The 139,045-nt window shown below is 46.0% G+C and overlaps 7 protein-coding genes and 2 long non-coding RNA genes across 12 annotated transcripts in view; 8 read left to right on the top strand and 1 right to left on the bottom strand.

Moving 5' to 3' along the window:
• Positions 1–13,987: 13,987 nt before the first annotated feature.
• On the top strand, positions 13,988–21,029 carry CCNG2 (cyclin G2). Its single transcript, XM_050896244.1, has 8 exons — positions 13,988–14,046; positions 14,271–14,408; positions 15,405–15,542; positions 16,529–16,779; positions 16,950–17,028; positions 17,108–17,206; positions 18,114–18,319; positions 18,848–21,029. The coding sequence occupies exons 2-8, from the start codon at positions 14,298–14,300 to the stop codon at positions 18,978–18,980; spliced, it is 1,017 nt and encodes a 338-aa protein (XP_050752201.1). The 5' UTR covers positions 13,988–14,046; positions 14,271–14,297; the 3' UTR covers positions 18,981–21,029.
• Positions 21,030–35,870: 14,841 nt separating this feature from the next.
• LOC127016003 (C-X-C motif chemokine 3-like) lies at positions 35,871–59,452 on the top strand. Its single transcript, XM_050896293.1, has 5 exons — positions 35,871–35,944; positions 56,972–57,093; positions 57,489–57,618; positions 58,370–58,453; positions 58,999–59,452. Exons 2-5 carry the CDS (start codon positions 57,003–57,005, stop codon positions 59,009–59,011), a joined length of 318 nt encoding a protein of 105 aa, XP_050752250.1. The 5' UTR covers positions 35,871–35,944; positions 56,972–57,002; the 3' UTR covers positions 59,012–59,452.
• A 1,057-nt stretch (positions 59,453–60,509) lies between these two features.
• Positions 60,510–61,361, top strand: LOC127016004 (alveolar macrophage chemotactic factor-like). Its single transcript, XM_050896294.1, has 4 exons — positions 60,510–60,573; positions 60,839–60,968; positions 61,150–61,233; positions 61,337–61,361. The coding sequence occupies exons 1-4, from the start codon at positions 60,510–60,512 to the stop codon at positions 61,359–61,361; spliced, it is 303 nt and encodes a 100-aa protein (XP_050752251.1).
• Positions 61,362–61,968: 607 nt separating this feature from the next.
• On the top strand, positions 61,969–63,233 carry LOC127016097 (C-X-C motif chemokine 2-like). The gene is made up of 3 exons (XM_050896423.1): positions 61,969–62,032; positions 62,605–62,740; positions 63,095–63,233. Exons 1-3 carry the CDS (start codon positions 61,969–61,971, stop codon positions 63,231–63,233), a joined length of 339 nt encoding a protein of 112 aa, XP_050752380.1.
• Positions 63,234–69,680: 6,447 nt separating this feature from the next.
• On the bottom strand, positions 69,681–102,451 carry CNOT6L (CCR4-NOT transcription complex subunit 6 like). 3 transcript variants are annotated; one of them, XM_050895272.1, is made up of 12 exons: positions 102,371–102,451; positions 81,826–81,947; positions 81,178–81,364; positions 80,621–80,706; positions 80,074–80,163; positions 79,184–79,252; positions 77,115–77,272; positions 75,918–76,072; positions 74,336–74,487; positions 72,944–73,168; positions 72,027–72,229; positions 69,681–71,654 (listed from the first exon to the last, which is right to left on the bottom strand). In XM_050895272.1, exons 2-12 carry the CDS (start codon positions 81,935–81,937, stop codon positions 71,442–71,444), a joined length of 1,650 nt encoding a protein of 549 aa, XP_050751229.1. In that variant the 5' UTR covers positions 81,938–81,947; positions 102,371–102,451; the 3' UTR covers positions 69,681–71,441. The 3 variants fall into 3 exon arrangements, with proteins under 3 accessions (XP_050751229.1, XP_050751227.1, XP_050751228.1); XM_050895270.1 differs by having other exon boundaries at positions 81,826–82,037; positions 102,371–102,432; XM_050895271.1 differs by lacking the exon at positions 102,371–102,451 and adding an exon at positions 99,683–99,725.
• LOC127015405 (uncharacterized) lies at positions 86,265–99,377 on the top strand. Its single transcript, XR_007766351.1, has 3 exons — positions 86,265–86,471; positions 87,930–88,003; positions 98,189–99,377. It is a non-coding gene; the product is annotated as an uncharacterized LOC127015405 (long non-coding RNA).
• A 482-nt stretch (positions 102,452–102,933) lies between the features above and the next one.
• LOC127016056 (uncharacterized) lies at positions 102,934–104,031 on the top strand. The gene is made up of 3 exons (XR_007766428.1): positions 102,934–102,977; positions 103,139–103,246; positions 103,553–104,031. It is a non-coding gene; the product is annotated as an uncharacterized LOC127016056 (long non-coding RNA).
• A 1,190-nt stretch (positions 104,032–105,221) lies between these two features.
• MRPL1 (mitochondrial ribosomal protein L1) lies at positions 105,222–124,842 on the top strand. 2 transcript variants are annotated; one of them, XR_007766427.1, is made up of 10 exons: positions 105,222–105,261; positions 105,492–105,603; positions 106,753–106,996; positions 108,065–108,148; positions 109,725–109,796; positions 110,015–110,126; positions 111,554–111,654; positions 122,373–122,454; positions 122,572–122,687; positions 124,413–124,477. XR_007766427.1 is itself a non-coding variant. In XM_050896366.1 (9 exons), exons 1-9 carry the CDS (start codon positions 105,228–105,230, stop codon positions 124,574–124,576), a joined length of 1,005 nt encoding a protein of 334 aa, XP_050752323.1. In that variant the 5' UTR covers positions 105,222–105,227; the 3' UTR covers positions 124,577–124,842. The 2 variants fall into 2 exon arrangements, 1 of the variants encoding a protein (XP_050752323.1); XM_050896366.1 differs by lacking the exon at positions 122,572–122,687 and having other exon boundaries at positions 124,413–124,842.
• Positions 124,843–138,728: 13,886 nt separating this feature from the next.
• FRAS1 (Fraser extracellular matrix complex subunit 1) overlaps positions 138,729–139,045 on the top strand; it is a 174,618-nt gene continuing 174,301 nt past the window's right edge. The window contains exon 1 of the mRNA XM_050896422.1: positions 138,729–138,801. Coding sequence (XP_050752379.1) covers positions 138,729–138,801 — 73 coding nt within the window. The remainder of the gene's footprint in view (positions 138,802–139,045) is intronic.

Below are 139,045 nucleotides of genomic sequence, written 5' to 3'. Positions count from 1 at the left end.
CCATCAGGGCCCTTCCCAGAACATTTCACATGTCAGCGCTGGGAGCCCGAGGCGGTGCGGCACATCCTCAGACCAAGAGACTGTGGAATTGATGGTTTGGCAGGAACCTCTAGTGCTAACATACCGCAACAGAGTTCCTTTTATTCGTCTTGTGCTGAATATGCCCTCAGCTGGATACGTATGATTACAGTCCTTTGTCTTCAGTAACAGTAGGAAGGGACAGTTGAGGCGGCACCCAACTGAGTTGAAAGTAGCGCAATAAACTAGTCAGCTACTGGATCGGTACGCCTTCCGAAGGAAATCCTGGAGACCGAGGAGTGCATCACCTGGCGCAGGAGGGACCTCAGAGCAGGTCATCCTGGCAGGGTGGTCAGTTGAAGGCAAGGTCTCCCAGGACCACTTCAAGCCTCTGTAGGAGGTGGCCTGGGTCTGGGCACAATCGCCCAGGGGTCAAAATAGCAGCACAGTTGTACACACTCCGAGAAGAAAGACACAGCATGTGCCCAGAGCAGCTGAGGGTTCTGGCGGGCAGGCTGCCATAAGTAAGTGACTGCCAAGGCCAAGGGATTTAGAGAGACTGCTGAGAAAGAGATGGAGGCAACTAGCAAGAACTCCATGTGTTTGGGCCCGTGGCCCGGGGAGAAAAGAAAAGAGGCAATATTAAAGCTAGAAAAAAAAATTAACCTGGTGAATGTAATGAAGCGTACCTTGAGGAAGGCCATTGCACCATTACAGCAGGTGTTCCGCATGCAGGGACTTGACGCACTGTACAAAAATCTGACGCCTTGGAACAGTATGAAGACCCCAAGTACCATGTCAGCCAAGGAAGAAACACACTTTGGTAGCAGGGAGAAGGCCTGTTCATCCCTGTGGGGGGAAATGAAGCGCGTCTATTTTCAAGAGACTTGACAGGACAACTGCATTGTCACAGGCAGCAGGTACAGTGGCCTCGGCTGTCCAGGCGTGCAGGGGGCTTACGGCAATATGGGTTGCTCTGGTCATAGCAAAATGAAGCGTGTCCCAGCCTGGCTCCCAAGACAGTGTGACGGCATGCAAGTGTAACTACACAGGCGGCCACTGCCTTAACGCAGACTGGGCTCTAGGGAGGTGACAAACCAGTAAATATTAGACCAGTGAGAGATCCACGTTAGTGGAAACAAGAAAATCCCACATATAAGGCATTTGTAGTACCTGCCTTTCAGCTTACACAACGCCTGATTTTTCTACCGCTGAGTGGAGGGAAAGAAGAGACGCTACAGGATTCACAGCCAAATCCCAATATGTGGAAAAGGGAAGGACATGTATCTTTGCAGCAGACATTTCCATCTGCGCTGTTTAAACACCCTTCAGAGGGAAAAACAGATGGTCTTGTGGTGTGGCTCCGTGTTCTGCTTTGCAGACCCAAGCGCTATTCACTGTATGACTTTTGACCAGTCAGTTAAACCCACAGATGCAAAGGTTAATACTAATTTTCATATCCACCCAACTTACGTGCACACAGAGTCCAGCATGGGCAAGCAAGCTTGATGAGTTCAAATACGTATGCAGACAGCAACTTCAGAAGAAGGGTGAATTTACCCTCATGTTAGGTTGGTTGTGAGGCTAAATGAAAATATTTTGTAAAGCATTTGAATATCCTGAGGGGCTAGAGACAGGCAAACTTTGAATAATAATTGCTGTTTGGATTTAGCTGGTCGAGTTCAGTCTAGTGTGGCAGAATAAGTCTAGTTATTCCTGTGTTTGTGCTTTGACTCCAGCCATTATATAACTTACCTATATTTATTGCTAACCTGAGATCTTTAAAATAGCAAGCAAGTTTTGATCAGCCCAGAGAAGGCAACGTTGATGTTGGTTTAAAGAACAAAACACACAAAACCTTAAAAAAAAACTAACGAGAAAGTCCTATTGTTCTTTTCCAAACGGATCTCAGACATAAAATTTGGTGAGCACAGAGCTCTCGTCAGAAGTCACGTTCATCACAAAAGAGGAAGGGCCTAGAGCATCTCTGCTGCCTGCCCGTAGGCAGGTTGAGTTGGGCCGTTGGTAGAGGAAACCCTCGCAGAGGCATCTGAGCGCTCATCGAAGCAATCAGGAGAGATATGTATGCTGATAGCACTGAAGAAATATCATGCTGGGGCTTACTCAGGGCTCGGAAAGACTTCTCTTCTTGGAGGGAACTCCTTTTTTCAAAGACTGGAATGAAACAGACTCTCAGGAAGCGATTTTTCAGAAGCTGCAAAGAAAGTTACACTCCGTTTTCTTTGTCTAGAGGCACAGTTTGCAAAACAATATTGTCAAACATTGGGAAAAGCAACAGAAGGAAACGAGGAGAATCTTAAGAAATAATTTATGGTGAAATTACCTGACAAGACTTTGCTCCGTTTCCTGGGAGTAAATGCTCATCAAATAAAAATCATCAGCACATAGGAACTCTCAAAGAGGAATGAAATGAGTTTGAGCACTGAACTGTCTTTGACCTCTGTGAAAACTGACCTATCCAAAATCGCTAGTTATTTTCGCAAATCTTATCCTTTCTCTGCAATGAATCAATCAATGGATCGCTGATTTTCTAAGCAAGTAGCGTGGAAGTCAGTACATACAAATTATAAGACTGTTCTACCTTATAAGTACATTAGCTATGCTTGTTCTTACAGGCAATAATGAATTGCCCTTTGAAAAAAAATCATCTAGTATTCCTGAAGTATGTGGCAAAGGAAAAAAAAAAACTAGATGCAGGCTCCTTCATTTCTTTCAGCTTAAAATGCAGATTTCCACTGCAGCTGGAGAGACAAACCCTGGCTTCAGTTTCACAAGCAGAATTCAGCTGTTCCATGCATGAAACTGAAGCTAAATTGTTGTCCTGGCACGGAACAGGAAGAAGCATCTGGTCAGTAAGGGAGACTAGCAGCAAGCAAGCCCCCTTTCCAAAGTAGTACTCTACGTTGGTTTACTTTTTCCAAAACAGATGAGAAAAAAAGCAACATAAATTCCCTGTCCAAATACTTGTCAGCTTTAGAAAAAAAAAGCTTAACAAAAAAATAAAATAGCTTGCACACTAAGTGCCTCAGATACCTAAATCCATTTTTTAATAAAGATAACAGAAGGAGCAGCCATGGCTGCGTGTAGCATGCACAGTCAACAAATTGTGCAACTGTGCAATCTGTTCTATTTTAAATCAATTGTCAGTTTTAGTGCTTTCCCTTATCAGAAGCTATCACCTGTCATGCAGGGAGAGGCAGTCTCTCAGGTATGTAGCCACGTGGTTTTGATTGTAAGTCCGCAGAATCACATGTTAAAAGAAGTCTGTTGACATTAGAAATCATCATAAGCTGAATCACAGGAGTGCCAGATCAAGTGTAACATCTCCACGGCCTCTTAGGACTTCATAGCTGTTACCACGCTGCTTTCTGACAGTCTCTCGCAACTTCTTCCTAACAGCAGGAATATAAATTATTTACTAGAAAAACAAACCCTGCTATTTGAGCTGAAGAAAAATTCCCTTACTGTCTGTTCCCACCACAGAGCTTCTTGAAACACCAAGACACACTTCTGCTTTCATCCAGAACAGTGAAATACATGCTTACATTTAGCAAATGAAGTACCTCTTTCACATTCAGTGATTAATTCGGAGAGGAGAACTGCAGGCACTAAATTAACCTTTTTACCTGATTTATTTTTACTAAATAAGCCGCCTCATAATGTAATTCTCTCAACCAGAACAGATATTTTCTGCGGTTTGCTTTACTATTTGGAAAATGTTCTAATCTATTCCAAATCTATTCCATTTAACTTGGTAATAGTAAAACCTTCAGACTGTATCGCTCACCCTAGGGATCGCACCTGTAAATCAATCATTCTTCCTAGAAAATAGATGACTAGTCAGAAACGCATGTTGCAACACGCGAGAACGCCAACAGCAGATAGGAATGTATCTCCTCCTCTACAGCATTTCCAATTTCACCCTTTTAGTATTGGCAATGTGAATGATATAGTGGAACAGATAGCTGATAGTAATATTTCATGTACCTTTCTCCTTAATTTTGTTTCATATATATGATCTACGTGCCTGAATCCAAATTACTGTAGGGAGAAAAATCCTTCTTAGTTTAACTGTCTGTATCCAAACCTTTTTGACCTGCCCTTCTAAAGGATAAAATGGTGCCCATTTTCAAAAATCTCTTTTCAAATAGTCATCATCTGCCATTAAGTTTAATTCTTGTATAATTTGATTTGAAGAGATGTGTTTTCTTGAATCGCTTTCGAAACTACAATATAATTTCTTATGGCCTCTCTTAATAGTGCTAGAAGCAAAACAGAGTGGTAATACGGCAGTACAGGAGAAGCAGAAAATGACCTACTTTCACAATCCAAGATCAATAAGTAAATGGGCATTATAAACGCAAAAGTGTTAACTGCAATAAATAGTCATAAAATCAAAGAATAACTGAGGTTGGAAGGGACCTCTGGAGGTTTCTAGGCCAAACTCCTGCTCAGAGCAGGGCTAATTTCAAAGTTAAATGAGGTTGAATAGTTTTCCACATTGCGTGTAACAAAGACGATGGGTAAGTGCATGGGAACGGACATCAAGGGAAATCAAGGCAACGACTTGTACTCTTGAGCATGCCTACTCCAAACAAGCCTTCAGCTAAAGCAACTTTATCACGGTCTTCATGGAAGGGAGAAAATGTAAGTAACAGTACCTTAAAAATGAATTCTGTCTGGCTCATTTAATACAGGTTTTCTTACATTTTTCCCTTCCAGAACATAAAAATTCCTTTCTTTTCTCCATCTGACTACTTAAAGGCAGTTCACGTTAATTACCTGACTGTGGTTATATTTCACCATAGACATTATCATCTATAATTGGATATTTTATGTCCTAGAGAGTTCATATCAGCATTGTAGGAGTTTATAATCTTGCAAAATGTATAGTATTTCTGTGACACTTGTATACATGCCTTTTTAAATGGATAATTTGCTGCCCAGTAACACGGTGACTTGCACTTTCCTGTGTGGGTCGGGATCACGTTCGCTGACGCTCTTTTGGATAGAAGAAAGGTTGCAGATTTTACAAAAGTGACATACACTCCCATTTGCTAAAAATCACCTGGCAGCTCAACTGGATACAGCAGTCTTCGTTTCCTGTCCTCGCTCCGGAATCCTTGCTGCTGGGGCCTGGCTTTTCTTCCACTGAAGGAGATGCGAGCTTTGCCACGGACTGCAGTGACAGCAGGAGGAGAGCAGACACAGATTAGGCAAGGTGTTGGAGGATTTTCTGCACGCTCGGTAAGTATTTAGGGAACCGTGTGATATGTGATCCTAAATACCAGGTTAGGCAGTTTGAACTCTTGCGTTAGACCCGGATATTTCTAGACAGGCAGAGCTACCTACTGACTGTACATCTGAGAAAGTATATCTGAATTATTTCTTCTGGCAAGTATCAAGAGTATGTTAATGAAATGTGCCTGGATATGGTAGCTTAAGATAGAACTATGCTGGAAATGTTCCTGCAGCTGTTACTTGGAAAACATCTGCGGTACTGTGCACGGAAATTTGTACATCTCTGTTCACGCTAGCACAGAGCAATTAATCTTGTGAAACAAAGTATAAATTATTATTGGGAAATATGAGAAGGACATTATGCACCAGTGGACATGAAATGACTAAAGGTAGTTATCGTTTGGAAAGAAAGGAAAAGAATGGAATATTCCATTTCTGGCACAGGCAATAGAATGAGATCGGCAGGCTCTGCGAGGCTTCCAGAACTCCAACTGCTAGTTATTTGAGTAAGAAGAACCAATCCACTAGACTTGAGGGGTGAAATTTTTTACACTTACAGTTGGAAAAAACCTTCCATCTGTGATAATTTGTGACAGTTTGTGTTTGTATAGTCTGATAAAGGGAAGAATATACAGGTTGACATGATTTCTTATTTACAGTTAATGGTTATCCCTATGCAAAGTGTAAAAGACATTGCCCTGAAGAACTCAATTTTAGCAAAAGACATACAAGAAGGTAAACTTAAGAAACCCTGGGAAAGGACAATGAGATGTATTTTGTTCACAGCACATTAGATAATTAAGGGATTTTTCATCTCTTGAGGCTTTCAAATTAAGCCTGGGTCATTAGAAGGTGTGTTTACTGAAATGTAATGGCCTGTTGTATTCAAGAACTCAGACTGGATAATCTATGAAAAGCGAGCGTGTGAGGGGTTGAGAATGTCTTTGGTAACACAGCAGAGAGCGGCACGATGAGAAATGAGGGGGGATATCTGACTGGTAGCCAGAAATTTGTCACCGACTGCTACTGAGGCAGGGTTTCTGCCAAGAGCCGATGAGGCGTAAGCTGCAATGTGTGACCCGTCATGTCATCTCCCAGTAGCCAAGTATGAGTTCTGTGGTACAGAACATCTATACTTTGCTATTTTACCTATTTTTCTCTCATGATACTTGCATTGCATGATTAAAAAACAGGAATCAAGATGGAAGTATCTTCCTATTGTTTCGTGGTTGCTTTGTGCAAAGGGTCTTTCGGCCTCTTAGTGTTTAATCCAAATTATATCAAATGGGTTTGCACCGTGTTAGATCTGAAAATAAATTTAAAATATCCATTCCCAGTCCTCGTAACTGAATGCCTCCTAGCAAATCATTTTACTCAACAGCTGCCTGGTTCTACAGTCAGAAAGGTGACTGCTCTTTTTTTTTCTTGGTTTAACTTTTAATGACTAATTTAAATTCCATTTATGCAGAATCCCTATGATTTTGAAAATGCCTTCTGAAATTATGCACAACTACCTTTCTAAAAAAATACTTTAAAAAGCCTTAAGTACAACATTGGCTAGAATTATCTTGTCAATTAAATAAAAGAACCCACTTGAAATAAGTGACAAAAACATACAGTGAATGAAACGCACCTTCCAGTAACAAATCGTTATTAAGAGACCTTTAAGCAAACTGCTAGTTACGTGGTCATGCTTAGACAAGCACAAGGTTATTAAAACATACAGCTTCCTTTCAGACAATTTAACTTGCACTGAAGGCAAATTATTGCCATAAAAGCACTGAAGCACGTTGCTCAGGCATTTGGTGTAATTCTGTTGGCTTCTAAAACATTACCCTCGCTGCACAACAATGTCAGTGGGATCAGAATCGGGTCTGCATCTTCAGCTGCCGTTACAAATACTGCATGCAACATCTTCCTGCAGAAAATTGATACATGCATCTGATTATTATGATCTAAAAAAGACAGGAAGCAGTATTTTAATAGACTTGAAGATGCAATATAGATTTCTGACAATAGCTGTAATGGAAATCAGGGAGACTGAGCCAGCTCACAAAGGAGCTGCAAGGGGACTAATACAAAGGGCACCTAAACCCACCCAACGCAGAAATCATGAATAATAATTGTATTCACTGGGTAAGTTATGAAATGTGTCACAGATTTGGAGTCTTTCCTGGTTCCTTCCTTTTTCCCAGTGCACAGAGTGGAATTTGAACGAGGTGGGGCAACAACAACCCGTGATCAACAAAACTGCAGATATTCTTGACGTGGCACTGGTGAAGTCATCCACGAGAGCCTTCCCCTTCTCACCCTCTTTAACGTGAGGGTTTGCACGGGTGTGGGGGTCTAGTTCCCCCTTCCTCTTCTCGTGCCGGAGCCATTTTCAAGGCCTCCAAAATGAGATTTGCCGACGCTACAGAAGTAGGTTGCATTGGACGCTGTGCTTGCAAGCTTGGCAGTTAGTTCCTTAACACCACTCTAGGTCTTTTCAGCTCTGTGTAGAGAGAGGTCTTCACGAAAACACAGGCAGAGAATCGGGCTCGCCGACGAATGCTGTGCACTCTCCAGCCATTTCCTCACGCTCTGTCAGTATCGGGGATCGCGGATTTCTGTGGTTACCAGCACGCTGTTCATGGGCTTGCTCAGAGCCATGAAATAATAGACAGGGGCCTATCCACGGTGTTATTTCTGGAACAAAATCCTTTTGCGTCAGTGAAAATTCTCAATGAAGACTTGGAATTTCCTTCATGAATCAAGATTTTAGCACTACAAGGAATTCAATTTTTAGCTGTGTTTTACAAGTTTTATGCCAGCTACTGTGCAGGGAATAAGAACATTTTCTAGGAAAGATCTGTTTTCCAATAGGCGTTTTGATCTCTCTCTTCTGGTAACCTCATCTTGGGAGTCAGAAGTGAGGTTTCTCTGTTGTCAGAGGGGATTCAGAAATGCCTCCTGAGACAGTTTAATGTCAAAAGTATCTCTGATGAAACCAGATGAAATGGGTGGGGAGGAGAACACCGCATTAAAACAGCATAATCGGATGAAAACAGACCAAGTGTTAATGGAGGCAGTGAAAATGGAGGTCTGAAGTAGTCCCCTTCGGCATCAACATTTCATCTCCTCTAGGAGTCTGATGCTGCTCCCTTGGTGGTTAGCTGTAGTTTTGCCTTCTCTATACTAGGCAGTTTTGTGATTTAAGTTACACAGACACACTTCCTCTTGTCCCGGGACTTTGATGCAGCTGTGCTGGTGCAGGGGTACTTACACCGATACAATGGTATAAATACGGTAGCTTTTTTTTTCAGTAAACAAAATATGTGGTATCAGTACATGGCAGCTTTATACCAGCTTAAGTGCATACATAATGTTACGTGTACGTCAATATCTATAATACGTACAAGAATGATATATGCTTCCTCTAAATATACACTGGAGTTCTAGGGTATATATAACCAGCCCTGTATACAACCAGGGTTCTTTGCATCTGGCCCATCCCAAAAATGCAAGCTGCGTGGCTGGAGGTGCCCTGCAGTCAGCCGCGCGTGGCCGGCCTCGCAGCTTCATAAAGATCCCAGCGAACAAACGGCGCTTCCAGGCTCCCGCTCTGGATGCACCTGAAGAGCGTTTCTGGATGCCCATCAAAAAACCATGCAAACTTTGCCTTTGCAAAACAAAGCAATACACCTAAACAGCACAGCTGTGCTGTTATAAATTTTCTTGTGTAGGCTAACTTGCGTTTCCCCTTGTGGTGAGCTTCCTCTTGTAATGGAAATTCCTCTCACCTAGCCATTAGCACTGTTACATGCTATTTCTGCACTGGTTTGCCATATGTTGCAGCAGCAAGACAAAAAATCACAATCTCTAACAGTTCACAGTCTGTCCTAAACTTATGAAGTTTCCATTGATTTGTGTTTGGGTCTTGTCGGCTCAAAATATTTTCTGCTAAGTATAGCTCCCTTCCGAGCAAACAAGCTGAGTTTCTTTTTTCTGCACCCTCCCTTCCTAATTTCAACAGCTATCTTGAACTCGGGGTGTGGTCAGTGAGACAGCCCTACACGCACTGTCGTTGCTTGTCTCTTGATTTGTTTGTGTTGCCGGTGAACCTTTTCCCCAACGCCAACCTCATATTTACATTAATCCTTGATCAGCAAGCCTTGCTTTCCATCCATCTTTTAGGAAGCACGTAATAAATCTGAATAACTTCATTTATTTATGAATTCTGAACTCGACCAGCTTCCATGAGCACAAGGTGAAAAGTGTGAAATTACACTCCTCTGTACTGAAGACAGGAGCAGTAGCAGTGGGGACATTTACTCCTATGGCTACTAGAGGATCAAATGCCACTCTCCTTCAGGGGCTTCTGTCAGGGGAACAAGTTTTAAATTCTGGTGGATTTATGAATCATTTCATCTCCTAGACTTGTTCCCTCACAAAGGGCCTGGTGAGGGGAAGCCTAGGGAAAGGCTTCAGTTTTGATAGCTTTTGACCAGCTTGATAGCTTTGGTATCACCAGGTGCTGGTCCCACTGCTTCTAAAAGCAACAGAATCTGCAAAATATTTCTCAGATACATATATATGTGTGTGTGTACATATACATATGTATGTAGCCTTTATATGTTTTCTAATATGTGTATTTCTGTATAAAAATAAAATGTACACACTGAGGTGAGGTTATTTGCTTACAGAACCTGCTTTTACTCCCCTCAGTTAAACAGAAAACACTCAACTGTCAAATCATCCCATTTAATTAAAACAGAGATTATTTTTTTTTCTTATGATGTCTCTGAAGGAGTTATGAAAGAATAAGCAGCTCTCAAGGGGGGAAAGGATTCTGGGGCTAATCTCATTTGACGCAGGCTCTTTTGCTGTTTGATACTTTACCCATATTCTCAAATGAGCTTGAATTATGTCTGAAGAAAATGCTAGTTCACGCATGAGCGTTGTCTCTTCCATCATTGCGGAAAACAAGGATGTTGGCCAAAGTAGACACATTTTTTTCCCTCCGAATTAGGTGCTAAGTCCCTAATCATTATATAGCAGCAGTTTGGTCTTATGGGAAGAGAAGCAGTCACAGCTCTCCGACTTCTGCCTTCCCGTTTTCAGCACTCCTGCTTTCCTGGTGCCACTGTCAGCACAATGGGATAGCAGTGGGGCACTTAGATTAATTAGTGGCCGAAAAGCCTGCGGAGCTCTTTGGTTAAGTGGTTCAAAGGAAACTATTTTTCTAAGTGACCCCTGTTGTTCTTACCTGGGTGTCCAATTGCCGAGTGGGCAGACTGCTTGTGTCTAGAGTGTTAATTACCGCGTGTCCCTTAATCATGAAGGTTTGTAATCCTATTTCAGTTTGGAAATCCACATGCCACAAGGCCCAATTAACATCTCTGATATCATCACCTGCTAGTCAATACACAGCTATTACCCATCCATAACTACTCCCGATGAATTGCCGTGCAGACGTGCCAGGACAAGTTTTGCCAAGCCATATTGGAAGGTAGTTTAGCGAGGCTAGTTAAAATAATTCCTATTTAATTTGATGGCATTGGAAAGTCTCACATCACAACAAGTATTTTTATTTAGTTTAAAATTTGTCTTGCAGAAGTTAAGGCTTCAGTATCAATGTTCGCTTTTATTAGGATCCCAAAAGATTTCAGATGGGTTTTCCTCCAGTTTTAATTCCTTTTTTTGTTGATTTCACACCAGCCTTCTGCTTCAGTGTAATTCAAGAATTCCCCTCGCAAAGGCTATCATCACTGTTTCTAAATAATGAGTACTATAGCATCTGTAGCTAAGGAATTTATAACTTTATTTTCACTTACTGCATCTTTAGGTTCCCAAAGAATGTCAGGAAGGAACTGCTATTCTGTAAAGCACAGCATGTTACAGAATAGATAAATTGTGTTTTCTCGTAATACTGGAAACACTTCTCATTTCTACCCCCCCCCTTCCCTTAATCACAAATAAATGCCACATTGAAAGAAAATTATTCCTTGCGTAAGGGAAAAAAAACCCAGATTTTCTTTCTAGACCTTACCACGACTCCTCCTTCGCCCACACCACTTGATTTTTCTGCCAGGTCCAGACAGCACAGGCAGCAGACAGAAAGCAAACTTTCCCTGTTTATAATCCCAAAGCTGATGAGTGCATCACTCATAGTAAGGATCCTTGGGGTTTGTTTTGTTTTTTGTTCTCCTTGATCCTACTCAGCTCTTTGCAACAGATCAGTTAATTACAGAGGAACAAAGATGGGGCAGGGATCCTTCTCTCCTAATGCGGAAAATGAGCCCTTCTGCTGCAAGGCTGCAGAGAAAGCGCCGTTGAACCATGCTCTTATAACAGATTTCCCCCCTCAAATTACATGATATATGAATGATAATTTTGCAGAGTGTTCTATTAGGTTTAAATTAGTAAAGGGAAAGCAATGTATGCGTTCAAGTCGATGTCGGAATTAGCATTTTTAGAATTGTCATGCTATGTGTTTACAAAATGAACCTTTTTTGCCGTTTAGGTAAACTGAAACGTATGTTTCACTACGTGGCTTAATACAGCAGTCGGAGGAGGAAGAACATCCATGCTCCATCTCTGTGATGGCAAGATACACTTCAGAATGTGGGGGAAAAAAAAGCGGCGACTGCCAAGGGCATTTGGATAACAGAGACTGGAGCTCAGAGCCTCATCCTGTAAACATCACCTAGATGACGCCACTGCAAGGAGTCAGTTTGAAGCCAACTCCATTAACACTAATTGTTGTTGTTCAAATTGGAGCAGATCCGCAACTCTTACTTCAGAGCCTAAAACTACTTTTATCCCACAAAAAAATCACTCGGCATGCCAGTTCATTCACCTTGCAGGGATGCTGTGTTTAAGGGTGCTCAGATATATCTGATGGTACCTACAAGAGCGCTGGCCTGTGTCAGGAATATCCCGAGGAAAAGTTGTGCATGTTTATGGGAATCTAAGAGTGCTTATCATCAAAATAAACTTGAAGAAATTGTTGGCCGTCATCACTGGCGTAGCAGACAGGAACTGTGCCTAGAAATAGAGATTGGCATAGCAACATTGCTGACTGTTTTGTAGAGAAGGCGGCTTATTTTTCCAGACTGCGACATTTAATAAACATTTTCTGTTTGTTGAAACTGCGGAACCTCACTAGATCAAACTGAATGCTAATCTCTTGGAGTCGCCACCACAGACTTTTGTCTCCAGTATGTACACATCACGAGTCACTGTGGTTTCGTTGGTTTTGTCCTATGACATTTGTTCCTTTGTATTTGTCCACGAGAAACAGAACATGGAACACATTGAAACAGCCCCACGAATCCTCCAGATGATGATTTATTTTGCGAGATCCTGTTTTATCTTGTCATTAGGGCTCTGTTAAGCTGTAGGCTGAGAAGCCCTTTGATGCAGCCTCTGACTAGCAATCTGCTAGGGCGTCGATAGGCACCAGCGCAGCCGCCAGCTGTTCACGTATGAGCCGTCTTCTGCCTGAAGCACCGGACCTCGGATTCACACTCCGCACAAGTGGACTGTGATTATAACAAGAAACTTGGAAGCGCACATCCTAAAAACTCTGAAACACCAGACTGCAAATAAATTTGACTCTCGGTTTGAAGCTTTTAAATCCAGGTGGGCGTCTTGAACCCTCGAGAAACAGCACGAGAAGAAAGGTCCCACACAGACACCCGGGAGTTACGCCCACGGGAGCTGAGCTACCTCAGGCCGCCCCCCCTCGGGGCGGCAGGTCAGCATTTGTCTTTACCCTTGATTACAGCACAAGAGAGCTGTGGGGACGGGAGGTGTTTCTCGGCGGCTTAGGTGCGCCCCGCGGGGCCGGGCACCCGTTGCTGTGGGGAGCCCAGCGACGGTTGGGCTCCGGCCGTTGGCACCCACAGCCCGCCCCCCCTCAACGCGAGGTGCCCCCCGCGCGCGCGCCCGCGCACGGCTCTGTCACGGTTGCTAAGGTCCGAAGCTGTAGGCGGGGCAGAGGTAGAACTCGCCCGGCCAATCCGGAGAGAGCTACCCTCGGTCGGCGGCCAATCGCTGCCGGTAAATAACACACCCCCGCCGGGTGGGGAAGTGGGGAGGGGCAAACCGCGCTGCCGGCCAATCAGCGGCTGGGGAGCGCGGACCAATCAGGGTGGGGGAGGGTTTGGGCGGACTTTTTAAAACAGGTCAGCCGCCACAGAGGCTCTGCTTTCGGGTCCCTTTAAAGGAGTGATGCGTCTCATCCTGTCTCCCTCCGCCGGAGCCTAGTACTCCTTCCGGAGGAGCGAGGTTCCGCCCCGCTTTCCGTCCCACGGGGGTGCCGCTGCATGCTTGTGTCATGTCCTGATCTCCGGGTCCTCTCGGGTCACCCTTAGGGTGCGCGGCTGGAAGCGGACTACTTTGCTTCTCCGCGGCGCCTCACCGGCCGGATCTACCAGGGAGCGCTCCGCGCGGGGCCATCTGCTGGCCGCCAGAACAAAAACAAGGGGGCGGGGCCGCGCCGCCTCCATTTTGATGCGGGGCTGGGGCGGCGGTGGCGGCGGCTGGGGGCCGGGGATGGTGCCGGTGCCTCGGGCATCGCCGTGACTCGCTGGGGGGGGCGAGCGGGGCCGGCCGCGGGCGGGGGCGCAGGCGGCCCTGCCTGGATGTGGGGCCAGCGGCGGAGCCGACCCGCGTCGGTGCGGTGAGGGGAGCCGGGCTCGCCTCCCCCTCCCCGCCGCGGAGGAACCGAGCGGTGAGGGTCGCGGGGGGGGGCCCGGTGCCCCCTCACCATCGCCTCAGGTGAGTGTGCTGGCAGGGTCGGGCTGCCCTTTCCTTGAGGCGTCCTGTCGGGTCCCTTTGTTCGTCTCCCCGGTGTTGTGGGTGTTTCCCCCCTCGGGAGGGAGGTGGTTGAGAGGCCTCCGGCGGGGAGGGGGCGCGGGGTCCCCGGCTCCCTTTGTCCGGCGGTGGGGGGGGGGGGGGGGTGTGAGGTGGCCAGCTGTTGACGACGTGTGTCTGCCGTGAAGGTAAAGGATCCGGAGCTGGAGGAGAAGATGAGCAGCGAGGTGCTGTGGCTTTTCAAGCAGCTGAATCTCCACCTGGAGCAGGAGGGGCGGTTTCAGCCCCGTGAGAAGGGGCTCAGCCTCATCGAGTGCACCGCCGAGGTGAGGGGGGGACGGGGACCGGGGAGCTGGGCTGGGGGAGGTGCGGGGGGGGAGGAGATAGCCGCCTCAGGGCAGGAAATACGTGTTTGGAAAAAAAACTCCCGAGCTAGAGGGGAGACGTGCGTCAACTTCGAAAAGCTCATTCTTTTCTCTGTAAATGCGACTTGCCTTTTGTTTTAACTCTGTCTTAATTTGTAGTTATTGACATATGTTACATTGTCAAAGAACTACAGGGCAAGTAAAGTATTTAGGTATTTAATATTTAGTGTTTAAACTTTGCGTGAGCACAGAACCAAGAGAAGTGTATTATTTTCATCTAGGGAGCTTTCTACCACTGTCTTGTACCACTACAGGAAACCTGGGAAGTCAAGTAGGCAATTAACAAATGGGGAACTGACCAGATTTTCATTAGCAAGGTCTAGGGAAATGAATCTAGAAATACTCAGTGCTTAACAGCAAAAGAATAAACCAAGCATAAACATTTCCGTGTTAATGACCAGAGTTCCTTACTCAGTTTAGGGCAGGCTTACATTCTGTCAGATGCTTGGGAGTTTTTTGGAAAGGGCCTTAATGTTTAACGAAGAAAGCCTCTGAAATTACTCTTCTTTGTTTTGAAAGGAGAACTTTTGTTGCTTAAATATTGATGTGCAGGCAGAGGGGAGAATGAGCTGAGTTTGGTCATCTCTGTTTCCGTAAGGTTGGGAGTCGCTGTGTATGCACGCACTTGGTAACTATTGTCTTAAAATAACAAGTGCGTACTTGGAAACGTGGTTGTGCTGGGTATTGCACCAGTGAGACTCAGGATCTGGGTGTAATCCATGTACTTTGGGTGTGTTGAGTCCAAAGTATCTAAATTTTTTTTTAAGAGAAATAAAGTATTTAAGGAAAAAAAGAATTACTTCTCTTTGATCTAAGTAAAAGATAACTTACGGAGTGAGTGGTCACAGTCATCACTGCTGCCACTGAGTAATTTTGACTTTGCTTCTCTTTCCATAGAATGAAAATACTCTGTGTCCGAGACAAAGGAATGCCAAGGTGGAAGATCTTTGGAGTCTGACCAACTTTTTCGGTTTTGCAACTGAAACATTTGTTTTGGCTGTTAACATTCTGGACAGATTCTTGGCTCTTATGAAGGTATTCCGGGGGGAGAGGATCTGCTATAGTGTCAGCTGGGAATATGTGAGCTGCTTGTAAACTTTCTTGTCTGACAAAAAGGGGAAGGTTGTGATCTAGGACGTAACAGTGGCTATTGACTCATTCTCTGCTAGCAACATTGCTGAAGTCGTCCTTTGTAAACCTGAAGTTGAGTACAGTTCTTTTTACCTCTAAAGGCAAGTAGCAGCATGGTTTATTTCATCTAGTAAGTCTGTAGCCTTCACCAGGTAGATGTAGAAGACTTAAGAAAGGAGGAATTAAGAAGGAACAAAATAATTTGTGTTACAGACTATTTCTAGGTACTGTGTTAAAGCTTAGCTTAGCACTGGAACTAATACCAAATGATCATTTCCTGGATGTTTTTCTTTTCGTGTTTGTGCTGCTTTATGGCAGACAATTTGAACCTAAACCAGTTCCCCATTATTAAGTTGGCAGAAAAACTAAAGTTGCATCAGTTCTCTGGTCTGTCCTTGAGGTTGCACGAAAACTTATGCTGGTACATGGGAGGGAACAGCAGAAGTAGGAACAAGTTGTGGAGAGATAGGACTGCCTAGAACAGGCTCAGGCTGGATTTGTATGGGCTTTAAATGAGCGTAAGTGAGCACTGCCGCTTGGGGAAGTGGGGTATTACAGTTCTCACTGCAAATTGCAGTGTAGTGATGTGGAACAATTTCAATAGAGGGTGCTCAGCTGTCGAACTTCACTTTCTCTGGCAGATTGATACTGCTTTATTGCCTCTGCCAGCTGTGTTTTGCTGAAACTTAAGTGATGGAACTAGTTATGACTAGGTGAGGTGTGTGAGTTGACTGATACCAGGTCTAGTTGAGATAAGCAAATCTCTTTCTATTGAACTGTGAATATTCAAAACAGCTCACCTAGGCTGGGTGAGCTGTTGGTGTTGCTGTTTGATAAGCAGGGTGTTTATGGGCGGGGGAAGTATTCATAGTGCTTCCTCTTATTCTTAGGTGAAACCGAAGCATTTATCTTGCATTGGAGTTTGTTGTTTCCAACTGGCTGCCCGAGTAGTCGAAGAAGAATGCAATATTCCATCTGCCCATGAGATCATCCGGATCAGCCAATGTAAATGCACTGTGTCTGACCTGAAACGGATGGAAAAGATCATTTCAGAAAAGTTGCACTTTGAATTTAAAGCTACTACTGCCTTAACCTTCTTGCACTTGTACCATACTATTGTACTCTGTCATACCTCAGAAAGGTGAGTTGAGTTGCCCGTTGGTGGTGGCCTATGTTGCTAAGCCCTTTTTCTCTGTAATTGCCTCTTAAATGATTGTGGCATTGGCTGTAGAGGAGGCAGCTCCTTAGTTTTTACTCCCTGACAAGTGAATGCTTGTTGATACATACGCTTTTCTCTTGGGTGTCTTACAGGAAAGAAGTATTGAATCTCGACAAATTGGAAGCCCAGCTAAAAGCTTGCAACTGTCGGCTAGTCTTTTCTAAAGCCAAAGTAAGTAGAAATAGCTTTCTTTGACTTCTGAGTAGGTTTTGATTCATGTTATGTTGAGCGGTGTTTTTTGTCCTTCTAGCCATCTGTCTTGGCCTTGTGCCTTCTCACTCTGGAAGTTCAGACTTTGAAATCTGTTGAGCTGTTTGAGATCCTTCTGCGTGTTCAAAAGCATTCTAAGGTAAACATTTTCCTGTGGATTGTTTTTGCAGTTGTTGGGACTGGTGCAGGTAATGATGTACAATGTTAGATTTAAGGGACCCCTGCTGTCAGCGTGCAATCTTTACAGGTACTGTTTGGCATCAGCTGAAATAAGCAACGAAATGGGTTTTGAAGCATCTGTCTGCAACTCTTGTAACTAAGATGGTTTCATTGGTAGGGTGCCAAATGCAAAATGCTGCTTAGAGAATGAGGTCAGGTAGTCATTTTGCACTGGCACATCTTGGCAGCTGCCTGGCAAGCGAAAGGATTATGGTTTAAAAAACTAGCTTAAATGTATGAAATCAGAAGAAATGCTGACCTAATGCCTACACAATACATGCTTTAACAAGCAGCTGATTTAACTTGTACAGTTCTGGCTGTATGTTGTAGAGAAACTTCCAGTCGGTTCGTAGAACTACAGTGACTGCTGGGCTGGTTATTCTTTTTGCCTGAATAACTAACATAGGATTTATAGTTTCCAGCTGTGTGCTGTATCAGTTGATGGTCTAGAACAAGCTTTTCACTCTCACAGTCAAATTGAACTAACCCAGTTTCTTGAGGGGTGGAAGTAGTTCCTTTAAGTAGGAGATCATTCCATTTTAAAATGGAATAATCTTGGTTTCATTTTTCCTTTGGAAGTGATAATGAAAATGATAACAGCAACTGACAGGCAAACTGTCAACTCAGATTTCAACGTGGACATTTCTAGGAGGTGTATAGGAGTTCATCTTCAAAAGCAGCCCAGCTTTGACAAAGGTATCACAGTTAGGACTCGCATCTTGACTGATATTTTTTCAAGTCTTTTTCCGAGAAGGTAAAATGGAGGGAGGGGTTATCTTTAGAGCCTGTGTGTAATAGGCTAAATAGGGGTGTGTTTTGCTTTTCAGATAAGTGATAGTGACCTACTTTACTGGAGGGAACTGGTCTCGAAATGCCTGGCAGATTATTCTTCTCCTGAATGTTGCAAGCCTGATCATAAAAAGCTAGTTTGGATTGTTTCGAGGCGTACAGCCCAGAATCTACAGAACAGTTACTACAGTGTTCCCGAGTTGCCAACGATACCAGAGGGTGGATGTTTCAATGAAAGCGAGAGGTTGGTAAAACTTATACCAGGTGGTTAATTTGTTGGGAATTCTCATTTTCTGGAAATGTTAATGGCAGCTCTGTTTAAGTAGGCTAATTCGCTACTGCTTGGAAAAAAGAAAAATGCTAGCTTTGAAAATACTGATGGACTTAAAATACATCTTAAACAGAAGAAAAAGAAAATGGGGAACTGTCATTGTAGTGCTCAAAAAGTATGAGTGCTTTGCAGGGTGGGGGGAGGCATTCCCTTTTTTTAAGGCAGAGAGGCTTACAAAGCATCTAAGACTTCTAAAAATTCTAAAGTAATTTATATTTGATGTCTTGAACACCGGCAGTTTGGTTGGTAGGAAACTTTTGGCATTAGAAAAAGGAAATTGTACCTTGTTATTATTTAAGCCTTAGTGCTGAGAAGCGTTTAGATCTGGGATATTATACTAGGAACAGAAAAACGTGCAAGAAAACACAGGATTGAGGAGTACTTTGCCACTTTCAAGGGCTTGTGCTTTGTTTAAATTACCTTTCCTACTCTTCCTTCTAGTGAAGACTCCTGTGAAGACATGAGCAGCGGAGAAGAAAGCCTTAGCAGTTCTCCTCCGAGTGACCTGGAAGGCACCTTCTTCTTCGAACTCAAACCTAAAACCAAGTGGCAAACTCTTAGCTGTGGGTCTTAGCATTAAGTCTTGATTGTATTAGGTTGAGATTTCTAATGCATCGTAGAGTCTTTTGGCAATAATAAATGAGGTGGTAATCTGTAAACTGTATTAAGGCAAGAAGCGCTGTGGTATATCAATGCTTTGAATGCCTGCCTTGGTTTTTTTGTTGTTGTAATTTTAAGGAAGGAAAAAAAAATCCTGTTCAGGTCCCGAGTTGAGCAAAAAAGTTCATGTATAGTTCTGTTGTCAACAAGCATATATGTAGTCCTGTACCTGGTGGTCCAAAATGCTTAGCAGTGTGCCCTGGCAGCAGTGAAGGCTGATGGCATACTGGGCTGTGTTAACAGGAGCGTAGCCAGTAGATTGAAGGAAGTAGGGTTTTTTCCTCCCTTTACTTGACATTCATTCTCATTTGGAACAGTGTCCAGTTTTGGGCTGAAGACGTTGATCAGCTTGTGCAAGTCCAACACGAAGCTGCCGAGATGGTTAAGCAATTTGGGGCACAGGACCTGTGAGGAGAGACTGAGCAAAATGAGCTTATTCAGCCTGGCAGAGCGGCCTTTGGGGGGAAAACGGGATTGAGCAGCAGCCTTTTGGTATCTCAGAGGAGGTTCTTGAGGAGGAGGTGATTTCAGGGTCTTGTCTGAGAAGCATGGAGCAAGAATGAGAGGCTTTCATTAAACTGAAATGTGAAGTTCTCAGTTAATGGAAGAAGTTTGCTCCATGGGGACAGTCAAGCATGGGAGTGGACCAAGAGGAGCTGTGCAGTCTTTGTCCTGGGAGGTTCTCAGGATTCAACGTGACAAAACCCCGAGCTTGGTTTGAATTCAGCGTTGACCCTGCCTTGAGCAGGAGGTTGGGCTGGAGTCCTCTTGGGGGCACCTGCGCTCTTTAGTATTTTGGGATTAGATCAAATTGGCCGAGTAAGTTATGTGGAATGATACATATACGTAGTACCAGGCTGAAAGGATTTACTGTCAAATGGGCCAAATACTGAAACTGCTTTAACACTTTAAGTGCTGTGCTCCTTTTCAGCAGGATCTTGAGTTGTGTACTCAAAGTAGGTTTTTTTTAAAGCTTGGTTTTTATAAATTTCAGGAATCTCTGTTTCACAGCAGGAGTATGCATGGCAAGGAGGAGGTTTCTAGTCAATACTAGTTTTCATTAAAGGATAGTATAAAGTGTGTGGCAGGGAGTAATTTCATATTTTCTTTAATACAGATGTTTTTACACTGAAATTCTCATGGTATACTTCAGTGTGTTTAAAACCTTAACTGTTGACATGTCAATCCATTCTATTAGCTTAGACTTATTAACATGGTAAATCTTGATAAGTCTACATTCCTTTTAATATTTAACCCTTGTAGTTGTTTTTCAGTATATTCATGTTATTGAGTCATAATCAGACTTGTTTGCATGCTTATGTAAAGCAGTTAGTGCAGGAAAAGTGGATATTAAGCAGTAAGATCAGGTAAATGTGATGTTGATGAAGTAGTTAATGTAATGGTTTTTGCTGAACTTTTTTATTGAAGCACAAATAGAAGTATGATTGCGTTTCTCTATGTTGAGAACGTGGCTAGGTAGCAAGCGGACTCATTAGCTCAGAATAACGGTGTGAAGTGTGTTGGTGCCAAAGTAGAAATGAAGGAGCAAACAAGCTAAAAGTCGTTTTGTAGATGCAAGCATTGTTTTAGAATGGTAAGAGCGGTGCCGTAAGTTCATAACTGTTATGTGATTTCAGTTTTATAAAAATACAAAAAGTTTACAAAAATGTATATAAAAATGTAAATTAAAAAAATGTACAGAAAAAATTTAAAACAAAAAATGAGCAGAAAATACTGTATTTTTTTACATTGTATGTAACTTTTTGTAGGTATGTTGCATGTAGATAGTAATTTATTGTGTACTCTGTATGATATAAATACTGTACATCTGAAGACTTCTTACTGCGAGTCCCTGCGCCCGGAAGCTCACTTGTTGAAATGGAGTACTTCGGTTGCAGGTAACGAACCTACTGAGTCCTGTTTCAGTTGAGAACAAAAATAAACCAAGTGCTGTATTCGTTAACCGGTGTGAGTTACGGTTGGTTACTTAAAGCTTTTGGCTTGCTTTTTTTTTTTGTGCTGTATAGCTTGTATGGTACTGCGGCTGTGTTCCACCTTCCCCAGAAGTTCTGGTAAGCAGTTTGCAAAGAAAAAGGAGAGACTTCTGTGTGGCTTGCTACTGGACGGGAATCTCTGCTCAGCTTTGCTCCAGGTGGTTTGAGAAGCTAGTGTGAGGTAACCTCTGCTTATCGCCCAGCTGCAGCTGGGCTCTGGGTGTGCTGGGATGAGGGCTGTGAATGGTGCAGTTGCACATCTGGCACGTGGGAGCTCCCACTAGTGGTTAAGTTAGGGGTCATGACAGGCAAAGTGGTGTGGGTTTGGCTGGATTTGTGGTTGCTGCTATTCCCAGTCTACTGAGTGAAACCTGGTCTCAGGATGTGTCTGCATCTTGGCAATCAAACACCTACAGTAACTCTTCAAAGGCAAACTTGAGCTCGTTTCCTTTTTGTTTCATCCTGCCTGTCTTGCCAAAGTATTTCCAGGCGATGCCTATGTTGCAAAAATTAAGGAATAAGGGGCTGTAAATGGTTCTTGCTGGAAAGATGTTTCCAGCCCTAGAAAGCCTTGAAAGAGGGAGCCAGGACCTGCGCTCAGCTACCTGCTGAGACGGCTGTAAGCATCGTGATAGACCTATTGCACCTTGTAGCTTGATACAGATCTTCCTGCTTCTTGTCTTTTTCTTTCTTGTGCAAGGGATGGAATGAGAGAAAGCACGAAGGTGCTCCCTCTGCCAGGCCAGCCTGTCTTCCAGCTCTGACTGCTGCTGCTGCGAAGGGAAATCCTGCCTCGGATGTTCCAACATTGGGGCAGCGTGTGTAGGCTGGGGCTGGGAATGAGTAGGGTGCTGTGAGGGTGACGATGAGTGCTGTCACTCGTTGGCAGGGAGCTTGTGTGGGGAGAACAGGGCCACTGCTACTGTTACAATAATCCTCTGAGTGTAATAATAGTCAGTTTTTTCTTTATAGCCTTCATAGCTACTTTTTTTTAAATACAGGAACACACCACAAGGCTTCTCACTTCCCACATACAACAGATGAGGGATGGACACTTGATGTTACTAAGAGTTCTGTATGAAATTCCCTTCTGTCTAATAACTCGCATGTACCACTGAAAGTCAATTACGTAATGGAACGGTTCATCTTTTGAAACGCGCGCTGTGATGTTCTGAGAGCGATGGCTTCCTTGCTGTCAGTTGTGACCGCTTTGAACATGAAAGCTGCTGCAGCAAAGATGTTCAGCTTCTACTTCAAAGGTGCCCACTCGGGTCGCTTCAGTATGGCAACCACCTCGCTCGGGAGTCAGCAGATAATGCGTGCGCTGCGTAGGTGGGCTGTTACAAAGGTAGGAAGCCATGGGCGATGTCCCTGGGTTTACCAACAGCTTGTGAGATTAGTCTGTTTAATAAAGCTTGAGGTGTACATTCGGCCCCTTTCAAGTTCGTCCCGGCATGAAAAGAAATTTGCTTGCGAGAACGTTGTCAGGTTTACTTCTGTGGTTTGATAATTTCGGCTCAATTTTGATTTTGCCGGGTCAGATAGCTGTGTATCCCTCAAGGGAGGTTTGCCTGGCTTTGTTCAAAGAATGGGGCTTTTGGTGGTTGGCTTGTTTTTAATAGCAGAGGTGTGCATGGTTTTTTAAATGCTGTTTGGGGCTTTCTTGTACCACGAGGTGAAACTTTGAACGCTTGCAGTCTCAGGAGTTTAAATATGCTCATTTTCATAACTGCCTTGTCAGTAACACTGGTTTGGGTGGGGGCTGAGGGGGCTGAAAGGGAATGTTTCTGTGGGGAAGACATCCCCTGGGACAGCTCCTGGCTGTACGGTTTCTGCATGAGCTCTGGGGTGTTACTCCCTGTGCCTTTGTGAGATAGCGTGTTGCCTAACCTATTTAAAGCGTAGAGCTGAAGGTTCACATCGGTGTAGGCGAGCCCTGGCTTCTGAGCCGATCTCGAGATGTTATCCTACTGCTCACCTGTGCTCCTGTGGCTGAACTGGGCCACAAGGGATCGGTGGTGGAACCGCTTCTGTTCCAGTGAGCTGTCATTCCATAATTAAATAATGATAATGGCCTTTTAAACAGGAAACCTGACTTCTCTGCTGCTTGATGACATAACAAGTGATGTGGGGTGATGAAGTCTTTCAGCATAAATCAGTTGCCGTGTTCAGGCCCTGGTCTTCAACAGCTCCCCATTTTTTTTCTGGTGGAATAAGTAATATGTTTCTGTTGGTCAGTGCTTAGAGCAGGCTCTGTGCTTGACTGCAGCGTGAAAGGCTGAACTATACAGTAAAGGAAACAGTTGATCTAAAAGACAGCGCTGCCTCACAATCTCCTATCATTTCTTTGCTTGCTTGAGAAGGGGCTGGAGTAACAGGCGAATGCCTTGTTCCTGGGATACCAGTTAGTTGTCAGGGCCTTGAAGCTCAGCGAAATGCAGATCACTAGATACTGGGGCAAGACCAGAAACCAGCTTCTGCAGTTTCCAGTTCAGTGTACATTGCATAGGGCCTTTAACGAGGGAAAATGCCTGTGTGTTTCCATTTCCGAACAACCTCTATCTCGCAGCTGCTGTCTTCGGCTGCCTAAAAACTTGATGCGTCTGAGACAGATGACTCGCAAGAGATTTAAAGGATGTACTCCAGGGACCAGCAAAATGTGCTTCGCTAGCATATGTGCTCGGAGAGCAAGATCCGTTTTGCTCTGTGCAAGTTAGCGGATATGTTTACACATGAGCAGCAGTTCCGCCATCACTGGGGAGAGACTGGGCAGGAGAGAGAAATAGGAGTGGATGTGTAAGCAGAGCTGAGCAAAGCCTGTGCTGGGTGTTCTCGTTTAACTGAACTGCATGCCGCCTTCTAAACAGCAATAGGCATGGTTTTGACTTCAGGTCTCGACTGTCAGGTTTTGAGTTCTTGCTCTGAATTCCTGTTGTGTAAAAGCTTTTCTGGAAAAGAGTCAGAATATAGATGAGATAATGTCTAACATATGGGCTGACAAAACTGCCATTACTAACTAGCTTCTTAACAAAATGGCCACTGTTTTTGCTCAAGCAGAGTGCCAAGTAGTGTAAATAAAGTGTAGTTAGTGGTGGAGGTAAGTATGGAAGTCATCAGTTGGGACAGCCGAGAGAAACTGCATATAATACAACATTAGACTAGAAGACGTTAGCTCTAACTATGGTCTCTGCCTGCTATGTGTCATATGAGCAGATAATCAGTATTATTTATCTTGCAGTACGTGTTGCAACTGTGGTGTCACATAGCCTTACTTTGTGGCTTAAGCCTGTAAGCGTCTCGTGTAGTGCATATACTAAAAGGAGAAAGTTGCCATAACAACTGAATGAAATCAATTAGAGTAATAAGCAATTAAAATCTCATCCTTAGTGTTGCATAAACATAGCATTTTGCTCATGAATTATTAGTAATCTTGCCTCTAGACCTGTATGTTCTGTTCCTGATTTGCAATCTCAACAATTTTTGAATTAACAAAGCATTTCATTTCTCCTTCAAAGAGTGCTGGTGAGGTTTTTTTTTTGGCTGTAGCAAGGACGTCTTCATCAGAGAGATGTGAACGCTATTAAAACCTCTAAATGAAGGAAGCATTCATGATGGGATTTCCAGAGCACTCAGCGCTGGCTTCATTCCCACCCGGTGAAGTCAATGGGAGAACTAGCCGATGGTGAGAAATTTTGTCCTGGACCTAGAAAGGCAAATGCAATTCCTTCCTCTGTCACACGCTTCCTCCTTGACCTTCTGTGTATTTCTGAATCTCTTGCTTCCTTCGTTTCCCCCTCAGTAGAACAAAGATAGGAATAGCTCCTTAGTGTAGTTCTCAGCTGTCAAGGATAAATCGGCTAAAAACAGAGAACTACGTAGCTGTTGTGGAAAGGCGGGACGCGTAAGGGCCCATGAGAAAAGCAGGGCTTGCAGATTCTGGTGGGAGTAGAGCTATAGGTCACCTGTTTCTTCCCAGCGGGGCATTTCGGTGCTCCTATATAAAGATGTGCCCAGGCAGGGATTCACACTCAAATGTAATGTTGCCTTTCCTAACGGGGCAGGACCGGTGTTATGACCGGTTGCTAACATCCCCCGTCTGCCTCAGCTGCTGTGGGAGGAGGTATTCAGCATTTTCCAAGTACAGATACCCTCTGTTTGCTGGGAAGGTCCTGTGCTGTGCCTTGAAGGGTACTGTTCCTTTTACAGCCTTGTCTGTGCACCTAGAGCTTTGCCTGCTGTGTGCTACATGTGGATATGTGGACCAAGCTAAAGAGAGTTGCGGTTCTGCAAGTTACGCAACGGTGGAAATGCAACATCTCTGTTTACTTTGCAAGGGCCTGTGTGCTTGTTCTCTGAGGATTTCATGTAGCTGTGGGTAAAATGTTTCAAAGGTTAGAGTTGAATTTATAATCCCAAGTCTCCGAGGAACTCTGGAAAACATGACTGTGGTCTAAATAGCAGTCTTCTCACGTACGGTGACTGAGCCAGGGTTCTAGGAAGTCTTTTTCATCCAGAGCTCAATTATTGACTGTGTTAGGGAGCAAAAGGACTTGAGGTGATCCCTGGTTTTGGCTTGCTGTCCTGCCGAGATTACGAAAGCAAAGACTGGTCGTCTAATGGTTTGTGCCGCAGATGATCAGAAGCTAGGTGCGGTTTACATGCCAACTCCTTGCCCAAGATGTTGGCACGGTGTCAGACAAATAGGAGGGGAAAGCTGTTCTGTGACAAAGAGCAAAGTAGCGTGCTCCTCTCTCGCAGTATCAGGAGAGCGAAGGGACACTGCAGGTCCCGGCTGATGCTCTGTGCTCCTGCAGCAGCTGCGTGCTGTCCCTCACTCAAACCGTGCTGTAAGAAGCAATTTTGGCGTATTGCTCGTGAGGCCAAGACCTCCTCTTCTTGGAATGCCACTTCTCAAATTCAGCAGTGCCGCCTTACCAGAGGTCCAGTGCATCCAGAGGTCATCTGTCTGATGCCTTTTGCTTTTCTAAGCTTTTATTATTCCATTAAATGTAATCCTGCCACTTTTATCCTGTCTGGGCAATGGGAAAAAGCCACCCACTCAATGCTGTGAATGCAACATGAGCTACTTTTATCAGTTGTGAAATCAAATGTGGCTCCGTTGAAGGAATTTGGTTTTGTTCTATTCTCGGGATGTGTACTTTGGTTACCTCCACAGCCTACCATTGCCACTGGACTAGCTGTTGTAGTATTCTCACAAGCTCAAGTTAGGGATTCAGTCTCGCACCCCAAACTCGTAATTCCACGTTAGTTCCCAGGGTGTTGTTTTCTTTAACATCAAGCAAGTCGTGGTCATGACGCATACTCCTCTGATCTGTATGCGTGTCCGCTCTGTGGCTCTTAATGCTTATGAAAACGTGGATTTCTGTTTCAGTGTAAAAAACACGTGCACCTTATCCTGCCAAGCAGAGAGGAATGCACAGTCATATAACATGTCAAATGTTTGTTCATAGTCGGCTGTGCTAGTCAGCTATTCTGTATGTTTATTATTTGGATGGCAGATACCTTTGCCCAAGGTATGTTAAGTGGGGGAATGTTCTCTGAAAATAATCCCTGGTGTGAACATTTGGCATGAGGGGTGGCTTCCATCTGAGGGTCTGGGTCCTGAGATCTTCTCATCTGGATGAACAGAGCATATCTCATGGATTTGCTCAAAAGTAGGGTTAGAAATTAGTGCCATTTCCTTTCCTCCACAACTTTTTCCAAACAAGGTAGCTGTAGTATTAATATTTGGACTACTAAAACCATTTTCTTTGATTTTACATTCCCATTGCTTGCTATTAAGGCTGATTTTGGGGTAACTGACAAAGACTGAGGCATTCTATTTTTATGGGCAAGCCTATGGACTATTCTTAATGTGTGTACCATGCCATAAATATCCAAGCGGGGGGAAATGCACTTCCACTCTTCTTCCACATGGCTTGGTTCAGGAGCTGATAAAGACAAGGGTCAGTGCAGAAGAGCTCTTCCAGTGATGAGCACAACACTGAGGCTTTCTGGTTTGCAGTGAGACAGTGCAGAAAACGGTTGGATACTGGTGATCTGCCACAAGTTTCTAACAGGAACAGACGATTTTTGTTTTTCCTTTGGCAGCCTATAGGATTATTTTGGTTTTCTAGAGGAGGGCTTTAGAGGCAGGGGGGTTGGTTTTGTCTTTCCGCTGTGCAGCTACACATCTTTGCACTCATAAAAAGGAAGAGGGAAGGGGAAGAAGGAATAGTGTGCTAAGTGTTGAACCTTGCTTGTAACATCTTTGTTTATGTACCAGTTGTGTACTGATACAGTCACTGCTTGCAGGGCAGTTTCGTAAGGCTACGGTCATGGTTTTCTAGAAAAGGGCCCATGTTCTTTGCTGTCATTGATGGCTGTTAAGGGTATGCGGTTTCCTACGACTGGAGAAGTTGGTTAAGGCGTTTGACTGGCATAAAGATGATATGGGCTGGGTTCCTAGCTTTGTTTTGGGTTTTCAACATGACTTTTGAGTAGCTGCTGTAGAAATTTAGCTAATCGTCGTCCCATTTGCAAAATGAGAATGATAATCTCTCCCTCTTTTTTGTGTGCTTGGCATGTTACTGCAGTGAACCAAGTGCCGTGTGCTTACTTGCTGTTTAAGTAGTGTATCTTATTTCCATTCGCATATAGCAGTCTCACCTGGTATCTTTGGATACAGCTAAATACAAAAGATCACTATAATTAAGGGCTGTTTTGTTGGCTATAATAACGTCTGGTTTCTTATCCTCTCATCTAGTAGCTGATTTAATAAACAAGAATTTACCTGTGGTGGTAGCTTAGCACTCTTCTCAGATCTCCAGGATGAAGATGGATTAATTCCTTCCAGGGGAATAACAGTGCCTTTAACTTCCACTGGTGTCTAATCTCTGCGACAGTCCCTCTGCTTCTCTGCTTTCCTCAAGTAACCTGGCAGCAACACTTGGCTCCTGAGTGCCTACAGTCAAGTGTAATCCTTCAGCTGTTCTTCTCTGGATTCGTTTAGCATCAGAGCTTTTAGTCCACAGCTCCCGGTTACATGTCACCTTGCTTTCTCCAGTGTAGTCTCCCTCTTCCACCTTTCAGCTCCTCCGGCAAGGTGGTCCTGGAGGCAAAATCTCAGTCCGGTTGGACATTCATGCTCACTGGCCCAGAGCCTCCAGCCAGACTGAGCTACCAAAGACATCAGGAGCTGGGGCTAGTGCTGTTTTTTGTCCCCCGCTTCCTTGCTTCTCCAGGGACTAATTCAGCACTCCTAGGACATGAGGACCTGAGAGAGAGCAAAATCAAACCAGCTGACTATGGGCTTAACAGGGCCAAGCCTGCTGCCCAGCTCAGCTAGGTTTTATGATAACATAGTCCTCAGGGTGCAGCAGGCAGCTTTCACTCAGCAAGGGATTTGGCCCAGGATGTTTGCTGAGAAGCTTTGATCTTGCCAGGCCATAGTTACTAAGCAGAAGAACCATTGGATCTTAGATGTGTAGTTGAAGAGAAAGACAATTAACCTGTCTGATGATCAGAGAATGGTACTGTAGAAAGAGAGCACCTTTTTATTCCTGTGTCACTGATCAGATAGGCTGCTGGCAGCTGCACACGCGGTAAGCACGTATTTGCAAATGTGAGTTCGAGGAACTAGATGCAATTAAGCAGGAAGTGGGACCAGCCATTCCTCTGCAGAATGCTGCTATTCAGTGCCTGGGTTTAGAAAACACTTCTTTAGGATATCATCTCTCTCTTCCTGAATGAACCACCTTGGATCCCTCTCTTTCGTCTCCCGAAAAAGAGACCATGTCTGTCTGAGACAGTGACTGCAAATGGCTCCTATTAGTTCCTTCAGGGTGACCTTTAGTTCCCTTAGGGGGGACCTTTAGTTGCAGAGGCTGCTGGATGTATGCGATGTTACAGGTATGCCCTGCTATTAAAAGCAATCAAGGTATCGCTGGGCCTCAAGCAAAGAGCAGGCAGTGGCTGCGGCTCCAAGAGCACTGTGTTGGAGTACCAGGAGAGGTGGGGAGAAGCGTGAGCCACCAGTGTGAATATATCGAGGACATGAGCAGCATGGAAAAACTTTTCTCTGCAAATCAACCAACAAACTAGCAGTCTGGAGAAAGATCTCGGTAGCCAGTATTTCAAGTGCCCTTGGAATGAGAAGGAAGCCTGGTAGCCTTCTCAGGAGTTTATGGAGACTGATGCTAGCAGTAGAAAAGCTGAACTGTGGCAGGAACAAGGGTAAATCTATGCTGCAACCCACAAAGAGGCATCTGAGCTGGCTTTGCCAGGTATACCCTGAGGGGGAACCAGGGTCACTCACTGCTGCTTCTTGCCATTTCTTACCATCACTTTCTGAGTAGCAGGTTGCTGTACAGGTGGGGCCAACATTCTCTCTCTCCCAACTACATAACTCGGAATTAATTTGTAAAATCTCTCAATCCTTTCATTCTTTTCCCTTTTTCCCTTTTAACGTTGGAAGACGAGACGAACAAAGCCCTTCAAGTCTCCCTTTTTCTAGAATTCATCTGACTGCCCTGGGCAAGATCTTCAGCCAAGCTTCCTGTTAGAGCACTCTTCTTCCAACGCAAATAGTGAGCTGTGTTTGTGTCTAAATGAGCCCAAGTGACGTGGTTAAACTTTTGCAGGGCTGGACTTTCCCCAGGTGCTCAGCACTAACCTATGCCCTGCTGTCCTTGCTGATGCCACTGAGGGCTTTCTTGAAGGTCGCACCTTTACGTGCCTAACTCTGCCTCTGTAAGAAATGCACCCCTCGAATGCGTATCCGTTGCGCACAAATGCAGAGTTGCGAGAAGGTTGATGAGGGGTTTGCATTTAATACAGGATGCTCTAGAGGCCAACCTATAACTGGCATGTAGTTCTCAATAAAAAAAAAGATTAGGATGGCTTCAGATTTCTACAGAAAGCAGCTAAAGGCTTGACTGTTAAATGAAATAGGCTTGACCTATTTACACTGTGCCTGGGTATACTGATGTACGTTTTAATCAGTGTTTATTTGGAAATTTTTTTGTACTGCCACAGTTGTTGGAAAGAGACTTTGTGTAACAGAATTTGCTAACTCTCCTACTTTATTTAATGGGCTTTGCCCACAGTTGCCATAGAAGCCTGCCTTCTGAATGCCCCTGTGATTCGTCTGTTACCTGAAGTCACAGGGCTGAACTCTTTTTCTGTATAGCTTTCAGTCCTCAGAGGGTTAAAGCCATGCTGGCTCTGGTCATAAATCATTTTCTGCTTCACTGGGGTTCAAGCTTATATGTTATTGCTTTCTTCAGATCTTTCCAGGCCAATCTTGTAGATGCTGTGGCGTGTGGAGCGTTTAGGTCTGCGCTGGCCATCGCTTGATGTTGTTGCTCTGTGATCAGTTTATATCTTTCAGCATTATTTCTTGAATTGTGAGCGGGAAATAACTGCTTTTTTAAGAAGCAGTAGTAGATGACAGTGCTCTGCATCTGGTACTTATCCCTCAACTGATGTCCTGTGTTGACTTACATTATATAAAAGGCAAATAAAATGCTTTGTGAAATGTATTGCTTCTTGGAGGTGTTAGGTTGTCAGCTCTGGAGATCAAAGTCCTTTTTCAAGTGGCTAACAGCGGCACGCACTTTTCTGTACTTCCTCTTGTCCGTGCTTCAAACCTGACCTCAAGAGGCTGGGTTTTTTTTGAGAAGCATGTTTATGCTATGGAAATTTACCCAGCTCAGTATAGCCACTTTCCCGCCTGGTTGGAAAACCCCGCACATCTGCATGCGAAATTTGGCCTGGTTGTTTGCAAGGCAACTAGTTCTGTATGAAAGAGGCTGCACATCCCCGGGCTACTGCCTCTGTCGGTGTTGTGGGTGTCAGGCTCGGTCTTGTAGTGTCATCTTGGCTACGAAATAGTGAAAAGACTGGATTAGTCCTGGTGTTATTGTATCACTCAAGGATACCCAGGATTCACTGTTTCGGGAGAAGCTGAAGAAGGGGAGGTAGGTAGCTACAGCGACCTGCTTTTGCAATGGTTCTTGTAACACATTCACAATAAATCTGAGGTCTGGAGCACGGCCAGTCTGCGCTCTGGCTGCCGGTCCACCTTCACTGGATCCAGTAAGCAGATCTAACTGGGGCTGGCAGATCGCCTGTCTCCTCCAACAGTAAAGTGGGCTGGGCTGTAATCGTAGAGCTTGCTGTCGAAGCAGAGATTGCTCCTTCGACGCAATGCATACATGTTGTATGTAACTCCTTGAAGAATACTGCTCAAGTAGGACTGTTCGGGTTCCTAGCAGCGGAGATTTACGGAGGCTATTTGGATGCGAAACAGGAGCAGCTTTTTTTCCACCTATGTGCAGAGAGGGTGATTTTTCCAGTAGCTGAACACTTCCATCTGCCATTACTTTCTTAAGGAGCTGAAGAGATTCATGAGCTCTGAAACTCAGGTCTCTTACATCCTAGGGTTATGCCAGAGGGAAAACTTTGGATATAAAATACCTAATCAACACCTGAGGTTTGCAAATGCTTGCTTGAGTGAGTTCTTATCTTTAGTAACAGGTTTTTGAAAACAAACAAGCAAGCAAAACTGTCATGCATTACTGTGGGCTGAATTAAAACAAAATCAGAATGCTCTTGAACTTCAGGAAGTCTGAAATTCAAATCTGCACTTTGAGACTGGGCCAGTCTTTTAATTTCCATTTCAGAAGCGGAAATACCCTGCAGTAGGTTGAGCCAGGAGTAATTGGCCAGACCTAGTGTCTTACCAAAAAGTTTTGAGCAGACAGAAGCAAAGATCACAAAGTATAAGATGGAGAACATCTATTTTCTCATTTTATCTTTAGTCACAAGCATTTTTAGACCCCACTAGGGATGCCGATTGTTTTGTGTGTATGTGCAAGGAGGAAGATCTAGGCCGGAGCACAATTTCCAGAGAGTCGGGTCTTAGAAGAAGCCATTTCCCATGCCCTATCAAGGCCAGAGAAGGAATGTCAGATTCTGGATGTAAGACTGTCTCATTAAAGGACTGAAAATAAACTATTTTGAGAAGCGTATTAAAAAAAAAAATTTAAAGGGTGATTGGTGATTCATCTCCAATTCGGCACGCAGCCAAGCCCATCCTCAAAACCTCAGTCCCCCATACCATGAAGCTGTGACAGTTTGCTCCACGTAGCCACCCATTACGCTAGCATTTAGTTCCCAAAATCCTTACCTAGCAAAACGCTAACTCACTCGACCCACGCGAGCCCGGTTAATACCCCTGTGGAACGGCCTTGAGCCTAGCCTCCAGCTCTGTTCCTATTTCTTCCTCAGCTCACTATTGCCTTCCCTGGCCTTCGTCAGGTAAGGTCTTACTTAAGCAACAGGCTTGTTATGGTTTATAGCAGCTCCTATGGGCTATGAGCGCTTCTTCCCCCATTTCTAGCATGAGTAAGGCATGCACATCTTTTTGGTACATGTTTGGAAAGGTATCTAGCCGTGATTACTTACTTGAATCTTCTGATAGCATTGCCATGCCCTTCTGGGTAAAAAATCAGGACAATTTATGTCCCTGCCAGCGGTTTGAAACTCTGAAAATATTTTAAGTTAAGGGCAGCAACACTTTCATCTTGCCAAATGAAGAGAAACGAAAGTGAGATGGGAACAAGAACTTGGTGGGTTTTTTACCGTCCCGGAGTTGGGAAACTCTTGGAGGACAGGTTCCTATATGGGGGGAAAAAAAAAAAAAAAACAACAGAGGATGCCTTTGCTATTTATGTGGTTGCTTGATAATGGCCAAATACCAGCACTTGTCATGGATAAGCTATCGGACTGTTTCCATGAGAAAGATTTGGACAGAAATCCAAGCTCAGAGGTAGAATTTGTAGTTTTCAGTTGATCGACACAATGGGTAGTTACTGATAAACATGCCCTGGCTCACCTCTGGCAGATAAATTTGCAGCAGCAGATATGACCCCACGGGATACTGTTAGTCCCTTAGCCATAAAGGATGGATGCAGGCAAGCAAGATGTACCGTGTCTCGCACCGCCAGTGGTGCCTGTGCCCAGCCTTGTAGCGGAATTGTTGTCTTTCTCCGGGGCTGTTCATTTACAGTCTTCCTGTGAAATTGCTGCTGACAGCTGGGAAAGATCTGGCCCGGGGTAGCCGGCTGCCCTTCAAGCCCTTTATTCCAAGCACACTTGATGATAACTCAGGTGCAGCCGTCTTGCAAAACCAAGCCCATCCCTTATTCGGAGTGGATTGCAAAGATCGCAGGCCTTTCTTTTCCTCCCTGCTTCTAAGTTTACATCCACAACCCACCCAAACCTCTCTTGGGCTTTTATAGATGGCTTGACTCCTTCACCTGCACCTACCCCCTTGCCAGTTGTGTTGTGGGCTGGCCTGTCTTCATAGGAGCAGATGACGATGCGACCACAAAATGCTCTTTAGGACGTGTCACGTTCACTGTGCGTGTGTGTTGCTCGGCAAGATCGGCACCAGCGACGTCACCTCAGCTCAAAACCTGAGCAAAGAGTGCAGGGTCAGTCCCTTTCAGAGGACGGGACTTCTGGTGTCGTCTCACGCTGACGCTCAGCCAAATCAGTCCTCCTGATTTTGAAACAGCGTAGATAGGTGAGTCTTCTGCAAGCTAAGAGCTGGCCAAAGGATGCCCACAATGTTCTCTTGGTGAAGCGCAACGGGCTCAAGCCGAGACACAGACGTTTTCCCTGTTTGCTTATGCTTCGTGCTAGACTGACAAGAGTAATAGAGCCACTTCTGCAGGGAGATAGAGAGGCAAACCTGCAGAGCCAGTGGTTATATAGGGAAGAATTGCTGAGTGACAGCTGTCACTAGTCTATAAAATAGCCTGTATGGGGAGGAAGGGGCAAAGAGAAGTCATTCAGCCGTCCCGTGTGTTTAAATTCAGAAGAGGGAGCTGCAGGTTACCCTATAAAAAGGGGGCTGTGGCTGGCTGTAATTTTTAAATGGTGGGGGATAACTTGAGGGAAGGCTGGGTGGAAACGCAGAGAGGCAAGATGAAGATTAGGGAAATGGTAGCCTTTTTTTCCGTGTGCCGTTGGTGGGAAACGGCAGGGAAATGTTTCATGTAGAGAAGGCCGTTAAGAAATTGTAGGAAGAAAATAGATGTTGAGAGAAATGATTTCTTAGCTGACTTCACACAGGCTCTCGAGGGAGTTGGAGGGCTTGACAGACATCAGACTCTTCTCCTAGGGTTCAGCTTCATTAGCATCAGCAGAAATGAAACTTCCACTGATGAAAACGACCTGCAAATAAGGAGGGCCGGGGGGGAAAAAGAACCTACCTGACAGATAAATCATCTAGGACAGAAGTTTTTAAAGTGCAGCCTGCAGGGCACTTGAGGCTTGACAAGCCTCTACATGCAGCCCATAAGGGGATTTTTTTTAAACCGAGGCATTGCGTTTATCTGGGGTATTGCACTGTGGACGAATGTTACGTGATCCAAGCCTAGCAGCCCGCTGATGGAGTGGGTGACTATGAACCTGGCTGATCCTACGGTAGGGATTTCCTATCAAGACCTTCCTAAAGTTTTCTTTAGGCGTGAGTGTTATCTGTACTAGGAAAAACAAAGCCTTTTGAGGCTGGGAAAGAAAATAATCTCCTGGAAGTCATATGTTTTATCCTGCGGTTTCATTAGCTTTCTCAGGGAATTAGGCTTCAAGGAAAAAAAAAAAAAGAAGTAATAAGGGCAGTTTGACTTTTTTCAGTACTTAATGTCAGTCTTAATCAGTTATCTGAACTCTTATCTCTGTTTCTTAATGCATTATGGTAGGGCTGTTCGGGGTAGCCTGCCATGAAGCGGCTGGAATAGTGACAAACTACCTCTTTTGCAATCTGCATCCTCTTTATCGTGGCCAGGGAAAAACGAGCTCAGGGCTGCGTATGCGTTGAAAGACTGACAACTAGGAGAAATCTGGCTGCAGAGTCCCTTCAGCCCTCGAGGCTGCGTAAAACGGGTCAATGGAAACGTGTAAGCAGAATGAAAGGAGAGAGGAGAACCTGTTAATCCTGGATTTTTTGGTTCCTTGAGCACAAATTTAATGCTAACTACTTTCTGACTTGAGGGATTGACACGGGCTAAAAAGCTTTGCTACAAAGAGGGGAGAGAGCAGCAGAACATAAGTGAAAGGGAAATCCTGTGAAAGCAACAGTGATTTACTAAGACATTTGAGGATTTCTGGAAATGTGTTCCCACTTCAGTACCCCTTTATGGAAGCGACTTTCCACATGTGGAAGAAAACTCGTCGTGCACTTGTAGAATTCCCCTAGCATCCTCTCCTTGCACTTCAAAGGAAATGCCCGGCATTACCCTGTCCTTGGCGGGGAGGGTACGGTACAACTCCCTTGTCCCAGCGTTCGGGACGAAGCGGTGGATTCTCCGGTCGAGAAAAATCACGTGCTCCCCTCACGGGTCACGCGCTTCTGCAAACTAACACGCCGCTTGGAGCTTGTAAAATTTAAGCTTGGAAATTACTGCAGAGAAGGGATGACGGGAGCCTGTAGAGAAGTAGTCGGGGGGTAAAACGTCGTTAACTTGCTTCTGTCTTCTTCTGATGAGCTCCACTCATCTTCTCCTCTTGCTGCCAATCACCAGATAGCTGAGGAATGCACTGAAGCAAGCATCCCTCTGGCTCACCTTCCCTGGCTCCCAGGTGGGAGCGCTTGACAAGGAATTGGGCAGCACACCAACTCCTAGCTGAGCCCAGGTGTAGAGGCTGTCCTCGCAGTGAGCTTCCTGCTGATGGTAGGAAACCTGGTGACCGCGTTCCTTAGCAGACAGGCCTCTGGGAACAGAGCTGGGAAGCACAATCTGGCTGCAGAGGTGACGGGACTCTTGCTTCGTTGCTCCTCTTACAGCTGCTGACAGCGGTTAGACTTCGATACGTAAGTGCACGCAGTTTTTCCAATTGTTTTACTCGTAGTTTATGCTGGTGGCTGCTATTTAACTTGAATAGGAACTTGTTTATCCATAGAAATACATCTTGAGCTCATCTTCTTTCAGATGCAAGTAGAATTCTCTATTTGACTGCACAGTGGGGAGCCTTTCTCTCAGCTAAGTGTTGTCAGGCATGAGGGTAAGGCAGTCCATACTAGCCCTTGAAGAACACAACTTGTCTCGGAAGAAGTTGGGTTGAAATTTACCCTCTGTGAGAAGGTTCTGTGCCAACACAGCAGTTTTCTAAATGGTTGAAAAGATGGTCTGGGGGAAAGCAGGAAAGGGTCTGTTTTCTCTAATTAAGTTGAAACAAGCAAAGCGTGCGTTGGGGAGAGCAGCTCTTACCCTGTCTTGAGCCTACAGCAATGGCCTTCTGGGTTGCTTTTGGCTTGTTTTTTCTGGTTTGTTCTTCCTGGGGAGAGATGCGTTAGTTTGTCTGCCAAACGAGGCCTGTCTTCCAGATGGAAGTAGAGGAATAAGAAGAGAATGAATGGAGGAAGGAGCAGAGCCAGTATACATCTGAGAGAGTGAATGGACCGACAGTGCTGAAGCTTGTGTAGACAGTGTAGTCCTTGGATCTCACTATATTTGATCCCAAAAGGCTTGCCCAAGTTCTGGCTCCAAGGTCCCAATGAATTGTAGGGACCTCTTCACCTCCCCGTTTTAAAAGCCTCCTAAAGGAAACATGGCTATTTCAAGGGCTTGAAACTTCATCTCAAAATAATAAAATAATAACCCATGAACTCAACCTGCTCCTTTGAGAGCTCCTAAACTTTCTAGAGTTGGATAGTTGCTTTCCATTCACTGAGAGCCAGTAAGTAACATGCTATCGGTGGAGGTGTGGAGCATCTGAAAGCAGAAGCTGGGAAATAGGCAGCAGGGGTAGAGTTAGGCTTTTACGACTGAGGAGCAGATGAAACGAGGGACTCGTGCTCGGTTTTTTTTCCACCCGGAACTGAAAAACCCAACCAAACCAGTGATGGGAGCGTGGGCTCCTCTGTTAGGCTCTCACGTTAGCTTGCCTGCAAATTATGTCCCTGTCTAGCAGGACACAATGGTCCAGGTAACAGTAGTGCAGTGCACTGCCGCACCGCTGCCGCCAGGTCGCAAACAACCCCCTTCGTGCCCCTGGGGAGCCGAAAATCAGCCGAGAGCACTGCTGGGGAGACACTGGTTTCACCCTCGTGTTAGCTGTGGGGGAGAGAAACGACTCTGAAACTCTCTGTAGCTTTTTCCAACCAAATATTGGGAGCTGAGGAGCTCAGGGACAGGGAGGGAGGGGGAAAAACAGCGTTCCTCCCTCCGAGTTGTTTCAAAGCACAGGAGGGGCTTGCGATATCGGCTTCAGAGAGCTGTGAATGTTTAAATAGAGCAGCAAGCGAGAAAAGGACTTACTGCCCCGTGACAGGGTCTTCTGGCTTTTGGGGACAGTCCAGGGCTGTTTGGACTCCGGAGGAGGAAAAAAGTTCTCTATTTGGAAAATCCATGCTCTGCTGTTATTGCCCCAGGATCCTACTTTTTCCATACAAAACTTTCCCGTCGTGTCTTTGAACCATCCTGTCTTTTTCAGTGAAAACGATGTCTACGGAACAGAGGTTTCGAGTTAGGACGGTGACTGTTTTTACTTCTGTTTTAAGTACTCGTAATCTGAAGTAACTTCACAAACACGCTAATGGTGCTGGTGAACGCCTAAGCTCTGGTAGCAGAGCGATGCGTACAAAGCCGCCGACGGGTCCCAGGCTCCTTCCAGAGGGAAAAGGCGGCAGGAGATTTGGCTCTTCTTTGCTACTAATTCTAGAAGAAACCGTAACTTCCTCTGTGCGCTTCAAAGCACGTGTGAACCGCAAGGCTCCCCTTTCCTTTCGAGTACAGCGAGGTAGCCAGCCTCTCGGGAAAAGCTACCGTACCTCAGTAGCAAAAATAAGCTGAGGCTCTGATGAAGAGCGGGGATTTTGCTGATAGCAAATAAATTCCCTCAGGCTCAAATAAAGACTTAAAAGGGTCTGTCGCTTCCCGTGAACTGCCGCAAGGTATTGCGGAGAAGGTGGAAATTCCCGTAGCGCGTTTGCAATGCGAGGTAGGGAAGAGGCTTTGGACACCATTGCAATACGTTTGGGGTGAAAATGGTACGTGGCTGACATTTTGCTTAAACCAGTGCAAGCTGGAGGCAAAATTGCTGTGTAGATCTTGGTGAACTGGGCATCCCAAGTCTGGCGTTGCTGCCCTAATGGGGAAGGAGGCAGGGCAAAGTTTGAATCTAAAGGGGACTGAGCAAGCGCACCGAGGGAAGGGGTGCTATCCTGATGCAGCATGTTGAGCCAGGTAGCTGTGCCTCCACCATTTACCGGTGACTCGACTCGGCATCGGTACGGGTGGGGTTCAGGCAGCACCAGCCGGTGACCGAAATTTCTCCTTTTGCCTGTTAAAATAACGCTGCCTGGCCTGATGCTGACGACCGTGTGACTCGTATCTCTTTAAACACCGCTTCGAAGGGGTTGTGTTGTCACGTAGCCGGTTACGGAGGTGTGGGGCAGTCGCTGTGTGTCCTGTGACTGCCACAGCGTGGGATGTATGGCACAGGAAAGAATAACGAGCTTGAATCGTTCCTTCCATCTTTCAGATCTTGGGTGTTGGCAAAGGGCCTCCTGATGTCTCCCAGGCTTGATTATACGGACGCAGGCGTCTGGTGGGCTTCTGTCATGACCCTGAAATGGAAGCACTCACCCTGGTTACGAGTAGTACAGAGTAACTGCGCCTCAAAAGAAGGGCTTTTCCGTAGGTGTGGTAGAAACGTGGGCTCCCTGCTTGCAGGTTAGTCTGAGGTTAGGCGGAACGGTGAGTAACCTTAGGAGAGGCTGGGGAAGGAAGGTGCGAGCGTGCTGCTATTTATGCAAACACCCTGATAGCTCCAGCAATTCAGAAAATACCTCAGAAACTGAGGAAATATCGCAAGGAAATAGCAGCTGGGTAGGGCACATAGCTGTGGCGTTACCTGTGGACGAGGTGGAACTGGTGACAGCTTGGGAGCGTGACACAGATGTGTAACTGGACTTGCACCTTCACCTCGATTTGCCCCGGTCTAAAGGCGAGGAAGAAGGGAGGGAGGCAGGCAGGGCTTCGTGCGTGTGGGTTTGTAGCTGCCCGTCTGAGAGGACGTCTCGGGGGAGGCTGACAAGAAAGGGACGCAGAGCCAGTGATGGGGACAAACCACGGCTATCTCACCTCGGAGCTGTGCGAGAGCTGGGGTAGGGACTGTAACCTCGTGCACGTCGTAAAATATCTAGTGGCGGTGGAGGCAGGATGCAGCAGCCTTTCTCTCCTTCCCCGAAGCAGTGGAGGCACGATCCTAGGGCTGATACAGGAAGGAGTCCTTTGAGCAGCAAAAATATTCCAATGGCATTTAGCACCGTGACCTTTAAACACTTCCACAGGCTGATTCAACTCGAGTATAGAAAACACTGTGGGTGAGGCAGGGCTCAATGTAAATCTGCTGTGAATCACGCTGTTGTGATGCTGTCCGCTGCGTTACGTGGGTCTCCCAGTCCCATGCATTTGAGTTCTGGGCAGATAAACATCATTTGCTTTAGCATGACAAACGAAACAGTTGGGAGGGTCCGTTGCAGTTGCCTACAAATGCTGGAGGAGCATTGATGCGGACAAGGCTTACCGTGCGATAGACTTAAAGCATCGTTTAACTATTAGTTCGTGTTGGCTATTATTTCCGAAGTATTAAAAATCCCGGATTTTGAAGATGTTTGGCGTGGAAATGCATTTTACCCACCCTCCCTGCAAAGCTGTGTCGCTTTCCAGGAAGCACGTCTCCCAGTATCACTCCCTTCCAGCTCGAATGATAACCAGTTGTACCGTCGAACAGGAAAAACCAGGCTCAAGTGAGGCTCAGACATAACTGTAAGACAGGCTGGTTATATCAACCACTACTCAGGACTGAGTCCTTCCTGGGTGGCAGTTTGCACAAACCCTGAGGAAAATGCTGCCCCGGCTCCTGTACTGTCCTCCTGCGGCTGTCTCGAAAGAACTGGGTATTGAGTCTATATATACTTCGATATTATAGGGGGATTTTTGTGTTTCTGCAGAACTGTGTAGTTTACTCAGTCAGTTGAGACCTGTATCACTTACTCAGAAGTACTGGCTGTCACAAAACCAAGAAATACTGTACGAAAGTGAATAGATCACGATGTGTCATGTTCACTGTGTCTTGCGCTTTACAGGGGCAGATCTCGGTAACTGTTGGAATGGTGGACTCTGGAGTAACTTAGTAGTTTCTTGTAAGGTTCACAGGCTTAGCTAGGTGTTAGGGTAACGGTACCATTCTTCAGTCTCTCCCTCCTTTATCTTTCATCTCTGGAAGTCCTACGCTGCGGGCTTGCACCGGTGTTCCCTCTTAGCAAATAAGCATCCAACGTTGTCTTGGGGGAAGCGTGTCTGTGGGACGCAAAACTCCCTTGCAAGCAAAAAGCCAGGAGAAATTAGGAAAGAAGTTCACCTCGAGCTCTCCTAAACTTGGGTCCCACCGTTGCTCCTCTTTGGGATTCAAGAAAACGGAGAGCCCAAATGTGTGCTCTCCCGGCACTTAAACACAAATGCGGCGAGATCACGTACTCGAGCGATCGAAGCGGGTAGCCGGCGCTCTCCTTCTCCAGCTGCTCCCGGCGGGAAGCCTCAGCCGTTGTAGTATTTCTCTGCTTTTATATGCAGCACACTGGCTTCCTGTGACACTAACAGGTTCCAGCTGTTTCCAGCTGTGCCGCTGAACAGTAATGCTCGTGTCTCAGCTTAAGACTACCTAACCTACAAGCTTTCTAGCTAGGAATATAGCCAGTATATGCATCCTAAAAAGGCATCGCATGTAAACTTGCATCTTCAAGCTTCTAGCAAAACTCTAGATATATTAATAAGTCTCTCTGGACTTGGAAAAACAGGAGTGATACTTTCCTAGCCGACTGTCCTTTTAATGCTGGCATGCTTGTAGCATCAAGCATCGCAGCATAGTTCGCAGTGCGAGTCCTTCACAGTATATATTCCTCAGCCATGCTGGCTTTAGTTAGGACGTGTAGCTACGTTAACGCTCTTTTTGGTTAACTCAGAAATAACTCTGGTGTTTTAGGCTGCTTGCAAAGTCAGGCAGACGTGCTGTAGCAGTTATACTTGCTACGGTTTCCAGGGGTATTTGCAAAGAAGGGCCCTATAGTCTCTCTCTGAAGGAAAGCCTGGGCTTTAGAGCCCAAAGCAGGGCAGTGTACAACATACGCAGCTTGTCAGACGAACAAACACCAGCCTCTACCTGGTTCTGCTCGGAGGGATGCCTTTTGTAAGATAGGATCAGACATCCGTGTGATCCGTAAGCCTGCTGTGCTCGATATGCAGAGGAGCAGTTTGTCTGGAGGATGATACCAGCTTTTGAAGAGCAGTGCAAAAACTTCTGGCCTGCGTGTTGCCCCGGTGCCCTCCTGCCTCTGTGTTTTCGGTCACAGAAGTACTTTGCCTACACAGCAACATGCATCTTGAGCTTCCTCAGCCGGGCTTGCTTCCGTTCTCGGTAACTGGGGGGCACCTCTAAATGCGTTGGGGATGCATTGGTGATGGTGGAGCTGTATAGGAGCGTCCCTTTCCTTCTGCCCTCCCCAGGACGGTGCAAGCTCTCCCTGTCCCTGACGGGGCATGGGAGGCATTTTCTGACTGCCTGCGGTGGCTCTGCAGCAGTCACAAAGCTGTGCGATTACTCCATTTCTGGTGGTTTGCTCTCCCGCCTCCTCTTTCCATCCACAGACGGTCCTGTGGACTTTTTCCTGCTGGGAGTGCTCTGTCTCTCCAGGGCGATATGTTGGCTGCGGGCTATTTTCCTTTCCCACACTGTAGACTTCAGCCAGTCCCCCAGCAGTGCAGGAGAAAGACGACTTTCGCTCTACATCTCCTTCTCCTCCTCCTCATCTTTCAGGGTGATCGCCGCTCTATGCAGCAGTCTTCCGCGATCCTCCCTCAAACGAAGGTCCCTTTACACGGCTGCAGGGTCTGTAGGGTCTAACCTGCATTTCTAGATTTCCAGGATGCCTCTGTGCCTCTCCCCACCCAAAAACCTACCCTAAACTGTGCTTCGCTGCAGAACATCAAGACAAGCCAGTTCCACAGGTTAGAATTGAGCCTGGGAATTGAGCAAAGAGCGCTAAGCTGTGTGTTTTGTGAGAGGAGGAAGCCCTCCTTTTATCTCATCTCTTTCCTTCTCTTTTTCCTTCCCCAAGCCCGAGTTCCCTCTGTTCATTCCCGCCCCGACACCCGGTCGCTTGGTCCTTCTCGGCTGCATCCCATCTCCATGCCCATTCCTTGGGGCACCCCGGTCTTCGTGCAGCACCCACCTGTGCCGAGGTCTGGTGACACCGGGCAATGCCGTGGCACTGGCCACTCCAGTTTTATTGCTCCGCAGTCGCTAACAGAAATGACGAACTGGGGAAAAAAATTTAAAGCCAGTGGTTCAGAAATACTTCTGAAAATTGCCTTTCTTAAGGGGGCCAGTGGGGAAAAAAACCCTCCATGATGAGAGCGGGCACGTGTAACACCTGCAAAGATGTTAAAATTTTTTCCTGTACGGTTGGTCAGCTTTGGCTGTGACCTTCTCCCTACGACCTGGACACTTGGGTAGATCCCAGGCTGTATGAAAGTCTGCCTTCCCACTCCATTTTTTCCTTGCTCGGCTGCCATCCGCAGCGCTGGTGTCTGCCGCTCTCTAGTGGTGCTGAGCCCTGAGCCTCCCCGGGGAGCCCTGCTTTACACCAGCTTTTCGCAGAACTCCTGAGCATGGACGCGTATGTGGGCGCTGGCGAGCGCTCAGGGGAAGTTTCGGTGTGGTTTTTTTTTTGTCTGTACATCTGCTCCTCTCCAGGCATCCGCCACTGGACCCTGCCCACAATGAGTTACTGGGCTCCCTGTCTCACCCAGTATAGCCATTCTCAGGGTCTTTCCTCAAACCAGATTAAACGTCTTCCTATAAGAAGGGTAAAAAAAAAAAAATAATAATATTCTGGGTGTAGGTACGCGTGTTGCACAAATCGTTCAGCTACAACAGCCGTGCCTTCAGATCAGTGCAATGGCAAAAAACAGCAAATACGGCTCTGAAACTAAAGGAGAAGGCTTTTTTTCTGACTTGCTGTACATGAATCCCACGGTGTGACTGCGAAGTGAGAACCTAGCTGGTGCTTTTCTTCTTCTTTTTTTTTTTTTTTTTTTAAACAGAGCGAGCTTCTGCCGTGACAAGTCTCAATCCTGTATCTACATGATGCGGGCATTGAAGCTGCCCACGTTCCCCAGTCCCACGCTCAGGGGCAGAAGGAAAGTCCCTCATTTTGTTACGCTAAGGTGATATGTTACGTGGACGTGTTATGGTGGGGAAACACCTTGCCAAGCGCCTCCCTTGTACGCCACCTCCACCTTGCACGCAGCCAAAACTGCCAGGTGAAATACCCACCCCTGCTGCCGCTGAGACCGTTGATATCCAGTCAAACGTCCTCGGCAAATACCGTAGAAAAGAAAATCCCCTGCCCAGGAGAGGAAAAACCCTTTCTAGCCTTACCGTCCTTCTGCTCCGGCTCGTCATTTCCAGTTACTGCAGCTCGGATGCTTGTTCTGCTCTGCTGCAGTCCCCATCAGCGAAGGGAAAGGGCTTTGGGGAGACCTAGTTGTCTAGGGCGAGCAGAAGAAGGGGTTTCACTCTGTCCGGTAGCCCGTTCATCAAACAGGAGGTTGGATTTTTGTCGGCTGAAATTCAGGCCCTTAAATCCCCAAGCCATCTTAGTGGCCCCTAGCTGTGTCCCAGGGGATGTATATATACATCAAGGAGAAAGGGAGTAACACTGAGATCCGAGTTACCATTTCTTGATTTATTTTGCCATTTAGAAGTAAAAAGTCGCAACTTCAGAGGTGAAAACGGAGCATAAGCAGCAACTGATTGGAATGAAGTGTATAAAGACAACCAAGCAGTCCTCAGAGAAGGGAAATAAAAACTTCGTTCAAACCAACCTGCTAGCAAATAGTAACCCTAAGTCCAAATCTAAAATACAGATCTGAAATACAACGCCAAACTCGATTTGAGTACCAATCCCATTTGTCTGATGCCGGAACAACATGCAACAGATGACCTCGCTTTATTGGAAAATGGACTTTAACACAGGACCATAATCAGATAAATTTGGGGGGGGGGGGTCAGCTTGGATCATGTCACGGCCCGCCTCATCTGTGATATCTCTCTAATGTGAAGCACAAATGTTATAGCCCTTTGGCAATTTTGCTTCTTATATTGTTGTTCAAACAAGGGAAAAGAGACCGTAAAAAAAAAAAAAAGAACTTTTTTGTGTTTGGCAAAGTAGCTGATGTGTTAAAGAATCTGGGTTTTCTACAGGATATTGGTTGTAGTTTTCTTCCAAGCCATCTGTGCATCTCCGATGGGGACCAGCAAACTAAGGAAAGGAAAAGGATGTTTTCTGACAAATCCAGGTGCAGGGGAAGGTAGGAGTTTATCTTGTGTATGATCCATAGGGTGTATTCAGCAGGGAAGAAAAAGATAAAATATTTATTGAAACAGACGAAAGCAAGTTTCCCTCAGATATCAATTAGGCCAGACTTTTACCGATGTTCCCTCAAATAGGAAGCCGGTGAGATTTAATTTTTTTTTTGTTTGTTTTGCTTCAAGAAAGGGTTTTTCCCTGCTTGGGAGCCTCTCTGCAAAGCCCATGCCAGCGTCTCCGTTATGCCCCAAGGCACCAGGAGGTGTCGGGGTACACACACACGCTTGCTCGCTCGCTGGCTGCTGCTCAGCACCCTCTGGCCCTGGGTGCTCTCACCCTGCACCCAGCTCAGCCCATTGTGCCTTCCATAAATTTTGGGGGGTTTTTTGGTCCAATCCAGCCTGCAGCACATGGTTTGCTGATGTACTGGTTTGCTGCTTGCTTTGGACAAAAAATGAACCGGTTCGAGTGACTGAATAGCAGGGTCACTTGTTTAATAAAGGTATTTCAAGATGTCTTTTTTTTTTTTTTTTCCCCCTTCTGGGCCCTGGAAAATAACCTGAGCAAGTACCCACATAGTCAGAAGAGGTATTTCAAACTGCGTCACGTTCAGTGCTTGCCTTTGCCTTCAGACCTGTACGAGTGTGCCTTTTGACTGTTTCATATGGATGGTTTTATCAGTTTGGAGAGACACATCACATCTAAATGCCTTATTAAGCCTTCAAGCAGGCAGCAGGGCTATAATTATATAAAGGATATAACAAAACTGAAGGGTTTCGTCTGCAGTGCTCAGCAGACGCTGCACTTCTTTCTGCTTTTTGTCACTGAACCTCTAGATAAGCTTTTACCTTTGTATTGACCCGATTAGCATCTTTGTTTTGCAACGCCACGCGTGTCCGGCCATAAATGCACGCCTTCTCAGAAAACACGTATTATCATGTCAGCGCCAGCCATGCGTGTGTTTCGGGCATGCCTTACACTCTGCGGTCCGGGGCGGCCTGGTGCCCCTTTGGTTTCGAAGGTCTGACCCGTTTCTCTGGCTCTTGCCAATATTTTGACTTCTCAATGCAGCTGCCTTCTTTCTTTTTCTTAGATAGGGGTTGGAATTAGGAGATGTTCTTGTCAGGTGTTGGTTTTAAGTCAACTACGGTGATTATATACCCCAAAATGCAAAGATGTTGTGTTTCCCTGTGGGTTTTAAAAATGACTCTCGGATCATTTTTAAGCTGTTATGATGATCACCGACCTTTTGTAGCCTTAGGCTCTCCAGTACCGTGCAGGGCATGACCTTCTCGTACACGCAGACACCTGCGCTGACTCAAAGCAAACGTCTCGATTCACGATGGATTGCGTCTTGCAGAAGTTTAAGGCAAAGCCACATGACAAGGCATCGGGTTCTCCTTTATTTGCATGCGTTTCTAAGGTGGGAATGAACCCAAAAAGCCCAGAACGTGCTTTATGTAATGCTCTTCATTGAGCAGCCTGTAAAGCTGCTCTGCTGTAGCGACAAAATTAGCGGTGTGGGTCTATTACCACGGCCTGTGTGATTTTTTTTTTTTTTTCCTCCACGGGGCCAGGGCGTGCGTGGCCTTGCTGCCAGGTATTTCACAACTGGTCGCTTTGCCTTTCCTCACAAGCTAATCCAGTCCTTCGTACGTCATGGGCTTTTCATAGGCTGAATAGTAATGCCTCTTCCTTCCTGCTGTAAAAACATCGTCCTGTTCAAACGTGGGATTAACACGGCAATTGTAAAGAGGGATAGCTGAATTCTCCTACGGGGTTGTGGCAAATAGCTGTATTGCTTCTTGTAGTACCTGCGCCGTTATTTAGCTTACAAATGTCCCCCCCCATCTCTTCCACCACATCCAGGGGACAGAGAAAAGGTGTGCTCCCCCTCTCCCCGGGTGCCCCTCTCTCCCTTTTTGCTGGTGCAACACGCTCCTGATCGAAGAAACGGTCTGGGGCTCGCTATGATGAGGCAATTTGGGCCGAACCGATCTTAGAGTGCCCTTACATTAGCGTTTCAGTTTGGATCTCTAGGCTTGGGTGGGTGGGGTTGTTTTTATTTTGGGGTGGGATGGGGTTTTTGGGGGACCAAACATCCCCCGCATCCCCTGCTTACAGTGCTGTGCTCCATCCTACGTCGTGGTCCTCAAGGGCACGAACTCGCTTCCCTTCTGGCGAAACTAAGCGGGACGACGAAGCACACCAGACGCGGGCCGGCCTCCAGCGCGTCTTCGGTCGACAGGACCGGGCTAGGCTGAGTCAGGAATGAAAATGAAAAAGCCTCTGCTGCGTGCATAGAGTCTGGATGCCCCGGTCTTCAGGCTGGTCAATGCTTTGCGGGCGTCGTGCCGGTCCAGGCTACTTGCCAACGTAGACGGGACTGTAACGGTCCTTTCTGACCTTAAGGGAATGAATTACCATGCTGAGAGGAGTGTGGAAGGAGGAGGGGAAGCAGTAATGAATCCTTTCGGGAGCACTGGGAAATGAACTGCGGGAGAAAAAGTTAACTGGAATACCTCTCTTCTGCAGGCTGAGCTCAAGCAGGGAGCTTTCCTCCCTAGCTCGGCTTCCTTGGTGCGTACCCCTGAAAAAATCAGTCTGGTTGGGTAAAAACTGCTTTTCCCCTGTTTTCCATTTGTGCACGGCGAGCAGGGGCGGGAAGCTGCAGGTTTGGGATGGAAAACCTTTCTCGCACAACAAAACCTCAAGCCAGGAGATGCTCTAGTCTGCGCTTGCGAGAGGCGGTCACCCGAGCCGCGGGAAGGGGGGGTATGAAAGGGAGGGGAGATGCCCAAGCAGCTGCAGGGACGTTCTGGATCCAACCCAAGGCTGCGCCCTGCGACAGATGCGACTTTTTAGGCCTCATTAGTTCTCAGGGTGAGTTTCGTAAGCGGCAACCGAGATAAAAGCTGAGGAAAGATCAAAGCAGATTTCATGGTTTTTATGGGTTTATGCTTCTCGGTTTCACTTTCCAGTATCTCCCTAAGCCTTTCTTCTCTCCCTGTGCGCTGCCCTTTCATCTGCCTCCCCGTTTCCACCCGGCAGGCGAGACCTTGCTGACCTTCCAGCCTTGAGCGTGACTTGTGAGCTTGACCAGCCTTTCCTTCATCCTCCCCAAACCCGAAGCGGTGTTGGATTATTTGAGCTGCGAGACAACTCCTTTCAGCATCGATTCTCCCAGCTGGCGAGATTTACGTCCTTTGCAGAAGTTGGGCTCGAGTTTCTCCTTCTCTGTTGAGAGCATCTCTGGGTAGCTGCGTTGGCTCAGCAGCGTGCGCAAGGCTCTGATGTCCAAAGTGCTGATTCAGGGGTGCTGGGTCCAAGAGAGACGGTTGAGAAGGGGTTTTCCAAGGGGCGGGAGGGCTGCTCATCTCCCCAAAAGACATTCGTATCGCAGCGACATGGTTCCTTCTCGGTGGAGACCTGGATTTCCCCTCCTTACCATGTGTACTTCTACTCACTGCTAGAGAACAGTTGCTCTTGCCTTGCCTTTTTTTTTTTCTTTTTTTAATATAACTACTCCTGTGGTGGCTTGCAGATGAAATGTGGGGAAAACATCTTTCCCAAGGAGAAGAGGTGGGGAGACACCTGGCAAAAAGAGGATAAGGAAAGGCCTCGAAACATTAAGCGGACATTAACGAAAATAACGACTCCGGGTGTGAGCCCAAGTCTGATGGTCGAGTTTGGGTCCGTTCCTGCTATGTTGGGGTACCGAGTGTCTCGTGGCAGGAGCGATGTACTCAAGTGTGTTGTGGTGCACTGGGGTTGGGACCCCAGCCTGAAACGTCATCCCCCAGTAGCTGGGTGTGATGTGCCGCTGCCCACTGGGGAAGGGAGGGTGGATGGGGCTGGCACACGGCGGTCCCTCCAGCAGCCATGCCTGGATGTGACTGAGATGTCCCGGGAGGTGGGACACCCCCTCTCACCGTGCATAATCCCATCCCCACAGCCATTTCCCACGTATCTCCTCCTTCTCCTTCCCAATCAGCTTTTAATAACTGGGTAGCCTCCCACCCCTCGCAGACCCCCGTGACCCTCGACAGCCGCCCCGCAGCAGCGATTAACCCTGGCAGGATGGCAAGCATTCATCCGCGCCTGTCTGTGGCTGGGACCATCGCTCCCTCTCCTGCCCCACCACGTGGCTCTTCCAAAAGTAGCTCCAGACTGCGCTTACAGGTACTTCGCCTTGCTGCCAGCAGGCCTAGGACTTGGAGCGGCGTCGGTAGATGCGGCAGGCAGAAATGCCTGCCGCATGGGGCTAGTGAGGCTCTCAAAGTAGCTGGGCACGTCCTTCTCCCTCAACCATGTCACTTAGTACCAGCTTTTTAGAGCAGATCTTGGTGTAGGCAGCTGTGCATCGCAACGACTAACGCTCTGGTGGCTTCTCTGCATCTCTTCGCTTCAGAGCGGGACTGTGGCTCATCTCGTGGTCCATTTAGCCAGTCATCCTGCCTTGCTGGGTTCCCGTCCTCTCGGTAGCTCATCCCAGGCTGTGAATGCGCCAGGCTGTGGTCTCTGTGTGCAATTCCCACTTGGAGAAGTGGGTTCGGGGGGCAACGGGGATTTGCAAACCCTTCAACTACGTTCTGTCACCTTCGGGTTACTTAATCAGACTGGACCTCATCAGGTGAGACCCTGCTTTGAGGTGGGGAGCTGGACCTCGTGTGTGGTCGGTGAACTTTGCAAGCAGGGTGGGTAAACGTAACGTTGCACGGTCAGAGGGGAAATGTCAAGCTACCGTAAGCACAAGATCTGTAAATACCACTCTGAACAGGCAGAAGACAGTGGAGACGAATGTCATCTATGCTGTGGCAATCAAAGCCAGATAGTCTGGAAAGAGATGACATTTGTTGGGAAATGAGTCACTAAAATACGTGTGAGGCGGAGATGTGCCACTAGGCATCGGGGAGGTTGGTTGTTGTGGTTGCGGAAGCTTGTGTCAAGCTAGAAAGCAAGAGGCGCCACGTTTCTGAAGACGAGCTACTGTCTTCTGACTTAACCAGCAGAAAATGGGTCAAGACCATGTTTAGCTCTACCAGAAATAATAGCTATGGGTTATTCTGCAAGCCAAATAATGTGGACGCAGCTTAATTACTGACTCAACTAAAATGCAAACCGCTAATATTTGGAAAAATAAAAAAAAAAAATACCACTTTAACCAAGCCTGCTAGCCTCTAGCTGCATTTATTGAGATGTCAAATTCTGAGGAGAAGAGGAGGAGACCTTGCCATAACGCTCCTTGGGAGGTTGGTGGTAGGACTTTTGCTAAGTGTTTGCCTAAATGAGTTACCCAAATAGGATGTAATTGAGCTCAAGCGATTAAAATGTGCCTTCAGGAGGCTGCTCCCTCAGGTATGGAGGGGAAAGGTGCTTGCATACCAGTATCTTTGTTGTATTGCTGGCCTTTGTGGCATTTTTGGCACCTCTTTCCTCCTTGTCATGCGCAGAAAGGTCCGATGGTGAAAGCTGGCGTGACTCCTTCCATATCTTGACAGTTCGCTGGGTCTAATTCCTTTTTCCAGTCGCCCAGCTAGCGGTGCAATTGCTGACAGAGACGCAGAAGACAGCTAAAACCTTGAGCTGCCGCAGTGACGTGCTCGATGCCCAGCCTCCCCCCAGCACCGTGGGCTCGGCTGGTTCATCGGCGCTGCGGGACAAGCAGGCGATGTAATCCTGCCACTCTGATTTAGCTTCCTCTCGTTAGCACCCATTGCGTACTTCTCCCGAAGCGCTGGAGCATCCTCACCGGCATTGTCGCGTCCTCTTTCTATTCCAGGGAAAGGCGCTGGGGGTTGTGGGGGCCGCCTTCGTGTTTGGTGGAAACTTCCCACCTTGTGAAGTGCAGGCTAGATCTAGCTGGGGGTGTTTCCAGGAGCATGTTTTGGTCTGGCCATCGTAATTAGACTTGGAGCGCTTCTTCACTAGCCCAAGAATGAAGTGCTAAAAGTAAGAGACCTTCCTCCCAGCCGGCGGCGATGTGGGGGACATCGGGTTGAAGCCGCACCAGCTACGCAACGGGAGCAGCAAGGCCATGTCAACAGCCACCTCTCACTTATAAAGCGCCGGCTTGCAATTCATTGGCTCCCTCCCCGTCGCAGCCCGACTTCGTTTCAACTCATCATCGTCTTCCTCCCGCGCCGAGGGGTCGAGCCGTCACACGAAGACCCTATGCAAATCGCTAACGGCGCTCGCTCGGCGGCACCTGCGGCGTCTAGACCGGTTCCTGCGCCCGCATGCAAATGTGCGGAGAGGGAGAGCCGAGGCCCGCGGCCGAGCCACCGACGCCGCTTTCTGGTAAAGCCCTTGGGTTGCCTTCCCGCTTCACCTCTTCCGTGCCGGGCGACGCGGCGCTTTCCGCTTTCCCGGCCTGCCTTTTGAGGAATAACGCCGCTTCTCCGCTTCACGTTAGGCTCGTTGCGGATTGACTCGCGTTTGAAACGAAGCGAGAGCTCCAGGTGAAGAAGTGCGGGGGTGCCGGGGTATTTCTCCAGCCTGCTTTTCTAGCGGCAAGTGCAAATTAGCACAGCAGTCCGGGGATTTTCTCCGGCGCTTGCTTGGTGCCATTTGCATCTCTGGGGTGGACGGGATGTCCCAGAAACTGTCCCTGCTCTGGGGTCGGGCGGCGTGCTCTGACATGCTGCTGAACGTGTACTATTGCTTTCCCTTTGGCAGAAAGCACCCAGTCGCTGCTCCACAGAGTTCCTATGGCTCGGGATTGACCGGGGAGGCAGGAATATCGAATTCACATTTCTTAAAAGTTTCCCTTAATTTCTCTCACCCTGATGGAGCTTTTGTTCTTGCTCTGAGCCTTTCTCCTTCCTCCTTATCCGTTCTCTTTCAAACCTCCCTCTTACTGTATTCCCTTTCTCTCGCCCTCAAGCAGACCAAATACTTGAGCCTACTTTTAAAGAAGCCCATGGTAGGTTTTTCAGCTGCTTGCAGATATGCAGAGCAGAGGTGTCATCGCACCGCTCTGGTATTTCCAAAAATGCACCAAAAATGAGAACTTGTCCCCATGCCGCGTCACCAGCAAGTCTGTGCACCTTCGCTCGAAGACAGTGAGGTCGATAGGTGGTTTGAACCACCTAATTTTGGACTGATTTTCGTTAGGCTCTGGCTAATTCTGGTGCTCTCATGTTGAAATTTCGCTTCTATACCTGGCGTCTGCCGCAGTAAACACCGTCTGTTTTGCATCCGAGTACAAATAAAACTCCGCCGAGTTGCGTCTGAGCTGGTAACCACCAGCACTGGGCCTTGGAGACCCACGCGTCCTGGTCAGTCGTTCCCTTCCCCTGGGCTGTACTCTTGCGTCGGTGTTATTTTTTGCAGATTTGGGCTAGTAATTTTTTTTGGAAGAAAGGAAGGCCAGTTGGATGAAGGGAACGATTCTTCTCAAAATGCAACCAGGAGAAGGGACATCGGGCGGGGAAAAAAGAGCTAAAGAAGTTCTTTTCATACGTGGCTAAATGAGCACAGGCTGGTTGGGAATGTGTTTTCGAGGTGTAGGAGGCACAAGGGGATGGAGAACATCCCAGTTGGGCTGGAAGGAGCCCTGGGCTGGAAACTGGGCACCGCATGAAGCGGCTGAGACACGCTTTTGTACGACAAGAGAGAAACCAACGCTGCGCTGGGGTCCTGGGTGCCTCTGCCTGGGTTTTCATGCAGCGCCGAACTGGTTGGCGCTGAAATAGGTATGGGCGCAGCTCTCCCTCAGGTTTCGGCAGAAAGCATCGTTATCTTTGAAGCAGGTGATGGACCACAAACCACAGCGGTGACAAGTGACTGCAGTTGGGGTTTTGAGGGGGGGGATAATTTGAAAAAAAAAAAAAAAAAACCAAAACACAACAGTTTTTTTTTATTTCTCCCGCAAGGAGCGCTGACTGAGTTGTGGAGAAAGGAGGGGGTGTGCTGAAAGTTCGCTTTCTCTCAAAACAAACCTAGCGGTTTCAGCGTGGCCGAGAGGTTTGCTTGCTGCAGGCGTCTCCGACGCAGCCTCTTGCGGATCCCGAGGCGCTCGCTTGTGGAGCACGCAAGTCCTCACTGAAGGGCAGGAGAGCCAGAATCTCCACGGCGTTTACGTCAGGGTTGGGTTTCTGCCCATCCCGGTCAAACATGGAAAAGGGTTTTTTGGGTTTTTTTTTCCCCCTCCTGCTCCACTTAGCTCAGGTCATTTTTCTACTCATCTCTGAAGCTGCCTTGTTGTTACGGACCGATTTCTTGCTCCATCCCTGGCTCATGTGTTGGGAGATGCTGTCGCTGGTTTTCCATCCTCATCTTTCAGAGGGGGCTCAGGCGTATAAAACATCCAGTTTCCCTCTGCCAAAAAGCATGAGCTCTCTTCTTCTTTCCCCACGTGGCTCACCTACCTCCCCTCTCATTTCCCACCACCTATTTTTCAGTGCCTTCAAGGAAATCTTTGACCTCGCTGAACGAGCCTGAGGCTTTCTATGGCTCGGTGCCACTAAATTACATGTTTTGAAGCAGTTTAGTGGCTGCAGAAGCACAGCAAAGCCACGCAGCAGAGCACTTCTTTCCTGCCACGGTGGTGGCCTTTGGGAGGAGGTATTTGCACCACATTTTTGTAGGCCTCTGATCTAGGTACCATGGGAAGGATGCCTGGCGGATCCAGTGGGCGTAGGAGATTTTAAAAAAATCTAATAAAAAGAACAGAAATAAAAAAATGACTCAAATCATACTCTTGCCTGCAAAGGTACAGCTGCTGCAGAAAATACAGAAGCTGTTAGGATCTCTCTAACATGTTTCAGTTGATGCTGGCTCGGATTAAGTCCACAGATCAGTAGGTGAGGGCCACTCTTCTGAATTACTGGCATCCAGGAAGCGGTTAGCTTAAATATAGTCACAGGCTAGATCCTCACCTTCCTTCTCCCTTTTCAGAATTACCACTCAGCAGGCACAAATATTAGCCACCCGCAACAACTGCAAGCTTTTCCTTCCTGAGAAAACACCACAATTTTTATCAATGCACGCCTTAGTCATACATCAAAACCACCGTGACTACTATCAAGGCGATTCAGAAACCCTGGGATTACAGTATCTCTGTCAAGTTCTCCTTTCTCGCCGCGTCCACGTTTATTTCGCCTTTCCTCCCCGAAGCAGAAACTTGTAGCAGCTTGAGGACCGGCTAGGCAAATGCACGTCTTCTGGGGCGATGCGACGGGGATTCACCAAACCGCCCCGGCGTCCTGGGGGAAACCCAAGCGCGCCGCTTCAGAGATGGAGCCGGAGCTGGGCTTCGCTATGAAAATCTGCGTCTAGGTATGAATCAAGAGGGCACGTCTGAAAGGGAACCGCTGGTTATGCTCTGTTCGTCTTCGTCGCCGTGTGGGCAATGACTGCCGCGCCACCCCGCCGCCTGAAATCGCAGAGCTGAGCCCGCACTTTGGGCTGTCTTTCCAGAAGCATCCATGGGCCGGGGCAGGGACACTGTTGGTCAGCACTGCCTGCCCAAAGGATGCCATGGTGGCTGTTGCTTCCCCGCAGCCCCAGGGTGAGCGCGTTATTTTGTCCCAGCAGCGTTGACTTCTCCTACTTGGAGGGGAGCTGCTGCTGCCAAGGCCACCTCTGCAGAGGGGACAACTTCCTCGGTGCTCATAATGAAGAGGAGGCCCTCCTGTCCTCCCGCCGAGGGACGTGTGGGTTTTATCCTGGGTACAAAGTGAGTTAATGAGCACCACGACCGTCATGGAAGAAGTGTTGCGAGGACGGGCATGAAGCAAGACGTCAGCACAAAGCAGCACATCCCTAGAGGAGACAAGCTCAGGGAAAGCGCCTGGGATCTTGCGCAGGTCTGGGGCCAAACATCTGTCCTAGGCTAAAACTGAGGTTGCTGTGGTGGAACTGATCATCCAGGACCCCTCTAAAGCCACCTCTCTAAATCCATCCAGCCGAAACGCATTTCTGTAGCTCCCGCTTCTCTCCAGGGTAGACAGGAGATGGTCACCTGCCCTGTAGCCACAAATCCGGGGCGTGATCTTGCTCCTGAGTTGTCTTGGTCTGCCCATTGCATGTCTCCCAGGGGTAGCTTTTTCCCATACCAGTTTCCTTAAGCGCTGCCAGCACCGGTGTTGGTTTCCCTCGGTCATGGAAGAGCCACGCTTGGAGCGCCGGCTGCGTGCCCCAGCTCAGTCCTCTCCACCGTGCAGCTCGGGGGAAAGTTGCTTTCACTGCCCTTGGTTTTCCCCAGCTATAAAAGTAGGATCGTTTTGAAGTCATGAACTTCAGAAACACTTTGACACTTTTTCGGTGCCTCCATAGCACTTTAAGTAGGGGACCGGTCATCTCTCCCGGTAAATCGCTGCCTTCCCCACCGTTTTGCAGACTTTTCTTTGAAGAGACCCTTGTCCCCAGCAAAACCACTTAAACCAGTCCTAGGTTGGGCTCCTTCTAATAACTCTCTGCAAGGAAATGGAAAACTCTGAAAGTATTGAACAAAACCCAGTTTTAAAGGCATCTCTTTTGCCACTGCCATAGCAGCAAGGCTCTCATTCCCTCCATAGGGCTTTGGGAATAGCTCATGGAAATTGTCCCTGGCTTCTCAGAGACCCTGATGTACGGGGAGTTAAACTCCTCGCTCATCCCTTTTTGACCTTGATCTCTTGAACAAGGTCTTCACAAGGCTTTCGGACCTATCTCAGAGGAAAAAAAAAAAAGTTTTTAAGAGAAAGATGAGTAGCTTACAGTTTGAGTGGAAGGCTTTTTTTTTTTTTTTTGGTCAGTAGTTTACCATTTTGTTACTATATAAAATGCTGATGTGATTTGAAAGCTCCAAATTACAACATTATCACGCAACCACATAATTTTTCTTCTGCCCTTTTCCTTCCCCCTCGCCTCGCTATCGTAGCCGCCTGTCCCTTCCCCTTTTGCTTCCCGGCTGGGGACTTTGCCTTATTCAGGGCAGCCCCCGTCCCACCAAAACCCGAGAGCGCGGGGTGCTGCTGGGGCCATCGCTTTGCAGCGGTGGCCCTCGAATACCCTGTGGGAGAGCCGAAGGCGTTGGCGTTACAGGACTGACCCCTTGCGTGCCAAAATGCGTCGCTTCCGTCCTTCAGCGGCTCGTTTTGAGAGAAACCCAAAAGATGCTGTGAAACGTGCGGAGGAGCAAGCGCCAGCCGATGGTCCCCCACACCGGGCAGGCGTATTCCCTTGTGCATAAGGCCTGGAGGACTCCGCGTTGCCCGAATAAAGCCTTAAAGCTTCGTGGACACGTGGCTCTGCAGCGTTGTAAGGATGCGCATGGTCTGACCTCCCTTTCTGTATGCTCCTGGAGTTTCTCGCTGCCACATACACGTCTGCTTCGGTGTCGATAGTTTGCCCGCTGCCATCTGATTATCCCTGCCGTGAATGATGGAGAAGTGGCTCGCTGACTGCAGAGCACACCGTGCCTCTGAGCTGATACCACAAAAAAAGCTGCTTTTCCTGAGACGGCAGGCAGGCAGGACACCTCTAACTAAGCCCAGACTATTTCAGGTCCTAAGTGCTGTAATGGGCTACTAAATGGGGCCAAATAGGAAGACCCCTGCAGCTACCTCCCGTGCCTCCGTGCGCATCCAAATGGGGATTTGATCCCTATGTTATCGAAGGGCGCTCTGGACATAACGGAGAGAGGTGTTCGCAAGGGGAAACAGCGAGGCTGCGGCCCCTCTCCCTCCAGTCCTGACACCCCGAGGGGAGAGCTCAGGTCTCACCCTCGCAAGTCCCTGAGTCCGTCCCAGCCCCGTCGCTTTTCCTGCTGCCGTTCTCCGGCATCCGTCTGTGTTTGAATCCCGGGCCGCCGGTACCGAGAAAGTCGCCGCTGATAAATGCGCATGTCAGCACTTAGTCGCAAATGTGCAGAGATGTAGGAATAGTTTGTTTTTTGCTGGTGCTGCCGTACCAGTCATCTCTTGCATTTCCTGGGTGTTTTACTCGTATAGCGAAGTGCTAGATTTGAAGGCTCTGAGTGGAAACGTATAGCAGAGATCTTTATTATTTTTCCGGTACGATGCTAGGCATTTTTGCTGATGTAAGAGATAGCAAAAGTAGCGTGGGGGAATTGTAGCCCTAAGAAAGAAATATGTAAATGTCTGAATGCGTTAAAAAAACCCTGCTTACCCGGGGTGTGCGCTCCGATTTTATTCTGGGCTCGTTTTGTGGTTGAAGGTTAAATGCTAAAGGGAACGAAGGGTGATGTTTGTACAGACCCAGCTAGTCAGAAACAGGGCGTGGGGAAGATTATGTGGGGAATCCGAATTTGCACTTTGTCCCAGTGGCTGGTTTTAATCAATAATATAGTATATTCAGCTTCTGATCCGGCTGCGGGGAACATCCGAGAAATTACGTCACCTCTTTTCACGGTCCGCTGCTCAGATGTGACTGCTGAAGTTTGAATCTTGCCGCTTGTGTCAGAGCATGACCCTCCCGAATAAATAGGAGTGTTTCTTCCCCCGTCTTCCTCAGACCGTCTCTGGGCGCTGAGCCTGCTGCGAGGATGCGAGCGCCGGCTGGGCTGGGGACGGGAGCCCCCGTGCTCCCGTGGCTGCTGCTGCTGCTGCTGGTGATGTCCCACTCAGCCCGCCCAGGTGAGCTCCTGGTGTCTTCGCAGAGATCCCGCGGCTGTCGGCTCCCAGCCTGCCCGTGGTCCTCGCGATGGGTGGGCATCACCCGCGTCCTGCGCCGAAAGGGACCGGAGGAGACGGGGGCTCCTCCTGGGTGGTTAGCCCAGGGGTTTTCTCGCAGCCGAGGAAAAAGCGCGACTGTCCTCCTTTGCTAGGACCTGGTCCAGCTTTCAGGAGCTGTGTGAGAGCAGGGTACCGAGGTAGAGGCACAGATAGCAGTTTCTTACCGTGGTCCCTAAAGTGTTGTCAGTGAAAGCGCGGAAAGGGACAGTTTCTTTGGCTCTCTAATAGATTCGGAGTTGCTGCATCTCTAAATAACGCTGTTTGTCTCTTAAGTTGCTCCCTTCTCTCTTTCTCAGCCATCCTGGAGGTGAACGGAAACCTGAACTGTAGGTGCGCAAAGACAACTCCGGACTACATCAGTCCGAAGAGATATGAAAGCATTGAGATAAGACCGGTGGGAAGCACCTGCAGACGTACAGAGATCATGTAAGTGCTGCGGGTGGCTCGCCGGGGCAGAAAGCTGCTCTCTCCTCCGGCTCCCGCAGATGCAGCGGGGCCGGCGCTGCACGCCTCTTCTTCTGCAACCACCCCGCGTCTCCGCTCCCTTTTCTTTTCAAAAATGCCGGCAAGCTCGCTCGCGTTTCGGGGCTGAGGAACACGAGGTCACCTCTGGTGAAGGAAATGCACCCGAGCTGACCTGCCAGAGGTCCTCAGGACCTAAAGGAGCCTTTCCAGCAAGGGAAAGCATGATTTCCTCATGCTGGTGCTTAGTGGGGAGGGTGCTGGCGGGGGGTGTTTGCAGTTTGGAGGAAGCGCATCCTCAGACACCAAGGCGGGATGAGCCATAACTGATTTTTCCACTACTGACGTGCAACACCCCTGAGAGCAAACAACGTCTTGGGTCAAGCCCTTCTCTCGGTACTCCTGTCCTGACTAAAGCGGTGCGTTAAGCACAAGTGTAAGATTTCTTTAACTGCTCGGCGTTCATACTTTTGTAAATCTACAGAGAAAATTGTCTTTGAACAGTCCACCTCCGGGCTTCGGGCACGGTCTCCGCTCCGCACAGGAACGTGTTGCATCTTGCTTTTTCCTGACCGTCCTTGCGGCTTCCCTCTGTTGCTAGCAGCTTTCTGCGATCTGCTGGCGCTGTAAACGAAAGCTGAGTCTTGCGGATCAGCTCTCGAATCCCTGCCTTTGGAGGGGACGGTAATGCTCGTAAACTCTCCTTGCGTTTCAGAATTAAATTGAAAACCTCAGGGAAGGTGTGCGTGAATCCTGAGGCCCCTTGGGTAAAGAAACTGCTGAAGCGTATTGCTAGCACGTAAGTTGCTTTGATGAAAAACCCTTTGGCTCAGGTGGCCCCGGATAGCATCCCGTCCCATCGGTGGTCCTGGGGAGCACTCGCAGGACCGAGGGCTCTGGGGGGCTGCCGGGGCCAAGGGACCCGCTCCCAAGGTGATGAGGGGCGAGACCTCGCTGTGCAAAGCAGCGTTCGGTCGTTCTGCATGCCGATGCTGCCATCCGGGGGTTGTGCTCTCCCCGGCTTGTGCACGGTGCCGCGGCTCGGACAACATTTTGATGAAAAAAAAAAAACCCAACCTATTTTGGGGGGCGGGGGGATATGGCAGGAGCAGGGTTTGCTCGTTGCGAGTGCAATAGCGCGTCGATGCTCGGCTGGGAAAGCCGCCCTCCTTCGTCATGCCCGGGTTTGTGGCACAGGGTAGGGGCAGCCGGGAGACGTCCCCGCGTGTGATGCCCGCCCCGGGGAAATGGCTGCGACTTCCTTCAGTTGGGGCAGGACCCTCCTCCCCCCAGGACCCGCTTTTCTCTGCGTTCACACATTTCTCCTCCTTCTGCTTTTCGCAGGAAGAAAAAATAAGTTTCCTGCTAAGGAAGTCGAGACGCTCAGAGCCCCGAGCCGGGCTGGCGGATGATGCACAGGCGTGCAAACCTGGCCGCTCCTCACTTTGCCCTCGCTTCCCCCGCTTCCCGAAAGCCCCGTGTCCGGCCCCGGCGGCGGCCGCTGCAGGGAGGGCGGCTCGCTGCTGACCCCAGCCCCGCGGCAGGTTCGTGGGGGTGTTTTCCCCCCCTGCATTCGGTCCCCGGATCAGCGTGAATATGAACCCTTCGTTTATTTACTTGCCCGTAGACCGGGAAGCCTTTCTCTGTCAGGGGCTGCTCCCGGTCTCTGTAGGAACGACTTTGCGACTCTTCCCGTGCGAAGCACTCATCGACAGAGTGTGTGTTTGGGTTTTTTATTACACAGCGTGGCGTGTCCTGTCCTGAGAGCTCAAGTCAAATAAAGTTCAGGTTTCTTGGTTCTGTTGTATTTTCCCTGGATCTGCTAGCTTCGAAGAAACTCAGCAGAGCTTTGATAAACCCCACCATCGTAGCCTTCCTGGAGCTGAATTTACCATCATTTGCATCCGGCGCTCTTGTATTGATGCTCTTTCGCAGATATGTCGCAGGCATTAAAATGTATGTTTGAATATACGTCAGGTGAGGTATTTCTACTATAGGTAGGGGAACGAGGGGAGCACCCAGGCGCATGTCAGGCACGATGAAAACCTCTTTTCCGTGGAGGAATGAGACAAGGGCGAGGAAAGGTTTGTCCAAGGCAGCCGACGGGAGCTGGGATGGGTGTCCCAGCCCTGAACCGCCAGCAAGGGTCCGGCAGCCCCAGGCATAGCCGGCAGGGAAGGAAAGTTCCTTCCCGACATAACCTGTTGTCTCCCTCGGTGCTGATTTGAGGGCACGATGTTGCTGGCAGGGAGCCGGGTGATACAGCCAAGGCTCCCCGCATCCAAGCGCCGGCGTTCGTGATGGGGCTGGTGTTTGCAGGCACCCGTAAGGCTTTTGAAAGGAGTAAAGGCCAATAAGGAAACGTAGGGGATGGGTGCGAGGTCACTGGGCTGACTTTCGGGATAATCGGCCACAGAGGGGGGAAAGAGCAAAAGCAAATGCCACCAAAGCTCAGGCCGGGATGCGCCTGGCAGGGGGGAAATCTGGTTGAGGAGGAATGAGTAATATCTGATTGTGCAATAGAGAAAAGCACCCCGAAAAACCTCCAGGCTTGTGCGGCTGGTGGGCTAAGAACAAGCATCGGGGAAAACAACCAGTATCTTTACAAGACCCGGCTTCGTAGGAAGGGGAAAACGGAGCCGGTGTCAGGAAGCCCGGGCCCCCCCACCAAGCCCCGAGCTGCTTTTTATCAGCGGTGTTGCAAGCTCAGCGAGCGCTGTCAGCAGGGAACGGAGACGGGCAAAAACCACCCCGACCCCACGGGCCCCCGGGGCCTCCCGCCTGCCCGCCACCTTACTTCTCCTATTTTCCGGCTCAAATAGGGGGATGCTGCCGGGGCCGGGGATGGGGCTGGCATGGCTGCACGGGCGGCCCTGCTGCTGGGGGTGCTGCTGGCGACCCACCGCCCTGGGGATGCAGGTGAGGCTCCCCGTGCCCCCCAATGCATGGGGCTGGAGGATGCTGGAGGGGTGTGTGGGGGGTGTGTGTGTGAGGTTTTCGGAGGCGGCATCTCGCTGCCATCTCCGGGGCTTAAATACCGCCGAGGCTTTTTTGCAAGAGGATGCGGTGATCCTGGTGGGACGCGGCGGGGAGGGGGGGGGGGAGATGTATTGCCCGGAAAGGGTTTTGGGGATGGCGGCGGGTTTTCGGGCGATGCGTGAGCCGCGGCCGTGTGTCCTTCCAGCTCTCCTGGAAGCCAACGGCAACCTGAGCTGCCGCTGTGCCAAGACCACCAGGACCTTCGTTTCCCCGCGGAAATACAGCAGCATCGAGGTCCGGCCGGTGGGGAGCAGCTGCCGGCGCCTCGAGGTGGTGTAAGTAGCTCCCGGGGGAGGACGAACCCTCTGCTCCCCACCCCGTCCTCCCCGAATTATTTCAGTTTTGCGCTCTTTTTCTTTATGAAAAGCACAGGGGGGCTCGGCTGCTCGAGCCCTTCTCCCCCCCCACGCTGGAGGAGGGGGAAGCGACGGTGCTGAATCCCCGTGTGTTTTCTAGGATTAAGCTAAAAAGCTCGGAGAGGGTCTGCGTGGATCCTGACACCCCTTGGGTGAAGAAACTCCTGCAGGACCTCCCTAACCTGTAAGCCCCCCTCCACCCCAAGCGAAAGGGGCTCCCGGCAGGACCAGGGGCATCCCACGGGAGCCGGTCTTCACACATTTCTCCCCGCTTCTGCTTTTGGCAGGAGGAAGAAAGAGGCTCCCCGGTGAGGAAGCTGCCACCGGTGGGACGGCCAGATGTGCCGGGCCTGAAACTGGACACCCCCCACCCCATCCCGCTGTCGCCTTGCTCCGGTGTGGAGGGCAGCATGCTGCTGCGTGACGCCCTGAGCCCCTTTTTCCTTTGCGTTTTATGCACTTAAGCCCTCGAAAAATGCCAGTCCCCGCTTCCCCACCCTCCCACCCCGTGGCCACGCGCCGGGTGTCCCCTTGGGGCACAACCTAACGGGTCCAATAAAGGCGACAGCCCTCGGTCACCGTCACTTGCGTCCCTTCCTGCGGCACGCCGGGGGCTTGGGGGTGCTCAGGGGAGCGAGTCCCCAGGGGGTGGGGAGCAGAGCGGGGGTCACCGGCGTTTCTCCACCAAGAAACACGGGCCAAGCAGGAGGTTTTAGTGGCCGTGGTGGTTTCTGCCTTGTTCGGCGGGGAGGCGGCGTGGGCCACGTGCGACGGGGGGAAGCGATGGCAGGGAAGTCGAAGCTCGGGGCAGCTCCTTTCCCCCCTCCCTCCGCCTCCCCTGGCGTTTCCCAGCCTGCAAAATCCCCGGCAGAGCTGGCTATAAAGCAGGCCCCGCGGCAGCTCGGGGTGGGCAGCAAGGATGCGGCTGCTGCCGGCGGCGCTGGCCCTGGCCCTGCTCCTGAGCAACTTGGTGCCGGGGGGCGGTGAGTGACCTTGGGGTGTCCGTCCGTCCGTCCGTCTCCCCCCTCCAAACCCCTAGGCAGAGGCATTGGGTGCCCCGGATGGGGCCGATGTGGGCTCCTCTAAGCTTTCAAATTTGTCTCTTGCCTATCTTTGAGCTTGAGTTTATCTTTTAAACCCGGTGGCTAAGCTGGAGGGGGATGCCTGGGACTGGGGGGGGGGGATTTGCCTGATGGGTTTAAGCTGCTTCTCTTCAAGACCCCCGCGAAACTTGAGTGCTTGGTGGGCGGGCGACGGGTTTAATTCATAAAACGTTGGTTAAGTTTTCAAACCCTGAAGCTAAACTCCCTCCGTATGCATGAAAAGAAAGCTTTGAGACTGTGCCGGGAGGGATTAGCCTTGAGTCAGCCTCGCTGCTCTCACCGCTTGCTGCTCTAAACCCCATTAACACCAGCTCATCCATGCAAACGGCCCTGTGGATGCTGGGGAGGGGATGGGACGGTGGCACGAGGATGGTGGGGAGGGGGAGAGGTGTCCCCGTCTGCCTTCCCCTCGGGGGGGACGAGACCTGGCTGTGGGCTGCTCTGGGGCGCAGGTCTGTCGCTGGAGAGCCTGCTGACCAACATGAGGTGCAAGTGCATCAAATCGACCGCCCAGGTCATCAACTTGGGGCTGATCCTCGCCATCGACGTTACGCCGCCGGGTATTCACTGCAGGAGGAAGGAGATCATGTAAGTGGAAAGCCCGCAAACCAATTCCTGCAAGTCGCTTGCTCACGTACCAGCGCAAAAACACGCGGGCGCTCGCACCCTCTCCGAAGCCCTCGAATCTTGCGGTGACTCTTGCAAGGCACGGGGCTGTTGCACGGGACGCTGCTGCCCCGTTTTAATGGGGGTTACCCCCGGCGTGGCTCACAGAGCTGAGGTCGAGGCCCAAAAAATCCCGTCTATCTCCCGGCAAGGGTCACCGGGGTGTGCTCATAACCGTGCCGGGGAGCGGGAGGGCTTTGCAGACAACGGCGCGGTTAGAAAAACTTTGGGGAAGAGGCGTGCGTGGGGCTGAGGGGGGGTCTCGTCGCCTTGCAGCCTCACCCTGAAGAAAAACAAGAAGGTGTGCGTGGCCCCCGAGGCGCCCTGGATCCAGCTGCTCATCTTCAAGCTGACGCAGAGGTACGCGACGGCCAGCGACCGAAAAAACGAGCGGCCTGTCGGACGTGTTGGCTAGGACGATCCCCCTCCTCCTGACCGCTTTATTCTCACGTCTGTCCTCCCCTAAAATCTGCAGGAACGCCAGCAAAAAAGAAGCGGCGGCGCGGCCGCGGCGGGAAGCGGAGCGGTGGGCTGGGGGAGCGGAGCGGTGGTGCTGGCCCCCTCGCAGACCCCCCGCCCCGTCTCTCCCTCTGTCCGCATACCATAATAAATAACCAGCCGCGGTTATTTATTCCTCTGCGGGGACAGCAGTGATAGGACCCCTCCGCGCCGAGATACGCTGGGTTTCGCGGCACAACGCCGGCGCTTGCTCTGCTCCCGGGGTTTTGGCAGCGGGGCAAGAGCCTTCCCCCGCTCCCCCCCCCCAAAAAAAAAAGGCTTTCCCCTCGGGCGCCCAGCGTCGCCCTCCATTTCAGGTGCCTGCGCTGTTCCCACACGCGACGGCAGCCCGTCCCGGCTGCCATCAATAAAAGGATGAACGTGCTTCCCCCCCGCCTCGGCTGCAGCAGCTCTTTCTGCATGGATTTGTGTAAAAATTGGGATTTTTGGGGGGGCGGGGGAGTTAAGACCGGACCGTGGCACCACGAAGCCCTCGGCCGCTTTGCCGCAGGGCGCTTCCCAACGCGCCGCCTTTCCTCTGCCCCAAGTTTTCGTGCCGTTTTCTGACAGCTCCTGGGAGGAGCGGGTCGTGCTACGGGACGCTGGCAGGAGTCGGATGGGGTCTGACCTCTGCAGCCCCACGGTTCTGGCTCCCAGTTGTGCAAGCACAGGAGAAATGGGAGATACTGGGAAATTTCCCAGTGACTGGCTGAGGCTCTCTCTGTGGACCCCTGTTTTCCCGGGGGGGGATGCACCCGTCCCACGGAGACCCCGGCATGGCACAGGGACGTCCCTTGGCCACACGGACCGAAGCGACGCAGGTGTGACTTGCAACCCTGCGCAAAATTATTACCGTTTAAAAAAATCTGGCTTGGCCATGCTGGTAGTAGGTGTCTGAGGTCTGGGGACCTCCCGCAAAGGGTAGGAATCAAATTTGCATCACCCACCCCACCACCCTGGATGCCGAAAACGCGTCCCAGGGCAATGGCAAGCTGTGAAACACCCGGCCGGTCCCCACGTCCCCTCCTTCCCGCCCTGTGCTTCTCAGGAACCAGAGCAGGAGACAAGAGTGGTTGCAAAAGGGCTGTTTATTGCCTACAGAAGGAAATAAAAGTACACAGGTGGGAAGAAACAAGCAGATATTTAGCCCTATCCATCATGTGCGAGCAGTACCTCATCTCCACGGCGCGGGGGGGGGGGGGGGGGCGTGGTGTTTAAATAAAAAATAAAAAATAAAAAATTTTAAAAAGGGAAGAAAAAAGTAACAGTTCAGGGTTTTGAGGATCTCCCTTTCCCGAGCTGCCCTAAGGTTAAAGAAAGGCAGGGCTGCTAAGCTCAGTCATCGTCGTTATTTTGTCCGGGCCGGGTCTGTGCAGGGGAGCAGGTCTTCCCCCTGCCTGGGTCCCTGCCGTCCTCACTCCGCGGGAATTCGCTTTCTCGGTGAGTTTTTCATTGCAAAGTGTAATTACGGGGGGGAATTGCACCGTGGCGTGGCAACTTTCTCCAAAACACGAGTTCTTTCAGAGGGAGAGAAGAAAAGGATCCTTTCGTAAAAGCAGAGAGCTGGAGGGAAAGTTTCTATTTATTCTCACGGGAAACACGGAATAAGCAAGTTAGGGTTTTTTTTGCTCAGGTCTCAGTTGAAGGCTGCTGCTCTTGCAAGCCTGGTGCCTAGGGCTGGTGTCAAACTTGGCAAAGGGTTTTCGCCCGGGCGACCTACCCCGTCCCCGTGTCAGGGCCTCCCAGGGCCCCCCCCCCGGGTGGTGACGGTGCTACGGAGCTGCCCCGGGGTGAGGCAAAACCGGGGCCGGGGGGCGAGCAGCGGCTCCGGCCTCCGTAAGCAGAGCCCAGCGCGCTGTCGATTTAAAGCGAAGCGACCGTTTCCATAAAACGAGACGTAAAGCCCCTTAAAATTTTAGCGTAAGCACGCCCGGGAGTGACACTGCAGCTTCCCCTCTCTCCAGGTGCACTTCCATCTTTTGAGGGACAGGACCTTGCGGTTGCAAAGACAAGACGCGAGAAAGAAATCCTACTGAAAAAAACCCCGACCTCCCAAAATAACCACCGTGAAACGGGGCGGGAGGGGGAGCCCGGGCTCCCATCGCTGCTGCTCCGGTCCGGCCTGTGAGTTTATGAATTAAGGGCATATTTAGCTATCATGGTGCACACAAACACTTTAATTGCTCGGAAAGCAAACACGCGATGCGATCATTAGAAATGTAAAACAAAGCCAAAGTCATGTAACATGTCACTTGGAAAGAAAGCCACCATGAGGGGTTTTTTTTTCGGTTGGGCTTTTTTTTTTTTTGCTTTGGAACAAAGACAAATACAGACAAATGCAAACTCAGTAAATGCCTAAATCGTAGGAACTGTTTTAACAAAGAGGACAAGACCAAGTACCAGGATCACTCTAACCTTCACCACTCAAACGGTGAATGATTTTGCAAGCTAAACACACCGTACGATTACAGAGGGGGAGGGAAAAAAGAAAGGGTCATATAATTTGGCATGCTTTGCCATCAACGCGGTTTAAAACACCCTAAAGCACCAAAGTAGCCGAGCATTTCTCTCTCTTCATGCTTATTTTCAGTTATACTCCAAGAAACTGTACTCCTGAAGTCCGTCATCCTCAAACATAGCCAAACCAGCAAACTTTATCGTCTCTTAATACCTTCTATAGAGTCAGATCATTTTTCTTAGGATGACGGAGTTCTTTAAAGGTGTTACTTTCGTCCCTTTTCTGATCGTGCAATGCCTGCGCCTGCCTCATCCGCTCTGTTTTTCGTCCCTGCTCTTTGTTTCCTGGAGGAAAAGCAAACCCGTGGTCGGTGTCAGTGCAAAGAGTGGTCACAGGAGAAGATACGGTATCGCTTAGAGCTGGATCTAGAGCCTTATAATCTCCTTCTAAAATTGTTTTTAATCTTAAAGTGAGTTCTCGGCTGACGCTTGGCATTAGAGACTTAAGACACGAACGGTTTCCACCAGGTTCTCTTGGGGTTGGTGTCGCCTTTGAACACTGAAGGGTGACAAAGGGAGGGGACGTGACCATACTTCTGTAATCTTCTAAAAAACTGGTGAGCTGCGTATGGCAAGATGCTTTTCCTCACGGTGAGATGGAGAGACTCAGCTAATAACAGCGTCTATCAATCGGAAAAACCCGAATCTCTCTGCATCTAGGGCTCATTTCTTTTCTGGTCTCTAACGAACCAGGTCCTCTGCCCCCCTGGGTAAAACCCCTCCAAGACCAAGCCCTTCAGCTCCTTTTGGGACACGCGAAATTAGGCGGGCGAGGAGGTTTTTCAGTGCGGGTGCTTGGTGCCGAAACCATACCGCTTCTGAAGCCAACATGAACCTCAGCGACTCTCCTATGCTGCTTCGCTTCCTACCAGGCAGTTTAGGTTGCCAAGACCGCCCAGAAGAACATCGCACCTCTGCGGCGACCAAGTAGGACGACAACCCGCTGCTCTTTTATATTGACAGCCTGATTTTAGCCGAACCACCTCCTGCTGCTGCCTAGCGTACCTGCGTGCGAGGTAAGGGTGCGCTCAGATCAGTCATCTCCCCATACAAGAGGGAGAAGGTCCTTCCTTCGGTTTAAATCGGGCCTCAGATCTTCATTACCATTACAAGAAAAATATCTATGCAGAAGCCAAGAACAGAGGAATCGTAATTACGTACAAAGCTGAGGTCGCTGGGGAAAGGACAACTGCTATTTGCGATTGAACTCCCTTTTAAACCAGTACGAGGGCGTGTTATCACATTTGCGTGGTATTTCTAATGCAGGCTATTGATTTGGTTTGGATAGGACTGAAAGACCTTTCACTCCACCCTGCTACGCCAAGTTTCATGCCAAAGGAAGGTCTTGATGCTAGGAGCTGAAAAGGCATCATGGAAATGAAGTAACTGCTGCCGTGTTGCTGGGTTTAAATCTGGTCTGCAGATAGCAAGGACTGGCAGTCCCTTCTGGCTCCTGCTCCCTACCAAGAAGGCGTGAATACTGCACTCCTGGTCTAGGAATCCTTAAAGCGTTTCCCCAACCCGTCTGCTAAATTAACAGAGAAACGCTGAATTTCAACAAGCCTTTTCGACTTCCTCCTCGCCACCTGACCAAAACCAACCCCGGAGAAAAAAACGATAGGAGCCTTTGAGGCCTCAAATTCTCGCTCGTGATTTGGACCCGATGTCTCACAAGCCGGGTGCGGAAAGCCGGTCTCTAAAAGCCCAATATTCGGGATTAAGTGGGAGCTGCAGATGCTCAGCACCTTTGTAAAGCGGGCCTCGGGAGCTCGAGAGCGTGAACGTTGGATTTAGGAGCCTCCGCGGCAAAGCCGGCAAGGTAGGAAACCATCAGCCATCCGCAGCATTACCGGAACGCTGAAGATCACGGTACGGTTTTGAAAGCTGCGTTAGGTCAGTGGCAAGTGCTTCTGAAAAGGTTAAGAGTCAAAGATTTTGGCTTTCTAGTCTATAAAACAGAGAACAGCGAGGACTTGGGACTAACGGGATCTTTTCTGAATGTTTCTGCAGACTAAACAGGAGTGGCTTCCAACAGACAGAGAAAGCTTACCGATGAAATGAAGTATTTTCTCAACGAGTGCTAGGAAGGGACGACAAAAGCTTTTAACGAGGCAAATGGGAAGGAAAGCTGGTCTCAGAACCCATTGTGCCATACCTGACTTCAGCGTGCGGGACGCAAATGTTCGCGCTCCTTACATCGAAATAAGGAAACAAAAATATTCAGCTACATTGTACAAAATTCTCTTTTTTTTTTTTTTTTATATATATATACACACACAAAACCCCGTATCTAACAGATTTACCATATTGAATTTTAAAAAGTTGCTTGTAGAAGGGTGTTGGATTTTTTTTTCTCTGCTTGCTTTAGGCAGTGCTGTTGCTTAGAAGTTGACACCAGGCACCATATTTTTGAAAGCAAACCAAGACAGCGAGGAGCAGTAAAGGGCTTAGCGCTTTTTTTTTTTCCCAGGCGTCAGCTGCGAGGGCACCGCGACGCGCTGGGAACCGAAGGTCAGCGATGGAGAGAACTGATGGTTTTCCCATCCATCGCTGCTTAGGGTTAGGGATATTTTGCTTCATATTACTCCCTCTCCCCTAGAAAACACCCTGCCGTCAGCTTCCATCTGGGTCAAAAGAAAATTAGCGTCGCCGTCTGGACGGTGCGTATGTTTAGCGAAAGGGATCTCATCCCGTGCGTGAGGCGGGCGGCTGCCTGCTCCCCGCTCCCTCTTTTCCTAGAGCAGAAAATCGCGAGGGAGAGCGGCATTTCTGCTCAGCTGGGAAAAAAAAGCGCAATCCCCTTACTGCTCCTGCTGGGAAGCGGGGGGAAAAAAAAAACAACCCAGAAGGAAATCGGGGAGGGAGCCAGACACGTGAAAGGCGGGTAAACATGTCCCCGGTTATGTGCATCGACTGAAACATAAACAAGACTCGTTTTTTTTTTTTAAAATCCAGAGGTTTTGTGCAACATCTGTTAAAATAACTTTTTTTTAAAAAATCGCACAGCGTAATGGACGTTCAGAAGTGTGTTTCGCAGCAGAGAAAATCCAATTAAACACCTTCCCGCAACAGAACACTTCAATCGGTTAGAAACCAAAGGAAAGTCAAACTTCAGCAGTTTACAATGTTTGCCAGGTTTGTTGGTTTTTTCATCCCCATCCTCTCCCACCCCGGTATTACAAAACATTGCTGTTGGTTTTTATTTTTATTAATAAACGGGCTCCTCTGCAGTTCATATACAATCATAGGTGAATTTTAAATTCCATTTTATACAAACATCTCAAAAAATATTGGGAGTGAAGTATGGTAGGAAATACTGCTCACGTTGCTAGTTAACATGCGTGTAGGAAAAAGGAGGAGAAGGGTTTGTTAGTGCACACCTCCGGAGCAGAGCACCCCCCCTCCAAAAAAATACAGTAGCTGATTACAGAAAGGTAATGTCCACAAAATTAAGTTTTTCATGCTATTCTACTTTCCAGTACTATACTCTCAAATCGCTCTCGCAATTTATCTGCAATGGCTAGGTGGCGAACGCTGAGGTATATTAAAAAAGAGATACCTGCACCTAGAGGAAAATCCGTCTTTAGAAAGGGCTTTTTTTTTTTTTTTTGGTGCTGCACAAAGCAAGTGCTGTACAGGAATTTCACCCAGCTACGATCGCTTCCAATTTATAGCAGGCAATAGATGACGCCTCCGTTTTTTAGGCACTTCTTTTAAAAGGGAGTTGTCGTTTCGTTGAACTGATTCGTGCGTTCTGTCCCACGCCACCCCCTCCCCGGCCCCCAACAAGAGTCAGGGAATAGTTTCTACTCTAGGTCCAATCGATTCCCCCCCTCCCCTCCCCCTGGATAATTTCCTATGTATAAAACGACAAAGGAAATGTTTAATTAAAGAGGAACAGCCTGACTCAGCAGTTTTGCAAGACAAAAGATGGCTCCTTAGTATTTAAAACTAATTTCACAATTTAAATTTGACTTGTTTAAGTATACGAATGAGACATAAATATAGGCTATCAATCTGTTTAAAAATTTCATTCACATAATGGAAAATTTTTTCGTTTATTAAAAATATCACATTTTGAGACTAGAAACAGTAAAGTGCATGAAAAGTTTAAAATATAAATTCAAGAAAATCTTATAGCAGCAAAAAAGCAGAATAAAGAAAAACTTAAAAACACAGACACAACCTTTTCCTGTCACTGTGCCTTTTTTTTTTTTAAACATTAAGCAGCCAACCAATTTTTCAGAAAATTGCATTATGTTTAATGCCTCTTGAGGCACAAGTTTTTGAACTGGCCACCTAGAGCATAAAAAGGAAAAAAAAAAAAAAAAAAAGCATTTCCAACACATCCAAAGAGCATTAACAGTTGGGAATGAACCAGCAGCTTTTTAATTCAACCCTGACCGACAACAGAAAAGAAAGATTATTAAAAAAGTGTGATGGCTATTTGGCAACTAGGGTCAGGAAAAATAATCCAAGGAATGACTACGGCTACCGCTCGCTCCCCCAATAAAAAAAGCATGCCGACAGCTACTCCGCGTGCCCTTCGGAGACAGAAGGAAGGTCATTTCCAGCGGCTTTTTCCTGTACCCTACGCTTAAGCAGTTAATCCCAAGTTTCCCATCTTTGCAACCGAACTTCGGAAAAGGGAACCCAGGACGGATTTGCAACTTTTTCATTCAACCGGAACCCAAACGCTGGCAACGGCTCGCTTCAAGCGCAATTCCTCCCCATTTCTAAGTCCTGCTCCCAAACTGTGCTGCTGAACAGCGTGTCGCCCTGGCTTGCCGCAGCAGAGAGGCAGCTCTGTTTCGCAGAGGTCCTTTGGATCCCTGCGTTTCTCGCCCAGAAAGGACCGAGCTCTTCAGAGCTCCGAAAAAATAGTCACCACGGCGTCTGCCGAGCAAACGATCTATACACGGCATTAAACGCTCACCCGCAAAGTCTTGTGAGACGTGGCTTCCCTGGAAATTTTGTTGTAAATGAAATTACATCAGGAGAATTTAGATCTCAAATTTTATCACAGATATTAAGCCATCTTTGGTTTTCTAATATTAGTTAGACGAGGGGCAGGGTCACACTGCTAATAGTTTATAGTCAGGTATTAAGTGCTTCGCTGATGTGCAAAATTTATTTCGGATGCAGAGTTCAGTCTCCGTTTTGGGTTCAAACAAACAGTATTTCTAATATTCTTCCTACAAAACAAGCATTTCTAATTTTGCTTTTCTTTCTCCTAAAAGGTTGGCTCATTTTGCCACGTTCTGGAAAAAAGCATTACCTTGAAATATGTTAATCTGCAAGTTTTTAATCTCATTTGTCCATTTGTAAGTGCAGCTTCCTACTGAAAAGAAAAAGCTTGCCAGTTTAAAAAAGAAAAAAAAAAACATTTAAATTAAAAACCTGGAAAGGGAATAATACTTTGGTTCCAGCCCTAGTGCCAAATGATACCAATATGCACCAAAATGTGCAAAATCTCATATCAAACACATAAGGAAAGGAGCTTGAAGAAGCAGCTTAAGGTTGGCCATACTTCACTCCTATATACTTTGATTTACAACTGTACAGGTCCATAACAACAGGTCCTTGCCCTCAAAGGGGCAGGGCTCCACTACCTCCTGTTAGGCAAGTGCACACCGTTGACAAGAGGCAGGAGCGGAGGATGGAGTTCTAGTTGTGTTAACAGTGAGAAGTGGTCGGAAGGGATGTGAGGGTGTGGACACCCAGTGATGTTGTTGTCAACCAGCCACTGAGGGTCCAAAGGCCCCAGGACACCAAGCACGTTCATGTGAGTGTTGGAATAGAAAATGTAGTCAATCACACCCTAGGGAGAAAGAGAAACACGACAGTGAGAACAGAGCTCGCTTCCGGCAACCTGACCTCAACTGGCTTCTGGCTGCAATTCGCGGGAAGAGGCACAGCGCCGGAATTAGGGTAAGAAACGCGCGCGGCGTTTTGCGTTCAAAGCGCTGCATCCGTTCTCATTAAGTCACCGGCCAGAGCCGGGTCGGAAGCTTAAAAATGCCAGCAAATCAAGGATTTGTGTGCGCGGTAGGAAAAGCGTCCAGCGAGTGTAGGAACCAGTGATGAAGCACTTACAGGAACAGAGGGAAAGACAGCCAACGGTCAGAAAATTAAGACAGCATCCTGGGGAGACCAGGTCAATGACTGCCATTTCAGAAAAATCGCTGCTTACTTTGAAATCAAAAGTATAATTGGTGTAAGGCATCAAGTTGTTTTCATAGGCGCTCTTGAGTTGGAAGCCATGCGTAATTCTTCCTTCAGAAGCCCCGTTTTTTCCATTGCCACTGAAGTTCATGAGACACTCGTTATAACGCAACTCCTTGAAGTCCTTGTGGTTGTCAGCTACTATGCCATTGCTTAAGTATTCCACTACACCTGTTTGCAAAGGAAAGGATTCAGGGAGTTGCTTTAAAATACAACATTCAGGGAATGTTGGCCTCGGAGTTAAAAACCAAAACACCAATCAGACACACCATGAGATTAGAAAAGAGCTTTCCATCTAAGGGGAAATCTACACGGCAGCTGTCTTGTCCACGTCTGAGCCGTACACACCCTTCTGACACGCAGCCAGGCAACTGAGGCTCTCCAGCGGTTTTGACACCGTTTTTTGAGGATTACAGTAAACCCATAGTACATGTACTGTAGTACGCACGTGACGGGGTGCTAGAGAGGCAGCTTTCGTACGTGTACCTGATATTACAGTATCAAACGTCATAATTACTAAAGCAAACCTGTCTCCTTAGGAAGTTTTCATGTTCCATCGCGAACTCACGTCTTTCCTACTTATTATTGCTGCTCACTCAAGGCATGGGTATTTATTTAACGATTTATTTAAGATCTATTTGTGCTTTTCTACGTCTTTGTAGGCGCAACCAACTTTTCTGGAGCGTACAGCTGATCACGAAAAGCGGTCTACTCAACCGGAGGGCTTGCATTCTCTTCAGCCAGATTTCGAAAGATGGCTGTTACTAAAAAGGTTTCGTCCATACCTACCCAGGGAAGTGCAAACCGCCCCATTGCCCTCAGAGGAAAAGAGGATTCAAACGTTCTAAAAAGGTAAGTTAAAAATTAAGCCAAAACCAGTCTTACCTGAATCAGGCAATGAGTTGAGATCCGCACACAGCACCAGAGGGATAGAGTTAGGATCTGCTGTTGGGCTACCGGGCCTGCTTGAGGCTTTCTCGAGGATATTTTTCAGTTCCGAGACAAACATCATAGTCTGAATGAGTTTTACATCTGAGTATTCGGGGTCCCAGTGCATGTGGGCATTGGCCACAATAAGCAGCTGTTTGTCCACATGAAGCGATTTCATACCTAGATAAACAAGTACGTTTTTATCAGTGAAAGGCTGATTGTGTGAAAACAGCAGATTCCCCCCTGTTAACATTCAGGGTGTAGCTACTAAGGACTCCAAGTCAGACACAACAGCAGATGGATGTACTTTCGTTGCTGGAAAAAAGGCATTACCTGAACCACTACTCCTTTCTAAATCAGCAGCATTTACATAATATTACGTGACTAAATCTCTCCAATATAGGAAAGAAATACCCAGCATTATCTGATACCGTTATAATTGCATGCATTCCTTCTCTACCGCTCAAGCGGTCATCACTCGACCGTGCACCGCTATTCAACATTTAAGGTACAAGGGAGTTTCCTGACTCTTAGGTGCCACGGTACGGCAAATTGTTCCCTTGGGAAAAACTCAAACCTGCTTAAACGAATGCAGTATGAACCTGGCTGCCGCAAAACGCTGCGGCTGCTTTTACTATTTATCTGAGAAACAGTACTCTGAAAGATGGGGCATAAAGTCACAGGCAGCTCCTTCCAGTCCTGCAACTTAGGCATTCTGCTCCTTTGAAGGGTACACTGGTAAGAAGCAATCAAAAAACCAGACACGCAGACAGAGCAGGGTGGCAATTTTAAGTATGTTGAAATTGTCTACTGCATCTGATCAAACTTAATGAAAATGTGACAGTCAATCAAGTGGCATGAAAAGATACCCGGTAATCTCATTCTTCCACATCAGTACATTAGCACTGTCATATAGTCACGGGGGGAGGATGGAAGGATTCAATCAAGGGGAAAAAAAGAGAGTTGAAAATAGAAGTGGAACATTACCGACAACTACTGGTAAGAGCATATGCATGTAAACACACTGACCTTGGAAAAGCTTAATTCCTCAAGTAGAATTTAACAGAAGAAGTAAGCAGGGACAAAAACTTGAAAGGAGAAAGCTGAATGCTGGGCATTTGGCTGCGAGTGCAACCAGACCAGGAAATCATGTCATCTGTGTCCTTTTTTAGCCACCAATGGGCTATTATTTCTCAAATTAGCACAGTGAACAGCGTTTGCTCATCTGCGAGTATTTGGTTACCACCACCAATGGCAATAATATTCTAGAGAGCTGTATTATCTAGGAATAACTCATGCCTTTACGTGGAACTGAATAATCAGTGAGAGAACCATGGTCATACTCACTTGCTCCAAATAATTCTTTGTGCACCTCTAACACCACGGCAACTCCGATGTTGTCCTTCGTCATCACTCTGTTTAACATAGCTTCTGAACCTTCAGAGTTAGCCATTGCCACCTGGTTGAACTCCACTGTATGCTTCTGCACCAGCGTAAATCTGATTAAACAAAGAGAATCACGTGTGAACACGTGTGACGTACAGCTACGTGAAAAGACATGGCTTCTACCTGCACTCCAGCCTACCATGTCCAAGGAGAGAGCCTGCAGGACAGGGTGAGGCACGTTTCTTTTGTCCTCTCATTTTATAAAAGTAAAAACAGTTCTAAGAAATATTCCCCCAGTCAGGATAGAGCTCTCGGTCTGGCAAGTGAGATAGATACTCTCAGGGGAGATGAGATACCTGGGGTTTAAGAAGTGTTTACTTGTTTCAGCGTAGCACTCTGAGAGGACTATTCAGAGCAACGCTCAGAGGCTTTCGCACCTCCTCAGGAGCGTTGTAGGCAAAAAATTAAGAGGAGATGGTAATTAAAGGCTTGCCTTTTACTTTGGGCAAATGCATTATTAGAAAACAGCTTCTTTCAAACCACTAGCTACCACCATTAGTTTCGTGAAATTGCTTTTTCATTCCTTTCCAGCCTTAGGATGCCCGAAAACGCCTTGCTTCAGGACAAACTGAAGGCTACCTATCAAAAGGGGTTTTTTTGTTTCGTGCTCTAAGAAAATTAAAAAAGAGTATTATTAGTCTTCTGTTTTCACCTGTGAGAGCCACAGTGTAATAACCAGTTCTCTATACCTCCTTGTTAGTTTCAAGGTTTGAAAAACATCAGTTGTTTGTTTTCACAGACTTCCTCTATTCCAAACCAGTCGAGTTATTTTTAGACATGATCGGAAAGGCATATTTTTGTTTCTGGAAGCAGTGAAAACTCTGAAAGGGAGCTAAGGCTTTGCGAAACTTCCATTCTAATTACCGAAAACTGTTCCGAGGGAATATTCAGAGGGATACTCGGTGTGGTACAACCCGTGAGCAGTTTACACAGATGAGGAGTGTGAATGCCAGCACCTCTCCTCCCTTCCCAGCAGTTTGATGCTTTTAGCGTAGCAGAACTTTTTGCATCAGGTATTCAATAATGTAATGTTTTGATTCATAAAAGCAGAGAATATTCTGTGATCCTTTGGCAGCAATACATCTTTTAATACCTGAAGATTAAGCCAGCACACCTTACAGATCTTTAATCTCAGAGGGGTGAAACTTCTGTCAAGCAAGGCAGAAGTTGGTAGAGAAGGTGAGGTATTTGTTAGATCTGCCAAAAAATGCGCACACAAAGCATGTAATTTTTACTCATGCTAGCTCTCCTGCAACTTCCATGTTTTTGAAGAGATATCTTTGTTCATAGTCTGAAAGGAATGGAAGGACTCTGGTGCAAATCGAGCAGCAAAAGGGAAGGGAGGATCATTCTTTGTAGTGAACTTTATCTTTTGTTTTATAGCACAGTACTTTGGTTACCATGCACCCTGAGAGAGCAAAGCTTTCAGACCTAAATCAAGCTGGTTTTAATGTATTTTTAAAAAGCTGCTTCTGCCCCTTACTTTTCAGTTTTGAAGAATATTGCACAGCCATCCACATGCTTTTTCTCCTGCTCAGACATGATTTTGGCACGTGACTTGGGAGAAAAGAATCCATCGTATCCTCGTTCTTTCAAGGCTGGCAGAAAAAGGGTGAAGTATTGCTCTGTTTCCACTTCCTGGAATCGAACACAAATGCCTTAGGCTTATAAAGTCAAGTAAACCCTTCCTACAGCTGCATGGCAACTTGTGCCTGCCTTGGCCTGCAGTCAGCAGCTCTCACCAAAGCGAAAAGCTTCTGTTTGCACAAATCACGTCAGTTCCTAGATTAATGGCCTGCTGGAAACAGATTTGCATTCCTGGATATCCTGGAATCCCCCCAAAAGGGAAAGTGACAGGTGTAATTTGAATAGCAATAGATTACGCCTGATATTTTTGACATCTGAATGCAGATACTGTCCTAGGTTAAAACTTCTGAGAGGTCAACAGATATCCAGCAGCAATTAATATTTAATCTGTAGAGCTCTTTCGCACAAGGATCTCTCGCTGTTCTGTAACAATACATTTTCTTTGTAGTAACATTTGGTCTCCAAGAGGATTTCAGAGGTTGATCTCTTGAGGTTTTCAGACCAAGGTAACTACTCTCTTCTTGTGCAAGATTTTTGCTTACCAGAACTTGCTTAAAAAACAAAAGATCAGTTTAACGCAGAAGCGTTCAACTGTTCTAAACATGGGCAACAAATTTCTAATAACACAGCAGGATACACGTACCAATGACAATTGATATTTAACTTTGACCCTGAGAGTCCCCTTGTTTGCCAATAAGAGTATTTTTGAGATTCTAACTTCTGTACCAAGCAGGAATAGACGACGAACAGTGGCATTCGGGGATACAGCATTCTACATTCTCCCCTTCTGCAGTAAACCCCATACACCCAGAGGGAGAAGATTTAGGATGCTTATCTGAGGGGGAAAAGACCCACATCTTCCAATGCAAATTACCTACTAATTTAGCTAATTTTATCTCACTTTTACTTTGTCCCGTTTCATAAAACACAAGCCAATAGGTAAACAAGGAGCTGTGCACACAGCTTGTATTGGTAAGCCCCAGAATTTGTTAGCAAGCAGGCGAATATGGTGTTCTCAAGAGAGCATTTCATCCTAAAGGTGGAAGTTAATGTTTTCTGTTTCTGATGAAAAATACAGTTATTTTCCAATTACCTGAAGACTAATGATATCTGCATCACAGTTGACAATTTCTTCCATGATTCCCTTTTTTCTATACTCCCAATTGAGTGCCCAAGATGGGCAGTAGCCATAGAGCTGCCGGGTGGCATATTTATCACACAACACGTTGTAACACATAACTGTGAATGAAGCTGGAAGGAAAGAAAGAAAGGGAAAGGTTATCAACCTCTGAAGATCACAAATGCTGAACTTATTCAAGCCAAAATACTGAATCTTACATGGTCTATTCTGGAGGGCCTACTGAACACAAGTCAGTGGGCTTATTCCACTGAGCGTTTCATGAGCAGGAGTAAAAAAGGCCCTGCTGAGCCAGCAGTTACCACGTAAGGCTAAACTCTTCCTGAAAAAAAATCAGCATTACTACCAAAACGAGAGGGCGTCACGTGCGTAACAAAGCAATGCAATCCCATTTTGCAGTCAATTCTTTTATTACCTTTGGGGATGGGGGAGATCTAGGGGTCGGCAACAATGCATGAGGTGCCTTGATACAGCAACTTCAGGGTTAAGGGACCTGTACAGTTCTAAAGCAAAAGCAAAACCAAGCTGCTAAAGAAGCTGTTACTATGTCACGATACCACAGCATCCGAGAGAAATGCTGCTTTAGAACGCTTCATTTTTAGGCAGTCTGATTCCAAAACATTTGTACAATTTTCCTAGCGCCTGTACAACATTTCGAAGTTGTAACAAGTTGCATCTTGGTCTATCAAGTCTAAGGGGGAGAGAGAGGTCTGGGTGAGGGCAGGGAAGAGAAGACGAAGTCATAAATTAGCAAGCACCTAATACGTGATTTGCTCAGATTTAAAAAAAGGAAGACAGAAGTCAGCATGCGGCTTATCAGATCATTCTACCTGAAACACACTTCCTTCACACACAAACTTCTCAACTCCCTTAGCTTTTACACCAAGAAAAAAAGATAGGTAAATGCAACATCCTAGCACCATGCCATTGGAAAAGGCTGCTCATATTTGCAGGGAAAGAAATGAGATTCTACTATGAGGCTAGCCCACAGCTGTATTTTTTTATACTCGTAGTCAAAGAAGATTTCCACTGTTTGGTTGTTTCAATTTTGTAGTAACAACCAATTGGCTTGTTACAGCTTCTACTGTGAAATATTCCACAGGTCACTCGCCTAACGCTATGCTTTCTAATGACTTCTGAATTCTGTTTCTGCTCAGGAAGTTTGACTTAAAAAATAAAACCAAAGTCTGTAAAACTCCACTGAGATACTGATTTGTAAGGGAATTTGAAACAGAAATGCAGAACTTAATGTTGTGGTGGCTTACAGGACTTTTGGCATTTTCCGTTTCTTCCGATTTTTTTTCTGGTTTGTTGTTCTTTAACATAAAAAAAGCGACAGATGATCTTAACTGCAACATTAGCCTGCCTAACACACGACCGAGTTAAGTTTTGAAGACCTGCCATCTTCACACTTCTAGAAAGAAAAAGTACAGAGGACTGCCACGTTATTCTTGCTGGTTAGTAATCTGATCTTCCGCAATAACAATATTAGCATTTTTCTTCTTTATACAAGCTCACGGATGCTTTTTGAGGGCTATATTCAGGATGCGCAGGGGAAGAAGAGCCACTGGATTTGGGCTGCCTCTTGCACTTCACCGAAAGGAACAATAGAGGGCATTAAACTAACTTCAGTACCAGGCACTCCACGTGTTTACTTGCAGACAGGACTTTTCTCCAAGTCTCACTTGAGTCAGCCTCTGCATGGACATGGCATTTGTATACAGTTATTTTACAGTTCTTATTATTCCTGAGAAACGAATTTTTTAAAAAAAACAGCTCTTTTGCTTGGGCTGGAACAGTTATGAAAAAGCCTAACATGGAAAAGAAATGACCGGCATCCCATGCAAATTACAAAAATTCTATTTACAGCACAGCCATATGTTAATTGGTTTAGTACAAATGAACACAAATTGCTATTTTCAATCTGATCCATGTAAGGCAGACGACTTCTCTGAAAATAAAGCCAAAGAAAAGTTTTTCAGCGCATCATTGTGTGAACATAGGGAAAAGAACCACAGATTTACCTGAGGGCAGAATTTGGTCTCGTTCTTTTAAAGTAATCCATGGCCTTGGAGGCAGCTGCTCTGGATGAACTAAAAAAATTTTGAAACAGTGATTAGTTCAGGGTTTATATTTGTAAGTTACAATTTCTAAGTCAAAATGATGACTGAACAATAATGTTCCATACTGTGCTTTGCAACCCCTACTCCCCAACTCTTTTTACGCTCCAGGGGAGGCAAAAATAATTTTGTAGTAGTAGTAAGAGCAAATTTGTCAGTTGTAAGATTCACGACTATTTTTGTCTCTTGCTTTCAAATCTAGAAGCATCACCAAAATACTCCTGCACCTTGAATATACTGCTGAAGAAGGAGGGGTAAATCCTGTAGTGGTTCAGACATCCTATACTCCTTCTCCAGACCTCACCCTATATCCATCATTCCTGCAATGTTTTAACTTAGTAGACATCAAGTGGCAAAAGAGAAGGCTTACAGTTACAGAACCATGAAGCAGAATTTAAGTCAGGTACTGGATATCCTTAATCACTTTAGTATTTCTAGATCTAAATTTGACATTCTGCTTGCATTGGGATTATAATTTCTAGTGGAAAGTATCAAAATGCCTTCAGCAAGGAAGACTTTGCACTTTGTTGGTAATGGAAGGGTTTCACACAGAAGAGTGGGAACAACTGGCTGTAACATGGTAACATGGGAAAAGCTTAGACAATATATGTTAACCTCTTCTACCGTGTGCCAGTGTGTGTTTGTGTGTACGACTGGAACCACTTGTCAAAAACGCAAAAGCAGTTAGAAAATACTCTCCCTCCACTGGTTCGGATTCTTGTTCTAGCAGCAAATACTGTCAGAAATGCATGCTTTTAAACCACTTCTGTCAATCAGATTTGTAGGGCTGTCACCTGCTAGATTGTCAAGCATGTAGTTCAGTAGCTTTCGAGTTCCGTCTGGATCCTGGTAGAGGCTGAGAATATCTTGTGATAAAGGATTGCCTGCCAACAGCATAAAACAACAACTGGGTGATTAGCTGCCTGACTTTCTTGAGGCTTTCCAACCAAAGAAAATCTCCCATAATGAGAACAGACAAATTGACTCAGAAGATATTTAGGTTGCTTAACTTGGAACTGCAGAATACCACAGTAACAGATGCCATAGAAATAGCTAGCACACATAGACTTTCTTCCTTCGACTCAGCTCAATCAATAATACAGTCGGTTAAAGGGTTTATTTAACTATCTACAGATTTGAAATAGGCTCGTAAGGAAGTTTCATAGCATTAAAAAAGAAAAGCATTGTTTTCCAAACTGGATGGTTCATTTTTGCTGCAAGCTTAATATCTCAAATAGACTGGAAGAAAATGTTGAGGTAATACACAAAGCTTTTGAGCCCAGCCCCCTCAGTAATTCAAGAGTACTCCTAGGAATATTTAACTGTAAAGAACTCACTCACCTTTCAAACCTAGGGTTTGTAGCTGGAAGAGCCGTCCAAGTTCATAAGGCAAAACCCGTAACAGATTGTTATTTAAAAGCAATTCCCTGCAGCAAATGCAAAAACACTTTTGATGAGTATCACTTCAGAAGAAAACTCTTAAAGCGCTATACGCCGCTCATCTTCAAAGATGACACTTTTCACCCTGAATTTTTTTGTATTATGGAAAGATATGCCAATCTTCCCATTTCAAAGCACGACCAAAATACTTTCATTAGGGAAAAAAGCGCCACAAAAACCCCAAAACACAAAATGAAATCAGGGAGCATTCAAACAGCAGGCAATCACCAAGCCTCAATTTTTCAGAGCAGAAGACTACATAGGTTACAGACATGTATCTGCAGAGATCAGAAAAGAAAGGTAATGAACCCAAAAGTAATTATTAGAACTGAAGCTTTGCACCAATCTTGAATTTTGCAGAATTATTTTAAATACAAGAATGAAAAGCAAAATAAATTTCTCGGTCGCAATCCCAGAATATAGATTTTTGAAAAGTTAACCAGAATAATTTCTCTCACCTGAGAGATACCATGTTTCCTAGTTCTGCTGGTAAACTTCTGAGTTTGTTGGATGACAGATCCAGGTAAACCAGATTATGAAGCTTGGCAATATCAGGTGGAATGCGAGTAAGATTATTGTCATTGAGGTGCAGAGCAGTCAAGTGCGTCAGCGACCAAAGTGACGTACTTAAGCTCCGCACTCTACCTAAAAAAGAGAAGCAAAGAACCACCTCTTCAGTCAGGTTTGCACTCTCAAATCATCAGATACAAACTATGGGGGATGTCAGAATACGGGATTTCCAGTGTGGAAACCCTGCCACTTCACTGGAACACTCAGTGACGCTTGCAGAAGATACCTTCGTGTATCGTTTCTACGAGCAGACTTTAAATAATTATCTAAGCCTCCCAGTTAAAAGGATAGAGACAGAGGTACAGTTCTAGGGAAGCAGATGTGCCACCCAAAAACTCGTGTCCAATCTGAGTTGGTGTTTTAAATGAACCGGGCTGAATGTGAGCCAGCCAAGCTCGAAGGCAATCCGGTCAGTTACTCCTCCTCCCCCAACTCAGAAAAACTGTTTTCACAACAGGATCCTCTATCTGAAAGCGTGTGGTGCGATTCTGGGGCACGAACAACTCCGCTGAAGCAAAATTCAAAACAAAACTCACCCGAGATCTCTAATTCGGCCCAGTGCGACTTCTTCCCGTTGGCTACCTCTTCTGCTGACATGATGGTGTAAATTCTGCGAGGATCTGGAGGATCATATTTTTCCTTTGGCATCCCTGTTAGTCTGAAAGACCATCACAGCCATTACCGTCTGCCACTGGACAACATTTCTTCATTTCTAGCCCGCCAGGAGATCACCTTCCCCAGTGACACTCTGCAAAAACACACGCCCTGGAGTTTATGTACAATAAATTTTACGCTGACATCAGCCCAACTGCTCCCAGCGCGTGGAGTTAAGCAGGTGCTCAGACCTTTGCAGAATACGGGCCCTTAACGGAAAAGGGCATTTCTTCCTACAAAGTTGGGTTTTCTGCAGTCATCCGCAGTGCTACCTTGTACTGCCCCGATGCAGTCTTTCTGGATTTCCTAGTTTATCCCCCAGACCGAAGCATAACCTACGTCATCGCTGAGTTATTTGCTGTGTGCAGAACCTGCAGACAAGATGACAGCGTTTCGCTGTTCACGGCGAAAGCACACGGATTGCTCCCTCCTGTAGTTTTCACAGGGAACCAACGATTGAAGAGAAGGCTCTTCTCTTTGCTTTTACAGCAATTATTTTCAACATACAAAGTCCCACTTTTGCACTCCAGTTACAGAAGACTTGAAATTGCAGTCTGAAGGGGAATTAGCTCAATTTTTCCACTAACTATCTAGCTTTTCTGTTTTGTGCTTTTTCATGCTCGGTATCAGTCAAGGCCTTTTTACTCCTAATGGCCTAGGAGACATAAAATGAGCGCAGGTAAAATTCTAGTTAGCTGTTCTTGCGCATACAGGGCTTCAGCCCAGTCCAAAACTTTAATATCAGATCCACTCATGTCTTAAGGGTGAACTTGTGCACACACAAATTCAGCTGATCTCATTTTCCAGACCATTTGTCAAAAGAGAGCTCCGACATTCAAAAAACATACACTATCCAGATGACACCGGGAGAAGTTTCCCTCCATACCTCCACAGACCATTGTGCTGAGAAAGACTGTGGGGGGGAGAGGGGTTGTTTGGTTTAAAAACATAAGGTTAGCTGAATTTGCTGTTCACTGGTCTTTTTCTCCCCAGACACACAAAATAATACATAAACCTTGATTTTATACAAATCCAAAGCAGCTGGTCTACAGGATGCATTTCTTCCCTCATATATACATCTCTACTACAACTGGCTGCAGTAGCTGTGAAGCTCTTAAAACAACGATAACTTGTTTGGTTTGCCGAACTGACAAGACAGAAAACTATGAAGAATTTGAGGAAACTAGTTCAGGGTTTTTTTCAGCTAGTCCAACTAAACAGAGATCACATGTCCCCCTTATGAGCTTAAAGTACTGCAGTTTTTTCCAGCTCATACAGATAGCCAAAACAGCGTTCCGGCATTGCACAGGAGCAGGAGTTGTCAGGGCTGTCCCCTGCGAAGGGTCTCAGTTACAACTCTGGTGCTTCCTTCCCTGACGAACGCCCAAGGAAATTCCATTCACACTGAATTAAGGCTCCCTGTTGCAAGCACAGGGCAGATGCGAGCCCCACGTCTAATTAAGCCAACTTCTATTTACAGGTGAAGTCATACGGCGATGAAAGCTACAGAGTAAGAGGATTCTGCGCTCATGCTGCTCAGCTGCAGCAATTCAGTTCGGGGCGATGAATGAAACAGATTATTTAAGGACATGGGATTAGACCTGAAATCCTTCGATCCTCGTTTCAGAACCCCAAAATCGGGAACAGTACTTCCTGACACAATCAGAGTTACAGGCTATGCTTCATGAGTGCTAAATCTCCGGTGCTTGGGTTTTGCTGGATTTATCTTTGCTGTTTAATACGTGCATGTGCAGAAGCAGGGAGCAGCCCCGGCCCCAAGAACAGATTCCTCACAGCCCCTGCCGCGAGCCACAAGAGCCCTATTTCACCTTTTCTCCCGGGCATCCTTGCCCTTAGACACGTACGAAACTAATCCACATTCCAGTGAGTCTCGACACGGCTCTTCCTGGATTTTGCTAGACCCCTGGAGCCGACCAGAGACATCCAGCAGAGCCGGGAATCGCTGCCGAGATGGGGGGCCAAGACCCGAGCACTGGGAGAGCTTGCGGTCCCTGGCAGCTGCGGAGAGCACGGTCGCAGTCCCAACGCCTGCGAGGAAGCACATCACAATGCTACCGCACTTTGTATTAAAGCGTAATTGCCTCGAGCAGCACCGAGTGTTATTATCTAGCATGCTACTCAATACAAATTTTACGTGATACACACTCAAATCAAGACCACAGTCCTAGCGTTTCAGACACGGCATAAACGAAGCGAGTCTGCCCGTGCCAAAAAGCAGCAAGCTAGTTTTGCAGCAAGTAAAGCTGTCACATCACTGTCACAGGATTACCTGCAATGTTCCTTTAATGGAAAATGACATTTCATTACCTGGCAATATTTGTTTCATCTGCAAGGCATACTGCAGATTAGAAGGGGGAAACCTAAAGGCTGGGTGGTGAAAATCAAGCAGAATACCAACAAAGGATTAAGGATTTATGGCAGAAGGGAGTTTTTTGGATCTTTAAGTCTTAATCATCAAACATTCCAACTGACCCAGGATGGGTCTTCATTTTACTTTTTAATCTGTCATATCTTAAAACAATCCGTACTTGTACCACATCTGGACCTAGGACACCGCAAACTTTGCTGTCCAATACCCAGCATCAGCATTTGGGTGGGTGCTCTGTGAAACACGCTGTGCTTACCGAGTCTTCGCATTCTTGTTTTCTACAGCATAATATTATAATAATATCAGACCCAGGCAGATTTAAATTTCTGCATACTGAAACTCCTCCCTGCCCCGCATACTGCTGGCAAAAGCTTTGGCCACGGTTGCTTCCTATGGGCTTCTCAAGGTGCATTTCCAGCTAAAAAAGCAAGCGGAAAATTATTTGTATTTCTGCTCGCCGTTTCATCGCAAGCCAGACACAGATGGCTAACAGCTCAGGAAGGCTCAGTCCAGCCAGGGGTCCTTGCTGTCACACAGACGTTAATTCAAAGTCTTGAAGAGGCAGCAGTCTCCTCCAGCTGCTGAGCAGCCTCGCTGGAAACCGGAGCAGGGCTCGCCGTTCCCACTGCCAGACCTCAGCAGCTTCGCTCCTCGCAACGGGGCAGAAGTTGGACAAATATCCCAGGGCCTGGTGATGAAGTCTTCAAAACTGCGGTGGTTAGACCATCTGAGTCACACCATACTCATCCATACCTGCCCACAGGCCAAGACCACTGACCGGGCGATAGCATCAAAAAGCTTCAGGATTACAGTTTCCTCCTTGGCGGGGGACCAAATTAAATTATGTTGAAATATCGTTTGTTATGAGAAGAGCTCTGCCAATTTAAGGCAATTTGCGGCAGTCAGAGGCCCTCCAATGAAATGAGCCCTGAACTGCGAGTCAAACGACACGCGCATTTTTCAGATATTAGTCACTTTAATATTATTTTGAAATAGTAGTGAGTCAAACGAGCATCAGTGTAATTTCCACAGTTACAGAAAAGGGAAAACAAACCTAAATCAAATATACTTTTTTTTTTTTTTCTGCATAACAGCAACATTGAGCAAGACTTGAAAGCCACCACATGTATTTTTTTGAAGCACAAATTAATTCTGCCTGGGTTCCCAACTCCTATCATTCCCATCTCCCCCTCTGCTTGTCCTGGAACTAAACCAGTATTCAAAAATCCCAACCTATTTTTGCTCGGTCTTCAGGGAGCTACACCGAGTTCCCTGAATCAGTTAACCCCAAAATCGGACGTGCATTAGCGCTGTCGCAAGGAACGAAGCAGGAAGACCCAGCCAGGGACGTGGGAACTGAAGTAGCACTGATTTAGGTCAGCTTGAGCTGTTGCGGAGTTGCACCCTGCGGGTTCCAGCAAGGCCTTTGCTAAAATTCAGCTGACACAGGTGTGACACGAGCGGAACATGTGTACTCTGCTTCTTTGCTTTTCAAGTGGGACCAAAAAAAATTCTTGCTGGCTTTTCTTCTAAAGAGTTCCCTTAGGAAAACTTTTGAAGCTACTAAAACTTGCTCTCCACTACAAATCTAACCATGTAAACTTAAATAGCATGACCTTGATATTGTGTAAATTAAAGAAACCCTGAATATGAGAACATCAGTGAATATGAGCACTTCGAAATCTGGGGGTTCCTAACAATGTCATGTTTACATGCTCACTCTTTGGCTACAAGTCCATCCCCAAAAGCCTCGAGATGACTGGCATAGCAGGCTTACTCAGCTGAAACCCTCAGTATGGTCCCAGGTGAACTTAAGCAGCTCCAGCTCAGCTGTATATAAAAAGGGTAGGGGGAGGTTACTTAGTTTGGAAGTGTTGCAAGCAGTAGGTCTGGGGGGTGTCTTTTTTTTGCATTCTTGTTTTTATATGCTGTTGTATTTGCTGGCTTTTGTGTATGGGGCACGTTGACTATCAATTAAAGTCAAAAAAAGGAATAATATGACAGTACTGAAGGTGTGAAGAGCGTCAAAGAAGAAAGTTTTGAGCTATCAGGCTGCGCCACAGGCTTTTACTCTGAAGACACATTTTTTGGGCAACAAACAACAGGAGCTTCTGCACACTTGGAGTTTCAGACAACCAGGTAATAACAGAAAAAAGCACTGCTTTTCTGTACTTAACTATCTAAGACCTTTTCAAGTTATGCAGGTGTGGAGAATATGAGATAGGGAGGAAATAGTTAGCAGTATGAAATGTAAACTGTGATTTTTCTTAGGGAGAAGCTGAAGGCAGCCCTACAAATTGCATCAACACAACAAGAGAAAAAAGGATGCTATGCTAGGGATTAAGAAATTTCTTAACTCATAGTGTATCATCTTTTTTTTGTATGGGTGGGGGAAATCAACAGCAGCTGAGAACATTGAAAATCTCTTCCATTACACAGCACATCCAAACATACCAAAGTATCTCAGGGTTGCTATGAGAGATGAACTGCATCGCTATCATTTTTAATAAAGTCAGATATCTTCTTCCGAAGGCAAATATCCCCCATTAAGCAGAAGGATTAACATATGTTCAGCGGAAAGAGAAAGCCTGCCTAAAGCTGTCCAGATTATTTGGCATCTATGTTGCAGGAGGATTTTGAAGCCAGATAGGTCAAAGTCCCTTAGAGCTATGTGCTGCTGCAAAATAGTGACCAGTCCTTCCCCAGAGAGGTTAGAAGATGCATTTCATAAACTACAGTGACTATAATGTGTTGTTCCATTTAAGTTCTTTCATACCTTAACGCATAAACGAATTGTCTGTTTCTAATGAGGAAGCAAATCAAAAAGAGCTGCAGCTTCATCTCGCTTCAGCCCCTGTGTTCATGGATGTGTTGGCACAACTCAAAATCCTCGCCTCCAGCAGAGTGACATTCTTTGTGATATTTTTTTTTCAGTCTCTGTATATAGATGAGTCAAACTGCCAAAGCATTTTGAAAACTATCCAGCAGACGGCCCTGAATCATTCCTCCTTCCTCTGCGCAGTAACAGCTTACTGCCCATCCACTTCCATATGGTGATCCCTCCCAGGAATTAAAAATCCTGCTGGCTGACGAGGCCAGAGCATGTGTGTGCGCGTTTATACACACAAGCACATGTTATTTAATGTTGGAAAGTTGGACCACAAGCTGGAAAACAGAGCCATTTTTATCTGTATTTTGTAAACAGGACTAAATGGTTGCAAAGGGAGGAGAGGAAGGCAACTCCTCTGTAATAAGCGTGCTCTGTTTTTATATGACTGTATGACAAAAGTCTTCCCGTTTCAGTCTCCCGAAGGAGGAGTACAGCCAATACCCACAAATACAAAAACTGAGTTGGAGTACTTTGGTGGGGGGGATGAAGATCAATAAAATTAGGTGATTGTTTAAGGGTATATTAAGGAGATTTAAAACAAAAGTGCTAATACTAGGATATGTATATATGTGTTAGCTTAAGGTAAACTATTTACTATATATACTGATATATTATCTAGTGTATATATACTAGCAAGAAAATATGCATGGGGAATTCTGATAGTCTTTTGCTTGGATCTGAATTTTCTTCGTTGCGCTTTCCTGCAGGAACATGTTGAACCACCTCTGCATACGCTGTCTCTACTAAGAGTTCAACAAGCACCGTGAGTCTGCCAACAAAGGTACTGTCTCTTTTCAGTTTCTTATTTCAAGTAACCTGATTGGGAGTAGAGATTATCAGTGAAATGAATAAAAATGCCTCATCATGGTTTTTTTATTAAAAAGAGAAAATAAGCATTTTGTTACTGTCATTTCCCAATACTGAGATTTGAAACAATCTTTGAGGAAGTACAATCAAAGTACACAAATAGAGACTACCTGGACACAAGTAAGTATCCTATCAACAGGAGGATAGTTAAACAGTAAGTGGAAATAAATTGCAAGGCAAAAGATAAAATTGGAAGTGAATATTAAATCTAAGGAATAACAACTAAAATTTCAAGCTTAGCACCACGGAGCTAGCAACAAATGATGAAGTCCACAAGTACAACTGAAAAAAAATCTTTCGTTTTATAAATCTGTAAAAAGATTTATTTATTTTCATATCATCCATCCAAGAAAATTATTTCTCACAAGAAGGTACACTGACTCTGCTGTGCAGAGGGCCCCACTACATGAACTCACTAGGACTATTGATCTCTACTCACTTGCAATCTCTTCTTTAGCAGAAAGAGTCCAAAAACACATAGTTAGGAGAACTGTGGAAATCCAGAGCATTTAAGGTCACTTACTTCTATCTCCTTCAAGTCTGTAGCAACAGTAACTCTGCCTCTATAGTAACCTGTAGACGAGGCCTCAGCCCAGTCTGCTTTTTTTCAATAATGTGGGCTCCAAGTGGGAGAGAGACAGGACCTTACTTCTGTAATGCTGTTAGAAAATTACATCAGCTTGTACTCATCTCATCTGCTAATGCATTTAAAAATACAGCAAGGTAATACGGGGGTTTTCTTGAACCGCATCAGTCATACATCTAAAACCAAACTTGCTTTAGTAAGACATCTTTGTTACTCTTAGGTTCAGTACTTAAATTCCTTAACTTGAAACTTTTAAGGAGTCTTCACACATTGCAAGTAGAATGTTTTAATAAAACTGCCACCTCTTCTACATGATCAAGATAAATATTGGATGTAGAAAATATTTCAACAAAATAAGCTTCAGAAGTAATTTTCATAGTCCTCCCTTGTACCTGTCACAAGGCGGATCTCCTTCAAGGACTATAGCTTTATATTGCAGCTAATGTAGGCAAAATAAGCAGAAGTGGAAAGACCTAAGTAGTGGGATCTCTATACTGATGCTGAGAGGATGAAAAGCTGTTCCTCTAAGCTCTAACCGGTCAGGAGGCATGTTTGTGCTGAGAAGCAGAAGGGAACAGACTCTTACTACGGTGCTGCCCCTGCCTGGCAGTTTTATCTTTGCCATAGTGAAGGGAAACTCACAGCCATTCCCCAGGTTTGGAACAAGGTTGCACAGGCAGGAGGTATCTTCATGGAGTAACTTCAGGGTTGGGAAGGGAGCACTACTGCTTGATAAACTCAGTTGACAATTTAAGTGCCACAGTCCTTACCAGAGCGGTGGCAACCCTGCGAGGACCTGCGTGCGGGATTTTGGACTTGCACTCACCCACCTCAGCTACTGAACCCAGAAGTGTGGTGAAAAGGACATGTCAACAACAAGCACAGCAACAATACGATGCAATTTGTCCAAACCTTGCTCTAGTTTTTATTCCATGTGGTACTTAGATTAGGCTCAGCAAGGAGAGGCTATTTAAGTTTCGCATGTTCAGTTTCACAGAAAATCCTCTCTTTGCTCATTAGCGAGTTCTGCATCGCGTGAGAGGTGCAGCAGTTCGTACGGATCTGCTAGAGGCTGTCGTAGAAAGGGACTGTTTTCAGGGACTGAAAACATAGTTGCTGTTACCTTAACTACACAGCTTTCTTCCTTTCCAGTAAGGAATGAATTGCCTATGCCCGGCACACTGGTTAGGGGACTGGCTCAGCTCACGCAGAGCTGCTCGTGTGCTGTCGAGCCCCTGTAAGGCAAGCAAAACAAGATGTACGACCGGCTGCAGCGATGTTCAGCAACCACATCCTGCGAGGCTTCTCGCCGCCTCTGCCTGTCTTGACATACGGCACAAGCCCAAGCACAGGGAAATTCCAGTTGGGGGTGGGAATAGTGAAATGCAAGAGATTACCAAGAACCTGCAGCTGATAGTAAATTCAGTGGCAGCGGGATCCCAAGGGGCTTCATGTTATCGCTTCAACAAAGACCATAAAAGCCTGGAGAAGCACAGAAAAGTCATAGAAGCAAACCCTGGAGAAAAAGCAGCAAAAGCCAAGGGGAGGAGTGGGAAGGGAGGGAACGAGCTGCATTCGATTAATTCTAGAGCCAACTGGCACTCACTTGATGGAAATGCCAATTGTCCTACTGACATACACCCACTAGTTATTTCCCCCTCTTCCCTCATCTCCTCTAAATGAAGTATAGAGTTGTTTCTTAAATCACAGGTAACACAAGAACATGCAGGTTTCCACCCTTCCTTTTCCTCTATGTCACACCCCCACTTACAAGAACAGCTGAACTATTTACTGCATGGAAATACTATGTAGCATTACATAGTTATTTTAAATTTCTGTACTTAGTTAACATTTCAGTCCATACTCCAAAAGAACAGTTTCTGCTCTGTTCAAAATAGTCTGTTACCTCTCATTGTGTACATGACAACTCTTGAATATCTGCATCAAGTCATAACATAACACCTGCCTTTGTCTGCAGATGCCTTTTATACTTACTGCTTTCAAAGGAGCTCTTAGAGGCTAGTTTACATGCAAACACAGGGTAGGTAGCTCCTCAAAAGCAATGCTCTGATTAACAGAAATGCATACGAGAGGTCTATTACAGGGCAAGAAGAGTTTCAACAGACAGCCTGTAAATAAATCTAATCAGAAGCCCCTAGAGGGATGGTTTAAATAGTACATTTATTTACACAGGTATCCCACAAGTATTCCCATTGTTTGAACTAGGTTCAAAGAAATGACCCATCTGCAATGTCGCCCCATCCCCTGGAGAGTGCTGGTCCTTTAATGAGATACAGGACAGAGTGGCTTAAAGGATTAAGAATTGAAGTCACCAGGAATCTGAGGAAGAAAGCAGCCAGTGCCGGATCAGTAGCAAGCATCGAGACAAAACGCTGTCCTGGGCTGTGGGTACAGAAGAAAAGCAGCCATGCACGGCTGCAACTTAAAGCAGGAGGTTTTCCTAGTACCGGTTTGACAGCGGTAGGACCGGGGAGACAGAAAACTCTCAACACCAAGAACCGAGTAAGCTTAAAGTGTCATGGTGTGCGAGCATCCCTCCAAGCCTCCAGGGAAAGAGCTGTTTCATTGACAAGCCTAATCCGACACCTCAGCTCATTCAGTTACTCGCTTAGAAATGATAAAGACCCTGTTCAGGTTGCCCTGAGCCAACACCTTGTCTCATTCAACTCCTCAGGATCAATAATTGGAGAGAAGTCAGCTATCGACCTGGCTTTTTGAGCAAAACTACACCAGAATTATTAATTCACGCGCACCACTGCAGCAACTCGGAAGCGGTCTTCTCAATGAACAGTTCTTCCTTTCTTTGAAAATACAATTCGAATCATCAATAACCTTTCATCCTTCAAAGAAAGTTTGTGCTAGGAGAAAAGAACAAATGAGATTATTTCCGTGGCTATGACGTTATCTTGCCCTTTAAGTGGTAGGCTGCCAACACTTTAAGAAAATAAGCAAAGCCCAGCAGCACTTCAGCTACTCTCCCTCTATGACAGAAAGATAACGGCCAGCTTATCGCTCACAATCTGTTCTTTGCAGCAATAATTAACAACAGGGAAATCTGCCACCATAAAACTTACTTCAAACAGCTTTAAAGTTACAAGGCCTGCCCTGCTGAACTACAGGAAGATGTGGATGAGTCAAAGCTCAAGATTTTAAAAGAAAAAAGGAAGAGGGGGAAAAAAAAAAAGGCAGAGGAAAAAGTACACACCAATAGTGGAAACTTTTGCAATCGCTGGCACAATAAATCAGCCCATATTTTAGCCCATAAAATTTTCATATTATAGCCCAGTTTCAACAGGCCACAGGATGCTGTGCTAGTGCTCAAAGTAGCTAGGCTTGTATGCTCAGAAGAGGAGGAGAAAGAAAAGGGATCTCTTTAAAATAAAGCACTTGATAGGCATAAACCCCTTTCTCAGTAGGGTGTATTTACATGTACTTTACTACTTTAATCCAAGAAGTAAAAAAGCTTGCCTGATAGCCTGAGAAAAGCATATTATTTGGATATGGAAAGATTAGTTCAGCTGCTTCCATATCTGATTATCCAAATCCTTCCCGTGTGCATTTACACCATAGTTAAACTTCCAAATACTAGATTTAGTTTTAAAATTGATGTTGACGAGTAACATATACTCTTCTAGCTGCATTCCAGCAGGGTGGAAAAGGAGAAACTACTGCAACAATAGCCCAAGACAATTTCTGCGGGGACCAGGAAATTCACCTCTAACAGAGAAGTGAGATGCGGATATCTGGAGGTTAATTCACTATGAGCATCTATGAAATCTGACCGCAACAAGACACAAAAGAGCTGTGATCTCCAGTGGGTCAAGATGCTACCCAGTGCAGGAGGTATCCTGCTCTCTAAACCAGATTAGCAGAAGGCTAATTCTGTTGCCCAGAATGATCACTGTAATATTTAGTTTATTAGAGGGAAGTAGGCCATACGGGAACAAACCCTGAGGTATATGTTAGCTGGCGGGGGGCACAGCCGAGAGCCGACATGAACTGTGCTTGTTCCTCTACCAGAAGATAGGTTGAACTGGGGTGGATTCCTCTGTTCAGCCACTTGAAGGGATTTCATCTAAAGTGCGCGCGTTACCTAACCAGGAATACCTTTGGCAATTTTTGCTGAAGTTTTTCAAATAGGTCAGTTTTCTGTTATTTCTTAATATGCTAGCACGTGAGAAGTTAATTCAAGAGTTCCCTAATGTTTGCATTTGCAAAGGCTTCCTCGCGGTGCCCCCTCCTTCCCCGTCACGCTGAGTTTTGGTCACAGTCCTTCGCCACGGATTCGGAGTTATGCAAGCCATCAGGCACCATCGGAAGAGCTGCAGCCCTGACGCTCACTTTTAAGGCACTGAGGTGCTAGGAGGTCCAAGTACTCACGACACTAAGTGCTGTATAAACCTGCAAAGAAGATAATGATATCTGAAAGGAAGTTAAAGAAGAGAAATACAGTCCGAAGCCCCGGTCCTACCAGGCATCACTCACCGCTGGGTAGCACGCCCACTGCTGCTTTACAGAAACGGAGCCTAAAGCAAGAGCACAGACACAGTGGGTATGCGGAAGAGGCAGGTACGGATTCAGGAATGCTGTGTAGCATTGTTGACAGCTTGAGGTTTTAAAACACGTAATTTTCCCAAGTAGAAAATACTTCTGAGTTATGCTCATCTCCCCGCATACACAAGCAGGGTTGTTTTGTCCATACCTGCAGCTGCCATGAAATAAATGGCCATCAATTTAAAATTGAACGGTTCCACCTCTACATGCATGGGGAGCTTTGTTTGGCAGCACCTACGGGTTACTACAGCAGGCAGAAAAACATCTTGCAGTTCATCACAGGACTAGTCACTGTGCAGTCTTCAAGTCAAACCATACACTAAAAAAACACATCAAAGAATGAAACGGATATCCTAAGGTCATAGCCTCACTCAGACTTTGCTACATAAGTCTGCAAAAAGGCTATATAACCTTGTAATCTGAGACATTTCAAAGAGATCTTAGTACTGTAAAAAAACCCAAACCTCCTATTCTATCCACAGGCTCCAATACTTAATATATGTGCCTCTCTCATCCACTCAAAATGTTCCTAATTTATCTGATGAACTCCGCTCCTTCACAATCTTTTGCTCCAGACTAAGGAGGAGAAGGAAGAGGATCGTTCCACAGGTACAAAAATGTGCCTAGAGATTGAACTGCTCCCAATGGTAAGATGTAATTTGGCTGGAGGGAAAAATGCAAGCCAAGGGCCATCTGCCAATCTGAACCTGACTCTTCCTGGCACTTGTAACTATATTCTGGTATGTGAGAAGTTGTCTGGCCTCGTTTTCCTTTTGCTTTCTTAACTTTCCAAAACAAAAAGGGATTAGAGGAAAGGCGTTCACAAGTGGAAATTTCTGCTGGGTGGATAATTCATCCTGTGCTAGCTCTCTCCCACTTCCAGGGCTGGTTGTAAATTCATGTAACAGAATAAATGTAAATTGAATTTTAAAGTATAGAGGAAGCAGTAACCAGTTTTCTGGAACTACATTCAGCACTGCCCCAACTGGCCTTTTCCTGCCTGGAGTTCCATGAGTCTAAGAAAATGCGAAGAGTAGTGTTTTCTTTTACCTGGAGAGCACCGTTTCTGACAACTGTTCTGCTTTTATGTCCCTTGCAGATCAGTTTTAAGTTTCCTATCTGTATCAGCAGGAAGCTCTGTCTTGCAGCAGCCTGTGTCATGTGTGCAAGGGCTGAGCAGTGCATACCGATACGTGCTGCGACAAGAAGCGAGCGAACCAACCCTTTCCGAAAGGCCAGGAAACGCTGGCAGTTTCAGCGCTGGTAGCGGTTCCTATCTGTGTTTCTCCCCACAGATGACTGGGTGACAACTCTACGCTTTCCTCCGAGAGTTTTAATTCTGCTCCAGCTCTCAGCCTGAAGCAACGAGAAGAGCAAAGGACATTCTCCACATGTCAAGGCTGACTCAAGATAAAAGGCATTTATTTGAGGGAGATGCACCCGCCCTGTACCATCGGGAAGCTTATTGACTTCACAGAAGTACATACGGCAAGCAAGTCTCGGGTGTACATACACCTCCACCCCCCAAGAGCGAACTCCCTAGCTTACACGGAACAGGCAAATGTATCTGGAGTGCTTGAACAGGACCTTTCCACTGGAAGCACTCAAATGCCTTTTTAGGCCATGAAATCTTAGCGTTAAGCACCAGGAGCAGGAACGGCTGAAGGCCATGTAGCTGGAAATGTAAAAACCTGCAGGACCTCTCCACTCTGCTGTTTACAAAACACAGGATGGTAATATCCAGCAAAGCATACAAAGTATGTTTTCTGCTTTCCCTCTTTCTCAATTTTCTTGTGAGTATCACGTGGAAAAAAACAACTAAAAATCTGCAGAAGGAAGTCTCTCTCAACATGCCTCTCTCTCTACACACTTAAAGCCAAGCCAGAACCTTCTGAGAGAGCCTTTAGATTGATTTCTTAGGAAGCAAAAAAAGCAAAACTAATTTGTGATTAGAAGGCGCAAAGATGTTCAGTCAGATGGAAGCATTCCTGAAAAGCGAGGGGAAAACTACCCAATCAATTAATTCAGCTGCCCTAAAGGGTAAACAGCAAACTTGAGCACAGTCTACAAATCCTGACTATTATTAACGGCTTGACCAAAAACGGATGTTTTTTGTAGTTATCTTTGTACTTGTGAAATCTGATGAACTAAAAAAATATGTTTGACAGACCCTGACACCAAAGGGAAGAGGACAGAAAGAAGAGGAGGTGACTTCGCACTGTTGTTCCCAATGTGAAGTTCAGGTCCCTCACTCGGAGGAGAAACTTGCTAAAAAAGGTTGTTTCAGCTGGTAGTGGATACTCAAAGAAATGAAAACAAAAGAAGCTTTCTGGGTCTCAAACCTACCCAGAAGGCATACATCTCTAGCATTCCCAAAACTTTGCTTAGCAGCCCATAAAAACCTCTTTTTCAAAATGATGTGTCAGTAAAGCAGGTTTTTGGAGTTGTCAAAATGTCTTGAGAAGAAAACCAAAGCCATTTTTAATGTAGGGAAAGCTCCCTTTTTAGTAGTGGGACCCCATAAGGTGAAGGCTACGTATCTGTTCTGTCTGTAGCTGTGAGCCGTGGCATGTGTATTGCTAGGCAGAAGGCAATTCCCTTTCCCCCTCGCTTTTCCTGAGGAGACCTTCCTTCTCCCTGCCTGCCCCAAAAGCACACAACAAAACCTCTCTCCGCAGCAACACAAGGCTAAACATTCCCCTCTCTTTGGCAACTTGCAAAGCTGCCTCGGCCCACGAATATTTTTTTGCCTTTAAAAAACATTTATGATCGTTTAATTGGGTTTTTAAGTTTCAGGTGGTTGTAAGTAGGAGACTGGGGAGCTGTTGACTTGCAGTAGTAGTTGTGGAAGGATTGGTGGCCAGGATAAAGGACCCTTAGTCGGGAGCTTTGGTTTGTGTTCCCCTTCCTTTCCAACACAGGCTTCCAGAGACCACAGGTGGGTGCATAACTTGGGAAGGGCAAAGGCCCACGGGCTCTTCGGAGGAGAGCTGCCTCTGGTAGTTTCCCAGCCATAAAAATTCCTGCCGATCCTAGCTGAGGGCACAATAGGTTTTCCTTTACGCTTCATTTAGGGTAACGAATAATCCTGATGCACATCAGCAGGGATGACAGCAGGGTGCTCTGAAGGATTAGTTGGTTAGTGTCTGTAAACAGTCAAAGATTTACCAATCCTCAAGCTGCAAATGGCGGGGGAAGAGAACCCAAAACTAAAAAGCCTTCTGAAGATCCATCACCCCACGGACTCAGAAGGTATATGCCCCCCTCCCGAGGGCTGCATCTTTATTCCTAGACTCTTCCCTCAAGTGGACCTACTTGAATTGGAGCCTGGCAGCAGTGCTGCTGTTTTGATCCCGAGATCACTATTTTTGATACTGCCACTTCTAACCATCAGTGTCACAAGCCTCAACTTGCTTTCGGCAGCGAGGCAATGAGCGAAACCCCCTCCTCTTCCTCTGGCCCTACTCTCACTGTTGTGCTGGAAGTGGAAGTTTCACTTTCTCCAACCTGTTTAGTTTTGACAAAAAAGAGAGAAGTATTTAATTTCTCTGCTGCTAGCGTAGACAGTCCGAGCATCTTTGTTCACAGGACTGTGTTGTAAATCTGTGAAATCTGCCTGCAGACGAGGTACATGCAGCGTTAACTTTATTTAAAACATGCACCTATGCCACAGACTTCATATCCCAGGAAATCTGCAGATAAGAGTCCTACAGCCCTTTTAATCTCATTCTGTATACCTTTCTCGGAGAAAACATAAAGCTAAAATAGGCAAGCAGAATGTGAAAGACAATAAACCATTTAGCTAAATGCTAAGCATAAACAGCTACAATGCCGTGCAATCATAAAACGCCATTAATCATTTACGTGAGGAAATGCCAGAGTAAGGGTGAACACACACAACCTTATCTGTTCCTTGTGTACACATGCAGGTTACAAGCTTTAGTTACATTACTTGTGTGCACGACATGCAACAGCTAAATGGGGTTCTGTTCCTTGGCCTTGGATGCTGACTTTGCACAGCTTCAAAAATCTCTGTGTTCACTGACTGCATGTGAGTTGTAGCTAAAATTGTTTGGAGCTGCTTTTTCTTCATCTTGGAGCGGTTTTTATCAGCACGGGTTTAATGTCTCCCCTTGAAAGGGATAAAATTTGTTTCTTGTAGAACATCATATAATGCATTTCTGCCTTATATAAGGCATTTCTGCCTACCTTTAATTATATTTTCAATGACCACCTCTCGAACCCTGGAGGGAAAGCTTTCTGGTAGCGTCTGAACACTGTTAAGTTACTGCTTGATTCTCTGTAGGGAGATGCACAAGCGACTGCAAAAGTTGTTCTTCTAAACAGGATTCCAGAGAAACTTTTCTGGAGAGATTTTCTTCCAGTGCTCTCTTTTATTCAGAGTAATTTCAGTTTCGGGTGGGTGGGGTTTTTTGGTGGATTTTTTTTTTCTTGTTTTCAACTCTGAGAGGAGTTTTCTCCCGAATAGCAGAAACCAAATCATGTCCAGTACCTTGCCATTACAGGTAGGTGTCACGTAGCCCTTTTGTGAATTTACCAAGCTTCAAACAAAGCCAGTCAGCATGCTCAGCTAAAGGCCTTGCACGGTCCTCTCTGTACCCCGCCCTGAGACCTATTCCGAGGCACTCCTGAAAGAGGCACAAATGGATCCAGTAAATCCTGTGCATATAAAGTCTTTCTGCCATCTCCTGCGGGATACTTCAGAGTTTACTTTGTCCCCTCCGAGTTGTTTGATCTTTTTTGGCCGGGGGTCTTGTGGTGGGAGGTACAGGCGTGAAGTTTGCTGACGTGGACCTGAGATGCACAAGCCTTTTAAGATGGGGGAAGGAGAGCAAGAGAATTCCAGAAACATTGTCACCAGCTAAAGTTACTGATAAAGAAAATGTCCTAAGACAGTCTCTTTTTTTATCATTACAGGTGAGATGGAGAAGCTGTACAGACAAATCACTGAAACCCAAAGAATTAATCAAAAGGTGAAGTTACACGGTACTGTCACTGCCGATCTAAGAATCAACACTTTTAAAACACATGAACACCCTGCAGCCTCCATCTCCTGTTTTGTTTATGTATTTACCGTCAGGTTAGCGAGCAAAACTGGCTCAGCACAGGGTCTGATGCGTGGCAGGGCTGGGAGCAAAGCAGCACTTCCCCTTCTGGCACCAGCGAAGTTCAATCGGCTCAGCTGGGGTAGTTGCACCATCAAAACAGCTTGCTACATGTTTTGACGTGTACATTAACTGATAACCTGACAAATGGAGGAGAATGCACAGCTCTTGGATTTAGTCACCATTTCTACACAGCTTTCCAGAGCGATGGAAGACCTGACAGCTGGGCGTCCTGAGCAAGGTAAAGTGCAGCATTAAAGGCAGCTTGCTCCCCTCGCCTGAGCCACCGGTGGTGCACCGGGGACGTAGACAAATGCAGAGGAGAGCTATCTATGTCTTTATGGCACTAGCAAATCTGCTCGAGACAGGACAAACACTCTGTTAAACTGAAGAAAGCAAGTAACAAGCACTCAAGCCTTGATTACAGGCTATCATCAAGAGAACCACAGAATTTGGAAAAAAAAAATTACAAGAGGCTTAGCATTTAATGCTTTAAAGTAATAAATCCATGCCTAAGACATATTTTAACTTATTTTTTAAAGTTTTCTCAAACGCCATCTTATGCTCCCAAACTACTAAGCTCCACCGTTACATTTGCTTTCTCGGTATTCTGCAAATCAGGTTACATCCAGTGCCTCGAGTGCCCTTTTGGCATCCCAAAAGCTCTTTCCAATAAACAGTAAGCAAGCCATTTATTTGTGTTTATCTCCCCTTTTAAACTCAAGTAACCCAAAAGTGTCCAATAGATTAAAGCTGATGTAAGCAGTATTTTTTTTTTGGCGGTTAAAGAAAGTTTGCTCTAAAATTATGTGCATTACCGACACATGATTTTACCACTTAAAAACAGAATACCCTCAGAAAGGTTTTAATAAGAAAAAAGAAATACACCTCCCCATTTGTGCACATTGACTCTGAACAAAAAAGACAGCAGCTGCTGCGACCTACCTAAATGTAAGTTTTTCTTCTCAGTGTTTTAGTTTTCAATTAAGTAAAGACTTAGCCCAGTGTGGAAATTAATTAATTTTTCTCCAGTGGTGCCTTTTCATTTTACTACCAGAGTCCACACACACCTTGGGATCACTTTCTGGCTTATTTCTTGGAAGACAGGTGTGAAAGCTAAATATTACCGTGCTTGGCAAACTTCATCAAAAGCCTGCCTCGTTTTTTGCAAAAACAAGATTGTTAATGAAAAACAACCACAGTCCACATGGGTAAAAAAAAAATTCCCAGCTTATCAGATGAAATGCAAGTTTTATAAACACCTTTGGACGGAAAGAAAACAAGCAGCAGCCATAACATCACTTACTTCCAGGAGAGAATTCCCACTGCAAATGCGACCGAGCTCCTACAGACCGCGGATGGGAAGAGCAGAGCCACACACAGAAAATACACCCTGACCAGTCGTCTCTTCCAAGCCAGGCAAATAAATGTCTGATGACACTACAGCACTGCTACCAGGATAGGGAAAAACACCCTTTAAAAATGAAAACAAGCTATATCAGTAAAAGTGCACTTTTGCAGATAACTGCTTCTACAGCTGGGACTTCTGCTGGCACAGCTATGTCAGTCACGGGTCACACTTCGTCACAGCGCTCGCAGACAGAGCTGTGCCAGCAGAAGTTTGCCATATAGACCTGGTGGGAAACTCCACAGCGACTAAAATGAATCTGCAAAGTTTCGTGGTTTTCGTGCTGCTGCCGAACTAAGTTTTTCTAACAGTCTGATGATGGGTAGTCTTACTCCTGTGCTGGTGACATGTTAGGATCTCAGCTTCCAAGGACAGAAGAAACCTAACTTAGCTCAGGCATGTGCCAATACCTGTCAGCCGTTTACATTGTACTTTATCCTTCAATTAAATACACAAACTAAATTAGAAAGAGCCACTGTAGGAAGAAAAGATAAGACGGAATAAATTCATTTCTGCTGTACTTTAGCACTCAGAGTAGACCGCCCTCACTTTTAATAGTAAGAAAAGAACAAAACTGAAAGTGTTTAATGGGATTTGTTTAGCAGACAGCAAAGCACTGCAAAATTCCCACCGTTCAGTTAAACCGAACAGTTAAACTGTAACGGGGCTTTTGTCATCTTCGATCATCTTTGATGACAGCAGGCAAGGAGATTTAACACCCGAGTTGACGCTCAAACATAAGTTCTATTGGGATGAATCGACACGATGCTGCGGGTCGTGCGTACGGTGATGCGTATCGTTATTCCAGAGCACGGAGCAGCAAGATGTCAGAAGCGCGCGCTGCCGATCTGCTCTGGAGCAAAATTACAAAATCAAGCTGTAAATAAACTCCCACCACCCTCTGTGGGGGAAAAGAAAGCTACAGGCAAGCGCTTCAGTGCCTCCGAACCCGCTTGCGTTCAATAATGAATAAAGCCGTCCGAAGCGCAGGGCTGTGGAAAGAAGGGCTACGTACAGGAAGTCAGGTCAGGCTGCGGCGCTTGCACGCAGCGCAAAGTAAACCTCAAATGTAAAGCCTGCCTTTATCCTTTGTGAGGTACCGCCAGCACGTGGCCCTACCTAAAGCGGGCTGCGTTTCGGAAGAGCGACATTTGGCAGTACCAATTTCACCATCGCTTCCTATTTTGATAGGGGGAACGCAGAAACAAAATCACTGGCAGTGCTGTGTTTGTAAAGGCCGTGCTCCACCTTCGTCAGAGCTTTCTGGCCCTCCAAATTGGGATACAGCTTCTAGGAATTCCTGGGGATGTCTCACAGGGACGACTGTGTTGTTAGAAATAATGTACCTTTTTTTTTTTTTTTTAGAAAAAAAATAAGGACTGGGGCAAAAACATCTCAAAGGAATGGCAGAGGCTAAAAATAGACACATTATCTTCACTTTCATTATCAGCCGCGTCTACACACACAAGAAGTATAACCGTGAGCAACTTCAGGATGAGGTATTTTCCCCTCCAGGTTAGTTTTAGGTTGCGGGGGAGCGCGTTTGTGCTTGGCTGAGCAGCGGAGCGTCACAGACAGGGGATGGCACAGGTATGAATTTAATTGTAGCAACACCCACCCCCCCCACCCTCACTTAAACAAGGCCATCTAAAATTCTTATCAGCAGGCTGGCTCACGAGAAGTTGTAACTCCCCAAAGCAAATACTTAGCCTATTCAAAGTTTCAAAAATGGCCTGATAAACGCTGCTCGCCTAAAGATTTCAGAAGGTCAGATAAAACTCAGTGTGGCTGTGAAACGGCAGAAAGCAACCGAGCCCTCCGCCATATTTACCAAGAGTACTTAAGTTTAAAAAGCAAGCCCCAAACTGTTACAAAAACTCAGTGTTTAGGTGCATTATCTTATTTGCAAGCACCACTGCCTGAGCTTGAAGCCCAGCTTTTACTGCAGGTGACATTCCTGCTATCTTCCTCGTACGGGACTGCTGCGGACCACCGGGAAAAAGCGGCGAGACCCGCGCCTCCCCAAAAACACCCTGGCCAACCCCGCTGCCGGGTCACCCATGGCACCAGGCGAAGGTCCCATCACGGGATGCTGGCCGAGCCGGGGGGTATTGGGGCCAAGCACTTGGGTTAGCCACACGGCTGGGTTCACCCCACGGCCAGGGTTCACCCCACAGCTGGGGTTCACCCCACTGCTGCCACCCTCAGCCGGGGCTACGGGGTGAGCCTGGCACCCCCGAAAGCAGCTCGGGGGGGGGGCGGCTGCCAACGCTGCCGCGGCCCAGCCTCCAGGGATCCCCCACCGCCGGGCCCGGGGCCGGGACCTTCGCTCCCTCCTCACCCCCCCGGCCCCTCGGGGGGACACTATTCCCCTCCGGGCCACCCCTCGCCGGGGATATGCCCGCAGCTCCCCGCTGTATACACGGATCCGTGAGAGCGCGGAGCGGCGACTGCGAAACGGCCCAGGCCGCGGCGGTCGCCCCGGGTGCTGGCCCCGGTGCTGGCGGGGCGGCGGCGGCGGCGGGGCCCGACATGGCGGCGCGGGCCCGCTCCCCGCCTCCCGCCCCGCCGGGCCGCGGCGCTCACCTGCATCCGGCGCGGCGGGGCGGCGGGGCCGGCGGCGGTAGGGCGGAGGGGCGGCGGCGGCGGGCAGCAACGACATGCAGGCGGCGGCCCGCCGGGGAGCGGTGCCGGGCCGGGGACGGAGCCGCAGGGCCGGGGCGGCCGGGGCGGCGGCGGCGGCGGCGGCGGCGGGGAGGAGCGGGCCGGGGCTCGGGCGGCGCGGAGGGCGGAGGAGACGGGGGCGGGGGCGGGAGGCGGGCGGTGCCGGGGCCGTCGAGGGGGGGGAGACCTCGGGCACACGCGGGGCCGTGTCAGCCCTCACACCCTCGCACCCGCCGGGCTCTGTCACTCTCCACACCCGGTGTCAACACCTGCCCGGGGCGGGGAACGACGCACCACCGGCCCGGGGAGATGCCGGCAGGTCCCCGATACGCCTGAGGGCGGGAAGACACCCCATTTTTACCTCATGATTTTGTTAGCGGCAGCCAGGAGCCCCTCTCCGGAGCGGGAGCCGAGGAGGCGGTTGTCATCGGGAGGGCCAGCAGCCTGCGGTGCCCCCGGGGGACGTGGCTCGGGTTTGGGGGAGACTTCTGGGGGGGCTGCTTGCCCCGCAAATTATGGAGGCGAGGCGGTGAGTAGGGGGGCCGCTCACCCCCGGGGTTGGGAGAGCAGGAGCGGGAAATGGTCGCCGGCGAAGCCAGGGGGCTGTGGGGGCAGACCTCCGTGTTCAGCGTGGGACTTGAGGGTGCAGACGTCTCCTCTTCGGCGTCGGTCACGTTTGTTTCTCCGCAGGCGGCAGCTCCTTTTCTGGGAAATCTTTTTCGGCGCCCAAATTTCAGTTGTACGGACCCGTGTCAGACGGGGGATGCTCTTCTGGGCAGCTGAAGCAAGGAAGTGCAGGTAAAGCCCATCTCGGACACACCGAAATCCTTTTGGTGGCCGTTTCCACATTCGATGAGGAGGAATGTGGGCCGACCGTGAGGGAAAGACGGATTGAAAAATAAAATAAAAGCGGCAGCCAGGGGCGGGGAGGGATGCAGGTCTTTGCGTGCTGACCTGTGGGACAGCCCAAGTGAGAAAATGGTGCTGGGGAAAAAAAAAGCATCAGGGAGGTGTTTGAGGGAGCAGCAGGAGGCTGGGGGGGCACGGGGTGGGAGAAGAGATCGGGCCCAAGAGTTTTTTATTCGAACTTGCTTTCTACTGCAGCTGCCTGGACTCGTGCTGGACTGGAAAAGCTCACTTATGCTCAAGAGAGCGGGAAGCGCAGAAGGAGCCTCTGCGATAGAGCGAGGGGGTTTGATAGGCAATGGGCTTCGGAGCCAGCGAGTAATCGGGAATGGGCGCACGTTAACCGTGAGCCCGTATTTCCCTCCCAGGGCCAAAATCCACGATCCACAGCAGCGACCTTGCGTCTAACAAGTCGGAGGCTCACAAAGGGATTGAGGAGTCACGGAGGAAGACCGTAAAGGATGCAGGTCGTTACCTGATCACAGGTGCCTATTAAACAGAGTCACGCGGCGAGTCTTGTATTACATCCGCCACCACTGTAGGAGACATACGTGCCTAATGCCCAGCCGAAAAGAACCCCTTCCCTCAAACCCGCTCTGCCTCTGTGTTTTAAATTCATGCTTTGTCACTCCTCACTGAGGCTTCTTAACCGAGGAGGTGTTTTTTTTTTCCTTCCTCCTGTCACCCTGGATCCGTCTTGGTCACCCACACCTCCCCGTGTCGATCCTTTCCCAGGACACTGGGCGTATAGTTACGTTGGACGGACACGTATCGGTTTTGTTACGACTCGTTTTACGTATGCACGTACGTCTGGTTTAAAAATAACGCTTCTGGTTCAAGAGGCTCCCTGCCGTGTCGGGGAATGCCGGGCGAGATGTAAACATCCAGCAGCTGCCGGGCCTTCGCGGCGCCCGCGGCCCCTGCGGAGACAAGCGCCGCCGTTTCAGCCGACAGTTTGGATCGCCTTGCACCGCAAGGAAAACACGCAGTGTCATTGCTAGCCAGGTATTTCGCAAGTTATTTCCGAACAAACCAACAGGCAAGATGAGCCTGAGCTCAGAGCTTGGAGGAGGAAGGACTTGATTCAATTTAGGGAGTATTCTTGGACGCAGGTGCGGCAGGGAGGGGAATGGAACTGCGGGAGTCGGGATGTTTCTAGTCAAAAGCACGCCAGTGGGGAATAAACGGGCCTCCTTTAACAAGCAAGAGACGGGATTATAGTTTAGGGCATGTATCTGAGCAGCTTAGGACCCGGTTAAACGAAGTCCTTATAGATGGATGCTGCTCCGCGAGCAGGTTTGCAGACCAGGCGGATCTTTTCCCAACCCGTCCGCGAGGGAACAAGAGCGACGGCAGCCAGAAGAATCTCCTCCTTGAATTACGTGGGACTCGCAGCGAAAAACGCTAGGAGTGAAACGGCCAACGCTAACCCACGCAGATGTTTCTCTGAGGCGGAAACCTGCCGGTGTCTGAGGGAAGCGGCTCTGCCTGGCCCGCAGGAGACGCCGCCATGTTGGGTCTCTCTGACGCAGGCCCTGCCCACTGAACGCCTTCTTGGAGGCGGGCGGGGGGGCCGTCAGTTTTGTTCGCAGGGCTGCGGGGACAACCCCGGTTTTGTACCGAGGGCGCCTTTCGGGCCGGTTAAGAACCGAGCCGGAGGCTTTTAATCAGGCCCCGGTAATGCCACCCTCACCGGGCACCGGACGCAAGCCGGGAAAGGGGACCGGCGGACCCGGGGAACGGCGGGCCCCGGTAGCGGCGGGTGGGGGGACGGAGGTAGGAGGGCACCGTGCGACTCTTCCGGCCACCGCCGGAACATTTCTTCGGCGCCGCGGGGGACGCTTTCGGTGCTGCACCGCGGCGGCTCGGCAAGATGGCGGCGCCCGCTGGCCGCTGCTTGTGGAGAGGTGAAGGGGCTACGCCGTCTCTCTCGCTGCTGGGAAAGCGCGGGCGTTGGCTACCGGCTCTTCTCTATCTCCAGCCGACGGCTTTTCCCTTGGTCGCGGGGCAGAGGGCGACCCTGAGGGGCGGTGGGGCTGCCTGGGCGGGGTGGCGGGGCGCCTGGCGGGCGGCCCCCGGGGAGGTGAGGGAGGCCGGGGCGCTTGCCTGAGGCGATGTTTGCTTTTTCCCCTCGCAGTAGTGGCCCAGCGTCGCGGGTGGATCTTCCCCGGGCTCGATCAGCGCCTCGCCGCCGCCCCCGCCTTGGTGAGCGCCGCGCTGCCCGCCCGGCCCTACGCTGCGGCAGCGAAGTGAGTGCGTCTCCTTCCATCCGAAGCAGTTCTCTGGGGCCGTCGGGTGTCCTGGTGGTGGTAGGGGGGGAGTGTGGGGTGGTTTCAGTGTCAGCAGCGTTGCTCTAACAGCCGAGCTGGCCTTGGTGGCATCCTGCAAGCTGCTAGCTCCTAGAGAAACCGCCTGGAGAGAGAAGATCTAAGCTGGGCTTGCAGTGAGTTTTTTCTGTTAGTCTGGTGATAGTGAATGTGACAGTTATGGGGAAAGATTTACTTGATATTTTTGATGTGTGCTTTTGGAGGGTATGGCTGGATTACAGTTTAAGGAGCACTGTCAGCGTGAAAGCTGGTGAGCTTAAGGAATCGGTTTCAAACAGTTTCTCTTCTTGCTTCAGGTTGGTTTTTATTGTTTAATTTGTTGTCTCTCTAATATTACGGCACAAGCGGGAGAAGTAAAAATGACCTCTGTGTACAGAACAGTGAAGCGTGCTGTACACCAAGTGTTCTGAAGTGTTGCAGACTCCTCCACCATAGTAAATAGAGGAACGGAATATCTAGCTATTACTTTAATTTTTTTTTTCTTCATTTGAGAGCCTTTGAAAATAGATAGGAGAATAAGAATTGGGGCTAGTGTTTGTTAACTGCATGCAAATGATACGGGAAAGGGAGGAGAAGACTTTTTCAAAAGGTGGGACTGCCATGATCCCCCCTAAGAAGAAGAAAAACCCTGCAGGTGTGGCTCCTTCTGATTACCAGGAAGGTGTGATGGGATTTGCTCAATTTAGAAGCAGCTCGGGCACAGCGCCCGCTGTGAAGGCCAGGCCATGTGAAGGCAAGACCTGTAAAAGTTGGTGTGTTATCTTAAACTGGTTTTGCTTTGATACAGTAGGAGGCCATTAACTTGGTTCTGTGCTGCACAAATGTGGCTATGTTGTTTGAGGAGCTTAAATGCCTTCAGAGCTTTTGATTTCTGAACATTTGATTCTGTCTTGGCCATCTGAGACAAGTAACTGGGATGAATTTAGGGATGCTGTTCCTCTTCGTGTAGAACCTTCCTTGTTAACTAATTGTTAGTTAATAAGTGACACATGACAGTATCTGCTTTTTTCTCTTGGAACATGTGCCAAACTCTTCAGTTGATGATCTAATAATATTTTTTGTTTGTCTTAGAACTGCAAAAAAAGGTTCAAAAAAGACCAAGCAGGAAGAAACAAAAAAGAAACAAGTCACTAAGAGGTGGCCCCTGATGAGCAAGCCTGTGGATGATGTATACTTGACGTGGTATTATGAGCGGCCATCGTACGATGTGGAAGAGGCTGTGGGTATGCTAAAGAAATTTCAGGAACTGGACTTCACTCACCCCAAACAGTATGTCTATATTAACGTGTTCCTAGATATGGCACTACAGAAGAAGGTAGGTTGGAAGTGTGTAAAAATTTTGATACTTTCTTTTTAATGTGGGAAGGCTGTGTTTTAAGTGCAGAGCTTTCTCAGCTGCCTCTTGCAGCTTCTCTGATTGTCAGAATAATGTGTGCTTTTGCAGGCAGCTTTGTGCCTTTATACATGTATAATTACTAAACATCCCTCATACTTCTGAGGTGAAGAAGCACCACTGAGGATTTTGAAACAAGTGACTAAATGTGACTAAAATTTATGTTTGGACAGAACTGATCAGGTGAAGCTTTACATCTATTTGGGCTTTCCACTTCAAGATGTGTTACTAAAATCATGTGTGTATTTTGTTCTGGGATGATTGTTACAGGGAGAAGTGTAAAGACAAGCTCCTTCCCGCCCCTGTCCTTCACCTTGTCTTTTTTTTTTTAATAATGTTCCTTGAAGTATGCTATTGCTTGTTTGCCTATCACCTTTTTGAGTTAAAGGTGTCTAGCGCAGTTTAGTGTTTCCCTAAAACTCCTTCGGCTTTCCCCATAGATAGAAAACAGTTAGGCCACTTTAGAGTTGGTTTCTTTGCATGTGTAATTAAACATCCCTTTGGTATACTGGGGTCCCTTAGAGCTAGAAAATAAGTTCATGCTTAAAGAAATGGAGAGCTCTTGCTCCTGCTTTCGGCGGCTAAGTGGTATTCTTAAGGCTTGGTGAGAGACGTGTTCCTTGCTAATGGTTTGCATTGGCATCAGAAACATCATTTAGATAAGCTGCAACTACAGCATCTCAGTGTTTGTTACTGACTGCACCTGAGCCTGGTAGCAACCCTACACTGGAGTTGCTAAACCCAGCCCCTTTCTTTTGGGCAAACTGCAGCATAATTAATTCATGTCTCTTAAGTTTAGATTTGAGTATATACTGGACATAAAAAAGCAGTCAAAACTTCGGCATCATGCTTGTTTTTTATCACCTCTGTGCAAGGAGATCGAGGGTAAGTTTGCTATTTAGGGGACCAGCTCCATGCGATTGTGTAACTTGCCCTTAAGTCACTGATTTCTTTTTTTTGTTTTAATATTTTTCTTTCTTTACTTATTAGAAAAAAGTGGAACCATTTGCAAGCACTGTTCTTCTTCCGTATCGCTTTACAGATGAAACGAATAAGGTCTTGGTTTTCACAGAGGTGGGTAAGCGTAAATTACTTGCTTTATATGTTTTATGTATCTAGCATGCTCTTACAACACAACTAGTTCCCATGCAAGTGCTACACCTTTTACTGAGAAGAGTCCACAAATGCTTTACAGAACTCTGAAGTCTGTCTAGGATTCATCTTCAGCAGCATCTTAATGTATTAACAAGCATCTTACAGGACTTCCTTCATCTTGCTAGGCTTACATATATGTGGACTATTCTAGTAATGCACTTAGGGAGTAAACATCTGCGTAGATGTGACTAAGGAAGAGATGATTAAAGATGATTTATAGAGTAAAACCTTTGTCACCTTTTTGTAATACAGGCAGATGGTTTAGTGTAGCAGCCATGTCCAACCCTGGTGTCTTAAGCCTTAGTAGGCAGCGCAGATTAGAAGCGGGTGTTATTCACAGTAGCTTGCACTGTAACAGGATACCTTTGGCGGAGGAGGGGAAATTAAATTCTCCTCAAAAACCCTAAACAACTTAACAGCCCTATGCCCCAAACCCTTTTTCTGCTCTCCGAGGAGTTCACTAATGTGTGTAGAGGAGTTGTAGCATCTGTATGAGACTAGTTTCTGCCTCTGCTGCTGTCCTCTGCCAGTTAATCATTCTAACAGAAAAACCTACATATCTGAGATTATCCTAGAGAACTGTCACAGGTTTAGTTGACTACCCTTTGGGCTTAATTTTTGTAAAATTCTCTACTTGAGCTACAAGGTGAGAATCCTCCTACAGAACGGAGGGCTGACAAAAGACCCAAGCATGCCAGGTTCTTTGGTGCTGTATCTCACAGCCTTCTCTCTTTGCTCAAATTCATGTGGGATAAGAGATCCCATGCCTTGTGAAGGTGTATATGTGGAAAAGGTTGAGCGACTGAAGCACTTGCTAGTGCTTTTGGATGGAAGTGTGGAGCTATTCGGTTTATTCTTGTGAGGAAAAGTTGATTCTGGCTTTGAGTCGTGGACATCTGCTTGTATGAAAAGCTTGAGCCAAAGTTTTTAGAGAACTGATGCCTTTTACCTTTGCATATTTCAGACGATTAAAAGCTAAACCTTGCAGAGGACAGATGAGGTTAACTTCTAAATGCTCTTTGAAGCCCAAGTTTAATAGCGCTTTCAGAAGTTGAATAGTCTCATTTTTTACAGTGGTTTTCAGTAGCGTATTCTGTGCTTTTCTTTAAGCTTAGAGTAAGATGTTGGCTCCATCCAGTGGATGGTTCGTTGTAGCTTCCAGGGGATGGAGATGGAGAGAAAGGGCTTTTTTGATATTGCTCCTCGGTAAATGGGATGGACTTTTCTCCTTCTTCTCCAGTAGAAGTCGACTAAAGACTTGACTATTGCTTCTTATTGGGACCTGGAGTGAAGTGGAGTTGCTACTCCTATATTAAATCACCAGCATTAGATATTTTTGGTCTTTGATTGTCTTAAACCGTTCTTTCCTTCTTAGCCTGTAAATAGCCTGTCTGTTTTATACCCACTTGTCCAAGATAAATCACCTGTCCAATGCTGTTGATACAGACTAATTGGCAGTACAGATGTTACTAAATTTTTTTTTTTCTCTCAACAGAATGAGGAAGAAGCTGAAATAGCTCGAGAGAATGGAGCTGCTGTTGTGGGAGGAGTTGAATTAATCAAATGGGTATTTATTTTTTTAAGGGTTATATAAATATCGTAACTTAAACAGTGACTGAGGGGGGACGAGCGAGAAACCTCATGTCCAGTAAGCCCTAGCTTGAAGTTAGCAGCCAATACGAAGAGTGAGAGATGGGTTTCTGTGCTCAGATGTGCTTGTAGTTCAGCTTGTGTACTGAGGTAACTTACTGTATTCCTAAATATATCTAATTGTTTTTACTGCAGATTTTGGAAGATGAAATCCAAGTGGACTTCTACGTAGCTGTTCCTGCAATAATGCCTAAGCTAATACCATTAAGGAGCAAACTAAGACGAAAATACCCAAGCACAAAAAAAAGTAAGAAGCAATTCTTTCTTACAAATCTCAAGTACTGAACAAGATTTAACTCTAGAGGTGATGCTGAAACTTTTTTGATGAGGATGTATAATTGCATTATTAGACTGTATGTGACTGAACCACTTGTTTTGTCTTAGATAAGAGTAGTCTGTAGGAATCGAGAACTGTGCTTTTCTCCTACAACAGGCAGATGTGGGATTAGAATCAAGATAAGTTTTTCTGCTAGTTGCCCCTATGCTTGTTAGTGCTGAAGAACCGTAATAGTATTGTGAAGCTACCCAGGAAAACAGAAACAACTTGAAAAAACCACATTCACTGAGGTAGTTGTGTTGTCAAACTGTTGTGCATTGTTTGGAACCCTGCTTTATGCCTGCTGTGGCTCCTTCTGCCTGTTCATTACTACTCAACAATGGAGTTATTTGTGCTTTTCCTTAGTACAGCCTGCTCCCTTCTCTGTGTGGTCTCTCCTTTTTCATAATGCTCAAGACATTTCCTCTTCAGGTCAGGTTTTCACAGCAACAAACATGGGTTTCTCAATACTTTCGTCCTGACGTACTTTTATTTTAGCTATGTGTCAGGAGTCTATTTCAAATATGGAAAAAAAAAAGAGTCTGTTTTTAAACATAGAGCCTGTGCCAGCTGTGTGAAGCACTGAGTCTTAAACCATATCTCTTACTTCTGTGCCTAGCTGTCTTAAAACAGCTGCAGGCAGTGTATTTAGGCTCCTAAACATTTGAGACAAACCTACTAACCTGTCCAAAACATTGCAACAGAGAATACTCCAGATACTTTTTGGAACAAATGAAAGCTATATTATGCCATTATGAATGTACTTGGTTTGTAGCTTATCCAGGGCTGATTTCTCTTGGAGCCATCAAAAGATGTGTGGGAGGAGTAATGCTTGTATTTGAAGCAATTGAGTGATGGTGTAAATCTGTCAAATGAACCCTTGCAGCTGAGATAAGAAACAGCTGTCTTGACTTGGGGGAATGGCTGATTGGGCCAATGTGTTCCAAGTAGTGTGTAACCTTGCTGTTATGTAGTTGTAGACTTCGTTTTCAAGGAAGACTTGAGGCTTGTTCTAAACCTAACTCAGTAACTTTTGGTCTTTCAAGCTGCTTTAATTGCATTAGGTAATAAAGCTTTGTTTTATGTATACATAAACAGGTTCTTTATTAGAAGTGAAGCCTTTGTTATGTTTCCTACTGTATTAGCTATTCGTGTCTGCTGATTAATGAGGAGGGAGGGAAGATAGAAACGATTTACATAGTATGCCTGAGGACACCATTGTCTTGTCTGTGAAACTGCTTTTTTGATTGGAGTTTAACTGCCTTAATTGAAAGATTGATTTCTCTCTTTACTCGTATCACACTTAGCCATGCTAATAAGCACTACTCAGACAACTTTTTTGCCTTTTTCTAAATTAGATTCCTTGGGCCATGATATTCCCAAAATGCTGCAACTCTTCAGAGAAGGTCTTGAGTACATGGTAGAAGATGAGCGTGTAATCAAGACAAGAATAGCAAGAGTAAGTTGTATATAGAGTTCTTAAGTTTTCTCTACTGAGCAGAACTGAAGTTAGTATTAAAAGAGGGGGAAAAACATGTTTTTAATCTGTGTGTTCCCAAGATTTTTAACCATGTTCTTTGACCTGCGAAGTAAATGGAACTCTTACTCTTTGTTGTGTGACATCTTCAGCTGATATAAGCCCTGTATGTTGTTAAAGTGTGGTCACAGAAGATGGCTCCGCTAAAACTGAGAGCAAGGCATACCTGATGCGAAGAAATTAAGGATGCCAAGAATAGGATCCGTATTTGCCACTATATTGGCAAGGAATCCTAATAATGAACAAAATAGGATGAAAAAGGTACTATTCTTGGTAATCTCCTTGTGAGTTGACATCCTAACATAGGCTTCCCTTTCCTCCTGCCTTCCCCAGCACTCTTCTGTGAGTAAAATAAAGCTTATTTGATACTTTTTTTTTAAAGTAAATAAACTATGGGTTGTAAGTCCATGGTCAACATGCACAGGTGGATCAAAAAGTGTTTGCTTTATGTAATAACTAAAGACTCACTTAATTTTGATAACTTTAGTCCTGGACTGGAGCAAAAAGCAAGAACTGTTTGCATTACACCTGAAATATAAAAATAATTTGTGCTTTTGCTGTCTCATAAGAAATTGGGTTATATAAGAGTATTTTTTCTGTCTTTTTTAGGCCCTTAATATGTGTTCCTTAATGTTTTTTTTTGTTTGTTTATTTTTCCTGCTCCAAACTGTGCGTTTTTGTTTTCATTCTATTTTGTCTATGTGTAAACCTGCCTGATTCCTAGTTTTCCTTTAACTGATACTGGTACAGAAAGGAAGTGTACAAGATATCTAACCCCTGAAGCTTTGTCTGGTGGTGTTAGAGATAAGCAAGTTCATTTAATTCTGGCTAGCTGCTCCGAGTTGTGCATGTGAATTTCAAGGGCTTGCTCGTCTATACGGTGCTCAGAACTGAGGTTCTTGGGACTATTTTGCTGCAGTGCGTTATATATTGCGCTTTGATACAGGTGGGAAGTATCTTTAGCTGTTTGTAAGTTTAATGGACTGTGTGAAACGCCTCGAATCCATAGATCAGTCTTGGTTTCAAGTATTTTGACTATGTTTAATTTTTGCTTTGGACTGCTTAAACGTTAATATTTTTTTTACTGTAGATCAGCCTAAAAAATACCTGCAAATTAAACTTATTGTAAAGTTTCTTCTTGTATAGTGAAGAAGAAAAATCAGGTTTTTAGTAAAGGTGAATGAAGAACTTGGATGTCTTGACGGTATTCAGTGCAATTGCAGTTGTGTCTGCTTAGTATAGTGTCCTGCAGCTGTGGCTAGAGTTCCTGAAGTTAAACCGTGTCATCTTACTGATGTAAGACGTTGGTGTTAGAGATTACCTTAGGTTCTGTGTCTAGGCAGCTCAGCCCTGCCGTTTCATGGCACTCCAGAAGATTTGGTGCAGCCAGAGATGTCGCTCTGTACAAGTAAACAATAGGTTCTCGTGAATGAACTCTTAGTCTTGTATCAGAAACAGTATGATGAGGTTTTACGTACAGACAGAGTTCGTATGTGCTAAGTCCATGTCAGCTACGTGGCAGAGGTGACTCCAACACTGCGCACAGTGTGACGTGCTCTGTCACACTGTTGTGTATTGAGCTGTGTGTGGAGGGATGGCTCGGTGGTTATGGCTTGTGTAAAACGTCTCCGCCCTCTCTAGCTACTATACTTTACCTGACCTAGTTTTCCTGCTGTTTGCGCAGCGGCGCTGGAAGGAAATAGAGTGCAGGCAAGGCTCTGGGAGGCTGAGAGCGCCTTGAGTGGTTATGCGTATCTGCTCACCACTAAATCAAGAGCTTTTTAAATTTAAATCTTGTCAGCGAGAAAATAATAATTTATGAATTACACAGAAGCATGAAGATCTGTTGCTGTATTCCAAACAGTAGCGTAGATGTTTCTGGGAGTCTGCCAAGCTGGAGTTTCTCAAAGATGTTTTCCTCTTAGTGCTGCTGTCTCATGTTGCCTGTTAGTTCAGTTACGGCTAGCGGCTTGATGTAATGCTGCACTCCCACGTAAGTCAGCAGCCTCAGTGGTGTTTTCTTAGTAGTAATTGAGATGGCTTTGAAAAGCCCAGAATTTGGCAGCAGTTAAGTTTAATTAGTAGATCTGCAGTTGTGAAACTGAGAACGTAAAATCTTCTTTTAAGACATGGAGCTTAAAGCAGAAGGGAGATGAATGACACTCGGGATATCTCCTTCAGAATCAAGCTATCTGCAGAGGGCAGCTTGAAGTCATTTTTTTGAGGGTTTTCACGTAAGTCTTGAGTCCAGACAGGGTGCTGTTGATGATTACAAAACTTTCTTTTTCCCAAATTGGAGTTGTCCTTAGAAAAATCGGAGTCCAAATGTGACACCAGGAAGGAATTTCTAGTGTATCTTCCTGAGAGCTGCCTGCAAAATGGTTCTATGGAAAAGAATAAGATGGTTTCAGGAGGTGAGACTTTAAGGTTTGTTCAGAAGGATGTATTTTCTGGGAAGGGACATGTTTACAGGAGCACTGTTTTATTCACAGGGTTACAAGTATGGAGAGATGTGTACTGAACCAGAGATCTCTCAAACTTGGTACACAGAATGTACAGGTGGAATGTACTCTCATGGAAATGAGATTTAAGGCAGGAGACAGAAATGCCAATTTGCACTAGAGGTAGCATCTACCTCCCTTGGCGGTTCATGTGATTGAAGGCCTGAAGTGTCGGTGTCCTTTGAAAAAGAAAAAAAAAAAGAAAAGACTAATGGATCCTTAGCTTTGAACTCCTTAAAGGAGGGGGGGGGGGGGGGAAATCCCACAGTTAAGGAAGAAGTGTTAACTCTTGCCACTTCGAATGCTTCAGAGTTGAAATATGTTGTGAAATTGCCCATGCGAACCTCATGAAGTTCAACAAGGCCAAGTGCAAGGGCCTGCACGTGGCTTGGGGCAATCCCAAGCACAGATACAGGCTGGGCGATGAGTGGATTGAGAGCAGCTCTGCGGAGAAGGCCTTGGGGGTATTAGTGGATGAAAAACTTAATATGACCCAGCAATGTGCGCTTGCAGCCCAGAAAGCCAATCGCATTCTGGTCTGCATCAAAAGAAGTGTGGCTAGTAGGTCGACGGACGTGGTTCTCCCCCTCTACTCTGCTCTCGTGAGACCCCCACCTGGAGCACTGCATTCAGCTCTGTGGCCCCTAGCCTAAAGAAAAACATGGAGCTGCTCGAGCGGGTCCGAGGAGGGCCACAAACACGATCAGAGGGCTGGAGCACCTCTCCTCTGAGGACAGGCTGAGAGAGTTGAGGTTGTTTAGCCTGGAGAAGAGCAGGTGCCGGGGAGACCTTAGAGCAGCCTTCTAGTGCTTAAAGGGGGCCTACAGGAAAGATGGGGAGGGACTCTTTATCAGGGAATATAGTGATAGGACAAGGGGTAATGGTTTTAAACTGAAAGAGGTAGATTTAGATTAGGTATTAGGAAGAAATTCTTTACTGTGAGAGTGGTGAGGCACTGGAACAGATTGCCCGGAGAGGTGGTGGATGCCCCCTCCCTGGAAGTGTTCAAGGGCAGGCTGGATGGGGCTTTGAGCAACCTGATCTAGTGGAAGGTGTTCCTGCCCATGGCAGGGGGGTTGGAACTAGATGATCTTTAAGGTCCCTTCCAACTCAAACCATTCTATGATTCTATGTTAATTGGGGAATGAAGGGAATAATGCAAAGAGCGTGGGTTGTAACAGTTGTCTTGTGTTACCTGTTTGAGCTGTTCTCGATTTGAGATATCCCATGGAAAGGCTTGCCTGTCTGCGATGCTGTTTCTAAACAATTCCAACTATTGACAAGTCCAGGATGAGAGAGATATTCAGCCTTAAATTATGTACCTCAGTTGAAGGTGTTGCGTAGGTCCTGATGGTAAGTACCGGACTGTACCTGAATAATGTCTTCCTAGTAGTCTCATACTGGCAAAAGGCTTGAGTTTGGAACAAAACGGGACCAAGGATGTGGAAAAAGTTGTAGCAAGTTAACCTAGGAATAGGAAATAGCCCCTTACAACAGCCGCAGTAAGGGTATTTCTATGCCTACATTCTCTTTTCTTTCCTGCAAACTGCATGGGGCTGCTACCTCAGAACTGCATCTACCTTGAGTGCCAGGATGAGAAAATGCTATCTCCACAGTCCATGTTATTATAGGCTCCTACACAGAACTCTGTTTTCCCCTTACGAACCTTTCTGAGGAGGTCAGAATAACTGAGCAGAAACCTATGAAAGCAAGGCAACAACACAAAATACGTCAGTGCTCTTCTCTTACTCATACTGTCAGTCCTCCAGATGTCTTTGCAAGTGGTGCAGAAGTGTTGTTCTGCCACGTTTGTCATTTGTTCCTGAATGCAGAGATGCGACTTTCTGCCCTCACTGTTTAATGAAAGATGCTTGATGTCCCAGAATAATGGCCAAGTGGAGTTGTTGCATTATGCTGCTGCAAAGCAAAATAAAACTTGTTAGGAATAGGTCTAAACCTGATTTTTAAAATAGGTGTAGTTAACATTTTGTATAGAAGCATTTGAAGACAAGTTCTTGGAGTTCAGTAGAGTCAAGTGTGTTGTGTTGAAATTAAGACAAAATGTGTTTATATTATGATGATGCAGAGGTTCCATATTGTTATGGGATGCCGGTCAAATTACTGTTGGTAATTGCTTGGCAGTTTATTGTGCTCCGGAAATTTCTCACCATTGCGAAAAGGTAAAATAGGTGAAAAAGGTAAATCTCTTAATAGACAGCATGAGGGGACAAAAGGTACGTGCTTGGAAAACAGCTATGAACTCATGTCCATTTTCATGAACTCTTTTCTTTTTTTGCTTTTGACTGAAATATTTTTTTTTTTTGTGGATAGTTGGAATTCTAGATCTTGCTGTTGAGGGAGCCAAGCCTGAAATTTTGGGTCTCTGTGGGTTTTCTGTTCTTCTTAGTTTGTGTCTCAACAGCTGTAGTAGGGGACTTGGAGTAGATTTCTGCCTGCCCTGCCCGCCCCCTCCTCGATATCGCAACTGTAAGCCCGGTTAAGCTGCTCTGAGAACTGATTTAGCTTTCTGGTTGAATGGTCTTGTGGTTTAACCCCAGCTGGCAACTAAGCATCACACAGCTGCTCACTCACTCCCTGCCCCAGTGGGATGGGGGAGAGAGTCAGAAGAGGAAAAGTGAGAAAACCCATGGGTTGAGATACAGACAGTTTAATAAGTAAAGCAAAAGCCACGCACACAAGCAAAGCAAAACAAGGAATTCATTCACTGCTTCCCGTCGGCAGGCAGGTGCTCAGCCATCTCCAGGAAAGCAAGGCTTCATCATGCGTAATGGTTACTTGGGAAAACAAATGCCATCACTCCAAAAGTCCCCCCCTTCCTCCTTCTTCCCCCGGCTTTAGATGCTGAGCATGACGTCCTATGGTATGGGATATCCCTTTGGGCAGCTGGGGTCAGCTGTCCCGGCTGTGTCCCCTCCCAACTTTTTGTGCACCCCCAGCCTCCTCGCTGGTGGGGTGGGGTGAGAAGCAGCAAAGGCCTTGATGTTGTGTAAGCACTGCTCACTGGTAACTAAAACATCCGTGAATTATCAACACTGTTTTCAGCACAAATCCAAAACATAGCCCCATACCAGCTACTATGAAGAAAATTAACTCTGTCCCAGCCAAAACCAGGACAAATGGTCACCAGGCAGCCCAGGACTGTTAAATGCCATGAGATAAAGCCATAAAAATTCCAGTTCTGTTATTGGAATGGTTAGTTTTTAATGACTGCCTTGTCCTGTAGCTCTTCAGCAAAGCTGGTACCTGAGCACCTTCACTCAGAACTAAAACTGTTAATTTCTTGATGACTGCAGCCTTTATTATAGGAGTTTTAAGTGCTCATGACTTGGTGTGGGAAGCCCTTGGTTGAAGAAAAGGTTGGAAGAAACATGGGTGGATCAGTGCTAATATGTATTTCTTCTGGCAACTTCAAAAAGGGGCAGGAGGGAAGAGCAGAAAACTGGTTCAGGGAATAGAGCGTGGACTCATCTGCCTTGCTGTACTAGGCATTATTTTAGGAGTATATGTTATAGCATATATTCTTAATACTGCTTGCTGGAAGAACAGATCATGTGAGTGAGATAGACGCTCAAGCTTTACACCTCTTCTCAATTTCTTGAATGTGGGGTGAAATGACTGTTGGCTGAATTGAAAGTGCCTATTGTGTTAGATGTGCATGCAAAAAAAACCAAAAAAGGCTGTCTTTGCCCTCCTCCAGGCAGAAGTGGGTGGATTAAAACAACACGGTCATGCAGGTGGGTATTACAGGACTCTCACCGGACACAGGAATAAAGGAAGTTGGATTGACTGACTTGGAATTTAATCGGTATTTCATAATTCTTCTATGCAAGCCATGTTTATGAGAAGTGCAGTTGGAGTCATATACTTTTGTCTGCTGTGGAGTTTTCCTGTTGACTTTTCCTGTTGACTTAGGGTTATCATACCTGTTAAAAATAGTTTCTTTTACCTTTAAATATTCTTTCATACTACTTTTAAATTTATTTTATTTGATTAAATAGTGTTAAAATGTTAGAGGCACTAAAATGTTAGTAGCTGAGACGGTCAAGTACAGTTCCTTTGAATAGCAACTATAGAGGATGAGTGCCACTGGTGAATAAAAGGAGGGGTTACTTCACTTTTCCTCTTGCACTTAATTTGAAGCTGCGTGAAGCTTTGAGTTGTGTTGGGTTTTTTTTATAAATGGATAGCCTTGTCTAATTTTGGATAAGATACTATGTCCATTTCATTAGGTGTGACAGTAATATGCCCAGACTGCTATCAGTGCAGTGGTTTGGTTTTTTGGGTTGTTTTGGGGGGTTCTTTTTTTGTGTTTTTTGTTTTGGTTGGGTTTTTTTGGGGTGGGGTTTGTTTTTGCTTGGGTGTGGGGTTGGGTTTTGGTTTGGTTTTTTTTTTGGAGAACCAGTCCTGGCAAATGCTAGTGATGTTTAGAGAAGGTAATAAGCAATGGAAGTGCCATTCTTGGTTAGTTTGCATTAGCATGGCTTTTGATTTTTGTGTACTATGTAGCAGAAGTCACTTTTTGGATTTATATGGTAGAGAAGTCAGTTGTAGATTACAGTGGACATGTACATTTGTATATATGTTAGCGCATGACCTGAACTGAAGAGCTGTCAGCTTTGGGGTTTTTTTTTTTTTAGCCTAGGTAGTGACACCATTGTAAAACAGGCTATGAACTGAAGGAATTTATAGAAATTCCCATTGAGAAACCTTTCTCTATTGCCTTTACTTTGATTCCATTAATTTTCTGTTGCTCAGTCTTTCTTTTTTGATGTATAAGCAGTATGTACTGGATTTTACTTCATTTTATGTAAGTCGTCTTTTATTTTCTGGTTCCCAGACTGTTAAGTATCTTGCATAGTAATCATGCACATCTCAAATCACACCTCTCCCCTGCACCCAGGAACAGGATTTTTTTTTTTTGGTCTGTTGTGGTGTAGAAGATGAGTTAGCCTCGTTGTCTATAACCTTTGCATCTGCAGGACTTGGCTGTCTCGCTCTTTCTGGAGGGAGGTTGTTCATGCTTGTGAACTTGAATGTCTGAAACGCTGGGTTCCTTTCTCTGCATAACCTACTTCACCCCGTGCGGTGCACACGCTCTGTACTGCTTCTACCACGTAGAACAGCTCTGCCGTGTCTGCTTCTGGGTTTTCTTACTGGCTAGTTTCTAGCTTTATTTTCCTGCCCTCTGTTTCTTAAAGCATTGAGTTAAATAGCTGACAACAACCTTGTTTGCAGAGTATTAATTGTTTTGTGTTAGTCACTTCTCATCTTCTACCAAGTGTTTCTGCCCTGCCATGACTGCTGTTCCCTACGTGTGTGTTATATTTGAACTGCCCGGTAGTTAAGTCTGCAGTACAGTTTCAGTGCTCTGAATGATCTCTTGATGCAATTCTCTAAATACAGTTTAGAAAAGCAGTTCTGTGATTAAACCTAGTTTTTTAATAGCAGGGCATCTTTTTGTTCTTCGTTTGCATATTTAGCCAGCAAATAGCTGAGCGGCTCTTCTGTGTATTCAGTTGCAGTCTTCTAAAGATCCCCTAGAAGATTAGAAGCGTTGAGACTTCATGAATCAAGTTGTAAACATGATCTGTGTTGGTGAAATTTGTGCAATGCTGAATATTAATAGGCAATTTCCCACTAGGCAGCAGAGTTAGTGGGAGGCCCTTTTAAAGACAAATATAACATCTATTTCTTATTTAAAAAAAAAAAAAGGAACAAATAACCTCCTGAACCTTTTTACAGCACCTTGTGCTGCTCTAGAGAGATGCGTTCTAAACCTTAAACAGTAAGATAGGTAATAATTCATTTCTGTGTTCTGATTGTAGTATGTGCTGTCATTTTCTAAGGTACTTTGTGGTTAGGTTGTGTTTACACGAAGTGGACTAGAAATTGATTTATAGTTGCTCCCTCTGCAGGCATGGTTATTCTTCAGGAAGGCTCAGGACTTACAGATATTTAGCTCTCACTGCAATCGATCTGAACAGAGTAGCTTGCACGGCCTTGAAGATCTGGTACTTTTGTCAGTTTGGCAAAGGTTTGAATTAAACTAAGTATCTAAGTGCTGATACACAGTGACTGTGTATACACAAGGATTTACTGTGGAATACTTACTTGGAAGCTGGAATATTTATTTGGATGTGGAAGCTATTTTGAAATACTTGGAACCCTCTGAGCATTACCCATCTTCATTACGGAGCTGTCGGCATCTCAAGTAAATTACGGTACGTGATCTCTTGGGAGGTGTCATGTTGTCTGACTAAATGCAAGTCACTCTGTCCTATTTTCCTGTCTTAACAAATACAGAACATTAAGTAATGTCTTCATATTTTGAGATGGGTCTTGTCTCATAATGTGTTGTACTTCTAAAACTTTATAAGAAGTTTTAACTTGTTTAGAGCAACTTGCAAATTCTGCCTCTTATGAATTCTTCTAGATTTTGTTACAGATGATGAATGCCAAGTAGCTCACTGAAAGTGTACAACTGAAGGTTTGCTTAAGACCTGAACTTAGTGTAAGGTTTGGAAGCAAATGCTATTGGAACCTTCATTTGAAGTACAGTTTCTCATTAGTTATTACCAATGAACCCTTTTGTTTAAATGCTTCTGAGTATTCCTTTATTTTGAATTCGGTACAGCATGGTGAATCTGTCAGCGAAGTAAAATGCTCAGCATTAACAAACAGAATTTTACGTCTGTTAATTTATGAATGATTAAGCACGTTGCAATCAGCATAACAATGATAAAGACAAATGTGTTCTGGCCTGTGTAACAGAGGAACTGCATTTGGGTTGTCTGCCAGAAGAGCATAAAGAGAGATTAATGGACCAGATCTGGGAGGAGAGTCGTCAAGTACAACAGTATTTCTATTGCAAAGTAATGCATACATTTACAAATAAGTGAGATATTAATAAAATCTGCTCACACTACTTTGGGAGGTGGCGGAGAGGAAGAAGAGACCCCAGTGATGCCTGTACGTTCCCCTGAAACAGAGTTAAGTCTGTGAGAATAAATGCTTTTTTTTTTTTTTCTTAATTCCATAGCTGAAACCTCTAGAAAAAGCAGTTGATTTTTCATCTGGACAAAGATGTGTGGATGATATGGGTGAGACCAGAGAGCAAATTAAATAAAGCATAGCAGGGCATTATAGCAGCCGAACATTAAGTCTGAGAAATGCATGTTAAGATCTCCAGGAGCTGAGAGATAGGTCAGTCCTGGCTTTGACCTGAGGGTGTTCAGGTTGGCGTGTCTCTTGATCATGAGTTGCACTTTCTTGAAGAGAGTCCAGATGAGATGGATGGCAGTCATGGTTTAAGGTGATTGGTATATGAGGGAAGATGGAGGTATTAATTTTTTGGCGACCAGCGTTGGTTCACTTCCAAGTATCTGTGATTGGTCCAGTGAGGATCACATATGTGTCTGGAGTGAGGTGTGCTGAAGTGCTCCGTTAGGTGAGGACGTTGGGCAGAACGAGGAGTCATCAGTCTGCAGTTCTTGTTGGAAGGTCAAAAACACCGTGAACGGCAACTGGGGTCTGTAAAAAAAGGTAGATAGAGAACTGGTATATGGTTAGAGCTCAGTGCTTCTATGTGCTTTATGTAAAAGGTAGAAATGCCATGCGATACGTTAAAATAGGAAGGAAAGGGGGACGAAGCTTTAATTTTTTTAAATGATTCTTTTGGTTCTGTTGAATTTCTTAATGCCTTCAATTTTAGATGCTTGTGTTCCTTGAGTTGATCTGTTTTGTGGTCTCTGACAGCTACTTCTTGAAGCCTCTTTCCTCAAATACTTTCTTTTAATATGATTTTTGCAAAAACACTTGTACATATAGTTTTTTAAGACTTCTTACCTGTCTAAGGCTACATGTTGTTACGGATCCATGGAAATTTAATGTAATGAGTAGAAATATGGAGAATAATGATGAGTGTATAACCGTGTATAAAATACTTTTTCCTCTGAGTCATTTGGATAAGGCTATTAATGGGATTTGTAACTCCTTAACAGGGAACACAGAGAAACAAGATCTGTCCAAATGTAGAATAAAAATGTACCCAGTGCTTTCAGATTTATTAATCTAGGCTTTAAGTATCACCATGGCTAACTTTGCATTATCCTTTTTCAGCTGGATATGCCTACTGAGCAGATAGTTGCCAATCTAAAAACAGTTATCCATGATATCTGCACATTCAAGCCATCGACTTACGGTAAGTAGCTGTTCTTCTAATGTGGTAGTTTAAGTTGCAGCAAACAAAATTAAGAAATGAGTGTTCTTTAGTGGGTTGCCATTAAATGACCTTGCTGCTTTGTCTGCCTTGGGACAGGAGGAGGGAGCTGTTAGGCAACTCGGTAAATCAAGACCTGAGAACTTGAAGGCCTGTAAGGGCATGAATAGCATCTGCTGTTATTGATGTGAATTCTAATTGCACCATGGCACTACGTAAGTGTGTGAGGAAATGAGTGAGATGTAAAAAACTAAGTTTGCAGGCTTGATGCTTAAATGGATTAAAGCCATACAAGGAAATCCTTATGAGACATGGAGATCTTCAGCATCTCTGTGCATTGGTTTTACCCCACTGATGTGACTGTGTTGTGGCTCAATGTAAAGAATCTGAACCCAGAACCCATCTGCAGTTGCCGTAGTTAAAACCTACGCTTTAGTGAACATCTAGTCTGGTCAGCCACCCTGTTTGAAGGTATACCACCTTTTTTTTTTTTTTTTATTACCAAGATATTTTTTTAAATTTCTGCTGGTCCAAGGAAAAAGCTATTAATCTTTTTTTTAATTCCTTAGCAAAAGGATCAGGTTACAGAGGAGTAAAGGTGTGAATGCTGCATGTTGTTCCTGTGGGCTCTGCTCGCTGTTCTGAGCAAAGAATGTGAACAACTAATACGCCATCTGCTCTTTGTCATAATGAAGTAGACTTTAAACAAATGTCATCTGCTTAGCTGGAGTGGTAATGGTGATTTATGAACATAATTTTATGGAAGAATAGCCTTGTTTAAGCTAAGAAAACAACATTTTATATTAATATTGTCTTAATGTCTGCAAAAAGAATCATCTTGCATCTCTTCCAGTGATGCTGTTCATAGTAACTACTGTACACAGAACAGATCGCAAAAAGCCAAGTATACATGCCTTTAGAAGCATTTCAGCCCAAATAAAAGTATAAGGGGTTGGTTGACTTGAAATATAAGTAAATAGAGGCAGAAAGTGGTGGTATTTTTGTCCTCCATGAGTTTATATGTGAACTACACCAACCTAGTTAAGTAAGGGTAAGCTCTTCTGATCTTCGTAGCATTTCTACTGATTTTGCGGTATCAAGCTTGATTCTTGTGGTGGGTCACTTACTGGCTTGTTGAAAAATATTTGCCACTTATAGGAAGCAAACTTGATAATTAACACATCTTTACAACAATGGAGTCTATATATGCTTGCTAACTATCAATCACTTAGACCAACTAGTTAGAGATACCTGTTTTTAGTTCCGTTCAGACTTTCCATATGTAGTAGCATGTCTTCATGTAGCTATGTAGTTATCACTAAAACGGCATTCCTCAGCGAGTCACTTGATCTAATGCAAGACTAAAAATACCACGAGGCAAATGTTCTCAGGGTATAATGTAGATCTATTTAATCTTCCATAAAGAAATCTGACTGGTTTTGTAGTTGTTCTGGTCAAAAGGTTCCTTCAGCACTTCATGGTAGAATCCTGAATTAGGAATGGTGCCTTTTGTGCTCTAGTCATGTATGAATATTTGGGTGACGGATGAACTTCCCACCCATATCTTGCCAATCAGGACCGCTTCCCAGAGTGAGTTCCCCTGTATTTCATTTTTTGGAGGAGAGTGCGTGGGTCTGAAGCTTTACTAGTATGTTCTAAGGCCCAGGGGCACCAGTGATGTCAACTGCTGGTGAGGTACTGAAGGAATAAGGTAGCCATCAAGTTCGTACCTCTTATGGCACCAGCGTGTGAATTGCTTTTAGAACCCAGTCTGCCAGGGTGGATGTTAAACTCTCTGTACTGAAGGGCTGTGTCTACATGTATAGTTCTGATTCTGGTCACGTGCTTGACACAGTATGGATTAGTACAAAGATAATTCAGCCTGGCGACATGAAAAAAGCGGTAGAGTGACCAAATTGGTCGTGTTCTTTGTTTTCTAGGTCCTCTTGTGCAGAAGCTGGTTATTAGATCTTCAACCAGTGAAGGTTTGCTATTGAACCTTGATGGACTTCTACCTCAGGTGGAGCAAGTAGAAGAAGAAGAAGAAAAAAATGCAGAAGATGATGATGAAGAAAAACCTGTCCAAGAATCTGTTAGTACCTGATGTCTTTCCTTGTAGATCCGATGATCAAGTTTGGAAAGCAAATGGTGTAATTCAAATCATACTTTATGAAAAGAAAAAATAAATCTAACTTGTGAATTTCACTTGTAAATTCTGTGTAACAAGAAACATTGTCACAAACAGGAGTCTGTTGTCAAAACTGAAGACACTTTAAATTCCTTTTGTTGGTAGCTGAGAGCTCCTTAGTTTGTGTGGGTTTTTTCTTTACACGTAATAGTTCTTACTTTAATAAAAGTATTTCTGTAACTTCTGAAGCATTGCCATCCAATTTCCACAGTTGCAGCCGAAAGGCCAGCACATGTTATATCCATAACGCTGGGCTTTTTACTCTGTTAAAATTGCAGAACGTTCAGTGCTTTTGTTGTCTTGACTCGGTTCCTCCCAGGAGCAACTAATGCAGTTACTTGTGGAAACCTGCTGTCTAACTCGCCAATGAAGGAAATCAGTTTTTATTTACCATTCCATTCTTCTACAGAGTCAGACATGGTGTTCCTTTTGAGTTGGTGGGAATAACATCTGTATGATGCTTGTGATACCTCATTTTGTTTTCATTTAATCTGCATACGTAGATACTGGAGGGGTATACAGAGGATTACTGCTCTGCTACTTTGAGCCTCTGAATGCAGGTTAGTCTTTGTGACAAATTGTAATAGGTGAGGTTTTTGTAAGGAAAAAATGGATATATTCTGTGGGAGGAGTGATCGTGCACCTTACCTGTCAATGCTATTTCATCTTTGCGTAACTGATACGATGCCCCTCAGTTATCCAGTCAGTTAGTGGTTTGTTTGCACTATCCTGGGAAGTATTATGCTCAAAATGTTTTGGGATGAAACCTGAGCGAAGCTACGAAGTTGAAGTGTCACTTTCTTGTCTATTTTCTGCTATAGAGATTCTTCTTGATGGGTTCGTGAATAACCACGTGGGATAAGTGAATGGGTTTGGGGGAGTGGGGGCGGCTTCACAACAAGCAGCAGCAGATCTCTCTTCCATACAAGTGACTCTCAGAGGAAGACTCCCATGCCACACTTCCTGATGAGATGATTTTTTTTTTTTGCCTAAAAATGCTGACTGCCTTATGTGGAGTTCATGTGTTTCTGGAGATGAAGAGCTACCTAACGGGAGCAGTGAGTAGCTAGGTGTTGTAGGGCTGTGGTCCTGTGCTAGATTAGTCACCTTGGAGGTGCACTAGGCTCTGTAGACCTGGCTAGAAGACACTTGATTTTTCTACTGGCTGGCTGGAGGCTCCCCATCCCCTCTGCCAGTGTATGGTGGGGAGAAAAAAAAAAAGGCTGCGGGGTCCCCTTTGGTTATCAACCTGCTTAACTTTGTTCCTCTTGCTCTTAGCAGCTATGCATAGCACTTCGATTTGGCGGAAAAATCTTGAAAATAAAGACTAGTTGAAATGGAGGTGTCTTTTAGCAATAGCACAGTTCGACGTAAGTGGTAGATTCCCAATAAATCAGTTGAACTCTTGTTGGGGTTTGAGCTCTTAAACACATCAGAAGGCTCAACTTGGCAACGGTTCCATTTTTTGCGCAGTTAGCTGCTTTGTTCTTTGGGGCTGGTTGGCGTGGGTTGAACAGATGAAAACCAAACCACCAACCCTTTTTCGCAACAGCCAGTCTTGAGTGTGCTTGTAACGTAATCTTACCACATTCTGCCTGATTTAATGCAGTCTGTAGCAATTGCTGTGACTTCTTATTTTGCTTACCTTGTTTTCCTCCAGCATAGTTCTTAAATAGAAACTGGAGACCAGCATAAATATCCATGCATCTTTTAACTGGCTGTTTAAAAATAGGTGTTTTCTGCTTTGCTGCAGAATTTCTTTCCCAGTTTTTTCTGCCTTGTTTCCAGCAGGTGGCATTCCTGTTCCCTTCTGGAGAGCTGTTAGGAAAAGAGTGTCTCAGTGAGTTGTTTTTTTTTTTGGACTTTGTTGCTAAACATATGTCAGTAGAACTGCACCCTAAAATGTAAGATGGTTCCAAAAAGGATTGGCTATTTACAAAAGGGATGAGCTTATCCAAATCTGGAAGGGTGGCTTGTGTTTGCAGCTTTAATCCTTCCTATTATTGGAAGCAGGGCTCATTTTTCAAAGAGGTTACCCGTATCTGTCTGCATAGAAATTCTTGTACCTCCCATCTGAAGCATTTGGCTGCTGTCAGTCAGGGTGCTTGACAGATTACTGTTAGGCCACACTGCTATGTTTTTGATTACATGAGGTGCTCTGCTCACAGCTTGATCAGAAAATTGTCTTAGTGTGAAGCCTTCCTACCCTGACTTCAGTACACTTACTGGGTAGTAGGGGAAAAAGCAATGGCAGTGCACTTGAGTAGCCATCTAAACACATTTTTTTTACTATGGGCTGTGCTCATATGCTTAGTAGAAGAAAATTAAATCTGTTGCTCTTCAAAGTGAAGAGTCGATGTGACGGGCAAAAATACTGTCACGTGTTCAGTGATGTTAACTGCCCTAAACATCCCATTTGGTCCAAATCTTCTTACATCAGGAATTGGTGATGAGGAGGCTGGTAATGGTAGTCATTTGTAAGTATCTTTAGAATGGATAATGTCTTTTTTCTCCCCCCCCCCCCCCCCCTCCTCTGTTCTGCAGAAGTTTAAGTTGTAGAGTAAAGCTTTTTTTAGCTCCCTAATACTGATGTCTGTTAATTTCTGGTCTGGAGCACCAGGCAAGTTTCAGAAGATAGGTGAGGGTAGGTAATTAAGAGGAAACAGGGGTTTTTTTTTTTTTCAAGTGTTTCAAATCTGTGGGGTTTTACCCCTCCACCCTATGCCTTCAGTAATTGTACTGAGTACTAATGGTTGTGTACTGGCAAGCCTAGTCTGTGCCAACATAGAATGGGGTAGCAGCTTAATCAGTCTGCAGCAAAAGGCTTGATTACTTATGACAAGTTTTACCTAGATGTCTTGCTAATGAAAAATTATTTGTGTTGCATAAGCTCCTCGTCGGCAACATGTCTAGCTTCATTTGCTCAAGTACAGCGTCCTCTGCAAGTACATCACTTACGCTGTAACCTTTTTGTACTTGGAGTTTGTGCTGAGGATGCACACTTGCATGAACGGAGAAGATCAAGCCATGGGGGTGTGCTTTGTTTTGAGGACCTGGCTCTTAACTTAGGTGCATCTCAAATGGATTATGAGTGGTTGGTTAACACTGAATTTTAGCAAAAGGTAGGATATTGTTGTACGGGAACGTTGTTTCATCCTGCAAATAATGTTTTGTGCCTGTGTGTAAGCAAAGAGTGTTTTTATTACTAATGAATTACATATACAAGGAATATTATGAGATATTGTAACAGTTAGGTGCTGTTTGCGACCCGAGAGGAACAATGTGAGGGTAAGTTACCTGTTGGTGTAGAAGAGCAAGGCCTGTGTATCATTTGCATAGGTTTCTTGGTCTCTTCTCTGTTTTTTTTTTTTTCTTGGCTTATTTCAAAGACTTTATGATCCATTATGGGAAAAGGTAGACCTGCCCTTTTGAAGATGGGTGGCCTTTAAAAAGAAAGTGATGCTTAAGTATAAATATACAAGTGAACTTAAATCATAAGCTCGCAGACTGGTGAGTGTACTTTCAAAGAATAAAAATGCAGAATAATAAACATTCCTGCAGAAATCTATACTTTGAAAATTTGAACGCTATGGGAAGACTAAATCTGAACCTCTAGAAGTCAGGTGAGCAAAAAAAGTAGCTCATGAACTTAGCAAACTTTCAGCTGCGTTTGTTCAGGTGTAATCCTGCAGTTCTGAATTCTGTTACTAGGATAGTAATTGATAAAGTAATAATGCCCCTGGTCTGTGTAATGCTGAAACAGCATTATACAAGCTGTTGAGTATATTGTGATTTTTATCCTGAAATGCTTGATTGACAGGGAGGAAGACAACATGAGATTATTCCCCTTTAATAAGCTTAGTCCTAAAACATGCAGAGTGGGAACTGTTGTACCTGTGGTTCTTGTGCCGATACGCCTTAGAAACCAGTTTAATTGTTACAGTAAGCATAACTAAAATAGCATTGCTGGCTTCTAGAAATTAATACTGGTGTACTCATTGCAAAGCGTGGGGTTGTAATGCTTTAGTGGTTTCTGATTAGTTAGAGCAGTATATAAATAGGTTATCTGTCCCGAACGTTAAGTTCTTATAAGTCCTGTATCATAAGAGGCACCCTTTTTACCAGAGTTTATGTTAATGAGTGCTTAATACTCCTTCGGTAGGTAAATAGAGAACAGATCTTCTATCAAAAGCAAAATGGTGGTAATCCAGGATCTGGTTACCCAAATATGTGGTGAAGTGGGAAAGGATGTGTTCCAAGGCATTAACCAGCCCACGCTAGCTGCTCTTGTGGCATGTTACCTGCAGCAAGTGGAAACTTCCTTCAAGTAAGTTACTCCATAGTGAAAGGTACTCTAGGCAAACTCTTGGCACGTGCTTGGGCATGAGAGGACGTACTCGTGGTTCCCGCAGAGCGGCTGCCAAGTTACTAAATGTTATCTCCTGTTAACAAACCATACCTTGCTGTGCGTGCTTGGCCCTTGGCAAGAAGGGGGAGATGTCGGGGAGGGTGGCTGGAAGGACGAGAATATCATATGATATCATCTTCCCATATACCCCAGAAGTGAAGAAGGCCGATCGGTGTGCCCTAGTTCTCTCCCCAAGGGCTTTGTGGGTTTTTTTCAGTGCATTTACCCTTCATTCTCTCCTGTCTAATTTTTAGCAGCACGATCCAAGCTATCTTGAATTTGGTTGGCAGCTTCGTTTCAATGAAAAATATTTCTCGGGGAAGTATCGGGTTATGGTGTTTGAGGTCGCAGCCTCTTTGCCTCTGAAAGTGTGTTCTTACTGATGGTAAGAAAGCAGGAGTTGATGTATGGGGCTTGGAGTCCCCACTGTTTATGAGGATTGAAAAAGTTCACTGATGTTCCTTGTGGAAAAAGGGGAGTGCTGCAATACATTGAGTAATGCAGGTGATGTATGATTGCTTTGTAAATTGTCTGATGTGAAACTGCTGTTAGTTTAAGGAGAAGCAGGCAATGAACTGGGATTCACAGTTAGTGCATACAGAAACATTTGCCCAAACAAGGAAGAAATTGCCATAGAGGCCTTCATGCAGTTGTGGGGAATGAAGGGTTTCGGCTGACGCTCAGCCTAAACCTGGACTTGTACGGGAATTAGCTGCGCTCCAAAAAACTTTGAGTCTGTGTAGGTCAAACTGAGTTCACGGGGCTTTTGCTGTAAATTATGGCACGGAGGTAAAGTTAGAAGAGCAGGACAGGGATGTTATAAATGCCACGTTCAAAACTGATGCAAGAAAGGCTGGCCTCTCCATACCCACTGGGGTTTTCCAGAGTGCTAGCGGTTAGAATTAGCACTAGTCCCACAGTTGTTGCTGTTCTGCTGTACTGCAGCTGAGCATAGTCTTGGAAATGTCAAGTAAAATCAGCCTTGTACACCTCCTGAATTTAACTTGTCAGGTACAGACACCGATTTTAATTTTCCCGGGACAGAGCTGCCAAGTTCTGCTGCGTGTCTGCCTCTGCTCTGAAAGTTAGGCTAGTCGAAGATGTCGGGCTGAGCGCTTCGTTTGAAGCACACAAAACTGCTTGCAAAGATCTGGGCTAAGCACAAAGCCCATCCAGATGATGTCACTGATGAGGTCTGTTTAAAAACCTAATTGTGCCTACAAGGGGTAAGATGTTTCTAAATGCTGAGACAAGCATTATGAATGATTACATTCATATTCTGCAGTACCATTGGTATTGTCAGCCTCCAAACCTTGGGTGAAGCTAATACTGTAGCCTAAATTCTGTCTGTGTGGTAAAACTTGCATTGACTTAAATAGGACGGAGGGAAAAAAAGAAAGGTGTTAAGACCGACTAAAAATACTGCTAGGGATTAAGGTTGTTATTTTACAAGTAGTCATTTCTGTCAGTACCTCAGCTTGCAGGTGACTAGAGGCTTCTTCCCACAACTGCATGAAGAGGGAGTTGTCAGAGTGAATTCCTGATGGTTGTGCCTTGCAGGGCTAGTGTTCAGTGCAAGTAGTTTTAATCGGGAGGGGAGTGCTATGTTCTTCAGGTGGAAAAGTGGTTTGGGAGGAGAGCAATGTCCTTACTTCCTATCACTGTTCTTAGAAAACAAGCTTTTTATGTCATGAGGATAAGCTGCATGGGAATCAGTCCATCAGGGATTTGTATTAGCATCCTACTGCGAGGAGGAGGCTTCACAGGAGACTTGATTTGGGTACACTCATTGGCTTTTAAGGTCTAGTACTGTCTCTCATCAGCGGCCTTCAATATAAGCTGGTTGGTTTCAGGGTTACCTTTACCCCTAGTGCGTAGTGTTCTACCATTTAGCAAAGGCAAGTGCTCATTTGTGAAGGTTTTGAGAACAAAGATCAGGCTTTCTGCTGAAACTGCCTGTGAAAAATGTGAAAGTAATTGGAAGACTATGGTATTTCTTAGAGTCAAATCCTGTTAAGTTAAACATGAAGTTCTTTAGCTCCAAGAGTACTCGGGGAAAACAAGGGGAAAACCCCAGCCTTCCCAAATTGCCAGGTACTGGGAAATGCTGGGTTAAGATAAACGATTACTGCACGTAGTGACTATGCAATGCCATGTTGTCTTGGTCACTGGCAGAGCTAGACCGGTGTACCTCATGGGCTGTGGCACTTGGACGCTTTGGTGTGCTCCTCAGTGGGGTAGCAGGTCTTTTCGTGAGCCTGTACGTTCTAGTGGGCATCTTTATATTAGAAACCTATGCTGATGGTACTTATTTGCAACCAGAGTTGTAAAGGTCTTTGTATTGTTAAAGTGGACAAAACACTTGGGGGACTGTTCTCTCAGCCTAGAGAAGGCTTAAAAAAAAAAAACCCAAACCCTGAAGTGTAAGTGTTTTCAGTAAAAAGGATAGTGATTAAAAATGTTTTGTTCTTTCCCGAAAGCTTCATCTTGCCAGCAGGAGGAGTCCTGTGATTACCTTGCTAGCAGCACGGACTGGGAGTCACTAGGAGGAAAAGTGACTGGTGCGGAAATAAGAGAGAAACAAGGCAAAACTCTTTACTTTAAGATGCCCCTTGTAAGAAGTCAGGTAAAATTTAATTTCCCAGGATTAGTAAAATCGTTATGAGAACACAAATTTGGAAGTGACCTGTACACAGGCTAGCTACTGCTCAAAGCTTTTAGGAAAGATGGCATGCTAACAAGGTAGACAGTGACCTTATGCTAGAGGTGCCCTGTGACAAATAAAGCTTTATTTCAGGGACTTTGAACCATTGTAAGCATGGTTCCTGTAACAGGGCTTGCCCAAGCACACCTGCTTTCAGCTCCCAAGGGTTGTGGGGAGATGGGCGTTGGATTTTGGGGACTGGGAGAGTGAGATATAAGAACATCATCCTAGTTGAAGCTAAGTATACACGTGTGCCATGTAGTAGAAAAGACATTTGCTATTTCTGAGGTTTCTGGAAATGCCTGCTGGATTTACCACCAGTGTGCTGCCTGGTGGCCTTTGTACTTTGACTGCAGTTCTGCCGCGTGAGTGCGGTCAATCATACGCATCCCAAAACTAAAGACCAGGTCTGTGTGTGCTGCGTCCCATGTGTAAGTGCACATCTGCATTGGCTATACCAAGCCTCTGCGTAAAGAGAAGTGAAGTAATTTTGTGCTGGGCACTCAGTTTGCGGAAGGGTCACTTTTCTGCTTCTCAAGGGCTTTCCAACAGGATTGTGAGTAGATGAGATGGCAGTGAAAGCTCGAGTTGTTCATATTTCAAGAAAACTAGTTTTAATATGGTTGTTTTTTTTCAAAATCCTTATGAGCATCCATTATTAATGGATAGTGGCTTGAAAGAGATGCGGTTTTTTTAACAGCCTAATCTCACTGTTTTAAAAATGCTCATTAACAAAATCTGTAGTACTATATGTAGTGCATAGAGGCGGTGTCTGTCTTATTGCTTGCCTGTGTGCAGAGATGTTGGGAAAAGATTGAATTTTCTTTATTTCAGAAGTGATTTGTGGTCTTGGATGTTATGTGAAGGGGTGAAATGTCTACAAGATGTAGAGCTTCCAGACTCTGAAATGCAGACTCTTCTTAAAGCGTGTCAGGGTGGCCTTCAAATTGTCATTTCCTTTCCAAAGCCTTTGTAAAAAAGGTGTTGTAAAGGCTACCTAGCAAGTTGGAGAACTTGAAACTAAGATCAAGGACAGGCATCGTATCTGTGTGTGTCTGTATTGAGCTACAGACGCTTAGGTATTTTAAAACTATATTTTAATGTTTCTGAGGGAGATAGACCAAGTGGGGAGACAGTCAAATTAATAATCTTGGAAGAGTAACTTAAAGGCATCATGTTAAAAACACATCTGTCCTCTCCAAATACATGTATTGGTAAATAAAGCAGTTTTGCTTACCTCTGACAAAAGACTGACTGAAATACAATGCGTAGTAGTCAAAGATGGCTAGGGTGTATCAGGCTTCACGCGGCATGAGAGAGATTTCATCTCCTAGCCTTATCACAGCATCAGAATATTGCGAAAAGAAGTTGTTGTCTCTCTGGCCAGATAAAACCCATTCAGTGCTTGATCTCACACCTAGATTAGAAAAAACCCTTTCTTTTTTAAATTAAAGAAATAAATCCTTCATCCTTCCGGGTAATACAATACCATCTGTAAACAACCATGGACACATTAAAGTCAAGCCAAGCTTCTAGTCAATGACAGCGTCTTGACGTGTTAGGGAATGAGTGTCAAGTCCTCTCCCAAAAAGCTTGTGCCACTTTATACAGCGTTGGTTTACTTTTCATATGAGAACTGCGAATCACTTAAGGCACAGTTGCAGCCTCTGGCACGTTATTGTTCTGTGCCAAGCAAAACATCCACCGGTAGAGATTTTCATTCAATTTTGACAGGGTTTGCTGCTTGGAATTCAGCAAAGCACTGTTATCAAAGATGAATTCTTTTTGCTATTTAATATTGAGTAGGAGACTTGCATCTGGTGTGCCCTCTTTAACTCCAGGGAAGGGAAGAAGGTACAGTGTAATTTTGTTGTTCGTTGATTGTTTGTACCTGTAGCTATTGCTTCCTTTACCCTCAATTTTCTCTATGGAGAAAGCCACCTACTTTTTCCCCCCGCTCCCAGAGGTGCTAAAAGCTCTGGCCAGTGGAAGTGCAGCACTGATACTGTTACTCATTGAAGAAGGTCAGTTTGTTATACCACTCTCCGGACTTCAACAGATCAGGTTATTCTTAAAGACGACAGAGCAAAAATTGACTAAGATGCCAAAAAAATTCAGCTACAGCAAAATTCTGTTCACAGGACAGGCGGGAAATGTTAACAATAGAAGAAGGAAGAGCTGTGCAGAGGGTGGATTCTGGCCTCCTGCTTATGTTTTTCCACAGAAGAGCAATGACCAGTTTGACCAGAAGTTAGAAGTTCAAAGTGATTAGATGTAATTAATACACATAAAAATAATTTACATAACTTATTTCTGTAATTTAGCAGCCTTAAAGAAAGGAGTGCATATTTATATCAGGTAAAGTTTGGAAGAATTTTTAACTGTAAGAACTGAAGTGTCAGGGATTCTGGAAGTGGGGAATTCACAGAAAAATGCATTTTGTAATTGTCTACTTGTCAGGTTTTTTTAATTGTCCCAGAAAGCATCTGGTTTGATACAAGTATAGGACTACATCTGAGTCTGCTTCTATCTGACAAGCTCCTACATGAAGGTCGCAATCTTCTTTGGACGGCTTAACCCACAGATTTCCCAGTATATGGACCACGTGGGCTAAATTCCAAGAAATTCAAAAGATCCTGAGAAGACACCTCAGCCAGCAGAGCTGGAATGAGACGGATCCTTTTCAGAAACATGTTTCGTCAACTATTCTGTGTAAGTCTGTGCCAGCCCGTGCCCAGCTTTCAATGAACGTAAGTTATGTCTGGCTCGAATCACTCAAACCAGGGATTTGCGTGCCAAACTGAGAAACAGATCCTTAACACCAATGTGCAGAAAACTGACCTCTGCCTAGAGATTTGATAAAAGGACAGTTAAAAATGGTTTATTCCTACAACCTCAGTGACTTGTTGTGCTGCTAGTTCCAAGATCTGTGGCTGCAGTTAACAGCTGGGTCATTGCTTTGCAAGATGCACCCTTCAAGCTTTCAGTCTTAAAACAATCTCGTATTTCTCTAGACTGTCTGAAGCTTATTTTGTAATTTCATTTTTGCTGTTAACTTGTAAATAAACTCAAAACAGAAATGCTGCTTTTGTATTGAATTAGGAGTTTAAAAAAAAAAAAGGATGTGAAGGACAAGACTTTACAAAACTTTGAATTTCTGAAACAGTGTGGGAGGCCTTGGTGCAAAACTTGAGAAATATATTCTTTTAAATGCATGTTTTCCAGAGGGAAAAGGTGTTCGTTCATATGGTGGGATGGGTAAATTTCCAAAATTATCTAAATTATGGATCTTGAGTTCTTCTGACTTTAACAGCTTCTTTGGAACAGTGTTAATGTAAGTTACTTTTATGGTCATCTCAAATGATTTAAAACTTGTAACACCATCTGCCTTGACAGATAGTGGCGAAATACCTGTTCTCTCCACGTGATAGAAAAATCTACTTTTTCAGGTCTGGTGACACCAGAATGGCATTAATTCTGACAAAGCAGCGTTTTGCTTCTCTGTGTGGGTACATTGGTGAGGCGGGAAGGAATTGACTTCAACCTCTGCTATTCTCCTGTGTTGCACCAGGACTTGTGTTATGGTCTGAAATAGCTTTGTGTAGGAATGGATTCCCTCAACGATCACGTATCTTCTGTTGCTCAGCTTGGATCTTTCTTCTCTTGCCTGCTGGCTATTAACACAGGCCTTAAGGAGCTGCCTTGGTTGACTTTGAGGTCTCCTAAATTTCCTTCTTAAATCCCTTGGTTTCTTAAGGGCTTTAGGGCTAGTAGCGTGTAGTAGCAGGGCCCCGCAGGACACAGCATGGAGCAAAATGCATCACAGCAGGAGGGTTGGAGCTGGCGGGCATGGGCGAGAGCTGGAATACGGAGTATTATCGAGGGGGTGACTCTGGTAGCAGAGAGACCCTCCTGAATGGGTATGAACGTAGACATGACTAGTAAAAGACACATGGAGTGTGAGGAAGCGTAGTAGGTCTGACCTTCCTAAACTTGATTTCACTTGTTAAGACAGTTTGGGCATGGAAAACAGCATTCTTAGCAAAGGAGCTGGATGCTGGCAGTCAGTTTGCTCTCTGCTCCCAGAAAGCAAAGCCTTGTTGCTTTATGGCTGTATAGGGTGTCAGCAGTTGTGAACTGTGCAGCAGGACCTGTTGGAAGAAAGCTGGAGAAACGACAAAAGTAAGATGGTGGCATGGGAATGATGAGCAGGTCAGTACTGCGGAGACGGGGAGAAAAGGAAGAGGGAAGGACAATCAAGCTTGGAACAGCAGAAAGGAAGGTAGGAGAAATAGGGAGGGGGAGGCTGAACAAGGGAAACAAATTGTAGAAGCATAGAGAATAGCAGCAGAAAGATGGACAGCAGCATAAATTAGTCAAAAAAAGGTGCAGGTAAGCAATTTTGCTTTGTGGCTTCCAACTCTATACTCATCCTCCCCCTGAAGAAAAGGGTGGAGGGAGAATGAAATAGACTGGCATGCAACTGAGCCCAGCAATGAAAAATACATGTGAAAGGAAAGACTAACGAAACTGACCTCCCAAGTACAGTTGCCATTCCTTAATAATCACTTATTTCTGTCTCTTTCTTTCTATCTTATGTAGTAGGGAAGGACCTACCTTGCTTCTGTTAATGCATTGGTAAGAATCACAATCTTGCTGAGAGCATGAGCAGGTGATAAATTTTTATGTGGAGTGGTGTCAATCAAAAATACCTTATCGTACCAGATTATGCTGTCTCTTGGAGCTTGTCTCCCACACTGCCTGAAACACTCAGGTGTCAGAGGCTGTGGTTCTGCATCTCTTCAGATGATCCAAAGCTAAGAGCCAGATGGCTCTGCTGCAGTAATTTGAAGGGAGCTGGGCATTTCGGCAAGGGGGTTATACGGCAAGAAAATATCGGCAGTGTTGTCTTTGGTTGCCTTGGTTTTACCCGTGGTTAACAGAAAGGGAGGGCAGGAAGCAACCAGAAATGTTCCACTGAGTCGCTGCTTTATTGAACGTACACCTGGTATAAGAGTGTCTCTACGCGGCAGACATCTCTTGGACTTTACACATCTATTAAGTTAATGAGCCCTGTACGTGCCTGGCTCTTCTTACGATTTCCACCTCTTTTGGCTTGCTAGTGCTCCTTTGAGTTTGGTCAGGTTGTCCTGAATTTCACGTGAGTAATTAGAAGGGAATTAGGGCCTGTGTATTTATTCCTTTCATCATTTCTACTGTATTTGAAATGAACATGAAATATTTGTTTGGTTAGTGTTTGCGTGTGCAGTAGTAGTTGTTATGTCTCTCTGCTCCTATTTCTATAAAAAGTACCTCCTGCTAATAGCTAATAAGTATTAACTCAGTAAAGCACCGAGAAACTCGTCATGCGAATCCCTGTTTGAATCTTGGATCAGCGCCATGCTGTACATTTCACTTCTCACATTTGTTGCTGGAATTACGGTACAGTAATTAATGGCATACAGTCCTGAAAAAATTTGGCCTCCAACTTGGAGTTCAAGATGGGTAGTGTTCATTAGAAAGTGAATCAAAATTGAACAGATTGAATGACCATGAGGAATTACTATTAAATTTAGCTGGCATAGTTGCATTTAATCAGACAGACTTTGTTTAATAGAAAGCGGGAGAAGGCGGCTGCAGCAGTCCAGCCTTGTACAACTGACTGGCTGCTACATGATAATTGGGATACTGCTATGAAGCAGGTACATTGAAATTAGCTGAGGGAAAAAAAAGATTTCATTCATAGACTGGTAAAACTAGGATCACTTTTCTAGTTCATTTCGGTTTTAGGCTCTTGCATGTAGCAATTTAATGGCTGTGACTTCAAAACTCGCGGCTGGCTTGCTTTATCCTGTGACTTAAAGGAACCCAACTTTCATATTGCAGAAGAGCTTGGAAAAGTTGGCTCCATTATCTTCTCTTGAGTGTGCAGTGCTGGAAGTGTGAAATAGTAAGTTTTGAACGACTGGCCAGGAGCTGGGAAGTGCGTGGGTACTGCATGTGTGGGGAAGTGCCCAAAGAAAGAAAATGCTATAATGAGGAGAGATGAACTCAGGTGTTGTGGAGTGCTTTGGTAGTTTTTCTTAGTTTGAGTGCTTGATTTGTGATTGCTAATGTTTGAGTCTTCCTTTATAGAGGAAATCGACATGATGGGTGAAGAGCAAAGGAACTGAAATTGAAGGAAGAAATTGAAATTGAAAGAACCAACAGTTCTTTTTAGTAAACAGATCATGCCCCCCCCCCCTTTTTTTTTTAATCCTGTAAACAACAGTGAGATGCACACATAGCTAATGAAAAGCTTCAAAACCCCTAGAGATGGATGACTTCTCCATTCCAGCCTATCGATTTGTGACCAGGATCAAGTGTTCCGTCCCCCCCGAGCTGTGAAACGCTCTTCGGGTCGATTCCCGCAATGCTTTCCAACACAAACACGTTTGCTTTTGCCTAATCGTAGGACAAACGCCCGCCGCTGCAGCCGCCGTTACCGCTGCAGCCGGGACAGATTTTACTTCACCAGGTAGCAGCCGGGGAGGAGGAGGAGGAGGAGAAGGTCGGCTCCCCTCGCACCCACTCGAGGGGCACGGCCGTGGCTGGGCGCTACCGGCGCTCGCCTTCGCCCCCCTCCCCGTGAAAGGTGCCGGGGGAGGGAGGGGGAAAAGCGCTGCCCGAGGCGGGGCCGGGCGGGGCGGAGGGCGGGCGGGTTACGGCGCATTTCTGGCGGGGGGCCGCCGCGGCCGCCGCCGCTTTGTCTGCGGGGAGAGAAGTTTGGCGGCGGGGAGGGGGCCGAGGCGCTGCCCCGGCACTTGCCGAGGGGGCGGCGGGGCCACCCCCCCCCCCTTCCTCTTTCTCCCCAACGCGGCGTTTTTCCCTCTTTTTTAAATTTTTTTTTAATTATATTTTCTGCCCCCTTCCCCTCCCCGCAGCCGCCGGAGGCGGAGGGACAGAGCGGCGGGGCCATGGGCGCCCCGGTCGCCGCCTGGGCGACGCTTTACCTCCTCAGCGCCGCGCTGGCCGTCGCCGCCGCCTCAGGTGAGTCGCCGCGCCGGGCCCCGTCCCCGTCCCGTTCGTGGTTGGTGCCCTGAGGAGAAGCTGAGCTCCCCCGCTGAGGAGAAGTCCCCCCCTCTCCCGGGGGATGTGGGGCATCTTTCCCTCTCTTCTCACCGGCCCGGGCGGGGGTGCGCCTCCCGCCCCCCGCCATTTTGGCGGCCTCTCCACAGGCAGGGCGAGGGGGCCCAGGGCGAAGCCGTGCCCGTGCCCGGCCCTTCCCGCCTCT

The sequence above is a fragment of the Gymnogyps californianus genome, chromosome 4 (assembly GCF_018139145.2).
Source record: "Gymnogyps californianus isolate 813 chromosome 4, ASM1813914v2, whole genome shotgun sequence".
NCBI lineage: Eukaryota > Metazoa > Chordata > Aves > Accipitriformes > Cathartidae > Gymnogyps > Gymnogyps californianus.
Note: the sequence above shows the minus strand (reverse complement) of the source record. Positions and strands in the feature narration are given on the sequence as shown.

Bases quoted from the DNA above. Each gene is read 5' to 3' on its own strand.
- CCNG2 (XM_050896244.1), top strand. From the start codon at position 14,298: ATGAGCAGCGAGGTGCTGTGGCTTTTCAAGCAGCTGAATCTCCACCTG. The intron at 16,780-16,949 runs GTGAGTTGAGTT...GGTGTCTTACAG, and splicing joins CTCTGTCATACCTCAGAAAG to GAAAGAAGTATTGAATCTCG. The intron at 17,207-18,113 runs GTAAACATTTTC...TTTGCTTTTCAG, and splicing joins GTGTTCAAAAGCATTCTAAG to ATAAGTGATAGTGACCTACT.
- LOC127016003 (XM_050896293.1), top strand. From the start codon at position 57,003: ATGCGAGCGCCGGCTGGGCTGGGGACGGGAGCCCCCGTGCTCCCGTGG. The intron at 57,094-57,488 runs GTGAGCTCCTGG...TCTCTTTCTCAG, and splicing joins GTCCCACTCAGCCCGCCCAG to CCATCCTGGAGGTGAACGGA. The intron at 57,619-58,369 runs GTAAGTGCTGCG...CTTGCGTTTCAG, and splicing joins TGCAGACGTACAGAGATCAT to AATTAAATTGAAAACCTCAG.
- LOC127016004 (XM_050896294.1), top strand. From the start codon at position 60,510: ATGGCTGCACGGGCGGCCCTGCTGCTGGGGGTGCTGCTGGCGACCCAC. The intron at 60,574-60,838 runs GTGAGGCTCCCC...GTGTCCTTCCAG, and splicing joins CCACCGCCCTGGGGATGCAG to CTCTCCTGGAAGCCAACGGC. The intron at 60,969-61,149 runs GTAAGTAGCTCC...TGTGTTTTCTAG, and splicing joins TGCCGGCGCCTCGAGGTGGT to GATTAAGCTAAAAAGCTCGG.
- LOC127016097 (XM_050896423.1), top strand. From the start codon at position 61,969: ATGCGGCTGCTGCCGGCGGCGCTGGCCCTGGCCCTGCTCCTGAGCAAC. The intron at 62,033-62,604 runs GTGAGTGACCTT...TCTGGGGCGCAG, and splicing joins CAACTTGGTGCCGGGGGGCG to GTCTGTCGCTGGAGAGCCTG. The intron at 62,741-63,094 runs GTAAGTGGAAAG...GTCGCCTTGCAG, and splicing joins TGCAGGAGGAAGGAGATCAT to CCTCACCCTGAAGAAAAACA.
- CNOT6L (XM_050895272.1), bottom strand. From the start codon at position 81,937: ATGCCAAAGGAAAAATATGATCCTCCAGATCCTCGCAGAATTTACACC. The intron at 80,164-80,620 runs GTGAGTGAGTTC...TGCTGTTGGCAG, and splicing joins ACAAACCCTAGGTTTGAAAG to GCAATCCTTTATCACAAGAT. The intron at 73,169-74,335 runs GTGAGTATGACC...TTGTTTATCTAG, and splicing joins CAAAGAATTATTTGGAGCAA to GTATGAAATCGCTTCATGTG.
- MRPL1 (XM_050896366.1), top strand. From the start codon at position 105,228: ATGGCGGCGCCCGCTGGCCGCTGCTTGTGGAGAG. The intron at 108,149-109,724 runs GTGGGTAAGCGT...TTCTCTCAACAG, and splicing joins AGGTCTTGGTTTTCACAGAG to AATGAGGAAGAAGCTGAAAT. The intron at 109,797-110,014 runs GTATTTATTTTT...TTTTTACTGCAG, and splicing joins GAGTTGAATTAATCAAATGG to ATTTTGGAAGATGAAATCCA.